Source organism: Saccostrea echinata, unplaced genomic scaffold (assembly GCF_033153115.1).
Source record: "Saccostrea echinata isolate AGI-Se365-2 ecotype Australia unplaced genomic scaffold, CSIRO_AGI_Sech_v1 ptg000033l, whole genome shotgun sequence".
NCBI lineage: Eukaryota > Metazoa > Mollusca > Bivalvia > Ostreida > Ostreidae > Saccostrea > Saccostrea echinata.
The window spans coordinates 25,786,956-25,928,800 of record NW_026889782.1 but is presented as its reverse complement, the minus strand read 5'-3'; the positions used below and the strand labels follow the sequence as shown (position 1 = coordinate 25,928,800).

Here is a 141,845-nt window from a genome sequence, read left to right as displayed (position 1 = left end):
AAGTACCTATTAAGTAGAATATTGCGGATATTCCCAGTGTTTATCATACGCGGTCTATTGTTCAGAGTAAAACAATACTTATATATCAGGCCCGTAGGAAGCAGTTTCAGTTTAGGGGGGCACAGCCATACATTTTTAATTGGGGGGGGGCACTATCACCAACCAAAAATTCTTTGACAAGCAAAAAAGGCGGGGGGCATCAGATGTTTTTTATTAAGGTGGCACAGACATATAGTAGCTCTGTTTTCTATTGTATTCAATATATCGGCAAAATTATTGGCTATGCACCGCAAAGGATTATTGAGAGTTTGGGATTTTTTCACTTGGACCGATAAAAATTTCTTTAAACATTAAGCAGATTTTAACCCGAATTTCCTCCATTCGTACACATCATCTTGAAATATAATCGATATTTGAGCTCGATTCGAAAACGTGATACAGCCCCTCCCCCGTTTCTACGGCCCTGTATATATTATTAAAAACAATTACAATAGTGAAAAGATATGCCCAGTGCATTTAAACAGACAAAAAAAAAAAAAAAAAAAAAAAAAAAAAAAAAAAAGGAACCTGTTAACATAACATGTTTCTTCCCATCAAGTTACTGTTATTATGATAAATTTAATTCATTCTCTCTTTTTAGAAAAATAAAGTAAAAGAGATATGAGGATAATTTATAAAAAGATTATTTCACACACACACATACAAACCAGTTTGAAAGTTATCCTATTCACATGCAAGGAAAAAACATATTATATTCTTTGTACTACATCATCAGCTTCAGAAAAGCACAATGTGAAAAACATGAAACTCCCATCACATCTTTTTGTAGTTTTGTTAAATCGACCGTAAAACTCTATGATACACATATATTATATATAATAATTAGAGGAAATAGAATAATTCTTTTCAGTATTTTCGGGGGGTTGAAAGGTCATTAAGCATTATTCTTCTCATGAATCAGATTAAAATTTAATCTTCTCATATAAGTTTGTACTCTAAATTGTTATATACCAGAAATAAGAATATTGTTCCCAGATGTAGAACTTCTCCCTGATATTGGTTGACGTAGTCGTGTGCCTGCTTTCATTTTGTAATAGTTGTATCTTTGATGTTTTGCGGTTTTTAAGTTCAACAACGAAGGTTAATACAAAGCCTTTCGATACACTTCGAACTCTATATAATGAATATATTTCCCATTCCCTCCTCTCTTTCTCTCACTTAATTCATATTTTACACGTCACGTACCTTAGGTCCCTGCAGCATTTCCCACCAAAAATATACTTCTCTATCATTTGAAACAGAGAATTGATCATACAGCTCGAACATTCTTGTATCATTCACTAGTGTTAATGAAACATAGAGGGAGGAGTAATTTCCCTTTGTTAACGGGTGGATTTCGTCATTTCCTGAATCAAAATTAATTTGAAAATCAATTGATAACATACTGCTATGAATAAGTTTACTTCCATCCATTTTTTAAATGAAGCTACTCGAACGAAAATCTGGATTGCATGTACATTCAAAAGCCATTTATCTGTAAAACATGCTTTAAAATTTTTTTCTCTTTAGATATTTTAGTTTAAAACTATCACTTAGAGAGAGAATGACCGAGTATGGTCGGTTCACAGTTGAGAAATTATTTCTTCAATAACTCTTTACCTCTTATATAGGACCTTAAATCCTTTATTTTAAAAGGGCCAAAATTTACGGAACTTCGTTCTTTCAAATGGCGTCATAATTTTATAAATAATATGAATTCTGTGGAAGATTACGCCAGGCGATGAGCCAAACATGAAAAAGAAGACCTTGACACTTTGTCAGAATGGATTAAGAACTTCAGATGGATGTTGAAATCTTGCACTAAGCGATTGAGGGTTTGTATTAAAACTATTTATCGTTCTGTCTTTAATAATTCAGAAGTAAAAAAGGAATTTGATAGATTATTCAATCAGTATGTACTGGTTCCAGCTGACAAAACTGGTAACAACATAGTCTTTCTTTGTAAGAATCACTATTTGAATTGTATTTTAGAGGAACAAAGATTTAATTCTACGGGTGAAAAACAAACTTACACCCATACCTCCATTTCTAAGGAGAAAAAATACTTCAAAATCATATGTCCGTGTTAGATACTTTCAATATTCCCATCAATCAAAATGAATTTGAATACCTTTACTGGATTCCTAAACTTCATAAAAATCCTTACAAACAAAGATACATAGCGGGTTCAAATAAATGTTCTACCAAGTCCCTTTCTTCACTCCTCACTAAAATATTTATTGTAATGAAGGATAAACTTCAGGAGTATTGTACAACAGTATATTAGAGAAGTGGTGTAAATCAGATGTGGATACTTAAAAACTTCAAAGAATTTTTGGAAAATTTGAAATCACAAAATTTTACTAAAATCAAAAGCATCAAAACGTACGACTTTTCTACACTTTTTACAACCATTCCCCGCGATAAATTGAAGTATAATAGACAATTGACAAATTGAAGACATTATAGACAGCTGCTTTTTCAATAAAAATTGAACTCGTAAATATATTTACCTAGTCATTGGTCATTTACAGAATTATTTTGTTAAAAACCACTCTGATTGTAAACACAAGTACACTGAAGTTGATATTAAAAAGATGTTTGAGTTTCTGATTGACAATATCTATGTAGTTTTTGGAGATCAGGTCTTCCAACAATCTGTTGGAATTTCCATGGAAACCAATCGCGCCCCCCTATTAGCAGACCTATTTTTTGTATTCATATGAAGCAGAATTTAATCAAAAACTTCTACACGAGAAGAAAACACTTCCGGTGGCTTTCAACTCAAAATTTCGATATATCGACGACGTATTATCAATTTACAATAGTTACTTTCATTCATATGTCGACTCGATTTATCCCAGTGAGTTTGAAATAAAAGATACCACAGATTCTGTCACATCTGTTTCATATTCAGATTACTTACTTTACTAGAAAAAGACGGTAATCGTAACCTAACAACAAAGCTTTATGTTAAATGTGATGACTTCAACTTTTCAATCGTCAACTTCCCTTACTTATATAGCAATATAACCTTATCACCTGCATATGGGGTTTATGTCTCTCAGTTGATTTGATACGCAAGAGCATGCTCTACGTATGAACAATATCTAAAACGAGGCAAGCTATTGCCAAACAAGCCGATGAAACAAGGATATCAACAGTCTCGTTTGAAGTCATCTTTTCGCAAGTTTTACGATCGACACAATGACCTTGTCAGCATATACAATTTATCATTGAGTCAAATGCTGACTGACTTTTTCATACTAATTGTTAGGCCAATATTTATACACTGAACTGTCGACGGATTTCACCGTTCTTACCCGACAATGACAAGGAGCGCACGGCGGGTGTGATCGGTCGGCAGGGGATGCTCACTCCTCCATGGCACCTGATCCTAACTCTAAATTTTGAGGTCCAAGTTTGCTCTGCTTCAAATTTGTATCGTTTCATTGGACTTTCAAGATTGAGTACTGCTCGTTATCTTCATATATCATTTATTTTATTCATATCTAAATTTAATTTGGATATTATACCTCTAACAATAAATGATCATCTAAGATCAATCTATTTTACAATCTGAAAATAAGATCTTAAACTCGCTTCCTAATTTGATATTTCACTACAAACATTATTTAAATTTGGGAGAGGATGAAGGATCTAAAGATCTAAAAGAAATAAAGAATGAAAGCGTGCAAGGCGCAGGCGACCCCCCCCCCCCCCTCTGCGAGAAGACATTTTTTTCAATTGTAGAAGTTTATGAAAAGTTATATTTTTCAAAAATTACATTGTCAATATAATCTTTTATACATTTGCTTCCAATATATTGTTGAATAAATTATTGTCAAATAATTTTTTGTCAAATAATTTAATTTTTAAAGTATGTGAAAAAGAAAAAAAAAAGCTTCACGCATGTTTCGAACTCTCTCCAAATCTCAAGGCATAGGCGTCGGAACCGGGGGGCTGGGGGGGGGGGCTTAGCCCCACCCCTACTTTTTATGCAAAGATAGACAATATAGGCATTGAAAATTGGGGCTTCCCTTTTTTCGTTAGTTTAGCCCCCCACTTTCAATTTGCTTCCGACGCCACGGTTAGGCGTAAGACTGAACGCGTTAATCACTACGCTACGAAGTCTGCTTGTCTTGCTGTGCCAGTGTGATTTAAATAAACGAGTTTGTTGATGCGTATTCTTTTTTCAAAAAATGACTCCATTTTTTTTAAACATGAAATGGATTATGCATTTACTTTTCCGTCATTTAAACTTTAATGAAGAATGGATGCTTAATCCACTCATACTCAAAAATCATTTTTTTATGACTCTAATAAACCCATTTTCCACTAAAAATGTTTTACTGTCATCTTTAATAACAAATTATCAATCAAAAAGTCCTTCAATAAAACAACCGATTCAAATTTGTTCAAGATGACATCATTGAAACCATTATTTTAGAAAAATATAACTTTTCCATGAACTTTGAAAATTGAGAAATATGTTGTCCCAGAGCGGGGGATAGTCTTCGCCTTAAGCGCCCTCTTCTTTATTTACCGATCCAGACTTCCTGTTCCGGTTCACCAAAACAATTCTTATATTCTGTTCAATTCTGTCGAAGCTCACAGATGCGTCCAGTCGTTTTTAGATTACCTGAGAAAGAACAGAAAAAGCCTTTGATTAAGTAAGAATTATTGTGTTGAACATTGTATTACATGTAAAAGTATGACGACTCCAGGATTCTTTATTTCAAGAAATTATTCAAAGACAAAATGCTTCAATTCACACTGTGTTCTAAATTTCTTTGACAGAGTACCACAGAGTACCAATTTTCAATACATGGAGGACGAATAATTTTAAGACGCAAGTTCTCAGTAGTTTTAGTTTCTTTTTTGTTATTGAATGAATGATGGCACATTTATATTCAAAAAAATATGTAAAAAAGCAAAACAAAAGAATCAAGTATTCTCCCTTTGATGTACAATTCTTAACACCCCCCCCCCCCCCCTCTTGTCTGTGATAGGTAGACCTTGGTTAGCAAATCCTCAAGGTTTGATCTGTAGGAAAATACAATTATCTCATTCTTTATACACCATTTTCACTCAGTGGATAAGGAGATAAAAGTTCAAAGAATATAATTATTTTTTTTCTATATGTGCCAGGCACCAATCTTTAATCTTGATAAATAAAAAAAAAAACATTAACATACCATCTGTCCTCCGGCCATTGTTTCCATATCACAGAAAACTTTTGGTGGAAAGGAGATGGTCCCATAGGGATGGATATCTCACACTACTGAATTAGCCTGACCTTTCTCACGAAGGTCCTTACAATCTATAGGAAGCATTTTAATGGGGAGAAAAAAAATGGATTATAGTGGAACTTAACATGAAATAAAATTTATCAAATTTTTCCAAAAGACTTATTGAAGATTTAATTTGACAAAGTACAGACCCTCACTATAAGCTTTACATAAGTGGGTATAAAGAAAAAATAATAATAAACACACCTGAGGAATTAATGTGACAATTAACCAGTAGGTCTTAACATCCCGTAGAAAGGGCTGAAACAGGAAAAATGATCGAATTGACCTACAAAACATATTTTATATAACATTTTTAATTTACCACATAGTCAGCCATGTACAAAAAAAAAAAAAAAAAAAAAAATCAGAGTTATAATAGGTTGGTTGGTTCGTGCTACTGCAAACCAAACTTTCTTGTACTGAAATCCTGTGAGCTTACTTATTTGCAATATAAGGCCATTCCTTTGAAAACTGCTTGAGCAATATTCGGTGTCTTAAATGTTTCTTAGCTTAACTCTTTCGAACTGATTCAGCTATTTCGAAACTATTCTGCATTTTAAGTATTAACGAACGTGAAGAAAACATAAACGAAATGAAACTCTGATGACAGAATATGAATATACAAAATTTTAAGGGGAACCATGGACTAGTTCTGTCATGCGAAGATTGACTTTTTTTAAATATATTTTTTTTCTTTCCATTCTCCGCAAAAATTTCCACAGAAAATCATTGAAAACATTATTGATGTGAAAAAAAAAATAATTCCGTGTCATAGGTTTATGTATCAATTAATGAATTATTCACAATCTTCATTAAAAAGAGGACTTTAGTCTACAAGATTCTTAAAATTTCAATGGGCTAAATGACAACAAATCATTCATTCTTTAAAAATATGTAGAATGTATCTCATTAAAGCTGTTTAAAGTTGGGCTTGAAGATGTTTTAAGAACGGTGTATTGAAGTTGAAATCAGCTTGCCTTTAAGCTACCTTTACAGGTGGATTTTTCACATACTTGCTGTAATTGAAAAAGAACCAAATTTTCTCAGATTCAATAATACAATATTGCAAAGTAATGTGACCGTCTTATTTAGAAACAAGGTCAGGTCTATGTCATTTTTTCTCTATACGTTTTGAATTGAAAAATTAAAAAAAAAATAATGTTGCTAGTAATGTAATGCCTCATTCTATTTAAAAAATATCACTGTCTTCTTTTTGCCTAAAACATATGATACATTATAGCATTCCAAAGTGGAACAGTAGTTAGTCCCCTACCGGTGAAACCAGAGGGGATCCTAGGTTTCCTCTGAGTCTGTCCGTCCGTCCGTCCGTCTGTCTGTCCAACTTAGTTTTCCGCACTTTTTTTCTAAAAGCTTGCAGATATTGAGCTGATTTTTGGTATGTGAGTGTGTCTTGATGAGTTACAGATCAAGTTTGCATTTCGTTCCACTTTAATGATTTTTGAAGGAATTACGACCTTTTCAATTTTTCAGGGTTTTCCGCATTTTTTTTTCTAAACGCTTGCAGATATTGAGCTGATTTTTGGCATGTGACCTATAACCTTGATGAGTTATAGATCAAGTTTTCATTTTGTTCCGCTTTATTGATTTTTGACGGAATTATGGCATTTTCAATTTTTAACGGGAACCAGATTAAACTTGCCGGTAGGGGACTAGTATTGCTAATGCAATACTCTCAGAATGCTTGTTATTCTACGTGTATTTTCCTATTGAATATTTTAAGATCCATTGGTCATCACTTGGATATTCAAATACTATATTCTAATACTAAGACTAAAGAGATAACAAGGTTTTGAAATTTGTTTCCAATGTACATGAAAAATAATAATTACTCTGTATTTTTCACACTATTAGAACAGAAATTAATTACCATTAGAATCGTGTTACAAATGTTCTTCCAATGCTCAAAAAATAACAATTCGTTCGAATTTTGCACACTATTAGACTCTTTATTGTTGTCTATAAAATATCCAATACTTATCCAATGGTACTTTTATAGAAATATTTCCGGTCTTGAAGTTTGAAAGCACAACTTTTTATGCGCTTATAAATACATTTTCACCTTGAACCTTAAACCACATCACTTACTGTATCTGAATATTATATCAGGGGTCCGTTATCAGCAAATCCCCTAAAATCATTCGACGTTCATCTCTGTCATCATACATTTCCAGCCTGCTTCCGAAAACACTTTAATATATTAACAACCCATCCATATTTTGACAGTTTTTATTGCAGATCCTGATATGCAATGTTTTTAAAGCAGGTTCCACATAACACCGACAGTATACTCATCTGTTTTAGCACTACTATAAGTATTGTTCGAATGGAACTTCATAAGATTCCAACACTTTTCATCAACAAATTATCATCTTATATGCAAATTAAAATTTTTAATTTCAAACATTTAACAAAATTTTGTAGCATTCTTCTACTTGCAGGTCAAAAGTACCCAAAACAAGAGGCCCATGGGCCACAACGCTCACCTGAGTAACTTTGGTCTTGCTGTTTTTCACCTGATCTCCCCCTTTTAGTACTTATTGTGGACCCGCCCTACCACCAGGGGTCATGATATGAACAATTAAAATCTACACTACCCCAAGATGCTTCCACATAAGTTTCAGCTTTTCTTTCCTAGTGGCTCTTGAGAAGAAGATTTTTAAATATCTTTTCTTCACGTTTCAAGGTAAAACGTAAAATTGGAGTCCATATTGTGGCCCTGCTCTACCAACGGGGGTCATGATTCGAACAATTTAAAATCTTCACTACCCCAGGATGCTTCCACATAAGTTTCAGCTTTTCTGGCTCAGTGATTCTTGAGAAGATTTTAAAGATTTTTACTACATATTTCAATGTAAAACTTGGATTTCCTATTGTGGCCCCAGCCTACCCCCGGGAGTCAAGATTTGAACAATTTAGAATCTACACTACTCCAGGATGCTTCCACATAAGTTTCAGCTTTTCTGGCTCAGAGGTTCATGAGGAGAAGATTTTTGAAGATTTTTACTACATATTTCAATGTAAAACTTGGATTTCTTATTGTGTCCCCGCCCTACCCCCCGGGGGTCAAGATTTGAACAATTTAGAATCTACACTACTCAATAATCAACTCAATAATCCCCCACCCCCCACCCCCCCCCCAAAAAAAAAATAAAAAAAACTGCTTAGACAAGAAGGAAAGAAATGTTATTAATTCAAATGCAAAACAGCATATTGAAGCATACAACAACAATGTAGTCAACTTCAGGCGCGTAGCTGCCTATACGCAAATACGCAAGTCCGTACACATCATTTTCGGAAGAAAAAAAATCTATGTAAGAGAGAGAGAGGGTGTTCGAAGAAATTTCAGTACCATCCAACAAATATTCCTGTTTCAAATTATTTTGTGTCATACTGTTTGGATTTGAATTTTATATTATCATGACTCTATAATAAAAATTGAAGTCCTTTATTAAATCATTGCCAAATATCCAAATAAACCATTCATTAATTTGTAATTGTTCTTTAATACATTGTTATTTATTTTTTTAAAAGATCTTTGAAAAATTAAATTTCAAACACATCGTTCAATACTATGAACTACTAGTATGTGATTTAAAATACGATATTTCTTGTTAATGATTTATTAATATTAAGTATACGTGTTTTTGAACGTTAAAAATAGTACATGATACCAATATATCGGTTAAATATTTATCCTAAACTACATGTACAATAAGTTTCCAGTGAAGTATTAAATTTGCGTTAAGACAATAAATATTACCATGACTTTCATTTTCTAAACAAAAGCTAAATGGCATAATTTAATTGGCAAGAAAATGAATGAAAAAATTTGGTAATTAAAATTTGAGATCTTCTGGGCCCTCACCGGCAGGCACGTAGTATCGGAAAGGGGGGGGGGGGGGGTGTTCCCTACTTATTCAATACCTAACCTTTAAATTTTTGTTGTAGCATGAGTTAAATCATAGTAGTTTGGTAATGTATTTATAAAATATACACTTCACTTCCATTCTGGCTACGCGCCTGTCAACTATGTAGAATACAATCTACATCTTATACTTATAAATTAATAAATTTTGCAAATAAACTCCAAAACAGGTGCACCACAGTTCTTACTTACTCCTCTAACAATACACTATATACAAGATGATGTCCGTAAACTATATTTAGATTTCACTCGCATAGTAAGTATCGTACATTAAATCAAAAGCCTACTTTCATTTTCGATAAACAGTCATGAAATTGCAAAAACGTGAGTACGGTGGCGTTTCCGGTTGGCGGATCTAAATTACTAGTAATTTTTAATGAAACTGACATCAAGCAATCGTTTACTTACTTCATAAAACGTCATCACTGAATTATTCAATCAAAACTTGATTTAAATGATATAAAAGAAAAAAGTTCTGATAAGCGATAAAAAAGGGAAATGTGCAAATTATTTTCGTCATTCGCCGATCTTAATATTGACAGAAGCTTCTAGAACATCATATAGCATCGAACCCGATGTTAAAAAAAGAAAAAAAAAACGAGGCGATTATAGCTGCATGAACATAAAAAAAAGATTTTGTGTGAATGGTCATTGAAATAATGGTAAATCATTGATAACACTATAAGTTCTGAATATATTTATATATCGAAAGACTATAAGTATTATATATATATGTAGTAACTAAAGGTTTTCCTTGTATATACATGTATTCCTTAGTGAGAGCATCGTGGCAACGAACACGAAGTACAATTTGTACTTCGTAATAAACTTAATTGCTTACCTGAAAAGAGAAAATTAATGAATAAGGTATTGATCAAATTCAATTAAAGTTGTAAAATTTTGTGCTTTAATCAATACATTTCAGTTTTTTTTTCTGAATACAGTCTTTGTATCAAATACTCGGCCTATTCAAAGGGCGTTAAAAGCTCATTTTTGCACAGACCTTGTACTTGGGTCTTGGTTTATAAATATGTATGTACCGTAAAAAAGTAAAGTACATTTTTTACATATCAATAAGGTACATACATATTTATAAACCAAGACCCAAGTACCTGTGAATTTTTAACCCCCCCCCCCCAATCAATGCATATTCACTGCTTTTATCCTTGACGGAAATGAAATAAGAGCATCCGAAGTAGTACAATATCCATAATATAGTACAATGTAAAACAGGTTTCAAAATAAATGTAAATCAATGGCATTGTTATTTTTAAAGTTTTTACAAAAAGTAGTTGGGGTGGGGACATACATCTACTTCATGTGGGATTTTGAACAAAGTATTTCTTCCTGCTATAAACCTGTAGGATGTCAGTGGAAACTACAATATATTTCTGTCGGTAGTAGTGATATAAATTGAATTCCCCGCGCTTGCGCGGAATTTCATCTTGTTCATATAAAAGGAATTTATGTTATAATATACTCCCCATCTATCAGCTCAAGATTTCAGTAACGTGACATTAAATAATATTATGACGTCACATCTTTGTACTGCAGAGAAGCTATTATTGCAGGTGTTTTTTGTGATATCGCGATTGACTTGAACTTCATTCCAATGCAAATTGACGAAATGCCCGTTTGTCCTGTTGAAATATCTAAGAGATTTCCTAACATCTAAAATTTTGGACATTTCCTGAATTCTAGGGTTTTCTAGGTTCGGGAATCAGTAGAAGGCTTTAATTATAGACTTTATCAAACTGCAGAATTAAGACAATTTTCTGCCAAAAATAATTTCGACAATTAAGAGGTTTTGCTTTCCCCCTTTTGTAACGAATTTTCTTTTTTTATTATTTTCTTTTCAGGTTGCATCTATCTTAAGGGCTAATATACAAAACCCCATTGGGTTTGTTCGTATTCTCTCTGGTAGTATCAAATCCGATCTGAAGTCAGTACATTCTTCAAGGTTTGAATGTGGCGTTAATATTTTTCCTGCAGTACTTATCAATTTTGTCTTGAATGTCCTGTGAAACAAGTTTCCTTTGAATGGATTTTTTTTTAATACGTGATTAACTAATATAACTACCATTTGAGTTTTATTTTCTAGAAAACGTTTTTGGTCTTTGGCTCCGATGATCATTTGTATAATATGTATGAATCCTTAAATGTAGTTTGTAATCAGATTTATCTGATTTTTAACGTATATTGTCAAGGATCCAGAAACCAAATAAGCCTTACATGCACTAATTCTGAATTTTCACAACTGTTATTAGACGTACATTTGTATGTTGGTAGAATCTACATATTAAAGATGCGCATTATTCATGTGCTCAATATATAATGACCTAGCATTTACTTTATCGAAGTTTCCCTTTTTTGTTTTGTTTGTTGTTTAACATCCCTCTCGAGAATTTTTCACTCATATGGAGACGCCTCCTCTTGCCGGTGGAGAGCTGCAAATTTGACTTATGCTCGGCACTCAGGACCATTGAGCAGTGAGGGATCTTTTTCGTGCAAACACCTACTGTGACCTGGGACCTCGGTTTATATCTCATCCGAAGAACCGGTCTCCATCTTCCACAGTGAGATTCGAACTTGCGACGTAAGGATCAATTTCTTACTCGGCGACTGTAGAGCAGACGCTTTTCCCAATGCGCCACGCGGGTGACTTTTTCCAATGGTAAAAGCTATTCTCGCATGTAGCTCTATTGTTAATGGTAAGTCTTGTATTCACATGAAAGATAAACGTTAGTCCTCACAAAAGTATTTGACTTATAAGGGTTATTCTTGCGCCCATTATACATATGGGGGTCAGTCCTTGGAACATCGGTCAAGTAACTCTTAATATTCAACAAAAAGTTGATGTCTTTATGGAAAGTGATGTTTCGATAAAGTATTTACTATGTCTGTCAACGTGTTATGTGACAGTAATTAAGGACTTTTGACTTTTGCTGGCATATGTAGCGGAAATGTGGATTGGCTAGAGGTAGACATCTGTATGTGTGGGAGTAACTTAAAAGAGAATAATTGTCATGGTAGGAATACTTTGAAAATAACTTTAAAATATGCAATGATGAATTATAAATCTGAATTTTAACCTTCTGTTTATTATCAATAACACTATGCCATATTTAAAGTAAAACTCAAATATAAAAAAATGATATAACCTTTTCCTCCGATATTGATATTTATAATTTCCTATTACTTAGGCCCTTTTTATTTCTCTTTCCTTTTTTCATTATGACGTTCCTCCGCATTTTTGTTAGCATGATGTCTTTGACTTGGTTCTTGTCACTGGAAGAAGTTTTATCATTCTCTGGAATGTATTTTGAGTTCAATTTTTTCTGATTCATTTTTTTCTGCAACCTTTATATCTCTTTTGTGAAAATAAAATGTAATAATTTAAAAATATTAAGGTAAATATTCTTTTTTGAAGTTTCACTCTAATTTTTTTATAAGACACATAAACCAAGAGAATGCTTTAAAAATCTTTTGAAATATTTCATTCCTTCATCAAAAGACAGTTAAAAGTTTTTAAAAAGTGGAATTAAAAAAAAAGAAGATTAAACTGAAAAGATTGCTAATACGCATAATAAGAGTCTATGTGCGTGAATGTGTTATATTCCTTTGCTTTTTTATATTTGTTGGCTTGTCCAAGGACGAATATTAGATACAGCATCGTAAATGGGAGGAGTTTTATTAAAAAAGATTCCAGTTGGACAATTTACTGAGGTTTGAAGGAAATGTAAAAAAATCAATCATCTTGGTTAGCACTGTCATTAGGTCATTTGTTGAGTTGATAATACATAGTCTCAACGCTGAAAAAAAATTTTCTAATTGTCATGGAAATGAGAATTCATCTTTCCTCTAAATAGAGACCATTTATCATTACATAAATCTTTTCTATGTGTCTATGGGACAACCATGTATAGGGATTTGATTTCTTACTCCTCTTCAATTCTTCACAAAGTACTGGCAAATATATGGATTATAACTCAAAGAGTGAATAAAATCATTCTTTACAATTAATTGTGTGGACCCTGAGGTCCACGCAGAATATATATCAGCGAGGTTAAACCGGATGCCCTGGGCTTACGTCAGGTTACGCATGCGCGAGAATGCTAGAGAGTATTCATCCCTTAGACAATTTGCCCTTAGAACATTTCGTCCTATTCGAATTAGAATACGCCAATCATTGGCAAACCTCGCTTAAAATCTGCATATCGTATTTATTGATTTATTAGCGTATCCAAGATCCGAATATACTATTATATACGAGGGTTGTTAAAAAAGTTCGCGGACAAGTTCTATTGTGAGAGCGCTATTTGCACGAAACCAGTAAAAACCTGCAGATAAAAACTATGCGTATTTTTCTTTAAATATGCAAAAATTTGGTGTTTTGCAACGATCCTTAAAAAATATACAGCCAAATTATTTAGGAAAAACATGCTTCACGGAGCATGTCCCTTTTTCGCACGTTTACATAACATAGACGCTTTTTTTAAATTCAGATTTGTACTGTTGTGGTGCATAGAGATTTATGATATTTCACCTGTTGCTACAATATTCATGAAACGTCATTTGGCGAAAATTTGAATTGAATTGGAGGGAATGTGACTGTTTTATCGATAATTATAGATGATCAATGCGTAAAAAAAGTTAAGAATGGCAACGTCATTTCACGTCTTGGAGCACCGAGTTATTGAAAAATTATGTCTGCCGACAGGAAAATGCCCAAAAGAGACTAAAATATTTTTAGATGCTGCTAGGGACTGCCTACACGTATATGTACTCAGGTGCAAAGTGTTCAAAGGGTAGTAGTTTTGTAAGAATGGAAGGATAGACATTTTTGATGATCAACTCCTGAGTTACCCGAAAACCCAACATATCGCACGGACGCTGCGGCTATGGATTTTGCATTGTTTCCATACCTGATCAATTAACTGTGTAGACATTCATTTTAAGATCTCACTTATATCCGGCACTCCACAAAAGACGTTTTAGAAAAAAAAATATCATGTCTTAATACAGTTATTTAATTTTTAAGTAGGAAAAAGACATGAAAAATCTATAGAAATGAAAGATATTTTAAACTGTTATAAAAATTGACAGGTTATGAATCATGTTGTCACATTACCTAACGTCAAAAAAAAAAGTCTCGTGATTGCTCCGTGAACCCTATGACCGCACAGTATAAATCATTGTATATTTTCAAAATTTTAGTGAATGGACCTGACTTTTTAATAAACAAAAGATAAACACCATTCTTCAAAGTACACAGCAAATTTTCCGTAAATCAATGTGTCCGCGAACTTTTCTAACAACTCTCGTACTTATATGCAAACTAAACATTCTATGGTACAAGCATTTCAAAAATTAGAAAGAACTTCAAGCCCGTAGCAACGGTTTTCAAAGGGGGCAACCTCTAAAAAGAGTTGACAAGCAATAAATTACAAAAACACCCTACACTAACAACCTGTGCACCACAATGTAAAATCCTAATGCAGGGGGAGGGGGTGCTCTAACTTTTCGGTACATTTTTTCTTTCAAAAGTTTGAATTACCGTATTTTGACTTCCGGTAACAAAAAGTGCATGGAGAGCTTTCAGTGCAAATCAAAATTTATATATTAAAACTATAGAAAAAGATTATTTTCAGAAAACTCGAGCCTCCCTCCACCCGCATACTACAGGAACATTTTAAACGTTTCTCCTCATTGATGAAAAAATTACCAGACAAGACAAACAACAAAAAGGGGTGGGTCGGTCTTCAGACGTTTTCATTGAGGGGGTACGAGCATTTATTACCTATGTTTTTCTATAGTCTTCTATATATCGGCAAAATTATCGGGGGAGGGGGGGGGGCAAAGCCCCCGTCCCACCCCCCCCCCCCCCCGGTTCCTAGGGCCATGAAAATATCCCATAATATAAGGCGAGGAATATTCTCTTACGCATATTTCCTTTCATGACTTTTTATGTATACTTCTTAAAGTTGGTTACTTCAGAAGATGGTCCAAAAATGGCATAGCTTAAGTTCGCCGGAATCTTCCAATGATATCAAACTGAAAATGTTCATGTTACTTGTGGGTGGTCGGGTCTCGGGGCCGGGGTTGTGAAAGTACACGGAGGAAAATAAATACGCGAAACTATATCTACCGGTCAGAGGGCAGAGATTGAACTGTTTAATTTTATTCAGAATATCAGATGCAAAAATATTTATATTACAGAAAAAAATTCTCCTCTCTCTCTCTTTCTCTGCAACTACAAAATTCAACTTCATGTATTATGATACCTGCACTCTACAATTAGGAAATAAATAACAAGTTTAAAAACTTCAATGGGAATTGAAGTGGGTCGGTCACGTGATCAAATCCTGTGAAGGCCGAAGGCCTTCTCAGAAGATTTGATCACGTACCGACCCACCTCCACCCTATTGAAGTTTTTAAACTTGTTATTTATTACTTATATATACATTTGAGACGGACAATCGAATGTAATCGAATATAAATATTGCACTAACTGTACGTCGTAGATTTTGACAAATTACGCTAGGTGTAAATCGGCTTGAAAAGCGGTTACGCTTCAATTTCATCTGGCAAAGGATTGTTTTGAAGGGAATATTCTGTGAAAGGCTTCTTGTGATCAATTATTATAGTGAGCATATTGGTGTCTGGGAATTTTTGTATTCACGAGAGTCCATATTCGATGTTAAAAAACACAAGAAACACGTCCGATGTTTGATACTAAAAAGTTGGAGGAATTTCGGTCGGAAAGGAATGGATGGAGACACTTGTCCGGACCAGATAACTTGAAATCAAGTACAAAATTTCATCAAAAACATAAAATCTACGATTTCAGTAAGGCATATTTATTAATTTATGATGTTGACATGGAGACACTGGCGACAGCTTACATTGTTAAGACAACGTCACAACAATCTCGATGATGGAGGTGTGCCTACCTGCCTACCGAACTTCCAAAGTGCAGTGTTTGTCAGCTGTTTGTGACGTGATTGCATTATATTGATATTTTTCAACAGATTTTCAAATTTATTGTGAGTGATTGATTGATTGTATATTGTTTTACGTCCCATTGGAGAATTTTTCACTCATATAGAGACGTCACCAAATACCGGTGAAGGGCTTCAAATTTTGACCTTTACTCGGCACTCAGGGCCATTGAGCAGTGAGGGATCTTTATCGTGCCAACGCCTGCCGTGACACGGGGCCTCGGTTTTTAAGGTCTCATCCGAAAGACCCGCAACTTTCACTTTAATGTGCCGAGCGCATGGCGAAGGAACAGTTGCTACCTATTTTTTATCGACTTAGGTCTGTCGCGGCCGAGATTCGAACTCACGACCTCCCGATCACGGAGCGAGCGCTCTACCGACTGAGCTACCGTGAACGGTATATTGTGAGTGAAGTTTAATGGGAAAAAAATTATAGCATTCAGAGGTCTGCGAGAAAAATAAGGGTTAACGTTGAGACTATGCAGCTCAGACATGAAACTTATAACACGTAGTTTTCTATTCTCTATGTAAAATCGATCAAGAACTGTATTAAATACTCGTTTACATTGTAAATAAAATAATTATTATTTTACTTGCGTATTTTGTACATTTTTATGCATGAAAAACATGCTATATTGCTTAGTGGAGTAAGTCTTTTTATGTAGATATTACTGCGCTGTGTGATTAGGTCACGTAATGACCTATGACCTTCGAAAAACTTCATACAGGTATGAAGATATTTGCTCTCTGCATGTTTATATAATAGAGAGATACCACAAATGTATATATTCTCTTTTGGTTAAATTTTAAAGGATATATTACAATTGTGAAAGATGCCTAGATCAACATTTCATATTAAAGGTGCTTGGACACAGATTTGAAGTTAATATTTTCTCAAATTTTCGGTAAAATTTCATGACTTATATGTTGCTATAGCATTTCATGCTAAAATATAATAACAATCTTATTTCATCTTGAAGTTATTGAAACTTCAAATTTCTGGACGCGTTTGATTGACACACCCTTGCACTTTCACAAATTTTAATTTTATTCTTAATACTTAAGAAAAGTGGCAATTTTGTTGTGTATTAATGAAAAATATCAAAACTATAATCCAGAAAATTCAGAGTAGAAATGTTCGAAAGCAAAACCCACTCACAGTATTGTCAGTCCGTGCTCAGTGGTGTGTGCAGACTTTAACAATTGAACACACCCGGTGAATCGTAAACATTAACAATAACAGAGCTCGTGCCGTGTTTACAAAAACAGTTTACGTTTCACGGGTGTATTCAATTTGTTAAACTCTATACACAACACTGAGTACGGGCTGACGATATTAGTGGGGGGTTTGCTTTCGCACATTTCTACTCTGAATTTTCTGGATTATAGATGTAATATTTTTCATTAATACACAACAAAATCGCTTCTTTTCTTAAATATTAAGGATAAAGATAAAATTTGTGAAAGTGCAAGGATGTGTTAATCAAACGCGTCCAGGAATTCGTAGTTCCAATAATTTCCAGATAAAATAAGTTTTTAATTATATTTTCGTGTGAAATGCTATTGCAATATATAAGTCGTGATATTATACAGAAAATTTGAGAAAATATTAACTTCAAATCTGTGTCTAAGCACCTTTAAGGCCTGATATTTGTTATTACAGTTTAATTAGCCATTAGACTGAAATAGCGAGGACCATTTTATATTTCAAGATAAAAAAAAAATTATTCACACCTACATGTATATTCATAAATCTAGAAATTTTCTTTGGATTTCGGTTAGAAACACATGCATATGGTCCACGTATTGCAGTCCTTTTTTAAAGGACAGCAACTTGTTATTAGTTATTGAAGCATAATAAAGTGATCTTAAATTTATAACAACAAAGAAAAATGGATGCAGTATGCTAATCGAAGCATTGAACATGTTATATAAAAGTCTCTATCTTTCGTGTAGAAATGATTAGCATGTCAAGACTTTAAAGAATCCGTAACTGCATCCCCTTATGCAAACATATGACATTTCGATTTCATTTCAGAAAAAAAAAAGATATTACGGTAGACTACATGTTGAGTCCGTAGGAATTTTGTGTAAAAAGTTGACCTAAGCTCTCACTCTGCTTTACTCCGGACTGCCTTCGTTTTGTATTCTGCCTCTTTCCTTCTGTGATCCACTCTGTTCATTTAATGCCCTGATTCTTACGGTAGGACAGTCGTTCAGGACAGGGTTACCTGGTAAATTTTCAGAGATGGTGCTGATGGTTCTGTCCCTGACGCTATCTAATCTGATCTAAGTTTAAAGAAAAAAATTTTACAACATGAAACATCATGTATAAAATAGTCTATGTAAAAGTCCAGATTCAGAAAATATAAAGGTGATGTCGACAGAATGAAACGGGTATTCGTATGTGTTTGTATACGAAAGCCGATAATTTTGACAATTAGATTTCACAAAAAAGTTTTCAGGGATTAGTTGATAGAAATTTGATAAGTTCATCTTCAACAAAAAAGAAAAATACCTTAATTGAACAGAGTTTTTTTTCAGCTCTGCATTGTTTTTCCCGTCTTTCCTTCTCTGAAATATAACAATCATAGCACCAAAGTGAACTTTATGAAATTTTAAAACAAATTTTATTACGATTTAATCTTTTAGTTTTAATGCATGATTTAAGGGTCACATAAAAAATATTAGTTTTTTTTCTCTTATATGACTCTTAATGTTGTTTTCATTCCTGTGCACTTGACTTTGTTTTCTTTTTATTACTCTGTCTCTATGCTAATCATAAGCTTGGTCTTATACAGGACTGAAGGATCAACGTCAATCAGTCTCTAATGGATATGGTGTTTCAGTCTTGGGACTTATTAACAACGCAAAAACAAGTTCTCTTTGCGGTTATTTTTTTTTTTTAAACATAGAAAGGTTACTAATAAATGAGCTAATTTTACAGAGTTTTTCACAATCTGTTTCAAAGTCGACATTTCGACAATATTGAATTGGTTTGTAAATACAACCTCTGAACGTGTAAAAGTAAAAGTGAAAATAACAAACAGTGATCGATCTCAATAAATCTCTTGGTAATTCAAAAGGTGACATCGAGTGCATAAGAGGAGGAAGCACTCCCCGCCGACTGGCCACACCTGCCGTACACATGAGTCCTATATATTGATCAGGTAGACGTAACATTCTGTAGTCAAATTCAGTATAAAAAAGAGGCCTGACAATTGGTATGAAACAATATTTTAATTTTGAATCGTGGACGAGAAAATTATTTGGTGTAATACCTAAAAACATTAGCCCTGGTTAGTTGATGGGAGAATTCATTATCAAAGTTTTAAAGATCTTTTCTCCAATTTCAATCCCATGTAAAGCGCAATGTAGATACATCCTTACTTCAAGGACCGTGATTTGAAGAAATTTATTTCTGCACATGACTGAGAAATCTTCAATGACGAAGTGTTGTTATGCTGTTCTTGAGAAAGATTTTCCTATTCAATTGGCCGGGGAATTGCACTTACAGCTTATCGTCTCTATCCAATAAATTTTTGGAACAGCTCTGCTTTCTTTTCAACCGGACAAGTCCCAGGTATTTCATTGGAATAAACGTGAATTTACATTACACTGAGTTGATCTGTGACAAATTTGATTGAATATTTTTATGGAATATTAAGAGGTTGAAAAATTGAAAATCAATCAGAGAGAAAACTGGTAAAGACGAGCTTAAGAAACATAAAGCACTGAACCTTTTTCCTGATGACGGAAGTCAAGATGTAAAGTATAGGGTTAATGGCGGAGTTAATGGGCAAAGCCACTACAATCATCCACGCGTACACCCCAGGGGAAACTTCTATCCCAAAAAGGGTCAGCATTCCTGTAAGACAGAAATATAACCTGATTATTTCTGATAAAAGATAATTTTCCTGTTTCAGAAAAAAAAAGTTTTGGATAAACCCTGTATAAAGGTACGAATTTTCGTAGAGCCCCGCACTTACAAATTGACACAGACGCACGGACAAGAATTTCAGAATTTTGTAAGAGACACCTCGATCTTTATAATGTCTGTTGAATATTAAAAAAAGGAAGAAATTTTCATTATTCTTTAGAATTAAGTCATATTCACCATATGTTCAACAGAGCACCATCTTTTCATTATTGTTTGGAAGAAACAGTCCTGTTTTTCAAAACTGTACACTTACAATGTAGTTTGTCTGTTAGATATACAATGGGCATAAAATAATTGATGAATTTTCTCTATTGGATCAATATGTTCCGCACTAACAACAGAACATCCGACCCAGGGTACATAAATACCACAGTTATGGAAGAGGCACCGTTAATCATTAAAACCATGCACTTAATATGTCTGCAAATTACAAATGAGCAGAGACAATTTTTGTTTTACAAATACCATGTAATACATCTTCACTATATGTCTGATAGAGCCCCGTCCCTTCACCAAATCCCCCGACTCAGTGGACACGAGTTTCACAATTCTGGAAGAGAAACTTTAGCACATTATAGTTATGAAAAAAAAAATCATGGCTCATTTTTCCATATTCAGTACAATTCAGCCTCCTGCATGAGCGATCTCTTTTTTTATGGAATAATTTCTTTTGGAATAATTCATTTTCATAAAAACAAAATAAATCAGAGAAGTAAATTGAGAGTATAAATATGTAATCCTTGCATGATGTGAATGATTTACCTAGATATATGTCTACAAATTCCGAAAAAAAAATGTACATTTGTCACTTGTTTTGTCCATGACCTTAACCTTATCTAAATGTCCTTGTTAAATTTTCATGACGAAATAATTAATTCTTGAAGAAATCTCTCTAAAATATTCGAGTATCGTAGGCGTCGGAACCGGGGGTTGGGGGCTTAACCCCCCGCCACTTTTTTTGCAGAGATATACATAATATAGGCATTGAAAATTGGGGCTTACCTTTTTTAATTGGATTACCCCCCTTTCAATTTGTCCCTCCCCACTTTCAATTTGCTTCCGACGCCTATCAGTATTTAAAAGAAAATAGGGGAAAAAGTATAAAACTAAAACTTGCAAGATATCCCAAGGTCAGGACCTTCATCAATAAATATTCCACTACTTTATAAAATCTTTTGGACTTATATTTTTTAGAAATGACCTTACAAATGTCGTAGAATTGTATACCTACAGCATATTATTTTTATAATAATTAATAATTCATCACTTATAGCTTGTATTATGCTGTGCACCCTAAAAGTACCTTTGAGTTACAAAAACATATTCCATCGAGAAGCGTCACTTCATCTAACACAGTGATACTCCACTCTCCATGTATAATTACTGCTCGGAAATGTATCTATAAATAAAAACAAAGTAAAATGATTATTAAGGATGCAGTATGAACTTCATTTATAAACTAAAATGGTTTACTTATACAAAATTGGCATTTACGTACTCTGTATTCCTTTACAAATGGCAATTTGACAAATCCGTACGACATATTCCAAATTTGACTGCGGAGCATGCGTATTCAAAGGAATATCAGAGTAGATGTCATCAAAATCTGTCAAATACGAATCTGATAAATAGGCTGTGCCAGTAAGTAGATATCTATATTTCAAACAGCGCGGCTTCGTGAAGAGAATAGATATTATGGGGGAAATAAAAAAGACTTTTGGACATGTTGTCTACTTCCCAAGAAATTCTACCTAACTGTGGAATCACTGTATACCATGGTCTTCGTCTTAAAACCTGGGAAAAAGTAAAAGAAAACATAATTTCTCAAATCCATTATGGTAATTTCATTGAATATTTCTTTTTGTAATTATGTGTTAAGAAAATCCACTCCATAGCGCAGTGATAAGCCTGTCGGTCTCCCCCTCTTTAGAGACTCAATGGAAATGCTTTCATCCATACATTATTCTACATGATTTAGTAAAAATTGAGACTTTTAATATCATATACAACTTCCTCCTTTTAGAAATGGAACTCAGAATTTTCATATCTTGCGATAAGACAGCTTATTTTTTCTTCAAAACAAACATTCTGATTCTACACACTACACATAAGTGATCTGAACCTGATAAATAAAGTTCCTAACAATAAATATGAAGTCAATGAAAGAGCAACTATATTTCAACTATATTTTACAATTCCCAAAGGGACTTATTGGACTCCTTTATTAGCTGATCTGTTTTTTTTTATATTTCTGTAAAATAAAGGACAAAGTATGGTAACGGCCGAATCTGGCCCCTCATTTGATGTAAAAATCAGAACACTGTTAAAACTTTTATAGTTTGTAGTTAAGAACTGAAAATAATGTTTGTTTTAAAGCCAACACTAATTTTGATTCAAAGCTTACACGGAGACCACAATAGGGTGCAAAAGTAGGACATTTTCCCGAATTTCCACAAGCTTGCATATCTGAGATTTTTATACACAAGATGAGTCTGATACTAGTGCATAAAATATATAAATTTGGTAGATGGGCAAGATTGTGCTCTATGTTTTTTGAAACGAAATATGCTGTAAAATCGATGAAAAAATGCATAAAAATGAGAAAATTTGGAAATTGACATATTTTCTGACCTTTCTGTGACCTCTGTATACCCCATAACTTAGAACCAATACTCATTTTGTGGCAAGGGTGACAACAGGTTTTTATTGACAAACGGTTGCATCATTTTAAAAGACACCCTAAACCAGGGGCCAAAAGGGGGTCTTAGCCTATCTTGTCCTTTGTAAAACTTCTAGAATTTTTAATTGAGGAGGATAGAAAAAATGCTCTAGCCTTTAACTTGATACACAGATATACTGATGACACTTTTTCAATTTACATTAAACTTGTCTCAGTAGGGCGTCACTTTGTGATTGGAAAGCTCGGGTTTTTTTCTCCTTTACCGCGACGTGTCAAACCTAATATACTTATACTTCCATTTTATAATGAAATATTACCTGTTTCTTTTTGTCTTATACTTATTTCAGTGTTCATTACCCTTTTGAAATGTTGATTCCGTGTTGTAGTTTTATATTACCTGTTGGAATATGTTCCGTGTAATTTGTTATGGTTCCGATCCGCCAGTGATTGGCGGAGCGAACCGTTGTCTTGGAAAGACATTTGTCATCTTTCCATAAATTCCCCAGAACTGTTTCGGGTGTTTCAGAGTCACTTGACCAATGTTACAAACTGTCCAGTTCCACAGAAAGTCTTTGTAAATTCACAATTTACTGTCAAAACTAAAAAGTTAAATTTTATTTTACATATTTGTAAATTGATCTCTATCGTAAAATCTGAAAATCTGTACTTTAAAAACAAAAAAGGCGATAAACACTGAACTTGTTTGCACCCTTTAAATATTTATTCATATTTGATGTCCGTAAACTAGAAATGAAAAAAAAACACGAATGGAAAATAAAGATCCCATTAAAACAATACGAACAGAGCAAACTCGGAGTTCTCAAAATATCAAAATAATCTAAACCCCCCTTTCAAACACAACGAATAAGCAGTTTGTGTACCACCCTCCTCCCTTGCACAAAATAGAATTTCGCATATTTAAGAGTCATGTTAACATTTTTACATTCACTGATGATAAACTTTTCATAAATACTGAGCGAAGACCAATTTATATGGAAAACTGTTTCATAGCAGGAAAATATAATCATTCTGCTCTCTGCCAGCTATTTCATTTACGGCTATCTTCAATCACTCTGATATTGACGCAGATTGTGAAGATTTTACATAGAGATCACTTTATTGGTAAATAAAACATAAAATAAATACATGTATTTGTTATAAGTGACAGTTCATTCTTTACTTTCTTACTTTTCTTGGATAAGATTTTGCTCCCCTTTATTTGTCCATCTTTGTTTTGTTTTTAATTAATTCTGAGATTGACCACCGAGATTAGCTTCAACGTTTTATGTGAAAAGCCACGTACATCATGATTCTATATCCACTGCGCCGACACACAAACAGCATAACATCATGAATATGAGCTTTAACATATCGAACTAAAATAAAGATATACACTTAACATGCACTAGTGCTCCATTCAATAACAATTTTCGATAAAGAAACTTTAATATGGTCCATATATACTTGTGGTGTGTTTTTGAAAATCTAAGTTAATTGAGATGATTCAAGTACTACATGTGATTGTTAAGAATTATGTGGAAAAAATTATTTAAATGGTTTGAGTATTCCAAGTGAATATAAACGAAGACTATACATAGATGAATAAAATCTTTAAAAAATTATATTTTCTTAGATAGGATGATAATTAGCTAGATATAAAACAATTTACTATTTTCTAAGTTATTTGTTTACTTTCCATTTATACATGTAGATCCGGATATTTCTTAAATTCTAAAGATATTGTAAATCTCAGTCATTGTCTCCCCCATAAGTTATAAAAAAAATAATAATTAAACTACTTACAAGTTAAGAAGACATGTAATTTATTGAAACCACTGAACATGTCAAAAGAAATCAACCAGAACACAGAAAAGTTGATCTTTTATAAGAATGTCTTTTCAGTTTTTTATGCAAGTATTTCTTTGAACTTGTTTTGAATAACGTGCGTACTTATTAACTGTATTTTATCATCAGTGACAACTTTAATATTCTGTGCTGACATAACAGGACCATTATATAACTTTACGCAGTTATCCAACCGTTTACAGATAAGGTGCCATTTATCTGAGATGAAAAGCCACTACAAAAGAATATGTCCTTGTCACAATTGCTTTTAATTCTGTTGGGTTCCCCCCCCCCCCCCAAAAAAAAAATTACCAATCTAGTAAATGGATGACCTTTGCCAATCAACGTAACAGAACTATATTACAATAACATATTATTTACAAATGTACAACAAAATTGAAATAGAACTCGGGGCCCGGTGTCTATAGAGATAAGAGACACATCTTTCATGTCTTCGTCTCTAGTATTATGTTACTTAACAACAATCAAAGTTAATGATATATTGATCATAACGATCAGAAGCAAAAATATATAGAAAAAGGCAGAAGGTTGATATTTTTAAATAATGGAACATAAAGAGAAAAGTATATATAGATCTTCCACTTAGAGACAACAGAGTGTAATTAGTTACGTGAATATGCATGCAGCCGTAAGTAGTGCAGATTTGTCATGTTTGGCTCTTCGGGAAAATATTATCAATGGACCGGTCAAATTATATATTTTTTTTTACGATAGAGAAGGTGTACCACGGTCTAATCTAGCATACAAATTAAAGAAAGCCGGTAGTGAATATCCCTTGATGCTTTATCATCATTTGGGACCAGATAGGACTTAAAATTGCTGTAGAATGGATCTGCTCTAAAACGTTTAAGATATACACGCTATAGAAACGTCAGTTTTTATGTTAAGCATAAAAAGTAAATGATTGAGAAACATGATGTGTAATGAAAAAATAATACTTTCAGCAAGGTTTTACTAAATAAGTAAGTGTAATTACAATTATATAACAAGAACTGCAATTAGATATTCGGTGAATATTTATGGAAGTGCGTTAACAGTATATCGACACGCATGTCCGCGTGAAATCATAGACGACAAGGTATGTTGCATTTTGACTACGATTATGAATAAAAGGTTAATTACTGTCATTACAGAATAGATGGTTAAAACTGATTGCTTTAAAAGATATGTATCTTTAAGTGTTAGAGGTTTGCCATCCATGTTAAAAGTTATTTGTATCTCAAATGGCCTACCTCGTTTTCTTGATACCATTTTTGTTTATCAATGTAAAAGTAGTGACAGTGTCACGTAAGGCATTAATTTAAATAGAAGCATTACAATAATTATAATTTGCCCTTGGGTCTTTTGTTTTTAATTTTATAAAGAGCAAGGTCCACTTAGGGCCATGTTTGGCCCTGTGAATTTCTGAAAAATCGAAACTGCTCAGTTTTGGCTAACAATGCAGTATTCATCACTTGGACCCTTGGTGACCATCTTTCTACTGAACATGACGTAATTTCCTCTCTAGTCAATGCATTATGACGTCATGAAATGAGTCATTTTACCATATCCTGTAAATTCCTTTAAAAAAGTGCCAAAAGTTGAAGTATTTTTTTCAATATATCATATAAAGCACAACCTCTGATCCAAAATATACAATAACATAATGAAAGATCTGTTTCTGAAGATCATAATACATGTTTTGATTTTTGGATCGAGGGCTGTGCTCATATTTTAATTCTTTGCTGAAGTTAGTCAAATACGTGTTTTCTGCACAATTCAAGAACATTGCATTTTCACAAAGCCTGCTTTCCAATACATGGATTCTCAAAAAGAAATTTTGTTACAGGAAATGAGAGCACTAAGTCTCTACTTTATTTTTATATATGAAATGGGACTGAGGATGAAAGTCAATTAATTGATACAAGGACAGGGCCATTCTATGCATAAAGTGAACCTAACTCTTATATAACACGTGTAATTTACTGTATTTTCGTAATTTTTAACGGTACAGCATTTTCATAATTTTTAACGGTAAACAAAATAAATATATTTCCAGTTTTATTTTTAACTAACGCACATCATAGCATAATAACTTTAATTCGCTTATTCACCCTGAAAGCTAATTTCATAATCAACTATAAATCTAAGATGTCTAATCAAACCAAGTTTGTTCTATTTATTATTGGCTTAAAAGTAGACTGACAATAGCCTGAACCAAAAACTTTTTCTGGTCTTTCATCTAGAAACTGATTTCAAATCCAGTATCCGAAGTAAGTCAGGTTGTGTATATCTCAAGGTGCAGCATCCATCAAACTTAGGACCAGATAAGGCTTGAATTTACAATGGAATATATTTGCTCCAAAAAAGTAAGGCCCTGGCAATATTTATTTTAAGACCTAAACCTTTGCATGGGACAGATACTTTTTAGGCATTCATTAGAATAAGACAAGTATTTTTTTTCTTGTTACAAGTGAGAGAATACTTAATGCTTGCAAGTAAAATAATCCTAAAATATTATACACTAGTTTTTCTTGAACTGGAGTGCTGAAGGTTGACTGACCCTCTGTTAATGAGAGTAAATTTGACGTGATGAAGACATTGACTTGTTTTTTCCTTTTGCCTGTATTTCCCTTGTTTTTTATAATCAGATTTATCCCCAAAAGATAAATACAGAAATTGAAAATATAGCTTATCGCTTTGTATTTGAAATTAATGACAAGTTGCAACCCCTTTTCCGGAATTATGTGGTCCTATCATGACGATTCTATGGTATTAATAATACATCATCATAACACAGCATATGCTAGATCTTCCCATCCTGTTCAGAGCAGACGGAATCATCGGTGCTTAGACAAAAACAAGTGTCATCGGCTTAAAATGAGCATGGGATTGTTGAGAATAGAATCTACAAGGAGATCAAAGACAAAATCGCCTTAAGCCAGACCGCCTGCACGTGCAGCAGGCCCCTCGGCGAGCCCAGTGCAACCAAAACGAGAGTCCTCACAAATACAGCATGCTTGAAGTGGTAGCCTAGCGATTTCTGCTCCTACCAGTGGCCTATAATATTCATCGGAGGTCAATTCCTTGAATGTCACACTGCCATTGAACATCACAGATGCCAAGCCACAGCTGAAACAGACCTCTAGGGATACCGCATCTCAAAATATTCCAGATATTCAGCCTCAGCTTCAAGACACCTCTACGAATATAGCAACAAAAAATGTTAAAGATCAGCCAGGTACGCATGTTAATCCCCTAGTTAGTATTACGTAGATCAAATGCTGTTTTCAATGTTTCATAATTATGTAGATTGTAATAATTGCTTCATGTATTGTTCATACATCTTGTAGATTCAATCTGGATTGTGGGATCATCCCTTATTTAAAGAGGAGAACAATTGGCATTGTGTTCTCCAGAATTTGGCACAGACCTTTCTTTACCAGGGGTAAAAGTGTTATGGAATAGACTACCAGGGTTGACTTTTGCCAAATTCTTTGAGGTCATTTCTGACCTGTCCTCTACAAAGCCTTAGACCAAAATAGGTTAAGTCTACAAACATCAGGCATAAAGTATATTATTTTTTTTAGAGAAAGGGAGGAATATTATATCCTTTTTTTTTAATTTTCATTTCCCGCTCTCAATGCTTCGTTCTAGAACTTGAAATAGAAAACTGCATGTACAAACATGTACTTGGCAATTGCATTGTTTATATTGCATGCATAATGACTATCTTTCAAGGTAAAATGGACATATGTGGAGACAACGAACAGTATTCGAGCTAAAAGTGCATTAAAAATTACAAAATAAGAGCAGAGCAAACACGGACTTCTAAGACATGATAGGTGGGATCAGGTGTCATTGAAGAGTAAGCATCCCCTGCTGACCGGTCACAACCGCCGTGTGCTCCTTGTCATGGTCGGGAAATAACGGAAAAATCTGTCGACAATTCAATGTCTAAATAATGGTCTAAAAATAAGTATATAAATGTCAGTCAGCATTGACTTAATGGTAGATTGTATTTGCTGACAAGGTCATTGTATCGACTATAGAACTTACAAAATGATGATTTTAAACGAGACTGCTGATATTCGTGTTTCATAAACATGTTTGTCAATAACTTACCTCGTTTTAGAAATTGTTCATACGTACAGTACATGTGTATGCTCAGGCGTATCGAATCGACTGAGAGATACATACCCCGTATGCAGGTGATGAAGGTATATTGCTGCATAAGTAAGGAAAGTTGACGATTGAAATATTAAAGTCATCATGTTTATCATATAGCTTGGTTTTTTAGATTACCATCAACGTCCTTCTCCAGTACAATATCCAAATATGAAGCAGATGTATCAGACTCTATGGTATCTTTTATTTCAAGCTGACTGGGATATATCGTATCGACCTAAGAATGAAATAACCATTGTTAATTGACAATACGTCGTCGATATATCTAAATGTCGAGTTGAAGGCCACAGCAAGTGTTTTCTTCTTTTCACGCATAAAATTTTGAACAAATTTTGTTTCATATGAATACAAAAATAGGTCTGTTAATAGCGGGGCGCAACTGGTACCCATGAGAATTCCAATAGATTGTTAGAAGATCTGATCTCCAAAAACCATATAGATAGTGTCAATCAGAAACTCAAGCATTTTTTTATCATTAACTTCAGAGCACTTGTGTGTACAATCAGAATGATTTTTTTAAATAGTTTTGCAAATGACAAATGACAAGTTAAGTAAATTTACGAGTTCCGTTTTAAAAAAAAAAGCAGCTGTCAATGATATCAAAAAGCCTGGACTTTAATTTATAATGGGGAATTGTTGTATATAAAGTTGAAAAATCATGTCTTTATGTGGTTCATTTTATAAAAGTTTGTGATTTCAAATTTTCCAAAAGTTCTTTAGAATCTTTAACTATCCACATCTGATTCACACCACTTTTCGAATATATTGTTGCACAGAACTCCTGAAGTTTCTCTTTCATTACTTTAAAAATTTTAGTGAGGAGTAAAGAAAGAGGTTTGGTGGAACATGTACTGGAACCTACTATGTATCTTCGTTTGTAAGGATTTCTATGAAGTTTCGGAATCCCACATAGATATTTTAATTCAAATTCCTTTTTGGTTGTCTGGAATATTAAAAATAATCAAAACTGACATGATTTGAAGACTTTCCTCCATAGAAAGGGAGCTATTGGTAAAGGTCGGATAACCACTTATAGAATTAAATCCCAGTTCCTCTGAAATACAATTTAAATAATGTGCTTTACAAACAAAGACAATGTTCTAACCTGCTTTGTCAGCCAGCACCAGTACATACTGATCGTGTAATCTATTTGATTCTTTTTCCACCTCTAAATTATTGAACACAGAAGGATAGTTAGTTTTCATTTTGACCCTCAATCGCTTTTTGCGAAATCTTAACATAGGTCTGATACATTTAATCCATTCTGACAAAGTGTCAAGGTCTTCTTTTTCATGTCTAGCCCATCCCCCGGCGTAATCCGTAATATTTATGAAATTATGACGCGAGTTAAAAGATCGGAGTTCCATAATTTTTGGCCCTTTTAAAATTAATGATTTAACGGTCCCCATTATTAACTATATTTACATCATTTCAATTTTATGGCCTGCAATATACAGAAAAACAAGATCATTTTAAATCTCCCAAGAGCAACTCAGTACGGAAACCCAATAGCGCAAACAAAAAAATAAATAAAAAACAAAATTATTTTTAAAAAAAACGAAGATACTAAATAATAACGCAAATATTAAATTAAAAAAAAAAAGAAATTATTAAATAAAAAAGAAAATTACAAAATAAAAAACGAAATTATGAAATAAAAAAACTGAAACTAAAATAAAGGAATTTATAGATGTGCATGGTAAGGGCCTGAACCCATGAATCATTCAATGAAGCGCACGTATTCTGTACACCTGATTTTGTTTCAACATGAAAACAAGAGTGATATTTGCATTCACACTCTGCTATTCCCATATCGATTACCAGAAGGGGTAGACAATCACAATACATGAATAGGGGAGAATTTTACCTTTGGTTATCTAAGATGCTTAGATGTATGTTTTTATCTTACATTTACATGATTAATATGAACTTTGACCAGTCTGATGAATTGCCCAGTAAATCGATGACAAGTTTAGGTTAGCTTTAGCTTTCTTAAACGCTCAGCTCAGAAGGTCTAATAATTAGCAAACAATGAATCATGACATTAAACACCAAAGAGATTATGCTAATAAATTGCACAAATATTTAAAACATACGGTATATGTCTGTTAAGATTCCGTTGTTTACAACTGATAAACTTTATAACATTTAGGAAATTCCCATGATTATACTTCATTAATCAATTATCACACAGCACTATAATGCTGTAAAATGATAGGTTACCGATCGGATTCTGCGTGTTTGTTTGACTTATAAAATTGTTAAAGAGAGCAAGTGCAAAAATTAAACAAGTCAAAGTGGTTACAATTAGTACATTTTAATGATTGCTTACTGTATTACAAATTAAGCAAACTACTTCTAATTTCTTGTTCATTTTATCAAAGCTTAATTGGAAGTGATGCAATAACTATTTGTTCTCACATATTGTAAATGACAAATTCTCAATCTGTATTTATAAGTCAGTGATAGTTGTGAACAAACAATGCACACACTTGCATAACAAATCCCACAAAGTATTCAAGTCATTCTCTTTATTGTTTCAACAACCGAGGATTTATGGGTACACAGATAGGGCGCTAGATTTAGTTCGGAGGGATTTCAGTAATACGATACGCAAGGTCTTAACCTTTCAGCGATTCATGAGCTCTTCTGGAAAGTCATTAATTTTATGTAAGCAGAAACAGCCATTCTCAATACGTTCAGGCTAACAGGCTCAAACTTTGACGTCCTGGGGATGCAACAAATTACCGTAAACAAAATTGAACAGTTATGAATCAGTTACTTCAAAAATGCAAATTAAGGGCTGTGATGACATAACGTTTTTCTACGTTTGCCAATTTGACATTTATCTAAGTTTTTTTTTCATTTCCACCCCCCCCCCTCCCCCATCACTTGTTTTAATGTCGAAACAAAATCAGGTCTAGAAAGTTTGTAAGTGATGCTTTATAATACGTGCGCTTTATGGAATGATTCATGGGTTCAGGCCCTTACCATGCACATTTATAAATTCCGTATTTTAGTTTCGTTTTTATTTCATGATTTCGTTTTTCTTTATTCTTGGTTTGCACTATTGGGCTTACGTAACTCAAAGCAGTTACTCATTATTATTTTGAAAAAAAAAAACGTTTAAATTGCCCAAAGAATAGAGCTATTACCTCACAACAAAAGAATCATGGTATCTGTTGATCTGCTGGCTGATGCATTTAATCGTCACAAGTTGTAAATGCTGACATTTAAAACCATTAATAGCTCAACAAAGAATTGTTTTAAACCATACTTTAACGGTTTTCTTAGTTATTAGCTGACAAAGAGATACTTGCTTGAAAAATAGTAAAGTAGGTTCTGCACGAGATCTGTTTTCTTTTTTGAGTCTAAACATTTCGGAATGAGGACTACAGATAAACAACATTGAAAAGGAACGCTCTAATAAGAAGGTGTTTTAAGAGATAAAATATATAACCAATTCCAGAATAAATGTTTAATAAATTATTAAAGGATTAAAATTAAGATTTTGTGCGTAATTCATTTAAAAAGAAAACAAATCGCATTAATAAAAAGGTGCACATTTCCATTAAAAAAATAAATACTGTCATTTTCTTTCAATTAGCATTTTACAAAAAAAAATACCAACTAATAATTATTGAAATTAAGTGTAGTAAATGTTTTTGAAGAGGATGAAGTGCAAATCATTTGGAAAAAATCAGAAGAAATTTCCTGTAGAATTTTTTACAATTTTTTTTTACATTAATGATAACACGGCGTCATCACCCGCAATGAGTATATCTATTTTATGCATATCATGATTATTATCTGATACTTCATGTTTTTACTGTTTATCGCCGATATATGGCTGAAATAGTGCCAATTCGGCGTAAAACATTAATCAATCAATGAACCATTTTTACTGTTTACTGTACATTTTCTATAGACTCGATTACGGAGTCCGTTTAATTTATTTAGAGTATTTGTGTAAATGAGGGGTGATCAAAAAGTTCGCAAACTATCTCTATATTTGGTAAACCACAATTCAGATCAGAATGAAATTTGGCACATCTATAGTTATAAACATGTTCTATAAACATCAGATGTTAAGTGATGCTTTGCCCAAGTTTTGTATCGTCACAATGTGAAAATGACGTCAATATGTAGATGACTTGTGACAAAAAACTTGTCGTACTCGAGCAAGGACCGGCTGTAAAGTTTAATATAATGTATCTCGTGGAATTTGTAAAGGTATATGAAGACAAAGGACTTAACAGAAGTTCAATCATTATTTGGAGTGATTATTTTAGTGAAGGTAGGGAAATTGTTATAATTGGTGTTCGTTCTGATACCCGTTGAAAATGAATCCTGATTTATTTTTATCAGTTTTTCTTTAAATGAATACAGACTCTTGTTTTCAAATACTAACAAGCCTCTATATTTCTTGACAACAAGATTAAAAGCCTCAATATAACACCGTATTTTCTGAATTATTACTTCAAACCAATTTTTTTTTTTTTTAATTTTTATTTTTATTATTTTTGGTTTGTCAATATGCAGCATTTTTATTTCTTTTTTTACCATGTTCTCTAAATATTCATTCGAACTATTTAAGGGACTTCAATGTAATCTTTTATTTCGCCGGCAAATTTTCGACCGGCGATAGATAGACTTTTTTGAAATGTTGGACCGGCGATATATTGGACCGACATGCCCATTAAATAGCATAATATCAGGTACTAAAAGAGACATGTGATGTTTGATTAGTCAGTAGCTAGAGTAGAATATTTTCTCCCGATGCTGAGAATAGTCAGCTTAATGTGTTCTATTGCCTTCAGCCGTTGGCCTCGTGAATTTAAACAAAGATGTTCTCAGCACTTCAGAAATTTTTTTGTTCTATTGTCTGATCAGACATTCAATAACTGTTTCATATACAATTTGTTTGCATCCCAAGATTGTGTTCTAACATACTAAGAAAGTGCTTCTAATATGAAGTTAACATCAATTGGCGAAATAGCTTTGAGCATATTTGTTACATGGAAGTGTTATATTTATCCTGTTTCATAAAAAATGTGAAAAATACTGATATATATATATATATATATATATATATATATATATATATATATATATATATATATATATATATATATATATATATATATATATTGATGTTAATTAAAATGATTTCGTTGAACCCGTTAAAGGAAGTTTTTTGCAGATTCTTTTGTCATAATTATGACATTTATTTTAAAGAAATCATATCGTTGCGCCGCATTTGGTGTCACGCGTTTGATACCATTTGTTAAAGTCACTAAAACGTTTTACATTCCCACTTAAAGGATAAATATATACTGAGTGAACGGTATGCAAACGCTGAGAGAACAATGAAAGGCTGCTGAACAAACGCAGAAGGTATAGTCAGTGAAGGTTGTGTGCAGGTGAACAAGAAACATAGGCAAATTACGAACGGCACGCAAACCCCAAGCGAAAAAACAACGGTGAACTATAGATGAATGCAAGATGACCAATTTATTCGGAATGTCTTTGGTATTTATTGTATGTATTCTATTCTATTATATTCTATTATACTTTATTATCTGGTACAAGAAAAAACAAGAGGCCCAAGGGCCTTAACGGTCACCTGAGTATAATACAACAATTTAGAGGATCCATAGAGTATAAAATGAACTGAAAGGTGAAGCTTTGTTGCCCAAAGCAAGAAAAATAAGGTGATCAGGATCAACAAAATAATTAGTCTAGTATTCATTAACAGTTCATAAATTAGGTTCTAATCTGTTCTCCATTTATCACCTTCATCATACAGTATGTTAACAAATTATCAGTGCTTCTGCACTATTTTAATTCCTTATTGAAATCTCTTACATTGGCCTCTCTTGATCTTTTAATTAATGAACATTTAAAAAGACAAGTTATTTTTGTCTCATTTTTATTTATCTATTACTTACAAGTCTACTGATCATTAAAACTATGAAAGTACTTTTTGTATTATAAAAATTCTTGCATAATTCTCTTACTCTTTTAACCTTTCAAGTACATTATTTACGGTGATTAATTATCAAAAGTAAATGGCAAAGGGGAATAACTCCTCTCAGTAGAATACAAATTAATGAGAGCCCTGGCCAGGATCAGAACACTTGACCAAATGGTCCAGATGTTCAAAAATCTGGTAAAAATACCCTTCCTTAATAAAACTTTTACTCTGCCTCTGATATGCCTAGGAGCAGAGATTTTCAAAGAAATAATACATTTTACAGAAGTTTGCTCATCATAAGTAATCACTTTGTTTATCTGCTTAACACTAAGGAGCAGACAGGATTATTTAATAGAATTAATGCATTTTCACTGTTTTATCTAGAGCCCCACCCTTACACCAGCACATCTGACCCAGGGGTCATGCAATTCACTACTCTGGAAGAAGCACTCTTGCTCATCATAACTATACACTTTTTAACCAGAAGCAGAAAAGAATATTTTCAAAGAAATTTTGCTTTTTCACTATATAATCAATAGAGCCCCCCCCCCCTCTTTTCACCAGAACCCTTGACCCTGGGGCCATGAAATTCAAAATTTTGGAAGAGGCATACTTGCTTATCATAACTATGTATTTAATTTGTTTCAATAATACCCAGGAGTAGAGAAGAAGATTTTCAAAGAAATAATGTACCTTTACTATATGATCTATATAGCCCCAAACCTAGCACCAAAACCCCTGACCCTGGGGCTATGAATTTCACAATTTTGGTAGAGTCACTATTGCTTATTATAACTATGTATTTAATTTGTTTCAATAATACCCAGGAGTAGAGAAGAAGATTTTCAAAGAAATAATGCACTTTCACAATATGATCTATATATCCCCACCCTAGCACCAGAACCCCTGACCCTGGGGCCATGAATTTCACAATTTTGGTAGAGTCACCCTTGCTTATCATAACTATGTATTCAAATTGTTTCAATAATACCCAGGAGTAGAGAAGAAGATTTTCAAAGAAATAATGCACTTTCACTATATGATCTATATAGCCCCACCCTAACACCAGAACCCCTGACTCTGGGGGAATGAATTTCACAATTTTGGTAGAAGGCTCAATGCTCATTACAATCATGCCAACAGTTTGACTGCTTGATGTCCAGGAATAAAGAAGAAGATTTTTAAAGATAGCACTAAGTTTGATGGTTTTAGCCCCACCCCTCAGGTCCCAGGGGGCAGGGACCATGGAATTCACAATTTGTGTACCCCTTCACCCATTGATGCTATATGCCAAAATTGGTTGAAATTGGTTCAGTGGTTCAAGAGAAGAAGCTGAAAATGTTCAAAAGTTTACGACCGACGGACGACGCACGTCGCACGACGACGGACGAAAACAGATAGCAATAGGTCACCTGAGTGACTCAGGTGACCTAAAAATAATTCACAGAAATAAAATGAATTCAAGAGTACCTACATTACCAGACCATATTTCTATTTATTATTGTTTTGAACACTTCCAGAATAATTTTATATCGAGAAAAAATAATTAATACAGAATTCTGCATCGTCCGAGGACAGAGGATACATGCACATTGAGAATACATATTATTCATGGTTCTTATAATATTTTCTGCACCTGTATAATCTCTCGAAATTCAAATGTTTAAACACAAAAATGGATTGCTTTAAAAACATTGTAACGCTGCAGTTACAATAGAGAAAATCATTCTTTGATATAAATATTTTTATTCTTATTTGGTCTATAAAACAATTACAAATGCTATCGCTTTCAAAAGAAGACGTTACCTTGTTATTGAAATTACATATACACAGTAGTTACTTTTCCTACAAAGGCGATTCATGTGAAATAATAAAAATGTCTCAATTGAAAAGTATTTCACGTAGATATGTAGATGTGTTGCATAAATATTGTTTTGGTCATTTCTGGATCTGATTCCAAAATTACTTAAACAATTTACTTTGGACATAAACACCTGGTATGATTAAGACCACATGCCGGCACGTGTATTTTTAACTTCAATTGCCAAATAATCTTCTTTGAGACAATGTGCATTTTGCGTCTGATCCTTTTAATGAAGAAGATACATTGGTTTCGTGTTTAATTTTGATTAAATTTTACTGCAAATACTGTGTAAAGGCCTGATTCAGAAAAGCAGAAGAATGATCAAATTGACATCACTACATATTTTTTTTTGTAAAGCATCCAGTCAAAGATACACACTAACCCCAATTTTCTTTGCAATTTTGAGTCCTTATATAAAATATACTTCTCACAAATCCCTTTATACAACTTTTTTCACGAATGAAATACCATAACTGAAACGCTTCTACTATTCTGCCTTCGTAGATATTTGATTCTTTTTCCATTCCAGCAATGGCCACAAAGGTACGATGGCCCCTGTGGACTGAAACCATTATAAGAGAAAACTTCATTACTAAGTTATATCATGATCAAATCCTAATTGAGTATTGTTTATCTTTTGAAAATAGTATTATGTTCTAATTGTGTGTTTGCGTACCCTCCAGTCCCTCCAAAGGTCGGGGGAACAAAGCCCTACTGCGACTGAACCCAAGTCAAAAAAGAAGCAACTGTTCCTTCGGCGAAGTATTGGGTCCTTAAAAATCGGACACCGCGTCAATGCAGGCAATACCTAGATAAAGTTCAAACACAGCTCAAATGCCCTAAGTGCCTCGAAAAGGTCTGAATTTAAACTCTTAATCGGTATTTCGTAACGTCTCAATAGGATTGTAAATCGGGTAAATCTCTTAGAACAATATTCAATACCAGGTTAATATCTCTGAACACTTATCATTCAGATGTACCAAATTTATATAGCGTGATACATGTATAAACAATCATAAATGCCATGTAAGCTAACTAGGGCATTTATTCAATGATGATAAAAAGATCAAGGTCGAAGTTCACAGCAAATGCTTAAAAACTTCTTTTGATCTTCTTGTCTCTGAATTAATATGTCGACAAGGTTGCTTATATTGAATGATAAGAATAAACTACGCACATTCTGATGGATGTTTTGCCAAAAAATATTAATACGTGATGAGAAATAAACTTTAAACTTGAATTACTTACTGTCAGCATTTTTAAAAACAATTTTGCAAAAGTTCTGGGTAAAAATGGGGGTTTTGTATAAATTAATAAAAAAAAAATATATTGTGTAATTCCGATACCATCGATATTCATGGGAGACGTCATTTAGTGTTAGGATATTTTCCGAAAATCGTTTAAATCCCCGGTTGATTTATTAATTTGTTCAGGTGAGGATTGTATACGATTATAGTAGGCCTTTGCTCCAACAACGCTAAAAATGAGACAAAATCTTCTCAATTACATTGTTAACTATTATGCTCGTATTCTATAAAGAAGTTTACATGACGAAGCTTGCAGAACAAAGTTGTATCTTGAACAAAAAGGTATGTTTCAAGGTATATAAATCTTTGACATTGAGACATCCATCTGGTAAGTGTTGATAAAGTCACATATATTGTGTTCTAAATTGAATATCTAATGTAAATGGAAATATGTCTTAATTTTGTTTTCTACTTTTAACCTTAAATATTGAAATATTATTTGGCATCAATCAAACGGTTGTTGTGTTTATATTTTTCTTATCAAGGATTGTTGAACAGCATTCACTGATGTATTATACCAAACGTTATAACCAATGAATATTTTTGTGTAATTTTCTTGGTTAACATATTTATTTTTTCCAAAGATTTTACGGTAAACTTTGAGAAGTTTGATTTCTAAAAGAACATATTTGAATATACAAGTTTTATTTCCTTTCATATATAAAAAAATATTAGAATAAAAGTAAATGAAAAAAAATAAAAATAACTAGAAATTGAAAATGAAAGAACTTTGATAAAGAAAAACACTTTCAAGTACAGATTAATAGTTCATGTTTAAATATTGAAGAAGTACAATGACTTAGCGTGTGTCGAATTAAGTTTCGAAATATTATCGAAATTTTTCCAATAACCATAATAAAAATATATACTTATGACGATATTTGGTTTCTTATTTCAAGATACGAGATTGTCAAAATAAACCCAGAGGGAAATTTATTGCATTGTTCTTATGTATGTACAATTCAAGAGGCAAATCTAGGAAAGGGGGATCTAGACATTGGAAAATATCATTACCTTTACAATTTCAAACAAGGCATACTCATTTTAATTGATATATTCTACCTCAATTAAGAAAATGCATAGCACTGGTTCATAAGTACATAACAAAATTAACAGATTTTCCGTATCATCGATGAAATCTAACGGGATAACATTAAGACAAGCCAAGATGTGAAAAAATTCATTATTTAAAGTAATATGTTTCATATTATGACGAACGAAATGACTTCAGCTTTCCCATAGTCATCTTACCTTATTTATTATGTAGTAATATACCGCTTTCACCTGCATATGGTGCTAGCAAGAGAATCTGTTGAGTGAAATATGAAGATAACGAACAGTATTCCATCTCGAAAGTCCAATAAAACAATACAAATTTGGAGAAGAGCAAAAATTGACCTCAAAATTAGAGGTGGGATCAGTTGCCATGGAGGAGTGAGCATCCTCTGCCGACCGATCACATCCGCCGTGTGTACAATATTTTTTTTCTAACCTAGACAGGCTGCTGACACAGAAGTTGAGACCGTTCACGGTAGCTCAGTCGGTAGAGCCCTCGCTCCGTGATTGGGAGGTCGTGAGTTCGAATCTCGGCCGCGACAGACCTAAGTCGATAAAAAATAGGTAGCAACTGTTCCTTCGCCATGCGCTCGGCACTTTGAAGTGAAAGTTGCGGGTCTTTCGGATGAGACCTTAAAAACTGAGGCCCCGTGTCACGGTAGGAGTTGGCACGATAAAGATCCCTCACTGCTCAATGGCCCTGAGTGCCGCGTAAAGGTCAAAATTTGAAGCCCTTCACCGGTATATGGTGACGTCTCTATATGAGTGAAAAATTCTCGAATGGGACGTAAAACAATATACAATCAATCATAAGTTGATGTTACAGGGATTTCAGCAACTTTGTTAAAATTTAGCATTTTGTAAATTCTATGGTCGTCATAAGACTTTATTAGCAAATATAACCTTTCACTCTGCCTTATTTTGGCTAACTTATTACATTCCAATTTTAGACTTTTTTTTACTCAGTTAGAAATATGGAATGTTCATTCTACTTGATCGATATATTGGATGTGACCGGTCTACAGGGGATGCCTTCTCCTCCTAGGCACCTGATCCTATCTCTGGGATTTCTGGTCAATGTTTATGCCCAGTTTACAAAATTGCATTGTTAATTGTTTTTATGAGATCGATCCTGTTCGTTTTTTAACCCTTTTTAATTCCAAGGACATATTTTTGAATACCTGACAATTGTTAAATGTTTCCATTTACGAACAGGGTTTCAGCTAAAGTCCATTCAAATAATACAAATCAGGAGCAAAGCAAACAGGAACCTCTTAAACATCTAAGGTGGGATCAAATGTCATGTAGGAGTAGGAATCCCATGTAGACGGTTCACTACCGCCGTGTGCTCCTTGTCATAATCGGGGAAAACGAAAAAAAAAATTTTTTTTAGACCAGTTGTGTAATTATTAGCCCAACAATTACTATGAAAAAAGTCAGTCAGCTTTTGACTTAATGATTGGTTGTATTTGCTAACTCATTGTACCAAGAATGGAACTTGCAAAATGATGACTTAAACCGGGACTGTTGATATTCTTGTTTTATCAACTTGTATATTACACCACTGTAATAGCTTGCCTCGTTAAAGAAATTGTTCCTACCTAGAGCATGCTCGAATCAACCAGATAATAAGGGTATATTGCTACATAAGGAATGGAAGTTCACGATTGAATAAACGATGTCATTACATTTATCATAAAGCTTTAAATCTACGTTACCAATAATGTTTATTTCTAGTAAAAAATCCAAATATGAAACAGATGTGTCGGACGGAGATATCATATGTTTCAAGCTCACTGGGATACAGCAAGTCGACATATGAATGGAAATAAATATGGTTAATTGGTAATAGGTCGTCGATATATCTAAATGTCGAGTTGCAGGCCACCACAAGTGTTTTTTCTTCTATATAAGATTTTAAATAAATTGTACTTCATACCAATAAAAAGATAGGTCTCCTAATAACGTGATGCAATTGATACCCATTGGGATTCCCACAGAGTTTTGGAAGATCTGATCTAAAAAAAATACATAGATATTGTCTGTCAAAATATATTTAATGTCAACTTCAGAGCATTTGTGTGTACAACCAGAGTATGTTTTATCAAAATAATGTTGCAAATGACCAATGACAATGTAAGTATATTACCAATTTCTATTTGTCATTGAAAAAGCAACCCTCAATCATGTCAAGAAGTCCCGACTTGACTTTATCTTGGTGAATGGCTATTTAAAAAGTTGAGAAGTCCTACATTTGATGTTACTGATTTTGGTAGAATTTTGTGATTTCAGATTTTCTAAAAGTTCGTAGGAATTTTAAGGTATCTACATCTAATTTTCACCAATTGTAGAATATATTGGTGCAAAGTAATCCTGAAATGTCCCCTTTACTTCTGTAAATATTTGCTTGAGAAAAAAAAGAAAAACTTGGTGAATCATTTGCTGTAACCCGCTATAAATTTTTGTAAGGATTTTTTTTATTAAATTTAGGAATGATGTATATGTCTGGTAGTTGTGATCCCAAAACAAAGTTTTGGAATATATTGTTTTAACTCTGTTTCTTCTTAGTATTATTGTAATTTCTTTTTTCTTAATTTCCACTCCGGTACTTAAATTGTTTGCGAGTGTTCTAGGACATTGCTCATCAAATTGAGTTAAAACCTTTGTATGGTTATAAAGCATATATTATGCAGGTGTGTGGAACGAAGATCTTTTTGCGCTCACTTGCATGCACGTACGGAAATTTGGGTATTAGTTGGATTATCACTTGCACAATTAAACCCCAGTTCCTCTAATATATAGATAAATCAATGAGACTTACAGAAAAAAAAATGATGCTACCTTTTTTAAAATGGGATCAGTACATACTAATTCTGTATCTATCTAATTCATTTTTACTTCTGAATTATTGAACACAAAGGGAAAGATGGTTTTTATATTAACCCCCCCCCCCACCCCCCACCCACCATCGCTTAACGCGAAATTGTAACATCCATGTAATCCTTTTAATCCATTCTATCAATGTTTCAAGGTTTTCTTTCTCATGTTTGGCCCATCATCTGGCTTAATCTTCCACACAATTAATAACATTTAAGATCGAGGTTTCCTTATTTCTATTCTCTTATTTTTGGAGTACAAACATGAAAGAGAAGCACAGAAAGATGTCTCAGGATTGTCTCATTAATGTTTATTTTATTTGTTGATGAAGATATATTGTTCAACTTCTTTTTTTACAAATAATGTTAAGGTTGAAGATAACGAAAAATAATAATAATAATATCAAAACCGATTGCTGTCCTTTTTTTCGTTATTGTTACCTTTGCTTACTTTCTTTTATGTGTTTAATTTCAAAGGTTTTCAACTTTTCCATATTACTAACATTTGAACACAACAGTAAACGTCATTAAAAAAAACAACAACAATTTTTCAGTTACAATATTGATATGAATTACGTCATTTATCTATATAACTCAATGTTGCCTTGATGTTTTGACGTTACAAGAATTACTTAGAAACACCAAAACATTACGCTGAAATATATTGCAACAAAAAAGTAATTAAATTAAAATTTAAAATGAAATTGAAGGATTGGCTTTTACCTGTGTAAGACAATGAAATATGGCATATTGAGACATCTTGCAATTTTTGTACTTACTCTTACAAGTTTATAATTGACAAATATCCCTCTCTGATGCACTTTCTTGCCCTCTCTTTACCTTTATCTATACATCTTTCTCTCTCAGATTCAGTTGTCACTGTATTAAAATTTTTGTTATTGTTTACTATATTCACATACGATACATTTTGTATGCTATATTTTAAATGTGTGATTGTGAAAGGCCTAATTGATATCAGTTTGAAAAAAAAAAATCTTCAAAGGGACAATTTTGTACTTAAAAAAAAAACAAAAAAGAGACTGATTTCTTTTACAGTTGATCACTGAAGTAGGAATTGTCAAAACAAACAACCAATCTTTAAAGACCTAATTAAAACAAAATACACTGCACGTCTCAGGAAGCTCTATCGTGATTTCAAACCTATTTGGAAAGAGAATGTTAACAATATTTTATTGAACCAAACCATATCTAAAGATACAAATACCACACACAATGTCACAAATTTTAACTGCGCAATAAAAGGCATTTATAAAGGACGTCTGAATTATTTTCACATGATGAAATATGCAGACATATTTACAACTCCTATGGTCCTGTATTGTAAACAAAGGAACATAAATGAACTGTTTATTAGATCAACACTCAAATTAAATAATATGTAGTGAAATTAATTGATATGTTCACGAGATGCAGAGATGGGCCCCTCGTCTGCTCATGAGGCGGGCCTTACCATGCTTACTAGTACGTACCTGAATTTTACAAGAGGCCCAAGGGCCTTAACGGTCACCTGAGTATGATACAATAATTTGCATTATGCATAGAGTATAAAATGAACTGAAAGGTGAAGCTTTGTTGCCCAAAAGAAAAAAAAAAATAGGGTGATCATGATCAACAAAATAATTGGTCTTAATATTCATTAACAGTTCATAAATTAGGTTCTAATCTGTTCCCCATTTATCACTATCACCATACAGTATATTAACAAATTATCAATGCTTCTGTACTATTTTAATCCCTTGTTGAAATCTCTTACATTGGCCTCTCTTGGTCTTTGATGAACATTTAATAAGACAAGTTATTTTTGTCTCATTTTTATTTATCTACTACTTACAAGTCTATCTGATCATTAAAACAATGAAAGTACTTTTTGTATTATACAATAAAAGTTTTTGCATAATTCTCTTATTCTATTTACCTTTCAAGTACATTATTTACAGTGATAAATTATCAAAAGTAAATGGCAAAGGGGAATAACTCCTCTCAGTAGAATACAAACTAATAGAGCCCTGGCCAGGACCAGAACACTTGACCAAATGGTCCAGATGTTCAAAAATCTGGTAAAAATTCCCTTCCTTATAAAAATTTTTACTCTATTTTCCTCAGATATGCCCAGGTGCCCTTTTTAAAGAAATAATGCATTTTTACTACAGATTCACTAAATTATCAATAGAGCTCCCCACCCACCCCCCCCCCTTCCAAAAAAAAAAAACACCAGAGCTTCTGACCCTGGGACCAGAAGTTTGCTCATCATAACTAATCACTTTGTTTATCTGCTTAACACTAAGGAGCAAACAGGATTATTTAATAGAATTAATGCATTTTCACTATATTATCAAGAGCCCCAACCTCACACCAGCACATCTGACCCAGGGGTCATGAAATTCACTACTCTGAAAGAAGAACTCCTGCTCATCATAACTATACACTTAGCTTCTTTGCTTTTTTAACCAGAAGCAGAAAAGAATATTTTCAAAGAAATTTTGCTTTTTCACTTTATAATCAATAGAAGCCCCCCCCCCCCACTAGAACCCTTAAACCTGGGGTCATAAAATTCACAATCTTGGAAGAGGCATCCTTGTGTACCATAACAATGTACTTAGTCTGTTTAAACAATACCCAGGAGCAGAGAAGAAGATTTTCAAAGAAATAATTCACCTTCACTATAGGATCTATATAGCCCCACCCTAGCACCAGAACTCCTGTCCGCAGGGCCATGAATTTCACAATTTTGGAAGAGGCATCCTTGCTTATCATAACAATGTACTTAGTTTGTTGAAATAATACCCAGGTGCAGAGAAAAGGATTTTTAAAGAATTAAAACATTTTCACTTTATTATCAATAGAGCCCCACCCTAACACCAGAACCCCTGATCCAGGGGCCACGAATTTCACAATTTTGGAAGAGGCACTCTTGCTCATCATATCTATGTACTTAGTTACTGAATTTAATACCAAGGAGCAGAGAAGAAGATGTTCAAAGAATTAATGCTTTTTCACTATATAATCTATAGAGCCCCGCCCTAACACCAGAATCCCTGCCCCTGGGGCCATGAATTTCACAATTTTGGAAGAGGCACTCTTACTCATCATAACTATATACTTAGCTAGTTTATTTAATACCCAGGAGCAGAGAAGAAGATTTTCAAAGAATTAATGCATTTTCATTATATAATCAATAGAGCCCCGCCCTAACACCAGAATGCCTGACCCTGGGGCCATGAATTTCACAATTTTGGAAGAGGCACTCTTACTCATCATAACTATATACTTAGTTAGTTTATTTAATACCCAGGAGCAGAGAAGAAGATTTTCAAAGAAATAATGCACTTTCACTATATGATCTATATAGCCCCGCCCTAGCACCAGAACCCCTGCCCCTGGGGCCATGAATTTCACAATTTTGGTACGCAGTACAGTTAAGGCTACACATGAAGATAATATGGTAATGAGGTCATAATGAGGTTTGACGTCATGACAGTTGCTCCGCCTAGACAGATCCATATAAGGAAATAGAGCTCAAAAAAGCTATTTAATGATGATTGCGAAAATTTGTAATGAATGTCTGTATTTTCAGGTTTAAATAAATAAACATTAGTGATTTTCTCTTATATAGTAACAACACGTCTTCGAAATAATTCTCTTTTAATTGTGTCGTTTGGCTGCATTCGGCTTCAGCCAAGCGCTTGCACTCGATGACACGGAATGTTGTTTACATCTAAAAACGTGGCGACAGCAGCTGAGATATGCAGTGGATAAATGCAACAATCAGGCAATCTTTAAAGAGAATAGAGATAAAATAAGAGACCTGGGCCTTGTTTATTTTTTTTGATGAGAAGATGATGACGTTATTTCGGGAAATCATGGAAAACTGAGACGATCCGCACTACCTCCCTAGGTCCTTTTCTGTTCATTAAGGTGTGTATGTGCATAGGTATTAACATGTAGACATACTATTCTTTACATCGATGTAAAATAACCTTGAACATGTACAATAAGATGTATTGTTACAGTCCGTCACAAACTGCAATGCAGTGCCTTGTGTGTACCCCCCCCCCCCACCACATATACACAAAAACACACACATTATGAAAGTTGCATAATATGAGCACAGCACGTCATGATATCAAATAGTATAATTTAGATGCAGTCACACTTGCAATGTATTTGTGAAGTCAAACTGCACAGTGTACAATGTATGTGCACTGTACATACAAGAGTATAAGACCCTATAAATTTTAATTTATACCTCTGGCAATCAAAAATATGTGAATTTTAATATTTCAGTTTTTACCAGTGCTTCATATCTTAAAATCATCATAGAACTTTTACTATCTGTATCACTAGGCTGTAAATTTATAGAATTTCTACATTAATGAAGATAAAATATTTGAATTTTCATTTGTCTGACATGTACATTAAGTAAGTTTTGTATGTGTATACATGTATTTATGTACTGTTTATATGTATAATTCTTTTGTCATTGTAGCTATCACAGAACTGGTTAAAATTGGCATTTACATCAGCTAGAACTATCAAAATAGATGCATCAATTTCTCCACTGGGTATGATCACTGATCACACTAAAGCATTTCACATTAATTTTATAGTATGCCAGTGTTAAATATTTTTTTTTAATGTTGTATAGGTGAAAGAATTAAATGTTATCTCTAGTATATTGATTTTTTTTTTTACTTAAATTAAGTATAGCTACCAATTCTACTTTTGCAAATGTCATAGGTTTCAATTTCCCAGAAAAAATTTGTACCAAAAGTTTGTTTCCATTTATTTTATGAATTTCAGAAAATATAGTATAGCATGGTTTGTTTTGTACAATGCAATGTCATTTCATTCTACAATAGTAATCATTATGTTTTTCACTCATTACATATATATTGTGTTGTAGCTACTCCCAAACAATTTGAACAATTCATTCAGGCAGCAAGTGTTTCCACCAATGAAATAAAAAGGTATGCTCCATATAAGCTCTAAACCATACATATTCCTAGCAAGATTATTGAAATGTTTTGATAATAAAAACAGTAGAGTCATGTATATGCTTTCCATGTTACTCAATGCATTGTTTTGAGTATCGCTTTTTTAAAACACCAATGAACCTTCCATAATGGTATTTCATTTTGTTTTCAGAACTGATTTCATCCAGAAGAACTGTTTGAACTGTGGACTGTTTGAAATATTTTGCACCTGCTCAGAAATCCCTTCACAACTTGTCTTTGAATTTGAAAGGCTGTTTTTAATTAAATAAATTTTCTAGATAGCTAATACTTTGAATTGTTAACAGTACAGTGGTGTGAAAGTTTGAAGGCTGTTAAGATTTGATTATCTTTACTTGCATGTATTCTGACAGGCGCGTAGCTGCTTATACGCAAATACGCAGGTGCGTACACATCGTTTACAAATTAAAAAAAATGTGTGTGTGGGGGGGGGGGGAGATTTGTGAGAAGAGAAAAAATATCAATACCATCCAGCAAATATTTGTGTTTCAAATTATTTTATATCATACTGTTTCGATTCAAATTCAAATTCTATATTACCATGTCTTTATAAAAAAAAATTTAAAAAAAATTGTAATGTTTTATTAAATCATTGCCAAAACCAAATAAAACGTTCATTAATTTGTAATTCTTCTACAACACATTGATAATTTATTTTAAGATCTTTGAGAAAATATCAAGCAAGTATTTATCTTTGTGTTAAAAACAATATTACTATGTCTTGTATTTTCTAAAGAAAATCGAAATGGCATGATTTTGAATGAAATATTTGGTAAAAAAAAACCATGAGCTTCCAGGGACTTCGCCCCTGGACCCTCATCTGGACCCACTGGGGGTCTCAAAGCGAACCCCAGCCGTTTCCTGCGTACATTTCACTTCCATTCGGGCTATGCGCCTGTCTGTGTTTTGGGGTACAACAAGATCTAAATTTCAGCATGTATATTGTTTTCATTTGTTCTTTAACAGAGTATCTGTTTCTTGATTACAAAGTTTTTACTATGATTAACTTGTTTGCGCATTGATTGATAATTACTCAAAAACATGAGACTAAAGCCCCTTCCCCCCCCCCCTACGCCAATATCATTTGTGCTACAATACCCAAATAAGTAAAACCTGACGTAAACACTGTTTAATAATTTATTTTTAACATGCCAGTAAGGTATATGGTATCAAAGGAGCCAGAGGCAAACTGGTGATGGGGGGGGGGGGGGAGGTTGATCTGTAGAAAGGAAAACAGGTTATTAAATACAGGAGTAAGCACCCCAATCCCTTCCTCCTGTTCTTAAAACTTTTAACGTAGTCTAGAATCCCTAAACAGTTGAAGGTTTGATAGCTAAAATAATCACATAAAAAAAAAAAAAAAAAAAAAAAACTAAGTTCTGTTGGAGATATTTTTTCTGTATGTCTGCTGAGGAAGAATAAATGTTTTATCATTGATAGGGGCTGTCTATTTTTTTTATTATTATTACAAATGACTGAATCTTTCAATATTTTTAACCATGGGCATTTTCCAGTTCATTTACATGATGGATGATGCGGCAAATTTTAGGCGAACGGAGGAAATGCGGTAGGTGTCAAATACGTCTTGTGTAGCGTATAAAAGAACGAAGATATACAACACAAAGTAAAGTCAAAGATTTTTTCATGCATACCGTTTTGATTAAGTGAAATAAAGCCCAGCGCAGTCCGTAGGTATTATTTGTTTAAAATTTGCGAGGTACCCAAACTCTTCTAAGTACCACAGAGTTATCTCCCATGCTGGGTCAATGATGCGTTTGAAAACTATATTTAGAATGAATGTGTTAAGATTTCAATTTTTAATCAAAAAGTGCAAGGGCAAGGCGACAACCCAAGAGGTAGGTTTTTATTTTAAATTCTTTATTTTACTGTGTAGTTTTTAAAAAGTGATGCTCATTTCTTTGTAATTCATTAGGCAATTTAAAATTTCCGATTAAATGATGAAAAATACCCTATTTTTGAATACTGGTGTTTGTTTTCAATGAATAACTTAAATATCTCAGAAAACTGACTGAATGAGCATCAGTTTTTCGATAGGATAGATACCAAGGGACACAATGAAACCTTGTGCAGTTCAAATGTTGTTTGCCTTGCCCTTGCACTTTTTGGTTAAACTTGACATTTCGTATTTTGACCTAAAATCGGAGCTCACGTGACTTTAGAGGGTCACATGATGACAGAAAATACCGATGTGAAAAGCGATGGACAAACTCTTCATAAAGCCATTAAGATATTTCAGATAGAGTTTCATGCTAAAAAATAAGACGGTTGAACTTTAAGTGTCTCGTTTTTGGTGCCTTTTTATAGCAAATGTTGCCTTAACTGTACTGCGTAGAGGACTCAATGCTTATTACAATGATGCTAACAGTTTGACTGCTTGATGTCCAGGAGTAAAAAAGAAGATTTTTAAAGATTGCATTAATTTTAGTGGTTTTAGCCCCACCCCTCAGGCCCCAGGGGGGCAGGGACCATGGAATTCACAATTTTTGTTCCCCTTCACCCATAGATGCTATATGCCAAATTTGGTTGAAAATGGTTGAGTGGTTTCAGGGAAGAAGCTAAAAATGTTCAAATGTTAACGCACATCGCACGACGCACGCCGACTGACAAAAACGGATAGCAATAGGTCACCTGAGTGACTCAGGTGACCTAAAAAACAGATTTATAAATTCCACCGAAACACTCTTAGTAATTGTAAATATTATTAACGAATTGTTTCAAGAGTGTGGGATTCTAATAAACTAAAGGCATAAGGTTGATGCATCGCCGTTGATTAATAATACGAACTGTGACCAAATGTGGAAGCCATTTTGTTTCCAACAAACGCTTGAAAATCACAATTTAGAACAAAATCTGCCGTTCTGATAAAAACGGATTTTTATTGTATTTTATAAAAGTTGATCAATATTTTAAGAAATGTTTGAATTAGCTTATTAAAAAACCTTTTAAGTCGGCTCAATTTAATCGGGTCGGTCGCGTTAGGGGTAACAAAGTTTCTTACTTTATTATTTTGGCCTAATGTTTTTTTTAAATGGTATTCACAAATTATTAAATTCAGACATTTGGTCGTATGTGTGTTGATCTGGAAAAATAGGGTTTAATCTATTGTTACAAAGCAGACGTGTTTTTCTCGTCTAAGATATTATGGTTTCCATACAAGTTCATGAAACAAGCTAAAGAGTTAACTCTAAGCCTTGTATTATTTCTGACAGCTTCTGAACTTTTCAAACTTTTCTGCATTACTGTCGGTTAAATTAACATACACAATATGTGAATATTCTAAAATATTTATATTTAATTTTTCTTACATAATAATATGTTTGCGTTATACGATGAATTAATATGAAACACGAGGCCTATGGGCTGCAACGCTCACCTGAGTAACTTTCACGGCTATGTTAAGGCTGTCCGAAGGCTTGATATGCATTAGAAATACGCTATTATATTTTGAGCTAGATTTTGATTTCAATTTGTAATCTATGTATTAATGCGCAGTAAATTTGTGAAGAGAATTTAATAACGTATTGAGAAAAAGCATATTTGTGATGTCACATGACTGTGTTGATCACGTGACGGACACTTATAAAATTTCCTAATTGTTGCACAAAAATCCCATCGGCACAAGTGAAAAACAAAATTATTGAGAACAGTTTGTTACATAAATCAATTAAACGTATTCTTTGGTATATATAAAGTGCTGCAGGCAAGTTTGACTTTTACTTCTTAAGAAAATATTTCACGAGAAATTCAACTTACCCACATACAAGGGGTCATTTTCCACTCTTTGTCGCAATTTATACAAAATAGGATAAATTACATACGATCCCCCAGCAAAATGCAGTTAGGAAACACACTTCTCTAGTAGATTCACATAGAACATCTTCAGTTTATCTTTATTAATCACTTGTGCAAGTCTAATATATGCATGATTTATAAATTCTAACTCTGTCTACGGACGTGTAAGTGGGAGCGTTTCATATTCATTTTTTTTTTGTTATTGTTTGAATATGTACATTATCAGAAAGAGAAGGGAAAACGAAATAATCACCATCATAACAGCACATAGAAAATTTAAACATCAATTCAGACACCTGATTTAAACACCAACGTCGAAATAAAATCTACAAACCATGGGAAGGAATGTAAAAGTTATTACACTTTCCCCGTCATGACTGCTCAAGTTTGCAGTGACTTGACGTCATATTCTATTATGACGTCATATCTTGGTAGTTCAGAGAAGTTACAACGGCTGGTACACTGTGATATTTATTGGAAAGCCTTATCCTAGCCGCATTGGCCCTGCTGTTTTTCACCCTACTCCCGAGGGTCATGATTTGAAAAAAATTATAATCATCACTAACCCAAGATGTTTCCACATAACATCATTTCTGGTCCAGAGCTTCTTGAGGAAGAGATTTTTATTTTTTTTTTTATATATGAATATTTCTTTTTTTTCTATATAATATATTTTTTATATTTCAATGTAAAACTTTGATTCCCTATTTAGATTCTACACTACCCAAGGATGCTTCCACATAAGTCTCAGCTTTTCTGGCCCAGTGGTTCTTGAGAAGAAGATTTTTAGAGATTTTTTCTATATAAGTTTCAATGTAAAACTTTTACTTCTATATTGTGGCCCCGCCCTACCCCCTAGGGTCATCATTTTAACAATTTAGATTCTACACTATCCAAGGATGTTTCCACATAAGTTTCAGCTTTTCTGGCGCAGTGGTTCTCGAGAACAAGATTTTTAAAAGATTTTTGCTATATGTTTCATTGTAAAACTTTGATTTACCTATTGTGGCCCAGCCCTACCCCCCCCCCCCCCCCCGGGGTCATGATTTGAACAATTTAGAATCCATATTACCTAAGGATGCTTCCACATAAGTTTCGGCTTTTCTGGCTCAGTAGTTTTTGAGAAGAAGATTTTTTTAAAGATTTTTCCTATATGTATTTCAATTAACACTTTGATTCCCTTTTGTGGCCACGCCCTACCCACGGGGTCATGATTTGAACAATTTAGAGTCTACATTACCAAAGGATGCTTCCAAATAAGTTTTTCTGGCGCAAGTATGTTAAGGCAGTACCCAGATCATATTTCGGCGAATTTAGACTTTTTTCGTAAAATGTAACATTGATAAATTGGAATAGTCATAGTTAAAACATTTACTATTATTATCCATTGTATAGACGTCATTGAGTCTTAGGCTAAAACAAGCACTCCACTACGACGTTATCCCGTGACGTCTATAAATAGAAAAATTACCTTAATGAAAAAGTGAAAAGTTCAACACTACCCCGGAGATAATTCATTTCTTTTAGTAAAAATAACAATGTAAAAACATCACTCGGCCATGAAAAGTGCTGCTAGAATCCTACTCTCCCGACACAGAAAAAAATATTCCAAAGTTTCACATGAAACCTTACCAAAATTTTTACATTTTATACATACGACCAAGGAATTGTTATCAATTCATGTTAACCACACGATTCTAGCAGCACTTTCCAAGTACTATAGAATACTAGCTTTCGATACAGACAAAAATTTTGTTTCAAAGTATGCGGCATAGTGTTGAACTTTTGCATCTTTGTTGTTATAGAACGCCTGAGGAAAGGCTGATCGGGATTTCAATGCAATGCCTGTGTTCATTATAAGAAAACGTGATAAGAATATACCACCGTACCTGATTCTAAATCCTTAATTCTATATGAATCACACATAACATTCACGGTATATGCTTTAAAACTCCCATTTCATCTATTTGTTTACATGAATTCTCGTCAGGTTTAATTTCGCTCGGCAAATATTTGATCAATAGTTATGACGTCATGGGTTTGGTATTTAACCCCCGTGCTAAATACTTAGCTATTTATACCACCCAAAAACGACAAGATTTAGTTTATATTATGTTTTGAATGATCCCATTAATTTCTTTGACATGAAATTAAACTTTAAATATAGATATCAAGAAATCATTATCTCTAAAGTTCACGTCATACAGCTTACTATGACGTCATATTGTAAAGGCAAGTAGGATATCTCTGGGTGTAGCCTTAACATACCCGCGTGGGTCAGTGGTTCTTGAGAAGAAAAATTTTAATGACCCCACCCTATTTTTGTCTTTCTCGATTATCTCCCTTGTAATGAAGCTTGGCCCGTCATTTTAACTCTTCTAACTAATTTAAACTCCCCTTCACCCTTGGATACTTTGTACCCATTTTTAGGTAACCTGAGTCACTCAGGTGACCTATTGCTATCTGTTTTCGTCCGTCGTCGTGCTGGTGTGCGTCGTGCGTAAAATTTTTCATATTTTCGACTTCTTCTCAAGAACCACTGGGCCAATTTCCACCAAACTTGCCACAAACTATCCTTGGGAAAGGATGATTCAAGTTTGTTCAAATGAAGGGCTACATCTTCTTCCAAGGGGAGATAATTAAGAATTAGTGAAAAATTAATGTATCTTTTAAAAAATCTTCTTCTCAAGAACCACTGAACCAGGTAAGATGAAACTTATATGGAAACATCATCAGGTAGTATAGACTCAATTTTGTTAAAATCATGACCCCCCGGGGTAGGGTGGGGCCACAATGGACGATCAAAGTTTTACATAGAGATATATAGGTAAAATCGTTAAAAATCTTCTTTTCAAGAACAGCAAAGTCTTGATGAGTCATATTTATATGGAAGCATCTTCAGGTAGTGTAGATTCAAGTTTGTTCAAATCATGACCCCCGGGGTAGGGCAGGCCCACAATGGACGATCAAAGTTTTACATAGAAATATATAGGAATAATCTTCTTCTCAGGAACAGCTAAGCCCTGATTGGTCATATTTATATGGAAGCATTCTCAGGTAGTGTCGAGTCAATTTTGTTCAAATCATGACCCCCGGGGGTAGGGTGGGGCCATAATGGACGATCAAAGTTTTACATAGAAATATATAGGAAAAATCTTTAAAAATCTTCTTCTTAGGAACAGCAAAGCCATGATAGGTTATGCTTATATGGAAGCATCCTCAGGTAGTGTAGATTCAAGTTTGTTCAAATCATGACCCCTAGGAGTAGGGCGGGGCCACAATGGAGGATCAAAGTCTTACATAGGAATTTATAGGAAAATTTCTTCTCAAGAACTGCAAAGCTATGATTAGTCATTTTGAAATGATCGAAGTTTTACATAGAAATACATAGAAAAAATCTTTTCAAATTTTCTTCTCCAGAACTACTGGGCCAAAAAAACGAACTTATCTGGAAACATCCTCAGGTAGTGTAGATTCAAGTTTGTTCAAACCATGACCCCCAGGTGTAGGGCAGGTCCACAATGGATGATCAAAGTTTTACATGGGAATACATTGGAAAAATCTTCTCCAGAACCACTGGGCCAAGAAATATGAAATGTGGAAACATCTTCCGTAGTGTAGATTCAAGTTTGTTAAAACCATGATCCCCAGTGGTAGGGTGGGCCACAATGGACAATGAAAGTTTTATATTGGAATATGTAGGAAAACTCTTCAAAAAATTCTTTTTTCAAGAACAGCAAAGCCATGATTGGTTATATTTACATGGATACATCCTCATGTAGTACAGATTCAAGTTCAAATCATGACTCTGGACGCTGGGGATAGGGTGGGGCCATAATGGACGACCAAAGATTTACAAAAGCTCCTTCTATCAGTTTATTTTATACTCTATGGGTCTTCTATGGATTGTTGTTTTATACTCAGGCCAAAATACGACCCAACGATAGGTTATATTTTTTATTTAGATAACATATCAATGATGTTTATCAAAAAAAGTAAATTTTATTTCTTTATTTAATGCATGCATATGATTTTTTTTTACAGCCTCTGTATGGTTGACAGTTTTAAAGTTAAAGATGTCTTCAAAGCCAAGAGGAAGCCAAAACAGACAGGTGAAGAATATTACACAATAATAGACATGTAAAGTCTTAGGAATCTATGCCGAAAACAAATATTCTAGAGAGTTGTGGGTAACGTAAGGCAAAACAACACTTTGAGAACAATTATTTGATTAAAATTAGATCATTTGAAAAAAGCTTAAGGATATGAGAAAACCGTAATATTGTCATCGCTTGATGACCATAAATTCAACCAATTTTAAATTCATTGACAAAAATTTTCTAGAATGTCTCGATGGCATATGAATTGGAAATAATGATTTGTTTTCTCTAGCCGGTCTACAGAACTCTCCCTTTTCCTTTGCAGCAATGAAATGTACATTTGCAACTGCTGATTTCCTTTGTTATTCAGTCTTTGATTTTGAATAATGTCAGAATTTTTTTACACTATTTTTCCATCATCGCCAAACTTCCTTACTGACCAAAAAGTACGACCTCTCTGTTATTTCAAAATTTTGATAAACATTTATGCATTTAAAGTCATGGTGAAGTGGCTGATAGTGTTACTTTTTTAATGTTTTGAAATCGGTTCATATTAACTGATTTAATTATCTGATTCCATTTTTGATTCATAAGAAATGTAAAACAGGTAAGAAAAATAGAAAAAAATGTAATCTTGAGAAGAAAATTAGCACTATATGCAAAAAGTGAATGGAAAACTACTTAAAAATAGAGTCAGGAGAATTGAAAAGGTTGGGGCCATCTAAAATGTGAAGGTATTAGGAGACTGTAATTTAATGAAGATAAATGACCGGAATCACTTAAGGATAAAAGAGATTAACAAAACGTATAAGAATACAAAGGTATATAACCACGACGTAAATAAGAGACGAATAACACTAGAAGGGAAAGAATAGGTTTTTCTTTTTAAATCAGGTAAAAAAAATGAATTTATGTGCAAGAAAAAAATTTCGTTTAATAAATCAATTTCATTTGATGAGAGAGATAACTCACATGGGATGAAAATCTATTATTCTTCTCTAGTTGAGAACGTTCCAATTCTGCCCTGCATGGTATGTTGAATTTGAGTGAATTCAAATTAAAAAAAAAACAAGTATACACTTGAGAAATCAATTAAAAAGGTTAAATTTAATTTCATATCAAAGTGATGGATGATGAATGATTATTTATACTGAGATAAAAATACAACAAAAAATGTATTTTTTATATTTAATGTTATGGCGAGTACTGGTCATGGCATAATAAATCACAAACAATTTGGAATGCCTTTTCAATAAGGCAATCCCACCAAATCGTAGCAAAATGTATACACACTAACCGTCCCGAGTTCACTGCGGAGGGTCAGCACACATCAAACATAAAAGTTCAAACTTCAAATGTCAAAGATTAAATATCTCAAAATTTAAATCTCAAACATATCTCAAATTCAAATATGCATTTTTCTAGTTCACAGTTAATATCACTGTCAAATAATACTACACTTATCTGTCCAGTTGAGTATAGTACAAGTTTCACAAAAATATTGTCAACGGTTGGCTTGGTGAGCACAGATGCCACATGGCTGCATACTGGCACAGTTTGCAGTCACCCCACACACGGAGAAAGCCACAAGTTAACTGTTCCACGCCCAATACTGCCCAAGCCCCCCCCCCCCCCCCCCCGAACTCTTTCTAGGTACTTACATATAGACTGGATACACGCAACCTCTTTTTTGGGCAAAGTATTGAGGACCTCCCTGAACTGTATTTAGAAACATTGAGTTTCATACTTCTGATAAATGTACACCATCAGGTAGCAAAAACTTGATGATATCTTTTATCAAATCTTGATGTTTCAGGTAACAGCTGTTCCAATATGTATTTGGATACTGCCCTATTCAGTCAGTTTCTATAGTTTTCAATTGCCACTTAATCGTCTGAATACCTTCATTGAATACGGGGAGGATTTGAGACCATATCAGGATGGCCAGGGGAAAGTGAACCTTAATTTCAGCCAAATCCGTCTTGAATTTTTTTCTACGAGTTCAAATAAAAAATATGCTTTGGTACAAATGTCTTTGCCGCCACAATGTAGGAGAATAATTAAAGGCTCATTCTCAAGATTTTTCCAGTGTTAAAGTTTTTTTTCTTTAACTCAATGAATTTAAGTTCGGAGTAGCCCTGCTACCATAAATTTAACCCGACTCTATCTTAGGCTAAATTGACCCCTGAAGGACTTATAAAGGCTTCAAAAAATGCTCTTTTTATAATGGAGGAACCAACACACCATACTAGCAAGGGATCTAAAAAAAACTTAAAGTCTTAATAAAGAACTAGATTGACAATTAATAAGTTCTAACAATCAATGAAACTGACAATTGTATATTAACTAATGCAAGTGCAATTTATTATGAATATCTTTTTATCTTTTACTTTATTTGCAAACCTATGGTACTAGCACGTGAACAACCCAGACCTAGAGTTAGATATCATCAACAATTCTATTTTTTTTTCCCTTAAACCTGCCAATGGAGACCTAATGTAAGATTTGTAAACCTTGGATTTCCAACGACCTGCCTCCATTATTGAATCTTATGAACACCTCAGTTCAAATGCAGCTGTGACCGCCCCTATGCGAAACGAATGGGATTTTTAATTGCTCCAACTTTACAGACCTTCAACAATTTGCCCAAACTAGTAAGTGGTTCACCTCTAAAATGACAAAATAATGCTCCCTTAACTTTGGGTCTTATAGACAGGAACTCCCTCAAGCATTTGATTGGACAAATACTGCCACCCACGTTTTCAATAAATACTGGAATACCCTAGCCTGTCTGATCAGTTTTAGATTGTTTAATGACTAACAACATATTTGCTTGATCTTAATCAAGTCCAATATCTTAGATTTGCAAAATTGAGTTATGCATTGCCTACGGAAAAAAGAACAAATTTCTCCATCTCTAATAATTGCAATGAAAGCAAATGAATAATCTGCTTTAAAAAGCAAAGTCTCATGTTCATTGAAACACACTGAATGCAACATATGTAATATCTTATAGAGTAAAGAGGGAGTATAAGTATTAGTGTTTGTTTGTTTGTTGTTTTACGTCCCTCTCGAGAATTTTTCACTCATATGGAGACTCCACCACTTGCCGGTGGAGACCTCGGTTTATACGGTCTCATCCGAAGGACCGGTCTCCACGTCCCACAGTGGGATTCCAACCCGCGACGTAAGGATCAACTCCTTACGCCGCGACTCTAGAGTGAACGCTCTAACCACTACGCCACGCGGGCGACTAGTATACATTAAAAGAGGAATAATCAATTTTCTTTCTCAACCTGGAAACTTCAATAATCCGTGCGGTAGCGTTTGATCTAATGCAGCGATGCCTGGATGATGTACATATTGTATCATATACTGTAATCCACTCTAACGAACACCATATCATGTTATATGTGTTGCGTATATTCAATATATCGATGAAAACTCTCAGAAAAATAGATGATGCCATAGAATGTTGGTGAAGTATTGATATGGCCAAATAACAAATTGTACATGTCATTTGATGTTGTTTAGTGGTCAATACGTGTATTTGTACATGTTATTTTTTTGAAGTTTCTCTCTATTCAGACTGTCTCACTGTTATGCCCGCTGCCCCCAAAATGGTCTGCTTATTTTAATATTGATCATTACCAGTGAAAGTGCGAATCACGTAAAATGATTATGACGTCATTTTCACTCAAATCGGCTGCAGATAGATCTAATTAATCCTAAGTTACTTACACACAGTATTCATCTTTATGTACATTTACATATATGTCCTCCATCGGAGTTTTAGAAGCGTACATATTCATAATCTATATATCAAATCTATTGTTTAATATTTATTTAATATGCTAGAGCTTACAATTATTTTCTCCAAAAACAACCTTTGGGTTTTGGTCGACGATATACATTTAATTGAAATAGCATCATATGTTGATATATATTTACATATATACGGCTTTAATTGGGCATATTTTCTAATACATTAAATTAACAATTAATATATCTTGCATAGACATTATTTTATTGTTTTCGAAAGCCTATAACTTGTAGCAAATCTCTTGAATTGCAACACATGTCCGTTATCTGTTTCATCTAAAGCCACCGATCTGGCGAATCTAGTGATTATAACAGAGACTCATTCTGTTTCTCCACATACATTATATCTTCGTAATTACACGCTTCACAGATAAGCAAAAATATAATGATTTTAATCACCTGTAAACATGATCGGGCTACATTTTTAGCGTCAAACAATCGGGACTCTGTTATCAGCAGCAGGAAATGTAGCCAGTCTGTAGTTGCTTGGTTACAGCGACGCGGAAGTGAAAGTACATTTATTGTAATCGGAAAATTTCTGACTATCCAGGATTTATTTCAAATTTGTATAAAATGACACTAACAGAGTGTACACATTTGACAATATTGAACTTGAGGAATAAGAAAACAAATTTGCTTTAAAAATAATTGTCAGTGTACTTGTGCTACTACGGGGGGGGGGGGGGGGGGGGGGGGGGTAGGGGGAGGTTATTGCACAGAAAAAGACAATGCTTGCATGTATCGATTTATTTTCTACTTTTACAGACTTAACTGCTTATCTGATTACTTTTTCTAAGGCATGAAAGAAATCCACTAAAAATTTGACTATAGGGACAATCCGGGCCTATTGCGTCTGAATCATGCAAACTTAAAAAAACATGTTTTGTTAATTTTAACATAGTCCGCACAGTATCACCTTCACGATTTTTTGCATAAATATTTGTTATGAAACATTTAATCAATCTGCAGAGTTTCCTTATAAGGTATAGAGAATAATATGTATTTTTGGTTAAAAAGTTCTTTACCTGACTGACTTTTTTCATACAAATAGTTAGGCAATTATTTATACACTAAAATGTCGACAGATTTTTCCGTTATTTCCCGATCATGACAAGGAGCACACCGCGGGTGCGACCAGTCGACAGGGGATGCTCATTCCTCCATGGCACCTGATCCCACCTGATCCCACCTCGGATGTCTTAGAAGTCCGTGTTTGCTCTGCTCCTATTTTTAATGTTTAATGGACTTTTGAGCTCCAATACTGTTCGTTATCTCCACATAATTCATTAGAAAATAGAACACAAAAGTTATATACAAAAATTTGGTATCCCCATCAGCTTCCTTATATGCCGGCGTTCCACAAGGCTCTGTATTTGGTCCATTGTTATTTTCAATTAAATAATGTACATGTATCTGACAAGAGGTCAAGCTTTTGCAGATTATTTGCTGATGATAACAGTTTGGAATACGCATCTAAATGTGTTAAATATATAGAAAGTAATCTGAATAATGATCTTAAATCTTTTGAAGAGTGGTCAAAAAATGGATACTGAAATTTAATCCCTCAAAAACTAAGGTTGTATTTGTTAACACAAGAAAAAACAGAGAACCTCTCAAAATCATATTCCAAGATAGCCAATTAGAATATGTTCAAACTCATAAACATTTAGTAAATTTTTTAGTATAATTTAAGTTGGTCATCTCACATTGAATCTTTCTGTCTAATGCATACAAAAATGGGTCTATTAAAAGACTTAAATTCAAAATAAATCGAAAGAATCTTTCACTCATGTATACTTCATTTATCTGCCCTCAACTCGAATACGCTTCAGTCGTATGGGGTGGTTGTCTTGCAATCGATTCTGACAAATTAGAGATATTGCAACTACATGCAGCTCGGATCGTTATTGGCTTGACCTTAATTGCATTTAGAGACTATTTGTACTTTGAAACAGGCTGGGGACCGCTCAGTGATAGATGCAAGATCCACAGATTGAATACCATGTATAAAATTCATAATAATTTAGTTCCTGACTCTCTATGTGAGATTATACCTGAAGTGCGATGTAACTCTACCGCGTATACAAGAAATTCTCAAAATTATAATATACCTGTTTGTAGACTGCGCATGCAAACATACAAATTATCATTTGTACCAACTGTAATAAACCAGTGGAATTCTTTATCTCTAGACATCAGTATTTCTAGCTCCTTGTCTGCTTTTAAAAGTAAAATCACACAAAAAATAACAGTTACACCGTCGTAGTTCAGTTTTGGAAAAAGACGCTAAAATATACCGCACCCTAGACTTCGACACAATTGTGTGCTGTGCTAACGTTGATCTTTATAGGTGTAACATAATATCTAGTCCATTATGCTCTTGTGGTTAGGTAGAAGACACACATCATTATTTTTTATTATGTCCTAAATACACTAAGACCAGGAAAGATTTCTTCGATAGCTATAGGTTCTTGAGATTTAATAAAGTTCATATTGTTGACACTCATACTTTAGCAAGGTACTTGTACATATATTTATAAACTGTAAAATTATTAACTTTATACCTCACATAGTTTTGGAGCTATTGTAAAAATAAATTTGTGGACATCTTGACCTTTGGCAAAACCTTAAAGTGTCATCTCCCGAGGGAGATGACAATAAATTAATGCTGAAAAATTGACACGAGTACATGAAAAGTGCGCGTCTGGTAATATATAAAAAATTAAAAACAATACCATCCAATTTCCTTTTTGGATTATAAAAAGAGACAGCCGACGAAGCAATAAATTGAATTGCCCAACGATAATTAATGACTGCTTATGTACATGATTAAGAGATAACGCACGTGTTCGTCTGCTACATGCAAATTAATAATCCAGGGTCATCCGCTGTATTTATGAAATAAACCTAGAGAATATTGCTTGACATATGTTGGAAATAAAAAAAAAATAATAAAGAAAAATAATATATTTGAGATTTACAAGGCAAAATTACTTAAATATTTTAACAACACTTTAAACAGATCTTTACCTTTAAAAAGTTCAGCAGAAAGGATTGATTGATTGTATGTTTGTTTACGTCCCAGCAGAAAGGAAGATGAATGACAAACCCGAGCCTTTATATACTTCTTCAGTCGGGGATAACCAGACTCTAACAAAATACTTCTCTCGTAAAATAAAGGCATTTATTCTGTATATGAGAAAATACATGCTATTATCAGAATGTAATTCACATTTTTAGTTGAAAATTCGCAGAAATCGAAGTATTCAATAAAGAAACTAAATATTACTGAAAGTAGCCTTAAAAATCTTTATGCACAACAAAACCTAAAGTACTGATTTACTGTTGTCATTTACTCTTTTGAAAATTTAGATATGTATGATTTCACGATAAAGAGGATACGTGTTTAAAGATTTTTAGAAATAAAATATGCGGTTGTATTCAAAAAGTTTATATAGTTAAAGACGAAAGAAATCTTTTTTTTTTAAAACAATTTTTTTTTTCAAAAATATATAGAATGGATAAATAAATTTTAATTATGTCTTAAACAATTCTTATTTACTTATTAGTTATTCGCTATCGTGTTGATAAATTAATATTTGTCCACCCTTAGATTTGAAAGCTTTACTGATGAAATGTGATTTAATAGTTATAATTGTTAACACTCTCTGTACATTCCTGTAATTTTATAATGTGGTTTTTTAACAAAAAAATCTTTCTCTTGAATGTAGTCTTTAAAATTCTTTACTATAACCTTATATTAAATGTAGCGTAATGATATTTTTTTTTTATTCTTAGCATCAAATACTTATTAATGCCCTGAATAATTAACAATATAATCTTTTGATTTCTTACCTAGTTTTTAACTGGGCATTTTTACTAACATACTTTTCATCACGGTTTAATTTTGTTAAAAGGGAAATTGTGTCGTTGAGAAATATTGGAGAGAAAACGAGAAAGAATTTTCTACCCCAACAATGGTATTTTCTGTCATCGGGGATTCCGACAGTTTTGTTCCCAGACCGTGGGCAAAATCAGTTTTCCAGACCGCATTGATTGAGGCGGCTAAATGTGCAGGTGGTAAGTTATTTAAGACATATATCTAATTACCACAGCAATGTAAGATTAACCGAAACAAGGTAGGCTAGTTTGACTGAAATGAATTATCGTACATTTTAGTACTGATTTAAAAGTTGTCTGATTCATACAGGTAATACAATACAGGATGCCTTGGCTTAAAATAAAATCCAAAATATTTAAAATGAAGATTTAAAAAAATACAAATCTGTGAACATGACATAAACACGGATCCCCGGAAATTCCAGAGGTGGAAAAAAAGAGGTGTAAATTTTTTTTTTTTTTTTTTTTTTTATATATATAATTTTGTTTAAAATTATAAACAACTACCTCTTCATCAAAAAATAAAAATCAGAAATTTTCCTATCTTGTGATTGGTCATAAACAAATTCACTTTGTATATACTGTTTGTATTGGTTCTGCTGACAAAGTAGGTATCAATATTGTCTTTGTTTTAAGGCTCATTATTTGATGTGTATTTTAGAGGAACTAGGATTTAATTCTGCAAGTGGTAATCCAACTTATACAGTATACCCATAGCTCTCTATCTACGCAGGAAATTCTTCAAAATCATATGTTCCCAAAAAAACAAAATGAATTTCAATTGTCACGCCTACTATATTCCGGATTATAAAACTCCTTAAAAATACTTACAAACAAAGATACATAGCGGGTTTCAGTTATTGTTCTACCAAGGTCTTTCTTTACTCCTCACTAAAATATTCACAGCAGAGAAACTTCAAAAGTACTGTACAACATTTTATTCGAGAAGTGGTTTAAATCAGATGTGGGCATTTAAAAACTCCAGGGCACTTGAAAAATGACATCACAAAATTTAACCAAAATAATAACATTAAAACGTACAACCTCCCTACTTTTATACAACCACTTCCACTATAAATTAAAGTCCAGGCATCTGGAAATCATTGACAGCTTTTTTAATAAAATGGAGCTTGTAAATTTACTTACCTTGTTATGGTCATTTGCTAAATTATTTCGTTAAAAACATTCTGATTGTACATGTACACACCAATACTCTAAAATTTATATGTATACCCTCCCACTTTTCAAGCGGGGGGTATATTGACTGATGTTATTACCTCCATCCCCGCAAACTAAATTTGGGAGGGGAAACAGGAATCAAATCTGTCTGTGCAAACGTGTCTCTTCCATACCTTTCTTACGGAAAAACATTAGAATCTAGTACTTCACCCAAAGATTGTTCATGACCTAAATGTGTGACATGACCTTGACAGAGGGTCATTGGGCAAGTTCTAGGTCACTGACAAAAAAAAGTTCCTAATTCGTTTACGGTCCATATCTTTCTTATGGAAAAATTTGGTAAGTTCCAATTTTACACAAAGATTGTTCATGACCTGAGGGTGTATCATGATCTTGACCCTAGGTCATTTGTGCAATTTCAAGGTTACTGACAGAAAGAAGTTCATAATTCATGTCTGGTCTACATCTTTCTGATGGAGTATAATGATGGAATGTTGGGAGTTTCCACTTCACACAAAGATGCTTATTGCCTGAGGGTTTGTCTTTATCTTGACATATAGTCTCGGTAGTAAAAAATAAATGGATAAATCATGCATCCATACTTTCCAGTAGAGAAATACCGAAAAAAAATATTTAGTTTTTCAATGTAAAACACAATTTTATTATTATTAGTGTAGGCCTTAGCTTCATTCATTACAAAATATCAGTTACTGGTAAAGTTTCGCTCTAAATGTTTAAACGAATTAGGAACACCTCTTAGATTCATCAAATACTAGACAAAATTGGTAAATAAAGATTTTCAAGGAGAAAGACTACATGTGTCTACTTTAGTTTGCATTGTTTAAAACTCAGATATTATAATAAAATAAGATAAAAATTATATAAATATCTGCTTCTGAAATGACACTGACATCTCATAATAAATTATGTTACAAGATTGTTTTTAATCAAAACATTTCATTAAAACACAAGAATATTAATAAAAATATCAGAATGAATGAGCTCTAAACACGCACAGTCAAGACATACCAGAATAGAGATATATTTTAGCACAGTTTAAAGTCATTTTGTCTCTGACGTTATTGTATTCAATTGTAACGGCAATCAAGGGTATTGTGACGCGTCTGAAACAACGCTACGTGAAAACGTAGATTGTTCCTCGATAAAATGTTGAAATGCGCACTCGGTGCATCATAATTGGTACCGTATATGATTTTCATCTTATGATATAAGATACGATAAAATCTTATGTAAGAGGCTACAAAGGTGACTTTCACAAAACAAAAGACATTAAAAATGGCAACGGCTGTAAAGAAATAACAGATAGGTTTTTCACTAAAAAAGTGTTTCACATTTCTTACCTTTATGTCAAGTAAAAAACAAAATCCTCTTTGACTATTAATCATGTAATATAATTTCATATTTGTATTCTGGCCTCTGATTGGTCAATATCCAGAAAGGAACACAAACTATTATGTATATTCTGGTTTGGTATGCCCCCCCCCCCCCACCCCCGACAACCAGCTGGATTATCTGTATACATGCAATCCTCGCATTTCCAGTCCTTCGGAGTCATGGAAAATTCCTCATGTAATAAAATTAATAAATCTTTAAATACAAACACTAACTCGATCTTACCACATGTAAACAAACGTAGTTGCTAGGCATATGTATCAGTTTCTAGATCCCTCACTTCCCATCACTTCCATTACTACAGTTGTATTATTGAGAGGCATATTTGAGCTAATAAAAAGCTATGAAATTCTACACTCACAGTTGTTTCATGATTTTAAAATCAAATTATAAGGAATGACTTTAATTCTTGGCCAAATTATTCGAGTATAACCTGGTATGGGTCAGTTTACGCTGTTTTATAATCCGCTTCGCAGATTATAAAGCGTAAACTGACCAAACCTAGGTTATACTCGAATAATTTGGCCAAGAATTAAAATCAATCCTTAAATAAAAATTCGCGTCATTCTTACTAATTGACAGCAGTCCAAAACGTTAAATATTATTTCTTAATAAAGGTGTTATTTAAAAAATGAATATTATAATGTGTAATATAATGTGGACTACTGTCCACAATGTTAAATATTATTTCTTAATACAGGTGTTATTTAAATAAATAAATAGTTATTCTTGTTTTCAATATATGTTCAGGAAAAATTATCTGTCCTAAGCGCTTTTTCTTCAATTGCATATAAATAACACAGGTTTTTAATTTGCTTTCAGAGAGAAATGTGTAACTTTTCTTTTTGGTCCTTTTTAGAATCTTCATCGCTTTAGAATGTTATTTATTGACGTGTGAGATTATGCTAGGCGAAATTATTTCTGGAAATACTACTTTCCTTTCATTTTAGAAAAGAAAAATAACTTTATAGTAATTTGCTTAGATACATGGATCCTCTATCGAGGAAATGACTATGGTGTGTCTTCCATTGTGTGGAGTGCGTACCGAAAGTACGGGGACATGGAATTTCGCGACAAGAACCACAGCGTTCCCATGAACGATTCAGAGAGACGGGTGAAACTGATAAGCCTACCTGGAGAAACTGCATCCCCTGAGACGAACAAGGTTTATGATGTTATGATGTACCTTGATATAAGTTGATACCGATAAATCAGTTTTATGAAATGATCTATGCATTACTGCAGAATTTATGTATGTCAGTGTGTATTTTGATTGTGAAAGCTTTAGAATGTTTTTGATGTGAACTTCTTGTTTGTTGTTTAACATCCCTCTCGAAAATATTTCACTCATATGGAGACGCTACCAACTTTCCTGTTGAGAGCTGCAATTTTTTTTACGTATACTCGGCACTTAGGGCCATTGAGCAGTGAGGGATCTTTTTCGTGCCTACACCTACTGCGACACGGGACCTCGGTTTATACGGTCTCATCCGAAGGACCGGTCTCCACGTCCCATAGTGGGATTCGAACCTACGACGTAAGGATCAACTCAATACATCACAGCTCTAGAGCAGACGCTCTTCCAATGCGCCACGCAGGCGACGTGAACTTCTTGTAAAAATGTCAGATAAATATTTTGTTTAATGAAAAGTATACATGTACTTACATATTTTTCTATAGCTCATTTAACCCCCCCCCCCCCCCCCTGCCCTTTATTTTAGGAAAAAAGATTCAATCTCTTCTTGCATCTCAACAGTTGTTCAAAATATAACATATAAAATTAACGCTTAGGCTTTGAATAATGACCTCAAAGAAATAGCCAATGCTCTCATTACTGAAACTCAGGCATTTATTAGGTCACCTGAGATTACTATTGCTATCTGTTTTCGTCCGTCTGCGTGCGTCGTTTGTCGTTCGTCGTGCGTTAACATTTGAACGTTTTCAGCTTCTTCTCTGGAACCACTAAACCAGTTTCAACCAAATTTTGCATATAGCAACTATGTATAAAGGGAAGTCAGTCAAAATTGTGAATTTCATCACCCCTACCCCCTGGGGCGTGAGGGTAGGGGCCAAAACAATCAAAAGTAATGCAATGTTTAAAAATCTTCTTCTTTACTCCTGGACATCAAGTATTGAGCCCTCTACCTAAATTGTGAAATTCATAGCTCCAGGGTCGGGGGTTTTGGTGCTTGGACAGGGCTCTGTTGAATATATAGTGATAATACATTATTTCTTTAAAAAGCTTCTTTTCTGCTCCTGGATATTATGAAACAAAATAAATGTATAGTTATGATGATGATGAAAGCTGCCTCTTCCAAAATTGTGAATTTCATGGCCCCAGGGTAAGGGGTTCTGGTGTTAAGGCAGAGCTTTGTTGAATATATAATGAAAATGCATTAATTATGATATGTAAGGGTGCTTCTTCCAAAATTGTAAAATTTATGGCCCTTGGGTCAAGGGTTCTGGTGTTAGGGCGGGGCTCTGTGGAATATATGGTGAAAATGCATTATTTCTTTGAAAATCGTCTTCTTTGATCATGACTATTTAGCAAACAAACTGAATTTTTAGTTATGATAAGTAGAGGTGCCTCTTCCAAAATTGTTAATTTTATGGCCCCTTTGTCATAGATTTGGTGTTAGGGCAGGGCTCTAATGATAACGTAGTGAAAATGCATTAATTCTTTGATAATCCTCTGCTCTCTTTCTTGGTATTAAGTAAGCTTACTGAATGTAAAGTTATGATGAGCAAGTGTGCCTCTTTCGAAATGTAAATTTCATGACCTCTGGTTTAAAACGTGAATCCAATTTAATTGTGGCAAAATTGTTGCATGATACTCAGGTGACCTATAAGGCCCATGGGCCTCTTGTATTTTTAATAACAGGCTATAAGGAAGATATATATATTTTGAAGAAAAAATTGTTCGATGTTCATAATCCTTAACAAATAGTGCTTTAAGAATACTCAGTATGGTTTAATAATTCTTTTTTTCGATATAATGTGGTAAAGTACACAATATTTTTAGGGACTATATTTAATGGTATATTGGTATATGGTAATGAACTTTAAAATAAAACATATTTTAGTATAATTCAGGATTAGTTTCTTGTGATACGACGATAAAAGCGGTTTAAACACGGAGTGTTTAGAAATACCATTCTTCAGACTAATTCTTTCACAATTGAACATAAGTATACGTAAACCTTTATTCAGAAATATCTGATAAAACCGTCATTGTCATTCTTTATTCTAAAAAAGAGACCAGTGAGCCAAAAAAAAAAAAAACACATTTGGGTTATTTTAATTCTTTTCCGATAAAAGACTCCCTTTCACATGTATATATCATGAGACGATTTGACAGCATATTGTAGATCCACTCATGCCGAAAGAAGCAACTATTTTTTCATGCTTCAGTAATAACTAGAAATGCATTGAATGTCTGATCTGTCAATATTTTACTATGTAACATAATTTCAATATGTAGAAAAGATCCACATAATATTGTGGAAAAATTAGAAGAAATCGCTTAGACTCTCACCATGTATTTTGATTTTTTTTTTTTAAAGAATAAACCCACATATTCCCTAATTTATAGAAAACAGAGAATTTTGAAGCCCACAAAAAAACTTTCTTAAGGGGGAGCAGTCCTGGTCTTGTTGTATTTAAGTAGATCTAATGTACCGGGAGCTTTCGTAATCCGTACGCTTCTTCGAATTAATGAAAAAGGCCTGATATCTGGAAATAAATTCCTCCCCACAATCTTCATCCAAAAGGTGAAGAGTCCGGATTCTTGGTGTCCCGATTAACGAAGTTCAACTCTATTTTGTCTCAGTTCGTAAGGTGAACAAATGTGAAATTACACTAAGGACAAAGGCTTTGTTTTATATTTCGCTTTCGGTCTTTAAATAATAATATTAAAAGACATCATCAATTTTTATGAAATCATAATTACCTCTCCTAAAAGGGAATTTAGATTTTGCCTCGAATAAACTCGTGTCCCATTTAATTTCCTGGAGAATGCTTATTGGCGAAATTTGTTGAAATTTTATTCTTTTATAAAAGTCTACTGTAACATAGATGGACCACAGGCAAGATATTTTTTTTTTTAATTACACTCGAACTTTCATCTAAGATGAACTAAAAATGCATGGATTTAACACGTTTTTCCCCGTTCCCCAGCTTGTAATTGGGATCTTTATAATTATGTTCTTTGTCAAATTTCACCATGCAGCGTGTCAAAGGCTATAATTTACCGGGTATTTACAAAATGTTACACCTTTCTTGATTTCAAAGTATATTGATAAACCTTTTTTTTAAATTTTAAGATGGAAGAAAAAGGAGATTTAAATGTAATAGATATGGAAGACAGAGACGAGGTAAATCATTTTTTTTTTTAAATTTCAGTATAAATCACAATTGTATATATATATATATATATATATATATATATATATATATATATATATATATATATATATATATATATATATATATATATATATATATATATATATATATACAACAGTATTCAAGCTCAAAAGTCAATTCACACAAAACAAATCAGGAGCACGGCAAACACGGACCTTTAAAACATCAGATGTGAGATAAGGTTCTATGGAGGAGTGAGCATCACATTACAACCGGTTACACCCGCCTTGTGCTCCTTGTCATGATCCGGAAATTTATATATGTTTTATTTGATTTGATGTTTTTTTTTTAAATAAGATATGTGTTGTGTATAATTGCATCCTTTTAGTGATTAGTTTTATATTTTCAAGTCACGCTGACACATGATGGAAAAATAGGTAAGTCCTTCCGTCCCTCTATAGGCATTCTTTAGGAATATCTGTGATATTGTAATTTTTTTTTTTATAAACGCTCCATGTTCAATACATGTATTTGATTTTATCCTACTTTTTATAATAGTGCAGAATAATTATATTGATGATAAGGAACGATAATAATTTCGTAGTGTATTTCAATGGAATTAAGATCGCTTTAATTCAGGGTTTTAAAAAAATAAAGGAATAGATCTCAATACAAGGGTACGCACTTTCGGCAATAATATAGTGTAAATCAAATGATCTAACTTTACTTTCAATTCATACAACTTTACTTTCAATTCATACCTATTCACATACAGTCTACATTACTACTAAAATTCATTCTGAATTTCCATATACTTCTTAAGAATAATTCCAAAATTGACTTTTTTTTTAAATCGACATTGAAGCTTCAGTCTCTGAACATTTGGACCAATTGTCAAGCGGGAACGGCGAGACAATTTTTACCGAAATATGTTCTATACTCTTCGTATTTTTGCTTATAAGCATTCATTTTTATCAAAACTTTACCTGATTTTCATATTGTCTAAAAAAGATACCGACAACTTTCTAATTTTTTTTTTTAAAAATATATATATATTATGCGTTCCGAGGAAGTTTCGTTTAATCATAATTGTGAAAACGAGTTTTCTAATTTATAAACGCGAAGGGAATTATAACAGAATTCCTTACGAACTGGAGTTTAATATCAACCAAAAATGTATAAAGATTGTGCAAATACTGTGCAGCTTTTTGCTGCAGTTCAAACTCCGCCTGTATACATGTGAATGACCAGGGACCCGAGATTATGTCGAGTGAAAAAAAAGTATGTCAATTTTGGAATTGTTTTCAGTATATCTAGGGAAGTGTATGGGATTTCGGAATGAACTTTGTTAGTAATGTGGGTTGACTGACTTTTAGATCGTTTGATTTAAAGTATTTTATCTGCGAAAATTGGGTATCCTATGTACAGAGTTTCATACTTTTTTATCACCCCATTTTTTAGAATGAATTAAGGCTTTATTCATGGCTTGTTGAAGATCCTAAGTATATGTTGTCGTCGGTAACAGAGTGATTTTTTCAAATGCAGAAATATATCACAGAAACCAAGTGTTAGACCTTGGTTTTTACACTTGATTTGACTACGGAATGTTCCGTCTACCTGATCAATACATAGGGTTCAAGGCGGTTGTGACCGGTTAACAGGGAATGCTTAATCGTCCTAGACACCTGAGTTCACCTCTGGTTTATTAGGGGTCCGTTTTGTATGCCCTCTTCATATATTTGTATTGTTTATAGCTTTTTTTGTCATTTACATACATGTATTATTAATGGAGGTTTATCTTGCGAGTTCTTTGATCGTTTTATATGTTATATAACCTATCACTGGGTTGGTTTTCTGGAGAAAATATTTCTTTCCGTAGTTAAACATCCTAATATGTTACTGATGTTGACATTTTCAGTTTCGTATATTCGATTAGAAAGTACATGTATTTTCAACTAATTAATGTATTTCGCTACTATGACCAAAAAAAAATATTGTATCGTTTTTAGTTGCATTTAATTTTTCTACTAAATGCCAAAAATCAGAAACACACCACAATGGCAATATGTTAATGAAAGCGCCCTCTCTGTTAAAGATTAAGGCAATGGCCAATTTGATCATGTTTGGGTCAAAGCTATATATAGGGGACAATGGCATATAGATTTCATATAGAACAAAAACTTTTATTTCTTTATTTGACATGATAACCAAAAACATTTTAAGTTAAAATAAATTTGCGAAGAGGTTTATACTCTCTTGATATAATGCACAGATAGAAACAAATACTGAGATATTCTTAAATGTTGAAGCCTCTTGTTGTTTTTTTTTCTCTTCTACTTACTACTTTACCTAAATTCACACAAATATTATTCTTCTTCTTTTTTTTTGCAAATTCAGGCTCGGACCACAAAAGATACAGACAAGACTGCTTTCTTACTCGACTTTGAAGTATATGTGTCTCAACAAGAAGTTCCTTTTCTTAGTCAAACAATAGACTTAAGTAAATGTATTTGCTTTTTATGATATATCGATTCAGGTTTCATAATTCTGAATTATCCTTTTACCACGAGTTATTATGTTCCGCGAGATTTTTAAAAGCTTTATTTATGATAATTATATACTAGTACAAATGTAGATATTTAAATATACCTAATAGGTCTGTCGTCTTATTTGTAAACGATATACACAAAACACTTCACTAGATTTCTATCTTCTTGTTTTTATCAGAGTTGCCTATTCCAATCGTCATCTTGGCATGTGAAGGCGATATACATACGATAGAACACATAGCCAAAGCTCTGAAAAAGAATATCCCGGTGATCATTATCAAAGGATCGGGAAAAGCTGCCGATCTTATATTGGATTATATGGAAAAGTTTGTATTTTTTCCCGGTTTTTTAATATTTCTAAAAATAAGTCAAGCAATTTTTTGAAGTTTTTCAAAGAAAGAAATTTTTTTAATTAGATATTCTTTCATTTATTTCTGTCTTTGTCAGGCTTTTTTCCACTTTTAACTTCATGGTCAGATATAGAGAACCAGATCTGTTGTATTTAATAATATATCTTTCAGCACAGAACTTCTCAGAAAGAAAGCAAGTGTTCTCTTCGGAATTCGTTTCGATGAAAAAACTTTAAAATTCCTCACAGAGCAATTAGAAGCTATCGCCGCGGCATCTGATCTGGTTTGTAGTTATCTAATATTTTTAACATAATTAATTTTTATCTCCTTGACAATTTTTGAAACAATTTTTACGAGGCGACATCTCGATATTATACAAATACGTTCAATGTGTTAGGCAAATTTTATACAGTGTTTCTTGAGAGAAGACCCTATTGTTCTCCGTGAAATATATTAAGGATATTAATTTTAACAGAAGCCAGAATTATGTTACTTGGCAATAATTATTCATTACCCTAAATATTTAAGGCGTTACATATGAATTTTTCTAGATTATCTATTAATTCAAAACTGGAATTTTATCGGGTTCGCAATTCAATTGTTGCGATAAACGCTATAATTACAGCAAGAAAGAATATTAGTTTATTAACAAAATAATAATAATAAACACTTCAGATAAAATAAAATGTAGTGAAATATATAAATATGTAAATAATTCTGACCAGTGTTAAAACTAGTATAGGTCATACGAAAATCTTTAGTTAACCTTACATCGTAAATATTTTGTAGTGTATTACACGTAAGTTTTGGACAATAATGAAAAAAATTGTGAAAAAAATATAAAGTATTATTGTAAGTTGCTTTAAAAAGTTCAATTTAAGGTGTAATTTGATTTTTGCGGTTATATTTATACAATCACATCGATTCTAAAATACTCAAGAGAGGGTTAGAGCTCTCGTTATGACAAATTTTAGACGTAAGAATCTCCCACCAATTTGTGTGAAAAGGAATAAATTTATCGTAAGAAGGGTTGTTGAAAGGCCCACAGGGCTCATAAAATTTTAAATCCCGCGAAAAATAATAAATTTATGGAAATATCTCTCACTTCTGCGAGACTGTTACTTTTCAAATGAAGGAAACATTCGACTATTTTTTTTTTGTTTTGTGAAATGAATACTTTTGAACTCCTTAAATACACATACATGTAATTGTTTCACCTCAATATTAATTTTCTTAGATAAAAATAATAAAAATATTTTACAGTTCATGATAATGTTAAATGATTAAATAATACAAATATGTAATTCAAACGAAATGTGAAGAATCCAAATAAAACACAGGAGGTGTGATAAAAGATAAGACAGTAAGCGGTCTCTTGAAGAGACGATACTGGAATAGTAGTATAAATTCTTAGAAACACCAGATGTTGGATCGGATTATTAAGAGGAATATCTCCTCCTGGTTTACTGTATTTATTTTTTCAGGGCATTTTTATGGACGATTTCTTTTCACACAGGTTGGTGTATTTGACGTTAACAGTGATGATCCTTTGAAACTGTCAAACATCATAGGTGAAGCGATAGTTAGCTGCTGGGCTACTGCACAAATTCTAAAAACTACAGGTTTGCTTTCAGATAAAAAGTGTTTATCAAGTCGATCATTGACTCATAACTTTGAGGTATATGTAAAAGTAAAAAGAGCTAAAGCAAATGCATTTCTGTCTTCATCATTCACAACTATAATAAAATATTAATTTGGGTCTGTCGGACTGTTTGCATGCTAAAGTCCTGTTATTATTTCTTTAAAAAGATCAGAGGTCAAGGACATAATTGCAAATATAGATTCAAAATTTCAACACTAGTTTTCTTTGAATCTTTTGCAATGGAATCTTGTATTATAAATCCAAGTGAACTAAAAAGGACAAATTTTGAATTTTAGATCAAAAAGTTTCTTGCATATAGTGATTTCCAAATGATAGACTTGCTTATTAAGTTTTGAAATTAAATTACGACTTTAATGTATATGAATTATGGGAGACCTCTATTGATTTGAGCTCAAAGTACAAGGTAGGAAACACTTGTAATGCACACATATTTTTAAAATAGATAACTCCATTTTCTTGTTTTGCGAATAAAATACTAAATCTCTTTAAGGTATTTCAATCCTGTTGTGCTGTCATAGCTTTTGCAAAAACTGTTATTACTTAAGTTTAAAATCATACCTACTGGAAAAAAAATATTTTTGACAGAATGATTTTCTATAGTATCTAAATTGTAATAAGAATATTGTTTTATACACACACACACACACGCGCACACAGATATTTATATATATATATATATATGATTGCGCCCATGGGAAAAGGGCCCTTATGGCAATTTTTACACATTTTAAGTTTTTCATGGATATTAATAGAGCAAGGTTAGAAGTTGCCAAATCTGAATTTTTATGGCCCTACGTCAACTCTAAGTGGGTTTTTCTTCATTTATATCAATGATACTTTAACAGGTAAACAATGACGTCATGTTACTTTCGCACCAACGTCAAAAGTTTTCAGAGTGAACATGACTTTCACTTTGCATTGTACTATGATAATAAATGTATGTTATTGAGCATTTCCAGAAACATTTTTGAGTCTTTGTCTCTTTTAATAATTGTATAATATAATAAATAGTTGTATTAACTATTATCCATCATGCAGCGGTGTATAGAATTATGAGTGTTTGTTCGTTTGTTTGTTTTACATTTCACTATGCTGGAATGTCAGGAAAACCCGAGAAGCAAGCGGCTTCTGTTCAATATCAATTTATTCTCTCAAAACCAAAGTATTTATCTCGTATAATAATCGTTTGAGAAACCTGTAGAATTCATTAGAAAATCGTCTCATTTTAAGCATGGCTCTCGATAGGACAAGATGTCAATTTCTTTTTTTTTTTTTTGGGGGGGGGGGGGTTGAATCCAGTATAAACGATATCTCTTTCAAAATGTGAAGTTAAAAATTATTTCAAAAAAATTCGTGGTAACAACAATAAAATAGATGCTGCTGGGTAGTGAAAATTTGTTGGTTTTTTTTGTTTGTTTTTTTTTTTTTGTTTTTTTTTTTTTTGTTTGTTTGTTTTGTTTTGTTTTGTTTTGTTTTCTAAATATAATTAGACAGAAAATTTGTGAAATGTAGTGAGTTACCGTATATGCTGTACAACAATTTAAGGACATTAAGTTGATACACTGCATGTTAAGCAATATTCGATAAAAAATTTTTAAACAAAAAATCAGAAGGGCTTCTGCTCGCATGTGGTAACAAAACTTCTTTTTTTTAATTGAAGTGATACACATTTTTCCAGTCACAGCAAGGAAAATTTTTGAATAATTAATTTTAAGTAAGCAGGTTGATAAATTATAAACAAATGAATGAATTATGATTCACATGCATTTAAAATGAAAGGAACACAACAGATCCAGGATGACCAGTGGTTGGTAGTGTGTGTGTGTGGGGGGGGGGGGGGTTAAAAGTTAAATGACAGAAACATACATTACTTGTAGTTAACATGAGTTTAATAGCATACGAGGGTTGTCGTATTTTTAAAATCTTCCTATATTTTAGGTGTGCAGGGGGGGGGGGGGGGGTGCCTTCCCACCACCAACCCCATAACCTCCAAATACGTCATGTGGTTAGGTTTGAAATAATATTGAAATAATTCCTCAATTTATTTTTGCATCTTGAACTCTCTCCTTACGTACATGTATATGAGCAGAGTCATTTTCAAAACAAACAGCGATCATGAGCTCCACATACCTGGAACTGGAAACTTAACTGCTATCAAATCTAGTTAATCATGAGAAAAATTGCGTCCTAGAATAACGATTTTGTTTGATTTTGTAAAATTAAATGGTTTTAGAAGAACATGTATACACTGGGTATTAATAGATATCAGATATTTTATTGTCATTTCAACAAATTTTATCCGAACTTTGAATGAAATCAATATGTCATTTTTTAAAATTAATATAATATAGATTTTTCAAAAAAATAAATCATAAATAATGATATATATGTTGTCGTTATGAATCAATGACATGCAGATTAATTAATAGAATTTTTTCGGCGGGGGGGGGGGGGGGGGGTAAAAATTAATTGAAAGTTTTATATATCCAGTCAGTTAAATGCGACTGGTTCATAATATTCCTTGACTGGCTGAGTTTTTAAGTGACAATTTTTTACAATGTGGCACACATTTAGGTACATGTAATTATTGCTATGTGATGGTGTGTGTAGAATCCCCCCCCCCCCCCACATTTCTCGCGGCTTCTTTATCGTATGAAATTCTAATGTTATTGTTTTCAAATGTTATTGTATATGAAGTTTTACAATATAAAAATTCCATTCTGGCCCCATGCCAGAGACTTGGATATGCTTATCCTTGTAAAGCTTTACAGATACACTGTAAAGTAGTTAGGTCCCGGTAATATAAAATGACCCTGGCCCTCTTCCCCGGTCTCCTGCACTGCCACAAAAATAAAAACTTGCAAACATATTCTTAGTCTTTTGTGCCGTATATTTTTAGCATTTAATTTAATTTGTACAATGCATATTTAAATACAATTTGATCTTAACAAGATTTATTTCAATAAATCCAAATAACAAAATCAGCCGTTAACATAATTCAACGGCAAGTTAAGCAATATCATACTAAACCGATAACTGAGATTATTATTTCAATAAGAAAACGAGTTTTAGATTGATAATAGAACTGTAATGACATACAATGCTGAGATTCTATGAATGACAAGGATTACATATATTTGACTTTTAAGTGACTAAAAACTACAGATAAAGCTAAAACCTTTGAACTTTTTTATGCACAACACGATTACCAAAATGTTATATTTTCGAGTTACTGAAAATAAATAGACAGCAAAAGAAAAAAAAAGAGATAGAGATTTCTTTTCATAATACGATATTGTTCTGTTTCACATTTCACATTGTATTAATAAACTGAATTTAATGTAACATCTCTCACTCTCTCTCTCTCTCTCTCTCTCTCACATCAGGTATACATACATGTAAACTTTTTTTAAGCTAGAACAATTAGAAGAATTTTATTTCATTCGGTAGTTTTTGTTTGTTTTCAAGTACAGTGTACTTACATCGGAAGTGGCAACAACAAAAATAAGACGAAACAATTTTTTTTAAATATAATTTTATTTTATTTAAATTTATGATCATTATTACTGAGAAAAAAACAATTAAAATTCAATTTTTTAAGAAATAATTTCATGTTCAAATGAATAGATGCACATGTAACAGATTTAAAAAAAATAAATGAAAGTCTGGTTCAATGTAGCATCTATTTCTTATTCTATATTTTTTTCTCTTTCACTTTGACAGCAGCTAGTTCCATGAGCTTTCAAAAATACTTTTAAGAAAATATAAATATAACACTTACAATTAAAACGTTTTTTTAACTGATGATAAGTAAGATTTTTAGAAATATTTTTTATACTACGGGAGCAAATTTGCATGATTATGTTGATTTTGAATGGTGTTAAAAAAAAAAGTCCCTCTCTGGTACCTCTCTAGTATCTCGCTTGTCAGAGTTACCTCTCTTGTTTTTATTTATAGTTCTTAAAAATAATATCACGTCTGTCATTCGTTCGTACTTCTGCTAGATTTGTGAAAACTTACAAGAATACTTTTCTTTTCTGTTGGAAGAAGTGTGATCAGTTTCAAATTTTTGGCAATTAAAGCATTTAACAACAAAAATTTATACACGATGTACCAATGCTTCAATGTTTACATGATCGATGTGTTGAGAATGGTGGGGCGGATCTTATACAGAACAACGATTTCCTCTGCAATATTTTGATAATATACCCATGTCTAATAAATAACTTCAATTTGTCTATATATCAAAATCACGTTCGTTCATCCATATTCAATTATCCAGAAAATCACCTTGTCTGAAGCTTCTATACATGTACATAGGAAATGCATAGCCCAGATCAGAGACGTATAAAGCTACAATAACATGTAGTAAAGAAACGGGTCTCGAATAAAATTCTAAATATTTTAATTAATATCAGTGGACTAGAAGATCAAGACGTGAATTAAAGATATAAATGAAAATAAATAATTATTTCAATGTTGAGAACAACGACAAAAGTGAGCTAGACGTGTCAAAATGTAAAACACGTGGATAAAAAAAATCTGCGTCGACGCTCACCGTCTGCAACGTCATATCTTTATGACGTTATATCTCTGTTTTAGCAAAATTGCCATAAGGCCCTTTTGTCATGGGCGCAATCATATATATATATATATATATATATATATATATATATATATATATATATATATATATATATATATATATATATTTAAAATAGAAATTGTCAAATTTTCGGGACGCCCTGTCCCTTCCTCAGGACAAAGAAAAAAAGTCCTAAAAACAAAGGAAATAGAAAAACAAAAACGGCTAGCACTACTACTGAACTACCAAACACTATTTATTTACAATGTTACATGTTAAATTTGAATTTCATAATCAGTTGTAAAGAAATAAATCCGGACAGCTATGAAATACGTCCAGTCTCTCGGGTGTACTCTGTTGAAGTGCGCTTCTCTTCGTTTAGTAAAGCTTTATATATGCGCTTTCATTTCCAATCTTCAGAAGCTTTACAATAAGTAACAAAGCGACATAACGTCATAATGAGCGGAGCACAAATTCTAGCGTCTATCGTGACGTCATAGTTAAACAATGCGGGAAAATTGTAGAATGAAAACAATATGTACAATTGTGATTACGATTACGATAGATTATTAAGTTTAGGTTTGAAAATATGTATAAATTATTTTTCTTTTTGGCGTCTCGATCTGGATGTCACTTTCATTTGAAAGTTTGTAGAAAGGAAAAATAATAAACTGTTTATTTTCACAGCGATCCAAATGCTCACTTAAAGGGATTGGCCGATATTCCGGTGGACACGCACACGGGCGCGAAGCGGGTTGCTTGTTTTCCCGATGTAATATTGCTGGCATCCAGGACATGTAATTACATATATTACATTTTAGTGTCACAAGACATATTTGCGTTGACTGTAAATTGCCTCCCGTTAGAGTTATACGTTGATCCCTCTATGATATGTTGTCATGTCCCGCAACTTGCGTCCTTCTTTCTTTCCTCAATGAATTAATCGATCTTTTGAAAATTTAAAAATGTTGCTAGGGGCAATAACTCTCTGATGTATCTTTATTCAAGCATTTTCTTTATTCTTTTTTATGTACAATTGTATATCTGATATTCACTATTCAAACATATTTATCAAAAAATTATTATTTTATAGCATTAAGCATTATAATTATGCATTTGAACCAGTTTTTACATAATTTCTATAATACTCTTCACTTAAAATGTTACGTTAAGGTGTCATTTAAGGCTTTTATTGGGAGACAACATGCAGTTGGTTACATGATCAAACCTTATAATACTCACCGAAGGGTGAGGATGGAAATAACTTAAATAATAAAAGATCCTTTACAACTTTAAAGCCAAAAGTTGGATTTTTTTTCTTCCACCATTTTACGAAGAAAAACAGTGGAAAAAATTGAATGCATTGCATTATGTTACATGTATTACTGAATATAATAAAATCTATCTATTTAAGGTAGACATTTTTTATATGCTTATACAGATGCAAGTATGAAAAGTCATTCAGAGCTGCAGGCGGTGAGGACATTGCCCTTTTTACAAAGTAACGGTTATGTACAAATCGGTGCAACAGTATCCGGAGGACAGATTTGTAAAAGTAATGCGATACTGCCAAAGGAGGAGGAAATAAATAAAGTATTTTCGCAACACAGGGAATCAAGGGCTTATGTTTTAGACACGAAATACTCATCTCCAACCTCCCTACCATTGTACTTTTATTTTGAATACCAGTTTCTGCAAGAGTTAAAAAAACTTAAAGAATACGGCCATGTGAGTTGGTTTGAATCATTTTTCACATTTATGCATGCATAAAGCTGCAAATACATGTACATATATGTAGCCCTCTCCATTTCTAATTTTTGGATAAGCTCCAACGGATCTGCGGAATGAGCTAGAATGATTCGCTGCATGTTATTATGGCTGGAATTATATGAAAGCGACTATTGATTAACACTTCCTTCTCGTACTCAAGAGATGTAGTTATGCAAGACATAATCTAACTAAAAAAAATTAATGAATATTTCCATATACAGTGTATCCGTATTCCAGTAATTGTTCATCATATATAATGACCTTGATCAATTTTATTTTTGGACAGTCAGCAAGAAATTGAGAGCAAGTGTGCTGATCTTGTGAATCAATGTATAAATGAATCCTTTATTCTAGGCAGATCTTGTCCTGTAAGTGAATAACATCAACATAGAATGCTTTTATTTACAAATATTTAGGTGATATCACGCGTTAAAATAATTTATCTTCACCGATATTTACTTAAACATGCTATTCTAAATTTTTTTGGGAAAATTTTCCATTTTATGTTATTTTCTTGCTTTTCAGATGCTGCTTTTTGAAGCATTAATTGCCAACAGATGTGATTATGTTCGAGTTTTACTTGATCATGGAGTTGAATTTAAATTATGGAATTTATCAGAACTTTATGAACAGGTACGTGCAACTGAAAAAACCTAGAGTCAAAAGTTCGTTATCGCACGCTTTAATCTAAACTTTCATCAAACATGATAGGTAGGTCGCGAGTTAACATCTTTTCTGCTACTAAGTACATGTAGATAAAAAAATATGTAGCAACTGTTCCTTTGCCAAGCGCTCGGCACTTTGAAGTGAAAGTTCTTTTAGCAAGCGCTCGGCACTTTGAAGTGAAAGTTGTGGGTCCTTCGGAATATATATTAAAATCGAGACCCAACTTCAAAGAAGACGTTGGCATGATAAAGATCCCTCACTGTTCAATGGCCTTGAGTGCCAAATAAAGGTCTAAATTGGAAGCCCTTCACCGGTGTATGGTGAGTTCTCTATATGTATCGAAAAATCTCGAATGAGATGAAAAACAACACACAATCAATCAGTCCATCAGGTTTTTCAGACATGCATCATTTGTCATTGCATAAAACAGAAATATAATGTTATTCATGAGAATATCGGATCTTATATGCCTATCAGATGTTTTATATCATGAATACTATTTCAAATAAATTGAATTTTTCTAAAAGTGTTATTTTCATGATAATTCTTTCCTTTTTAAATTTTTTTTTGAAGACTCTTTCCTGTAAAGACTGCCATTTTAAAAAGGATGACTGTCTACATACTCAATGGCTCCTAAAGGTATAAACTTGTGCATTAATTTTTTTTACAATTTATCTTGTTGCTTTACTGCGGAAGCATGTAGGTTCCAGGTAGAAAAATCTGGCGGCCGCCACATAAATAACTGGCGGTCGCCAAAGAATTATCTTGCGGCCGCCAGTTAACCTTCTGGTGGTCGCCAGAAAGTTATATGGCGCGCGGCCGCCAGACAACTTTCTGACGGTTGCCAGTTTTTTTTATGTGGCTGCCATCAGATAATTGTTTTCGGCCGCCAGATAAAATATTTTTTTTTCTTCCTGACTCCTACCAGCTTCCGTACTTTATCCATTATGAACATTATTGAATATATTAATATAAGCTTACATGAGTCTCAGTCTCAAATGTTCCCTTCTTATCAAATATTCATCATTGCCCATTTTGTTGTCTGTATTCCGTGTGTCATCTTTGTCATGATTGCCTATTTAAGTATTCTAACACCCTGAAGTAATAATGATGTTTTTAAACCGTAACTTTAAGGACATACGCAACGTACTTTGAACTTTATTGTCTTTTTCCCTGGAGTTGAAGAGTTCCAATACTAAAAGAAATTGTGTGCTACATTTTTATGTCTATATATGCTGTTGTACACTTCTTCTAAAACAATTTTTGATAAACAAAACATGTAGAATATATGTTTAGTAATTCTTGTGTATTTTTCTTTGAATTATACAAGAATTTTCATCAATTAATATCTTTTCAATACCCCTGGTAATGCATGCTGATTTTTTGTCGATGAACATCTGATGGCACTATAATCTTATATTAAGAATATCTTGAAAAATTATCAGTAGGTAAGGTACGTTGCGTATGTCCTTAAGTAGGTAATATGATTAAGTGAAAATAAAGAAAAAAATGTGCAAGTCTTTCTCAATGCAATTTTGTCTTAGATTGTTATTGTTAAGTGCAGGTGTCCTTTTGTAGTGAAGATTCATATATACTAAAATTGATACCTCCTCTTCTTGGGGTAGGATTCATTGACAAATAATAAAAAAAAAACTAGATGCCTTTCTGGTTGCTATGACCACAAGTGGTCTTCCGATCGACCTTTCTCCAGAACGACATGCAACATCATCCTATTCAATACTTTACAGAATGTATTTTTTCGTTTGCATTCATGTACCACAATCTTTCTAAATAGATCATGGTTATTTTTGGTTTCTTCAGAATATCTGATTTTAAAAAAAAGCTTTGAAAAATCGGCAAAACTATCCATACATGATTTCAAAGAGAGAAATGTCATTAACTACTGAGAAAAGAGACAAAAAATTACTGCCTCGAGCGGGATTCGAACCCCCAACAGTGTGACAAAGATTGGATCGGCCATAATGATACGTGCAATAAATGCACGTATCAAAATATTGGAAACATATTGAAAATTCTTAGAAGACACTATAAACCCTGTTAATCCTATAGAAATGAACGATGAAAAATGAAGGTCGATCAACACGTCTACATGTGATCCTCTACCACGTCCATAAGTTTCATTTTCATATCTTTAGACGTTTTGAGAAGAATATGTGACAAAATTCCATTTAAGAATAAAATATCCCCCAAAGTGAATTTCGAAAAAGTGAGGGACACACCTTGAAAAAATCTTTCAAATCCGTCCAACCACAGCTGAGATATGGCCTGAACTATGAAAAAAGGATACTTATAACTATGGCAAATCTCGTTGCAAAGCAACAAGTAGATCTTCCTTCCAGTTTGACCGGAAATGACGTTAATATAAAAAAAATAAGTTTAGACGTCTCCAGTGACGTTACATGTAATTCTTCGAATTTGAGTGGAAACTTGAAAAATAAGCTATTCCGGTATGACCGGAAGTGACTGGAATTGACGTCAGTTGATGAAAAATAAGGTCACACGTCTCCAGTGACTTAAAATCCTTCAATTCTGTGTCAATACCTGCAAAAATAAGCCATTTCTGGCTACTTCAGATTTGACCAGAAGTGACACTGATGGACGAAAAATTTTCTTTGACGTTTCCGGTGACAAAAAAATCACCCAATAGATTGTCGATAAAGGCAAAAATGTATTCTCTCACTATTTCCGGTTTCGCCGGAAGTGACGTCATTAGACGACATGATTTTCTCACTAGCTGCAACTTGTTATTCTGAACAAATTTGCTTCAAAGATGTATACAAATTCTCAATAGTTTTTGAAATATTGAGCAAAAATCTAAGGCCTCTCTAGATCCCTTATTTTAGGGGATAGCGCATTTTTGTTGATATCACGTGAAAGATAGTTTAGTATTGCACATATTTTGTTCAAAATGTTTCCACAAATTATTTACAGGAGAAAACATTTTTGAACACAGAACCACAATTTAAAAATCGTAATACATGTATTCTGCAAGTGTCTTCATCTAGTTTCATTTGTATTCGCATAAAGCGATTGAGTGAAAACTTGAAAACATCTATCATTCTCTCTTCAGTTATACAAAAGTGAAAAAAAAAATAGATAGATAAGAGTATCAGTATTTACTTGTCACAGCTGATAAAGCATGGGAAGAATATTTTTTTATTAATAAGAGTTATTTTAATTATAATTTAAAGAAGCTGGAATTTAATTCCGCCAATGGTTAGCAATTTATACCCACAGATTCCTTTCGTAGGAGGAATTTCTCCAAAACCACATGTCAGTTTGAAATAATTTTTTTATAAATTATAATCAATAGCGTCTTGTTTGCAAAGTTTTGTTATTACTATTGTATTTTGAAAGAACTTGGTTTTAATTCTACGTCTGGAAATCCAACATATAGGCACCGTTCACTCTCCAAGGAAGAAATTCTTCAAAACCATATTTCTGCGATACATAGCGGGTAAATGATCTACCAAGCCTCATTCTTTACTCCTCACTTAAATATTAACAGCAGGGAAGGAGAAACTTCAGGAGTACTATGCAACAATATTTTCGAGAAGTGGTGTAAATCAAATGTGGATCCGTAAATATTCTAAGGAATTTTTTGAAAATTTGATATTAGAAGATCTTACCAAATTCAACAACATAAAAACTAACGACTTTTCAACTTTATAAACAACAAATTCCAACGATAAATGAAAGTCCAGGCTTTTTGATATCATTGACAGCTGCTTTTTCAATGAAAACGGAACTCGTAAATTTACTTACATTGCCATTGGTCATTTGCAAAATTATTTCGTTGAAAACATTCTGATTGTACACACATGTACTCTGAAGTTGATATGAAAAAAGATGCTTGAGTTTCTGATTGACAATATCTACGTGGTTTTTGGAGACCAGGTCTTCCAACAGTCTGTTGGAATTCCCATGGGTACCAATTGCGCCCCGCTATTAGCAGACCTATTTTCGTATTCATGTGAAGCAGAATTCGTTCAAAATCTTATATCTGAAAAGAAGAAAACACTTGCTGTGCTTTCAGCTCGACATTTAGATATATCGACGACATATTGTCAATTAACAATGGTTATTTCCATTCTTATGTTGACACGATATATGCCGGTGAGCTTGAAATGAAAGATACCACAGACTCTGACACATCTGCTTCATATTTGAATATTTTACTAGAGAAGGACGTTAATGGTAATCTAACAACCAAGCTTTATGATAAACGTGATGACTTTGCCATTTCAATCGTCAACTTCCATTACTTATGCAGCAATATATCTTTATCACCTGCATACGGGGTTTATATTTCTCAGTTAAATCGATACGCAAGAGCATGCTTTACGTATGTACAATTTCTAAAACGAGGTAAATTATTGACAAACAAGTTGATGAAACAAGAATATCAGTAGTCTCGTTTAAAGTCATCATTACGTAAGTTCTATGGTCGATACAATGACGTCAGCAAATACAATTTATCACTGAGTCAAATGCTGACTGACGTTTTTCATACTAATTGTTAAGCCATTATTTACACACTGAATTGTCGACGGATTTTTCCGTTATTTCCCGATCATGACAAGGAGCACACGGCGGGCGTGACCGGTCGGCAGGGGATGCTCACTCCTCCATGGCACCTGATCCCACCTCTGATGTTTTGGAGGTCTGTGTTTGCTCTGCTCCTATTTTGTATTGTTTAATGGACTTTTGAGCTTGAATATTGTTTGTTATTTCCATATATTTTATCACTTCATATATTTCATTTATATACAACATTCAACAAACGTGTGTTTGATTTACTCTACCTGTGCTGGATTCCTAAACTTCATGAAAATTCTTACAAACCATGATTCATTGCTGAATCCAGCAAATGATCTACCAAGCCTTTATTTTTACTCCTTTCAAAAATATTAACAGCTGTAAAGAGGAAACGTCAGATGGTCTGTGTTACAGCATATTCTTGAAGTGGCGTAAATCAGATGTGGATCCTCAAAAACCCAAAGGACTTTCCGAAACTTAAAAGATCACCATTTTTTTTAAAATCTGAAACGTCAAAACTAACAACTTTTTCACTCTTCACGATAAATTAAAATCTAAACTTTTTTATATATTATAGGCAACAACTTTTTTAATTTAAAAAATTGGTCATCAGCAAAATTACTCAAAAAGTAATTATAAATTATATTATTGGGAATCAATCAACCAATATAGTCAATATTTTGTTAATTCTATGGTCGTTATAATGACCTTGTTAGCAAATATAAACTATCGTTGGAATGTATTTGGACTGACTTGATTTATACTAAATGTTAGGCCTTTGTTTTTGTACTAGATTTGAACATGCAAAGTATCCTTGATCCATTCATAAGCCTCACGGTGAGTATGACCGATCAACAGGGATTCTAACTCCTCCTAGGCACCTGCTCCCAACTCTGGAATTTCCGGGGGTTTCGTATTTGCCCCCTTTAAAGATTTGTAATGTGTTAGATGGAGATCGACCGTTGTTTGTTATCTTTACCTTTTACATAGTACTCCCGAAGTTTCTCATTCGCTTCTGTAAATATTTTAGCGAGGTATTAAGAAGGAGGGTTGATAAAACTTTTACTTGTTGAAATATCGCACTTTTTTTAAAAAAAAAAATGTGGTTACGGAGATCTCATCTTAAATCAGAGAAAAGAATGTGCATTTGTTGCATCAACCGGTCTCTAGGTCTTCGATAAAGTGAGTTTTTATTCATTATAATTTTGCCTTTTACGTTAAGAAAGGGATAGAAACTTCTATAAATCTGTTAGTTTGTAATACCTTAACACAGAATTGTTTGTAAAATTAAGAGAATACAAGAGGGATGAGTTGCTTGTATATCTGGTATTTGAAAATGAGATATCATTTCTTCCATACTCTTTGCACTATTTTATTTGAATTAAGAATTGAATGTAAGTTTTCTTTCTTTGACCGACGTATCAAACAAAAATTTTGACGGAAAATTTTCCGTCCAAATTTTTGTTTGATACGTCGGTCAAAGAAAAAGAATTGAATCATTTAATATGATAAAAAAATAATGTGAAACTTTCTTTCAGTTTAATATTTAATTTAAGCTTCAAAGACAGTGAGTAGAAATACACTACAACGACGTTGCTGAAATTCAAAATGGCTAAATGTACACATCTACGCGCTTGGCTTGATGAAGTTTTACGTCAAAGCTTTCTATGATAGATCGATCAAAGAAGAAGTTATAAGATTTATTTCTTATTATTTAATATTTATCTTTCAATGATGATATTTAATTTGAGAATGAATGACTGTCCAACATATATGGCCAAGCTTAGTTGCCTAAAGTATAACGATCACACAACATTTTCAAATGCCGTGTCATTACCAGCATTTTCTAACAATTACAATTTTAACACAGAAAACGTACCTGTTATGTTAATAATTTTTGCTATATCCCAATGGTTGTATACCTCCGGTAAGCTGATATATTTAGGTTCGTAAATGTAAAGGGAATCTACTCAGATAAAACCTTAACAACTCTTTCTAGGTCACAGAGATTTTGGATTTCATTTGCGCATCTTTTCATCTGAATTTCATACCGAACATATATATACGTATCACAACCTGTCCATGCATAACACAACATGCTTCAAAATCTGGAAAAGTTTGTTGTCGACTGTTTAACTTTGAAAGAATTCCATCCAAGCTCAGTTTCTTTTTTTTCATATGCATTCGTTTCCTAAGAATTAACAGATTTACAACATTTCCCCGCTTTAGTACCATAAAAATTTTCTTCACAGCTCTATTGTTCAATCAGTTATTTCAAAGATAAACATTTAACATACGTATCTTTCCTTTTTTTCCCGCAAATGCATTGTTGTCAATGAAGACGATGCAATTTGTGTAGCAAAGGGGGTAATTCGAAAGGAAGAGAAAGTGGAAACTAACTCAAGAATGTAACAGACAAGTTTTGATTTTCAGGAAAATAGAGTAAAAGTATTTCATTTTTTTTCCACAAAGTAATATGGAAACGGGAAATATCCATGTAAAATTAGCCAAAATTAATCCGGCTGTTAAGTGCGAGTGAAGTCCAAATTCTTATGATGCACTTATCAAAGGAATTTTTAATCCAATCAAAATCAATTATTTTATAGAAAATAAATGATTTAGCTTGATTAGTTTTAAATTTTCTCAGTGCATTAAAGGATTGATTTAAAAAGATAATTTCCATGGGAACACAGGTTAACACCTAAGTTGTATGTGGTGAGTATCGATGGTTAGCCGCCAGTCTGCGATGCAAGACTTAATGGCTCCACCATAGATATATATATATATATATATTGAATCCCATACACCAGTATGAAGCAAGAAAATATTTAAGACGTCTTGTAATGAGAATAATTCGCAAAACTGGTAATTTTATATATATAGAATTTTTTCTGCTTCTGAATACAGATATTAAAACCGCATTTCTCATAACATGCAAATTTGTTATATTCAAATTTTTAGTCAGGAAAAAAAAAAGTTTCAATCGACAATTTAATGCCAATCTTATATTTGAAAATCTGCAAAATTACGTACCGCAATATTAAGTGCATGTAAGAAAAATGCCTTGCCCTATACTTTGCAATGGACTTGCCAAAATCATACTTTCCGATGTAAGGTAAATTATGGCAGAATTCTGGTGTGGGTGATCCTACTGCGAATCGCGACTAGTGTGGAAAAACCATGGCCAATCCATAAAAATTTTGCAGTCTTTGTGATTTGAACGAAGAGGGTGAACTTGATCTTCTTGTAAAATACAATCTTAATTACGGAACGAATGGAATTCGTTATAATGAATTCAAAAATTTGTTCAAACGGATTTAATTTGTATGATCGAATTATTAAATTTATTATAACAAATTAAATTCGTTTAAGAAATTATAAAATTTTTATTACAAACGAAATTTGTTTATTCAAATTCAACAATTAGAGCCTATAGTAATATAAATAATAATATAAATAATATAAATCATTTTCTAAAGGAATAAAATCATTTTCGGGAAAACGAAAAAACGCAAATAAGAATCAATACGAGAATTCTGAATCCAGAAGTAAATCTTCTCGTAGTGCTTTTCCACAAAATCAACAGATTCCTAAGTACCACAAAGGCATAAAAAGACGGAATCAGGACAATAACAGACAGACAAAATGAAAATTACCGAGAATACTTTAGAAGTAGGCGTCCACCAAACTTTTACAGAAACGAAAGAACTACGTATATTGGAAGAGGGGTATGCAATTATTTTTCAGGAGGAGGCAAAATGAACCAAGGCCAAAGATACAAGAACCAAATACCACAATTGTTAACAACAATTCCAGGGATGCACCCAGGAAATGTAAAAAAAAAAAATAGAACCAAAAGTATTTAATCTTTCCGACAGACATCTGACGGATTCCGAAATCAAATTACTGTCTAAGGGTCTTAAATACACCCGTACACCTCATGTAAATAATGAAGAGCTTAACACGGATATTAAAGCCTATACTCGGCGACTCAGGCTATATGAATATGTTCATGAAAGTGATACCAATGAATCTGATTCCGAGTCTCAAGAAGCAGAACAAATAGACCTGGTAAAAAACAAATCTAAAAATCAAAAAGTACCCAGCTTTGTAAGAGACTATCTGGATTTCATAAATCATTTACCTACTCAGATCACCTGTAACACAAAACTTGTCACTTTTGATGTCGTAAGTTTATATACTAATATTCCTACAGAATTAGGATTGGAAGCTGTAAAATTTTGGATGGAAAATTATCTCGATGTACTTAATGACAGATTCCAACAGAATTTTATTTTAGAAGCACTTAAATTAGTTCTAGAAAACAATTCATTTGCTTTTTCTGACCATCATTACCTTCAAACTAAGGGAACTGCAATGGGGACGAAAGTCGCACCTACCTATGCAACATTATCCTTAGGTTATTTAGAACATAAGTTACATGAACAATTATGTTCGTTGTGGAGAATAGAATCTGCAAATAATATACAGTCTGAATGGAAAAGATTTTTAGACGACTGTTTTATCTTATGGGATGATGATGTCGACAAATTATCGGAGTTTTACGATCTACTAAACCAAATGAACTCGGATATCAAATTCACGATGGAAACAGATGATGCGCGAATGCCATTTCTCGATGTTCTTATATCAAAAGATAATACCAGCTTAAATACGGATATATACTATAAGCCGACAGATACACAAAAAAATATCTGCATTTCGGATCGTGACATCCCAACCATACTAAAACGGATATACCATATAATCTCGCAAGAAGGATCTGTACCACTGTGAGCAATATTAATACGAGGGATATCCGTTTGGAGGAATTAAAATTGTATTTACTGAGCCAAAAATACGCAGAGCAACTGGTAGATAATAGTATTATGAAAGCCAAGGAGTGTGATAGAACACAATTACTTTCAAACACACGACGTGCGAAGGACGGAGAAACAATACCCTTTGTTCACACGTACAATCCGAGAAACAAAAACATCAATTCAATTGTTTATGAATTAAATAGCTTACTTAGAGAGGATGAACAAACGAAAACTACATACAAAAACTGTCGTTTTATCAGCAGTAAACGTCAGCCCAAAAACCTTAAGAGAATACTTTGTTCCTCCCAATTCGCTGACCATAATTATACAGTGTCAAAGTGTACGGACCCTCGATGCGGCACATGTGACTACAATACAGAAGGGACGGGCGTGAATTTAAAGTTAATGCCAACATGTCATGTGATTCGAAAGATGTCATATCCGCCATCACATGTCCTGGATGCAAAGAATATTATATTGGTGAAACTGGCAACAGTCTCCGTGCCCGTGTACGTGTACATAAGCAACACATCAGTACACCTGAATATAGACAAATCCAGTTAAGTGCACACCTGGAAACTTGTGGGAAAAAACTATTTAACATTTTCCCTTTTTATAAACTCAGATGTGCCAGTGTTATCCAGAGACGGGAAAAAGAAAAACATTTTATTTGTATTCTAAAGCCAAAACTTAATAGTCTCTTATAAACTACCTATGATTTTCCCGAACTTTTTCATCATCATTGCAGTATTTTATCTATGACGTCACAATATAGACATTAAACGTTCCGCTTAGTGTAACGTCATAATCATTGTTACTATGTTACCGTTGTATACATTTTTGTAATGTAAAGCTTCTGAAGATTTTTAATGAAAGCGCTAAAGCGTTACGGAGGATTCTTGTGTTTTCCTTTTATATTTGTTTAATATTGTAATCCGTTTTTTTTTTTGAGACTTTATTTCAATTTTGGATATATATATATATATATATATATATACGTACTTGACGTGGTTTGCGGGTCATGTCACATAAACATGGTTTATGGGACCCTGCATTTGTAATAGGCTTATTTCAAAAGGAAACACATTTTTAAGAATAGTTTTTGATGTAGATCCCAAATATAGAAAAATTATAAAGTTTTCTCATATTTGGTTTCAAAGCTATAGATAACGTTGTGGGTCATTACATTGTGGGTATGAGTCCCACAGCGATCTATAGTAGATAATTATATATAACATACTTGTGGGTAGGGACCCACAAACCATACCATAGAAATATATATATATTCTTTGTGGGAGATATCCCACAAACCATGTATGGATTCAAAAACAATTATATATAGCATACAATTGAATATGATTTGTATCGGAGCTCAAAAAAACACATATCCTTTTATCAGACTAGTATATAGGTTTTTTCTTTGAGGTAAATTTTCATCAAAGCACCTGTGAGGACTAGAGGTGTTTCCTAAGGGGTAAAGTGCAGCATACTTGTGGGTAGGGACCCACAAACCATACCATAGAAATATATATATATATATATATATATATATATATATATATATATATATATATATTCTTTGTGGGAGATATCCCACAAACCATGTATGGATGCAAAAACAGTTATATATAGCAAACAATTGAATATGATTTGTATTGGGACTCAAAAAACACATATCATTTTATCAGACTAGTATATAGGTTTTTTTCTTTGAGGTAAATTTTCATCAAAGCACCTGTGAGAACTAAAGGTGTTTCTTAAGGGGTAAAGTGCAGCATACTTGTGGGTAGGGACCCACAAACCATATCATAGCAATATGGGGGAGATATCCCACAAACCATGTATGGATGCAAAAACAGTTATATATAGCATACAATTGAATATGATTTGTAAAGGAGCTTTAAAAACACATATCATTTTATCAGACTAGTGTATATTTTTTTTTCTTTGAGGTAAATTTCCATCAAATACTTGTGAGAACTAGAGCTGTCTCCTAAGTGGAAAAGTGCATCCTGTGGGACATACTCAAAGAGAATGCAGATTTGTACAAATGCATTAAACAGAACATCCAGGGATGTGCTAAGGAAGTTTGCTTTGTAAACTCCTTGTGATAAGACAAAATTGAAACTGTTCTTAATGAATCACGGAAGCATGAAATGTAGGCCAGATGAAGCATGCAAAGCACCCATTGAAATGATCATAGATATGTAGATACACCTCAGGAGGAAGTTTGGTTTGTGTACCCCTTTTTATAAACTGAAAACAGACCAAAAAGTTGGCCTGATCTGTAAAACGTCTTTTAAAATATATGCATCGTATATCTTAAGATTGGTTTGTAAATCTCAAAAGATAAGCTGGTAACAGACCACTTTCCTTAACTGAAATTATTGACGCCTGGTCAAACGCAGCATAAAAAGTGGGAGAACATTTCATAGTCATATATGTGTAGTAATATATAAGCCTAAAAGAAACCCTATAGAATCACAGGTTCCTTCCAACTTCAACTATTTAGACCTGACATTAAGTGCTAATCTGTCATTTGTCTCCTTTAACATTTCTAAATTGTCTGGAGATTAAGATATCGTTTTAGATTTAGAAAGTATGGTGGGTTATTACAAGAAAAATAATACCAAATTTACCTTATATGGTTAGTTAAGAGAACACACGAATAGCAATTGACTGAACTTTACATGATTATAGATGCTGTCGATGGAAATTCAGGTCTTTTTACAATATATTATTTTAGATTAAGAAATTACATGCTATAACAAGTAAAACAACACCATATTTACCATGTTTCAATGAAAAATAAGAGAAAAAGTTATGGTCAATTACGAGAATACAACCATATGGATTGATTGACCCTAAGATGATGATTGTTGGATCCATGCTTTCTATGAAAATTCAAGTTCTCATTAAATATCAGAAGCTCTATTTTTCTAAATCAGTAGCATTAAGAAATTTAGTTTGATTATTCAGGCCTGTAAATACATATTAAAAATTAAATTTAACAAGGACACCGCAAAGAGGAGCATCCCTCGCAAAGAGCTTCTCTATAAATGCAAGGGAGCATTCGAAATCGATCCCGATGCAAATTACGTCACTTCCGTTTCGCACAGGACATAACCCACACACGATCAATTGCGTTACTATATCCCTCCAACTCCGTTGCGAGGGGATAATCAGATTTGCAAGGTGTGTATCAAAGCTATTAGAGGTATCCCTCATCTTCCTCTATCGCTCAAATGCAATATGGCTCAGATATTTTTATATACATGATTTAACTCGTCTTTTATACATTTCCAAGTTGCATATTATCCCAAAATCACATTTAAATTTCCAAAACATAAACATTTTGGTTCTGAAAAGGAAAATGCCAATTTTACTTCAACTGAATGGAGTATGTAGCTACAATTGTTAGTCATCTATACCCCACCCCTCTAGATAGCTGATGATAATTCAGATCATGTTATATATGCAGAAATATTAATTTGACTTTTCTAAACAAAATGAGGATGGATCATTTACTTTTTTCATTCTTTAAGGTGTTGGACCAAGACTTTTTTAAAATCAATAATTATTATTTTTTGCACTGGTCCCACCCTGGTGATAAATATTGCCTGGACCCTGAGTTCGAAGGTCAGGGGCATACTGATTTTGTCATGTCTGTTATTTTTCATAAATTTAATCTTTCCTACATTTTTATGAGAAGAACAATAAAGAAATTTGAAAAGATCTTTATGAGATCTAATTTCCTTAGCAATCGCCCATTTGTTTCATGAAGTTTTATTTCGGTAGGGTCCAAATGTTAACGTTAACCTTTCTTATAACATCTGAAAAAAAAAGGTTTGAGACTTTATTTTGGATTTTTGGCTTTTTGCACATTATTTACCCAGAGCTAAATCAAAGAGGATTACAATTATGGAAACTATACATTCTCTGTTTAATAGGTTTCTCTTTTTGACACCAACTAAGAAAATTATCTTGATTTTTTAAATAATGACAACTGTGAAAACTTATTTATAATATGTGATAAAACGAACCTAAGAATGCACAAACTCTTGCTCTAATAGTCACAGAACATGTTTTCCTTTAATGGGGATAAAACTTTTGTATCAAAGATGAAAGATACATGTATAGTACAATAGTATAGTACCTTTTAATTTTTGTTACTTAAACTTTAAAACTTTTAGAAATGAACACTTCATATCAAAAGCCAACAATTACCCGGTACTGCTGTTTTACCTCTGCAGGCATGCTTATAAAGCTATCCTTAAATTAACGACCACGAGATTAAAAAGACATGTCTATGGTAATTTTAAAAAGCGATGTTGCCAGGAAAACAACTTACAATTATGAAATTAACATTGTCTAATTAAATCCAATATATTTGGTAAAATTTCATTTTCATTAATTGAAGTATTAAAAAATTTATGCATCTAAAGGTTAAAACGTACGAAAGCCGGATAGGCTCATTTTTGATAAGACAAAAAAAATTAGCTCGTTATAACGAGATAATTATCTCGTAATAACGAGCTAGTATCTCGTTAAAACTAGTTAGTATCTCGTTATAACGAGTTAGTTATCTCGTTGTAACAAGATAATTATCTCGTTAAAACGAGTTAGTTTTCTCGTTATAACCAGTTATTATCCCGTTATAACGAGTTGGTATCTCGTTATAACGAGTTAGTATCTCGTTATAACGGGTAAGTTATCTCGTTATAACGAGTTAGTTATCTCGTTTTAACGAGTTAGTTTTCTTGTTATAACGAGATGGTTATCTCGTTATAACGAGTAAGTTATCTCGTTATAAAGTGTAAGTTATCTCGTTATAACCAGTTAGTTATCTTGTTATAGCCAGTTGGTTATTTCGTTATAAAGAGTTAGTTATCTCGTTATAACGAGTTAGTTGTCTTGTTATATCGAATTAGTTATCTTGTTATAACGATATAATTATCTGGCTATAACGAGTAAGTTATCTCGTTATAACGAGTTAGTTATCTCGTTATAACTAGACAATTATCACTTTATAACGAGTTAGTTATCTCGTTATAACGAGTTAATATCTCGTTATAATGAGTTAATATCTCGTTATAACGAGTTAGTTATCTCGTTATAACGAGATAAAAATTAATTTAAAGTGTTTAAATATCTAAGTAAAGAATAGACCATTATAATAGGAAATATACAAAAGCGATTCGATCAAATTTGTTTGAAGTGTGTGTGTTTTTATGGAACAACAACATACTAGTTTTTTTTTGTGTTATGCCTTTGATTATTATTGTTTATTGAAAAGACCGAAGAGAAATATACGGAAACATATGACCGCCTCATGTTGTTGTTTTATACCTTAAAATTGCAGAATTAGTGTCATCTTCAAATAGAATGTGCATAACGTGAAAATTTTGTCAAGGAGATCAAAAACAAAAAGATATACTCTGGCTGCTTTTACTGCCCTCTTCAAGCTTTGTTGACTTTGTTGAAATTATTATTTTTGCGTAACATTTGTCGCTATAAAAATGCAAAGAAATAATCCCATTATTTTATATATTCCGGATTAAAAATGTCGATATACCATTTGTAAGGCTTTAACGTCCATATTTTGATAATTCCTTGCCTGTTAACAAGGAATACAGATCAAAATTCAATGTCTGACAAAAAAATAAATCACGTTGTTTTTATCATCAATTCCTCCTTCCCCTCAATAATAAATATGATGAATTTAATTTCAAGAACTAATACTGTACTTATCACTTAATAATTTATATATTTCTTTTGTTTATTAAAATTATTAATATTTACCAATTTGGCATGAAATCTCATGTACAATATGTAATTTTTGCCTTATTATCAATGTGGTAGAATAAAAAACTTTGAGGGCTCTTTATTCTACGGAAGGCAAAATAAAAAGGTGAAGGTCAGCAGGCTGAATGTAGTGCATGTAGGAATTCACATGCCTCACTTTGATAGTAAAAACAGTTGACATGTTTGTGATCCTTTTTGGGTATAGAATGAAAGTTTAATATCTAAAGTTTACAATATGATACGCTTTATTTAAGGTGTATTTCAAGCATAAATTATGCCTAGAAATATGTATTGTATCGTGAGAAGGAATTCTTGATATTTTCACTCTTGCTTTGCACTCATGAAAATAAAAAAAAAAATTCTGTCCCACTCGTGAAATAAATTTCATATCAACTACAAAACATTGAATATCCTCTATTTATTACCCCCCCCCCCTCCCAAAAAAAAAAAAAATCACCAATCTCTTTTTGAAATAAAAATTATATGCTTGCAAAGTATACATAATAAATATTGTGATGAGGAAAATAATTAACGGCAGTGTCTCAATGTTGTATTAATAATATACATGTAGTATTAGGCCTATTCGTTGATCAATCCTAAGTAATAATCGGAACTGGCTTAGTAAAATCTGTTAAATCCGCCAAACAGACGTGAATCTCATATAGGTTTACGTGAATCTCTACAGTTTGACCCCCCCCCCCTCCCGCAAAAAAATTTAAACAGTGAATCATGACAGAATATTAGATAAAATGTCAATATCAGCAGATCAGATCTAACGTCGTATTACGTAGAAAGGATGTTATATCATTTTTGCTTCATCATTCCTCATCATCGTGGACAATCTGCATAAGCTTGGTCACAAAGTTCAATTGGGAGAGGAAAGGGGGGGGGGGGGGGTAAACCAAGCAAAATATTTGACAAGCAAAAAGAAATTTGATATTTCAACTACGAGTATTTGCCATTATTTTCGGGAGATATTTACTCAGGTAAAAAAAAAAATCTGGAGGAAGGGGCACAAAGATACTCTTGTCCGCCCCCTTTTCAAAAGTGGTGGTTGGGACATTAGCCCCCTATTAAAACGCCAATGATCTAACTGCTGATGTCTCACCATACCCCTTCTTCAAAACAATTCTGAATTTAAAAAATAATATATGTATCACACTGTAATCGTATATATTATTATATGTTGCATGAACACCTGCGATATGTTGCACTTGTATTGTCTCTCATATCTAATTTTAGCGGTATAGAAATTGATATATGAAAGTGTATAAATCGTCCAAAACATGTCGAAATAGTGTCATTCATCCGAAATAGCTGTCATGAATAAATTGACAAAGTTTGAAGCAAGTATATTCGGTAATATTATTTTAAGAAAAATATCGCATCCTAATGCAACAATTTGAGTAGACGTTCACGAATTAATGTGTAAATGTGTTCGCCTTAGATTTGCTATACGTATCAAAATATGATTATTGACAGCGAGATAGTTCAAGATTTAATCATAAGTAAACCCCAGAGCAAATTAAATTTTCAACCATTTATCAATTGTTCAATTAAATTTGATTGATAATTACTAGCTAATAATTCAATGGCATTAAAAACTACAGCCATTTTTACTATATTGCTATTAAATCTCGAAATAACGAGAAAACTATCTCGTTATAACGAGATAACTTACTCGTTATAACGAGATAATTATCTCATTATAACGAGATACCAACTCGTTATAACGAGATAACTAACTCGTTATAACGAGATAACTGTCTCGTTATAACGAGTAATTTTTCTTTCTTATCAAAAATGAGTCTATCCGGCTTTCGTAAAAACGTTCTGAAGTAGGTTCAATTAAACCCTTTTAAAATATATACAAAAATACCAGTAATTAATTAATTGTTCTTTTTTTATTCGGAAGGGGGCGGCGGTAGGAGGATGCAGTCATGTGCTACTTTTAATATGCCCTCTGACCTTTTACATTGTAAAACCTCGGGTATCAATCGTGAATCCAAGCATTTTTTCCAATGGGGGAGGGGACACGCTCATCAAAAAAATCTGATTCAAAACTCGGGGTGACTCCATGAGCACCCCTCCCCCTCCTGATCATCTGCACATGCTTATGATGGAATCTGGAAATAGGAATTTTAATGAAACACCTGTTTTCAAAAAAAAAAAAAAAAAAAAAAAAGGAAAAAAGATAAATGCTTAGAATTGAACTACAGACATCTTTACTTAAGGCCAGACGACACGTTACTCAATTATATGTTTTGTATTGTATACCTTGGTATTATATCAAAAATTATTCATAATTGTCATTGTCTTGTGATTTCTTAATTGTTTTCAATATGTTTAAAAATAAGTACACCAGTAATTGTAACATTGGCAATTCAAAAGATTACCTATATGGATTATATAGGAAATATCACCCTCTGGTATCTTGCCCAAATGCCTGATAGGGTACCTCAATTTTTGGTGAGGAAACTTGTTTAAGTAGCAATACTTCAATGGCAAATTCTTGGGAAAAATTATATATTTTTGAGAAACGCGTCGTCTGACCTTAAGATATTCCTATGACGTTTTTGGTTTACACACTAAGACGTATCTTAAGATATTCCTAAGATACATGTATGTCCTAAAAAATATCCTTAGACACGTCTTAAGACAAATCTAAGGATTATTTTTTTACATGACATGAGCAGTATGTGCACTGATGCGATGCGAAATTTCGTTCACAAGTGCGTGACTAAAAGAACAACAAACAAGTTGACAAAGAAAACGCAAGGCATGCCCATTGCTAAATTTGAATTATCTTTTCTCCTCTTCAGAAAGAAAGGTTGAAAATGTTGATAGTTCCGAAATTTGAGAATCGCCAAGTCAGTTTATAATGGTCGCCAATTTTGCGACTTGTAGAAAATTTTAGGCGTCAATCAAATATTTTAAGCCCCACGGCGACTAAATTAGTCGCCAATTAGAGCCCTGAGGACTAAGGTTTGTTTTTCTTGCTATTAAATGAATGAGTCAACCATTGTTTCGTACATGTTCTCAATAGTTAGATAGATGAATATGAGAGAGAGAGAGAAATTTTCACGGTATGGAAAAATCATAATTGCTTCCTTTTCCTTAAGACAAATGCGATACTCTGTCACATTTCGACCCCTACATCTACCGTATTCTGAATTCTATTGTCTCTATATTTTTTTGAAGATTTTTTCTTTTGAAAGGGGAAAAAAATCATGAAATTCAATTGATTTCTTTGACTACCTTGATTAACTAAGTAGAAAATTAACTAAAGTAGTCAAAGAAATCAATTGAATTTCATGATTTTTCCCCTTTCAAAAAAAAATCTCTAAAAAAATATAGAGAAATAGAATTCAGAATATTAAGGTAAAATAAAATACAATTTGAAAAAAGTTGATGACCCCCATACAATTCCCCAAACTGACGTTCTGCACGTCTAGTTGACTCGTGTCAGGTGCAGGACTAACCCTCAAATCACAAGCAACTATGGTGTCCATAAGATTCTTAAATTTCTGTAACACAAAAATGGCCCACACACAGTTTATCACATCCCACCCCGACCCTTATCAAATGAAAATGATCTGATTGACACAGCATTAGGTTTTAAGTAAACTCTGTGTCTAGTTAGATTCTTCTCTCTGATACAGCTATGGCTCACACCAGAATTCCAACATTTTTCTCCTTGTGACCTTGTCTAAATAATACCTGATAAAAGTCATAACACAAAATATTTTCTCTGGAGACTGTGTTCAAGTAATACCAGGTCAAGGTCATGACAAACCCATGGTCATGTCCATCTCTGTGTAAGATATAAGCAGAAGCCATATAAATGCTTTTTTCAAAGTTATGGCCATGACATGGCAATCCCTCCTCATAACATAAACAGACAGACAAGGCAATTCCTATATACCAGGGCCAAGCTTAAAAAATTCTTGGTTTGCAGTTGTCAACCTAAATTTTTAGAATGGGCGGTATTTTTTTTATTTTTCTAAAAAAATGTAGTTTTCAAATATGTTTTAACAAACAAAAATAGGCTTACTTAACATAAGCTCCTCTTGTTATAAGTCGCTGATTGATAATACCAAAAATCCAAAATGAAACATGCAGTTTCACTATCCTGAAAGCTTGAAGCTTAAAAAAAAAATACAAAATAGCTGGAAAAAGTTTGGGTCAGGTGCATTTTCAGTGGGTCACTAGGCAGCTGAAAAAAATTATTTTAGGCCCAGGCTCTTCATTTGCAGGGGTAAGATAACACTGATAAGGTAACACTTTTATCAGTTAAAGATTATGTATTTATTTCTCAAAGTGAGGAAAACACACATAATAGTATTCACAATCAAGTACTTTACAACAGTGACCCACAAACACGAACAGACAAATATCTATATCATATATTTAAACTGATACTGATCCAAAAACCATAATCAGACACATTCTAAAACAAAAAATCTTAAAACAGTGAATCACATTCTATGAAAGTAATGATTACTCAGTGATCAAGAAACCATAAACACATGCATAATTGAACTGCCATAACCAAACTTCTACAATGTTTTGAACAAACATTCTATGACAGTGACCCACAATCCATGAACAGACACATACATGTATATATGACAGTGTTCAACAAAGCATGAACATTTTCATATATATGTATGCATATACACAAATGTCTTTACTCAAAGGCACAAAAAGTCATGAACAAACTACAGGAAAAATGTTAGAACAAACAATCTATGACAGTGACCCACAACCCATGAACAGACACAAACACTTATATATGACAGTGATCAACAAACCATGAACATTTTCATATATATGTATTCATGTACACAACTGTCTTAACTCAAAGACACAAAAAAAAGTCATGAACAAACTACAGGCAAAATATGAGAACAAACAACCTACGACAATGACCTACAATCCATGATAGAACAAACAATCTATGACAGTGACCCACAAACCATGAACAGACACATACATGTATATATGACAGTGTTCAACAAAGCATGAACATTTTCATATATATGTATTCATGTACACAACTGTCTTAACTCAAAGACACAAAAAAGTCATGAACAAACTACAGGCAAAATATAAGGACAACCTATGACAATGACCTACAATCCATGATAGAACAAACAATCTATGACAGTGACCCACAATCCATGAACAGACACATACATGTATATATATGACAGTGATCCCCAAACTATGAACATTTTCATATATGTATGCATATACACAAATGTCTTTACTCGGGGACACAAAAAGTCATGAACAAACTACAGGAAAAATGATGGAACAAACAATATATGACAGTGACCCACAATCCATGAACAGACACAAACACTTATATATATATGACAGTGATCCACTAACCATGAACATTTTCATCTATATGTATGCATGTACACAACTGTCTTAACTCAATGACACAAAAAAGTCATGAACAAACTACAGGTAAAATATTACAACAAACATTCTATGACAGTGACCCATAACCCATGAACAGACACATACATGTATATATGACAGTGAACAACAAACCATGAACATTTTTATATATATGTATGCATATACACAAATGTCTTAACTCAAGGACACAAAAAGTCATGAACAAACTACAGGAAAAATGTTAGAACAAACAATCTATGACAGTGACCCACAACCCATGAACAGACACAAACACTTATATATGACAGTGATCAACAAAGCATGAACATTTTCATATATATGTATGCATGTACACAACTGTCTTAACCCAAAGACACAAAAAGGTCATGAACAAACTACAGGCAAAATATTAGAACAAACAACCTATGACAATGACCTACAATCCATGATAGAACAAACAATCTATGACAGTGACCCACAATCCATGAACAGACACATACATGTATATATATGACAGTGATCCACAAACTATGAACATTTTTATATATATGTATGCCTATACACAAATGTCTTAACTCAAAGACACAAAAAGTCATGAACAAACTACAGGAAAAATGTAAGAACAAACAATATATGACAGTGACCCACAACCCATGAACAGACACAAACACTTATTTACATGACAGTGATCAACAAACCATGAACATTTTCATATATATGTATGCATATACACAAATGTCTATACACAAAGACATAAAAAAGTCATGAACAAACTACAGGAAAAATGCAAGAACAAACAATCTATGACAGTGACCCACAATCCACCATGAACAGACACATGCATGTAAATATGACAGTAATCCACAAACCACATATACATGTATGCATATACACAAATGATACAAAAATACATAAACAAACTACAGAAAAAAAATTGTAAAATGTTAGAACAATAAATAACCGTGACCCACAATCCAAGAGGTTGAACCGATATGACAATGACCCACAAACTATACACAAACTATGGGACAACCAATATACCAATATATAGAAATATTTACCTCCTAGAGAATATTGATATACAATTCAAGCTTTGATACTATAATTAACAAGCATTTTGACAATCTAAAAATAAATTATTAAATTTTAGAACTAAGATTTGATTTTATTAACTTTGTTAGTGTAAAAATCCTTCAAAAAATCACACAAAATACGAAATCTGATGTACAGGTTCTAGACAGACATTACTTGAAAAATTGATGTCACTTTATAATTCTTTTTTTCCTATAGAATAGATATATATTTTATCACCTCTGGCTTGTGAACATGACTGTTTAGTCTTTATTTATCATTTATTGCATAAATATTTACATTTCCAATGTCTTTGTCCGAGATAAAATTACAAATTGTAAAAATACTTTATTTCTACATAAATCTACTAGTTCATCGATAGGCGCGGTTAAAAAAAAAATCACGTGCGGGGCGGGACAAATAGAGACAGAAGCGGGGCTATTAGCATGGGAATTTGCAGAATCAGGAGCATGTAAATATAAGGAATAACTATCAGGTTTTTTGGATTCATGACGATGATCAATCGATTGGCTTGCGTGATAATTTTATGCATAAACGCCTTCGGCGTTTATGCAAATTATCACGCAAGCCACTCGATTGATCACATCATGAATCCAAAAAATAAGACAGTTAGCTTTAAATGAGTTTTAATAAAACATAATTTCACCACGCAAATTTAATTTCTTGTTCGTCGCACATCTGGTGAAAAAAGTAAGAGCGGGCAAGAGATTAAATAATAATATTATTACTTTTTTGTACGCAAAATTTTTAGGCATAACATGAAAAAAATTGAGTGACAATTATATTTTTTCTACTTTTTTCTGATTTGTAGAGTAAACAGATTTAAATTATCAAAAATAGAGCGGAAATAAAACAGAAACTGGCGCAGAATTTCCCAGGTGCAGGAGATTTAAATTAATATTATTTGTATAGCTTTGTTCAAATAAGAGCGTGCGGGTCCGACAAGCAAAACATTAAATTGGAATGGCCTTTGTATTTGATTTTATTTATGAAAATTGATAATGGCACATGTCACATATGCACATCAAAACTTATCACATTATCACTTTTGGAATTGCAAAGCAGTGTATCAACAGACTTTTCATATTTGAAACTAATTATTTTTTTTTCTGCATAATAAAGCATAATTCAAAATGTACCGGTAGTATTTTCAGATTAAGATGGACTTAACTGTAGAAAAAGACAGTTTTATATTCAGTCCACATATCAGCTTCAGAGCAAATAATTAACCACACACACATGAACACCATTAGGGTCTTGGCTTATCTGCGGAAAAAGTTTATATTCTGCAAAATGGTCTTCACTGGTTTGTGGAACATGTGCAAGTTTTCCATCAGGGTCTGCCTCAATAATCCACTCTAAGGAACATGCAAAGAAGAACTGACAATGTAATATAAGTTATGCTACAAGTCTTGTATTGAAATTTCCTCCTATATTTCAGAAGAGTTACACATACCTGTACTAAATTGCCTAAGCTGTTGAACATAAGAATTTACAAGGTCCTGACTAGTCTGTACAATCTGTGGAACATGTAGAAATGCTGCAACAGGGTTTGCCTCCAAAATGCTTCCTATAATATATGTGCAAAACAAAATTAATTGTGATTATATTTATGCCTACAACTACATTCAGATACCTTTAATGTATGCTATTTCGATGCATTTTGAATAGAAATTTAACATGCTATTAAATAAATGTTCTTAACATAAAATAAATTAATAAAAAATATCAAATAAACTAATTGTTTTTTTATATAACACTAAACAGCAAGGGCAATGGTCACCCAGGTGTAAATTGTACAATCAACTGAGAAGTCCTATTAGGTAGACCCTAATTGTAAGGACCATTATGACAATTTATCAAAGGATCTTGGATCAGGCTAAACAAGAAATATACTAAACTTCAAAGTTCGCAGAAATGTTCTTTCTATAAATATCTACTTGATGGGTTTTACCTACCGTATTATTTAAGAAATTCAATTCTGACTAAGTTTCAAAAATGTATATCAAAGTTAAGATTATCTTCACACCTTTTAGCTATTGAAACTGGATATAATAAAGCAAACAGATCCCACTGGAAATGTTTTTTTGTGTCATACTTGTGTCGAGGATGAATATCACATTCTACTAGTATGTCCTGTTTATCGAGATTATCAATGCAAATTATTTCTTTTTAAAAAAAACATCCATACGTATAAATTACTGCAATTGTTCAATACTAAGAACTTTAAGGATATGTGTAACCTAGGTAAATATATTTATTATAGCATGAGGCAAAGAGGTGATCCTGTACATATAATCAAATATCAGCTGTCTCATTTAAAGTCATCATTTTGTAAGTTCTATGGTCGATACAATGACCTTGTCAGCAAATACAATTTATCATTGAGTCAAATGCTGACTGACGTTTTTCATACTAATTGTTAGACCATTATTTACACACTGAATTGTCGACGGATTTTTCCGTTATTTCCCAATCATGACAAGGAGCACACGGCGGGTGTGACCGGTCGGCAGGGGATGCTCACTCCTCCATGGCACCTGATCCCACCTCTGATGTTTGGAGGTCCGTGTTTGCTCTGCTCCTATTTTGTATTGTATAATGGACTTTTGAGCTTGAATACTGTTCGTTATCTCCATATATTTCATATCAAGGTGATCTTGTAATCCAATAATAATAATCACTCTAACCTTGTCTTAGAGGTATTATTTTCAATAATTTACTTTATTTAGGCCAAAAAAAAATAATAGTCTTGTTTTTTTTAAATTTTGGAAGAAAAAAATCTCGAATTTCCGGAATTTCATCGTTCTGTCACCATAATCGTTTTCTGTGTTAACACAAAACAAGCATTTCATGAAATTCTTGTTTTAAATGTGGACTTTCATAGAATACCACTTGAGTTTAGTCAAAAGACATGAAATTTGATTTTAAAAGACAATATTGACCTGTGACATGTTTAATTTTATCTTTTATTAGTTCATATCCAAAAAATGTTGTCGAAAAAAAAAATAAAATGAAAATATACAATAAAATAATTTTCCTACCTACCTACCCTATTTTTTTTTCAGGCTGGTAGCAGGAAACAAGACTATTTTTTTGGTCTTATCTAAAATATGGATCACAAAAAGATGTTGTTTTTTCCCCATCAATTTAATTAATTCATCATTTTCACCAATTGCTATTTTCCTATTCTTGGAATAAAAGTTCACAAATTAATATATTTCAATGTACGTGATGTAAACTTCAGAAACTTGCATCTGCTGAACATCAATTTTAGTGCCCTTGTAATCGTAGATTCGGGGGTATATAGTTTTTGCCCTGTGCATCCATCTGTCTGTTTGTCCGCAAAAAAAAATCATTAATCATCAAGTCGTAATGTTATGACAGCATGCTTTAATAGTGACTACTTATACAGTTTGATGGAACCACGGACCTATACTATACGTCCCTGACAGAATGGCATCCAAACATCATAAACTTTTTAGAACCTGACCTTGTTATTGAAACATTTGGTCAATTGCTTGCATATTACAACTAATTAAGTGTTTTGGCAGCATGAATAATGACTGTTTAATGGGTTAGGTACATACTATGTAATAATAAGTAAACATGACAAACAGCTGGCAAAGTCCTGTCTCAATAAGTGTCAAACTTGGTATTTTCTTTTGAATAAATTTTAATTCTAGGATCAGTCTTCTTGTGTTCCTCTGTGTACTGTACAACCATAAGTGTGGTTGTACTAATAAAAATATTTCCTTAAACCTAGCAAATTGTTTATAGTCACAGTAATACCTTACATCTTTGATTTAGTAAAGACATAAAACATACAGGGTGTTAGTTCCTTGTTTTACTATTGTTATTCACAAAATATTTTCATTATGGCAAGTGAAATATTCTGAAATGGTGGCCAAAATTTTTTTTAGGTCCTCATTTAGTGACCTGAAAGTAAGTGTGACTTGGAACACTGTTGGGTAAAACATTTTTCATCTCTTGACCTCTCAAGAACATTGAAAAAAAAATGCACTACAAAGAGGATGCAGCGTATCAAATTTGAAAATCCATTATTCTAAATATTTACCTGATGAGTGATGAACTCCAAGGAAGATTGTCCATTGGGCATGGGATCACCATAGTCATATCTGATCTCCTTCCCTCTATCAATATCCCTTCTTGCAAAGAAAAAGCCTGGAGTAGTTGTTAAACACTTTTAACTTCTCATAACATGCATAAGATGGGGTTGTCTATAGCTGCATCATTAACCTACTTTCCAAGCCTTTGGAAGCTGTCAGATGCATCAATGCTTGTAAAATGATAATGAAAACCATAAATAAAAAGTTTAAAGTTACATATAAACATAATAACATATATGATGAAATATTAGGACTGCAGGAACAATACAGGTTTTATGCAACAATCACAATATAGTAGTCACAATATATGAATCACAATGTATTTTTCCAAAAATAATTTTTGTTTCATACAATTTGCAAGAGTAATAAAAATCCCTGCCACTGTATGATATTGTTCAATTATCGTACACATTTTAGAGTGCAAGAAAATTATGTTATTCTTTACTCTAAAAAATTGTCATCCTAGTGAGACATGACACTCTGCGATTTGTTATAAAGATATAAAAATCCAAATAAAAAATATTACGCAGCAAGGTTAAGGATGCCCACAGGAAATAATACGCCTAAAAATATTCCGAGAAAATAAATATAGTGTTGATTTTTTTTTTACAGCATGAGTTTTGATTAATGGGAATTCTACTATTTGCATATGTAGGAGGGTTGTCCCAGAAATACGTGAACATTTTCAATATCTTTTGTTTCACTAATACTGTAAAGTTAAAAATAGGCATAGATCATGATCAACATTTTTGTGAATTTTTTCTGGAAATGTGCTTCTGATAAAATTAGTTTATTTAAGCATAAATTCGGCACAGTATTTAATTTTATTTTATTTACCAAGTAATGCATCTCAAATACGGCGTGTGTTGCTAAAAGATTGTGGAATTAATTCTTTCAATAGACAATTTCTCAATTCCGATAATAAACCTAACAGTTCACATTGTTTAACGATGGCCTTGGCTTAGGCTTATGACGTAAAGCTCAGGACTTTCAGTTTGTCTTCATTTCTTTTGGTCTACAAAATGTCTCTTCCAGCACTAATATCTCTTTCATCGTATGGGCAAGAGTCCTATCCCGTTTTAAAGACAGTGCTGCTTAATAATTTGTGCTCCAAATTATCACTAAACGTCACCATTTTTAACAATATCTAATTAAAAGTGTTCTGGCATATAACGTCATATATTTGTCATTAATGATATCAAATTAATGAATTTTCATACACAAGTATATCAGCTAGATCAAAGAGTATTTATGGAGGTAAAGTTTGTGACATTATATTTCCGTATAGCCTGGTAATAAAGAAAAATTCATTGACAATGCTACTTTTAAAAGTCAATAAACTGCAGTGTGCAGACCACCGATATTTAACACCCTTTAAATGCCGTTTTTACATATTAATGACATCACAAGCCTAAAATATTTTGTCATAATACTGAAAATATCATTTTCCAACAACTTGCAAAAAATTATTAGTTCTGGTCAAATAGTTTCTGAAATATACAAAAAGTTTGTGTTTTCTGGGACAACCCTCATATATATGAGGTCTTTGCCGAGTTCGGCCAAAGCAACTTTACTTACATCAGCTGTTTGTCAAGTGACATGTTTAAAATTACAAAAAATATGTATGGCTACAAAGATCATAAAGTACAACGATATACGGATATCTTTTCACTATGAAATTAATTTTGTTTTCTTTAAGACAAATTCCTTAACCTGAAAAGTGCTGGGAGCAACTTCCCCATGCCTGAGAATTATGTAAAATTTTTGATAAACTTCCTACATTGACATAATATGCATTGAAATAATGGTAAAATACGGAAAAAAGCAACAGCGCACAACCAGCTCCTGGCACTTTTCAAAGTAGTAGGGATGTTACTACCTTTGTATAATAAAGTGCCCCAGCATGATACACCCGTCAAATATTGTTCAATTATCACGAACAGTTTAGAGTGCAAGAAAATAAAGTCAACCTTGATACAAGGATTTCCAAGATTTTTCCATTTCTTACAATTTTTGTTTATACATTTCCTGTGGTGTAGGCATTATAACAAATATTACATTATAGATCCTCAACTGGTAGTGTTAGAGCTTGACAAATGCCCATCTGCACCCCCCCCCCCCCCCACACACACACACACAGTGACACACACACACATCTTTCATATTTGTGAGACATGATGCTCTGAAATTTACTAGTTGATATTTTCAAAAAATTAAATAAAAATATCATATTAAACAAAATCAATTTAGTCTTAACAACTTAATCTATACCAATTTAATTTTAAAATAAAAGACTGGCCATCAAATGACATATGCTATAAACTGACCAGCAGTTCTTCTGTCTAATTCCCAAAGGATACAGATAAGAACTGCTTGATCAGAGATGCTCTAACAGAAATGATTGAGAACAGCTAGCCTTCCTACACTGAACTCATTAATTAATCTTTAACTGGATGCATGTCCACTCATTACTCCCAAGGGATGAATGGATCTGTGCTATCTACTTTGTAGTGCAATTAAAATGAATATTTATGTCATTCTGAAATTAAATTTGAAAACAAAGATTTTTTTTTTTCAATTTGTTACAAAGATTTATAAAAAGAAAAAAAAATTGTAATCTTGATGCAACATTTTTAATAAGGTTTCTGCTTGACTCTTAGATTTGTAGGGACTATCTATTAGTTTATTATACAATATCAAATTAGTTTATTATACAATTATTGTATCAAATTAGTTTTAATTACTTTTCACCAAATTCATTTTAAAAGTTAGGCTAGCCCACAAAAAACTATTTAATCCAACATGGCTGATTCCTCTGCCCAATTCCCAAGAGATATAGATAACACCTGCTTGATCAGAGATGCTCTACCAGTTAGCTCCTCACACTAAACTAATTTCTGGCTAATTTGACATGCAATTTTCTGTTATCAAAATTCTCCTTGACCAGTGCTTGATAATTACACCCATGGGAGAGGTGGAATTTCTCTTGTAACATTATATTTGTTATAGATTGCTGTAAAGTATATAATGAAAAAAATAAGTATTTCTTGATTTTAACATCTTTTTAATAAGGATACTGCAACACTTCTACATTTTTTGGGATTGTGTAATTTAATAGTAAAAAGACAGTTTTTTTTTTTAAAAATTTCACTTAAATTAAAGGTCACAGTGACCTTGAAATAGGTCGCGACACACCTTCTACCTAAGATGCATAAACTGGCCAAGTTTGATGATTATAAGTCTAATAGTTTTCTAGTTATGAGCCGGACAGGATTTTTCCATATTTGGCCATAGCATCTTAATTAAAGGTCAGAACGACCTACTTTTAGTGCGTGACACACCTTCTACCAAAGAAGTATCAGCTGACAAAGTTTGATAATCCTAGGCCTAATAGTATTAAAGTTATGAGCCGGACACGAGAAAGGCTAACAGACAGACAGACAGACGGACATGAACGCCATAACATAATACGTTCCGTCTAAAGACGGGCGTATAAAAATTCATAAATTATAGTGAAGCAGATATCGTTGAACTTTTGAGATTTTCGAGGGGCTGTGCCTGTTATTCTAGATAGTTAATGTATAAATGTACCTTACTGTGGCTTTATATGAGGTCTACACATTTTCAATTTAAGGCCTAAAAAAAAAATAAGTTTGTTTCCTGTAACCCGACCGACCCATTCAAATTATCCCCCGGCGGATTTTTTTTTCCTGCCAAATCTGCATTTGCTCTTTGGTTCGATCGATCAGCTGATTCCATTTATTCGAAAAATATTAATTGTAGCTTTATTTGAGATATAAAATATGTCATCCTAGTCAACATTTACCTTGAATATAAAGAGTAATCATTATTGTAACAACAATTTCCACCCACAACTTTTAGAATTTCGTTCTCTGCCGCTAAGCAGCCATTTTGGGTGTCCACTTTAAATATAACACCTGGTTAATTCAGTCTGGGGATGTTTGACCCTTTTATCCATAAGCAAAAAAAAAAAAAAAAAAAAAAAATCCCGACCTACCGACCCTTGATTTTTTGGGAATGTTACAGGAAGCAAACAATTTTTTTTAGGCCTAATTAGACTATAAAATATTGATTAATACATTCAAAAATATGACTTAGTTTTGGTCAGATCACACTTATTTTAATTTGATATTTACAAGCTACAATAATAGCTTGATCTACGCCTCAAGTACAGAGAAACTGTCTGTCAAACTAGGGTGTGATGTCATCTTAGTCAGTGCAGGAAGGTCAAGATGGCTTAAATTCTACATTCAAATAGTGTTATTATGACATGATAAGTTACACATCAATTTATGTTTACAATATTTATCATGTTATGAGAAAAGACTGTATTTGAGTGTGTATGAAAAAGAAAACATTAGTATTTAGGATTTATTTGTTCAGTTTCATTGTGACGTCATAATCGATTTCCAGAAGCTCTGCATATAGGCTGATGTAAGTATGGGAGTCCTAAACCTAGCTGCGTATACAATATATATATATATTTTTATATAATTAGTTTTGATTACTTGTTAAATATACAATATCAAATTAGTTTTAATTATGTTATATACTAAAAGATTAGTTTTATTTACTTTACAACAAATTTATCTTGAAAGTTAGACTAGACAAGAAAGTCGACTTTTGCACTCGGCGAGCAGAGTTTTGACACTGTTTACGGAAATAAAAGAAAATTAATAAATAAGACAAACATGTCATAGATAGTTGTGTAGATAAATTATCGTAGAGGACAATGGTAATAAACAGTTTGCCAGTGCATTTCCTCTGAAAGTGTAAATAAGTTCAATTTTGGGGAAGGGGGGGGGGGGGGTACTCAATGTAATATGGATTTGGATACCTTGTGTTATCATCATACTATGGGTTGAAAAATTTATTACCAAAACAAGTGCCTGTAATACCAGCTGTTAAAAATCAGTATGGGCCACTACCATTTTAGAACTAGTAGCCTCTTCAGCGACCAGTTTTAAAGGCTGATATTTTTAACCGAACAGTTTTCTCTGGTGAGGGGAGGGACTAAGATTTTCCCAGAGGCTGATCGTGTATGGTGTTAATACCTATACACACACAGTATACACAGGAAGTCCTTGTTACCTGTGGGAACTTTTATACATATATTTCTAAAAGATGATAAATTTTTTAATTGTAAGCTAGCTTATTGTGAGAAAATATAGCATTATAACTGACAAACTGTCAACTTTAATGCATTTAATTATAAAACAAACAGCATATAGACCTCTTTAAATACAGCGATCTTTACAGCAATGTGTTGACGTGATCCTTGTCATGTTAAATATGGGAAATTCCGAAAATATCAATGTACCTGTATTTAATTTCAATTATTTATAAGTGTAAAAAAAGTTGTTATACAGTGCCTGGGAAGGTAAAACAACAGATGCGGGGAAATGGCCCTGTTATTTATAGCCACTAACCAGGGTCATTTTGAAATTTAAGGGGTCTAGAGGAAATATATTCAGGTCATTCTAAAATATGTCATAGTTTTGTGCTAATAATAATGCATATACATGTATCTTTGACACCTAAATTTAAGTTGCTAAAGAATGCCATAGGAATTGACAAATCATTCGACATTGACTAGCAAAAGTGATTTTTCTGTTTCTAAGAAATTCATAAATCATTCGTCATCTACCACAGCAAGTATTTAGGAAAATTACATTTAAACCAAACACACACTTTTTTTAAATTGTCGATTTAGAGATCAAGGGACAGGCAAAGATAAAAAACTTCGATGATGTGGTTTTTCATTGTAAGGTAAAATTTTTTTTCGTAAATCTGTGGTAAGCCATCCAAAATGACTCAACATTTCTTTGCCAATGGATGTAAAATATGTTGAATGTCGGTTCCAATTTTTTAATATGATACATTACAGATTCCATCTACCTTCGACGATGAATACTGTACCGATAGAGCAGACTGATATGAACTTCACAAAGTAGAAAACAATGTGTGTTGTGCTGCATGGCATCAGTGCATCAATGCATTGGGCCATTTTTCGGCAGTATGCACATATAGCACATGATATGGCCCCTTCCCAGGTCCTGGTCATAAAAATTTTTATGATCATGATCAAAATGTTTAGAAAACCCTGTTTGTATGAAAAGTTGTGCAACACTTCTCTTAGCAATTGAGCAAATGGCAAAAGATGCAATGTGGAAAAGCCACAAATATCTAGAAATAACCGTAGTGGGAATTGAATCATGCCAATCTCAAACAAATGCAAAAAAATGTTTTATAACTGAGGTTTTTCCTAATGCTTCTGTAGTAGGCCCTATATTATGTTCTCCCTCCTTTCTTTCATCAGAGGTAAGGCATAATAAAAAAAAAATGTTTGTTTACAGTTACCCGACTGACCCTATATCTAATAGGCAACCCAAATTTTTTTTCGTCGTAAAAATCCAGAAGTCACTCATTCGTCGGTTTAACTTTTACATGCATCTTAATCAGTCAAGCGTTTGAAATCGAAATTACTAGAAATAGTTAGTGCAACATGGAATTAAAGAAGAAATACAAGACAGTTTTTTTCATTGTGTGGTAGCTGTAAGGCAGTTGGCAAGAAAGATATTGCCATATGGCAAGCCCAAACAAAAGTAAAGCACCACACAATGGTAAAACTGTCTTGTTTTTCAACCAATTCATTTGAATTTGTGTATAAAAAAATTCAATAAAATAAAAAAAATCCTACCTATCGGCCCTATTTTATTTCGGCATGTAACAGTAAACAAACATATTTTTTTGTTTGGCCTAAACATGTATGGAAACTATAAACATAAAACTAACACCCCAAGTATGCCATCTGCATTCAGAATCGGTGCATGTGCTTTTTTGAGGTTGACAAGCTGGTAATTATGCTTCACAGCTGCTTCAGGCTGAAGCATCCGTCATTTGTAAGGTAGGTCGCGGGTTTGCTTTTGTCATCAATTTCGGTACACAATTTAGACAATTCGAGTGGTTGTTTTGTGCACATTTGATTATGACGCGAGTTACATCACAAAGGCGATGTTGCATCACTTCCTGCTTATTTCTCTGAAAATTACTTTAATTAGCAATAGAATCTAGTCCATACGAGGCGTATGTACAGTGTGCGAAAGTATTAACGCCTGTCCGATGGTCCGAATCTATCTCAAATTGAATTGGTCTACCCCGATCCGAATTGAAACAGACCGAATTCTCTATCCCAATTTTGGCCATGGGTAAAATGAGATTGAACAAGAATGACCATTTCGTATTTTTAACACATAATTATAAACAAAATAATTGTGAAAAAATAATTTAATACTTTTATATTTTACATGGTAAAAGAACTGTTGTTAAATCTCTTTACTTATTAATTTATAACATTGTGCATCTTTCGATGAATTAGTGGTGTACAATTTTTACCCAATGCTTGCTGTTTATGTATATCAGGCATGCTACAAATCCTGACTGCAGGAAGCACTGCATTAAAACACAAATTGAATCAACAAAAAGACAACCAAAAAAATTGAAAATAAAATAATGAATCCGAAAAAGGGAAAGCTATAAAGATGAAATTAGAGTTTGTGTCTTTCACAAATATTAGCTGGTCTGCAGAGTGAAGTTTATATACGACGAGTCTGAATAATTGCACAGTTTTTTGGGGTGTGAAATGCATGAACACTGCATGATTATATTTAATTTTCACTAGATAATCATGAAAATATATAGCAGATACTTCAATAAGAATATAAATGAATAAATTTTAAAAAATTTAACAATAACAAGAGCACATTTTTTCCTAATTTACTTTCTTTGGACATTCCTATTTGTCTACGGTCTATCCCAATTACAAATGAGATAGTCAAATGGGCTATTTCATTCTCCAGATTAGTTTCGCACACTGTATGTATGAACCTAGAGGATTATAAGTTAATTCTGCTCTGATTATATGTGTAATGTATAAGAACAAACTTATAAAACATAATAAATGTGATGCAAAATGCATGGAATTCATTTTATATTGAAAATGATACTAAACTACTAAAGGTCAATCAAATTGATTCAGTGTTAAAAATATGGCATGCAAAATGAAAGTAACGGTTTCAGTAAATTGCTACATTGAAAAATTGAAAGGCTGTATGTATGCACATAAATTTGCAATGAAGAGAAGGTGTGTAATGCACCATGTTTGCTCATCACAGCCAAAAAAAAACAACACATTTGTTATTTTAAGGATAACATCAACCCTAAACACTAAAAATGGATGAAATTTAATTAAATGCATTTTCCTCTTTTTTAAAAAAATATTTTGTATTTAAATCTAATAAAGTTGTTCTCTATTTATAAGCAGGCTAGCAAGGAATTGATTTATCAGTGAAATGCATGTTAAACATGTTATAATAAGGAGGAGAAGGACCTTGAGCTGAAAAAATACTTGTCATTCAATTTTTTTCATATTTTGTATATTTCTAATTAAGTATGTCCCACATATCTTAAAGCAGGTAGGCCACAACAATTTGTAAAATAGTTCTTCGGATTTTCAAAAATAAAAAGTGAGGCGAGAGGGCGAAATAATTTTACAAATATTATTTTTCATTTTGGGGTTAAAAATTACGAGGCGAGCGAATACAAGAAATATAATTTTTTTTTCAATGAACAAAGCATGATTTCAAAGAGCGAGCGCATAAAAAATAAAGACTTAAAATTATTAGATATAATTTGTATTCCGCGTGAACTTATGATTTTTAACTTTTTTTGATATTGTTTTCAATAAATAAGTTTCAGATTTCAAAGACTCCATTTTCATAACAAGTAATGTTTTGCAACATTAAATAAGGTCTTTTTGAAGAATTTCCTCTCCAATTTGATGTTCATTATATCAAATCATTTAACAGGGATTTATCAGCCTATTTTGGGAAATGCCATGTTTGGGGGATTGGGGAAAAATTATCGGCTACAGGGTTTGACATTAACTTTTATGAGTACTAGACGAGTTGGGCTACTTCCAATAATTTTTACTAGCCCTGACCATAAAATCACTGGCCCTGACCAAACTTGAAAGTTGACTTTTTATAAACTGCTAATTATAATGGAAAAAAGTTTCGAAACCATACTTCAATAAAGATACTGTCTCTCGCACCTGTTAAGATATATTTTGACAGCGTCGTCCATAGGTCGCTAGCCATTAAGTCGGGTTAAGCGTGACATACAAATATTATAAGCCTTAATTAAGGAACAATCAATGAACTTAGTAAAAAAAATAACCTAAATATAAATACATTGTGAATTAAAGAATATATTATTCAATAGTTTCATACTAATTTTAAATAATGAACGAAGATAGTTCCCATCGCAACTTGTCTATGGGCCGACTTCAATTGTTACAGATCGGCGTACGCTGAATTGCGCCGGTCATATGACCTGCGTAAAACGGCTAAGTGGCAAATGAAGTAAACCGGCGAAAACAAAATATAATTATACTAAATGATAATCAATTAATAATGATCTATCACAATTTACATTTTGTCTTAGTTAGCGAAAAAAAGATTGAATTATTCAAAATTCAATGTAAAAAAAAAATCATGGACCTCATGAAAAATTTTAATTTCGAATATAACAACAGATTTAAAATATATGAATGGAGATTTGCTCAAGAAATGCAAACAAAGAACATGCCGAGTTGGTAAAAAGTATCAATATTTTAACAGTTGTTTTATCTTTCCGCCATATTTCTAAGACCGGCGAATCCGTCGCCGGTCATTTCAAAACGGCGAGATCGTCGTACGCCGGCGAACCTTCCCCTGTCAAATGAAGTAACAAGCCGGGTTATCAAAGGTCAAGCAGAGCATTCGGCGTACGCCGGTTTGACAAATGAAGTCCCACCTATTACAGCCGGGTTAAAAATAGCGATTGTGTCACGCGAGGAAGTTTTCTTTTAAAGAGCGATGGATGATGTTTACTATCAGACAAATAAGAATTTTAAAAAATGTAAAAATAAAAAAACTTTTTAGAATATTTATTTTAAAGACTGAAATGAGGGTTATCATTTATTTCATACACACGACCATGCAGTCGGTCTAGTTCACGAACATTTTACACGACCGGACCACTCATTTACTAGACTGGGTCGGTCGGATGTGCCTTAGTGTCAAACCCTGCGCCGGCTATTTGATGAAATTGGGAAAAATTAAAAATGTTGCTTAAATCATGCACATGTAAGGTGTAATTAATTTAAGATTTCAGCACGAACTCTAATTTGGGCAATCAAACAGACAATTAAATATGATCCAACTTCATCATACAAGATCAATTATGAATAATAGACTAATAAAAGTAAAATATACTTCAATGAGTATAAAGTATTTATACAACTTAGGGTAGTACATGTGTGCAAGAGATTCCAATTTAGGTCAGTATAGAATCTGTTTCTGGAGATTATAAACCTCCTGCAAAAAATTGTACTAAGTACACATTTTCTCAAAGTCCTCTTTTAATATGTATAAGTTTGGGTTCAATGATGCACTTGTTAATTATGACAGTTATCTGCAATTTTTTCGGCGTGAAATTTTAATTATTGAACTGATTAGCTTGTGTATGACAATTTGCTTGGATAATGAAATAACCCTATTCAATCGTTTAACTTGGTAAATTGGCTTAATATTTATTCACTTTTCAGTGCAAAATTTATGGTAAAAATCACAAATGGCTCGTTCTATAAAAATACGTCTCAAAATTCATACCAACTTTCTCGACATGGCTCTCAAAATCTCTCTTCAGCAGACAAGAACGAGACTGGTAAACTCACACACAGTATAAAATACGTAACCGTATTAAAGAAACAAATCCAAAGGAAACAATTACATATATTTAATATTTTTGTTTATTTTCAATTTACAATCTATCCAGGGAAAAATAGTTTACGGTTATTAGTCAAGCATTTAGTCTACTTCCTTTTCCAAAATGGCGACCATCGAAGAAGGAATGTAAACATGTGCTGAAGAAAGATGGCAATAACTATCAAAGAATATACTCTATACGTCAATTTATTTGATAAAAAATTTCATATTAAATTCATAAGTAAGTGAAATAAATTATTTTTAGTAAAGTCATTAAGTAAACATGTCAAAAGAAAACAAAAGTGCAAGCTTGAAATTTGCTAGCTACGATGTATTATCAATACATGTAGCTCTATACATCTATCTTTGGACTCGGTATGGAGCAATCGGCTATTCTAATTTTCGGCTATTCGGATAAAACTATGCTGACAACTTGACTATTCGATAAAACGGGAACCACTGTAATACCACCCCTGTGTTCACCGAGTATGATCTTGCTGTACTAACAGATCATGTATGACGTCACCGACTTGTTGGACACGCAGTTTAGGGAAACAGAGGAGTGGATCAATCTTTTTCATAATTTGTTAATGTTTACAAGAACGTAAAAACTTTTTAATTTTTTTATATAAGATGGTAATTAAAGTTAAAAAATTGTCAAAAAATTATACAAGAATTAATGCTTTACACATATTGCACTTATATAAACGGAGACTATGATGTAGTTAAACAGTCATGTGACCATGTGTCCTTCATCCCCTTAAAATGAATTCATACAAACACCCAGCATATCGGACCTTTATGGCACTCTAAACAGATATTAATATACTGTACATGTATTACGAAATACAAGTATCAAGACTTCAAGTACAATTTTTTCTATAACAAAATTAAGCTATCTGTGTTTAAGCTGAATGCAAGTATTTTACATTTTTTAATGATGAAAAATTAATAAAGAAAAAAAAACAAGAAAGAACAAATGTTTGAGAGTTCTGACTATATACTGAATTGCGATTGACTTAAAAAGAACATTCAATGGTGGACTTTTTTTTTTCCTTTACCGTGTTATACTTGAATTCTTAATAAAGAACTTGAACATCCTAACATTACTTGTATTATATTATCTATCGCAGTGTTACTGCTAGTGGTGTTCCAATCATCGATTATAATCGAAAATCAGTCGATTGTTGGCATAATCCAAGCGCTCGATTACAAAATTTCTATTCCGATTAATCGGGTTATTTATTTTATTTTACAAGCGTAATAGTTTTCAAGCCAAATATTCCAGCCGCGACTTTTCTATTAACTTATTTGTGTATCGTAATGGCGTAGATGAACAGACATTGTATTCATACCCAGGTAACAACGCTAATTCCCGGGTATGGACATACTTTGGATTCTACAAAATGAATGAAGAACCAGCTGGACTAGATCGAACGTTCTATCGTTAAAATATTGTCCTAAGGACTAGGGCTTGTCCCGAAACACAGTTAGATTATTCTAACTACAGCTGGACCACCACAGAAAGTAGTTATTCATCCATTCTTACCATTTGATAAACTAAATTGACAGACTTTGTAAATGTCCGATTATAATTGATAATTAGTTAGTTACAGTAGCCCGATCATCGATTATGAAATTCTTACCGATTCCCATCACTAGTTACTGCACGAAGAATGTTTATATCAATATACCGTTCATTCTGACTTTGTGGGCAGAATTATGAATTTCATAATACTAGAGAAGATATGCTACTTATCTTCACGTAGGCAAATTTAATAAAAATTTCAGATAATATGCCGCAAATTCTATGGAACATTATATCAAATTTTTCTGAACATGTTTTCCCGTAAAAATTTTTATGCAGTAAACCCGCGACCAACCTTAAACAGTGCTTACGATCAAACAAGTTCGAAAGTTCCTCGTTCTCTCGTCTAATTATCATAAATATGTGTTATATTCAATTGCTCTACTAATAATAACAAGATACTTACTGTCTTACAGCTCTTTACCCCTGCTAAACGCCGCCATTGTCCTCCCACAATGCATTGCGTGTATCGCTACACCGTATTGTGGGATATTCCAATTGACATTTATAGATACACAAAATGTTGAAAGCGAGGGACTTAGACCGACTGTTCTAAAAATAGATTTTGCGTTGTGGGACATTTTTCTATATATCCTTATGGGTCAAAAAAATTATTTTTTTTGTTTTTTATGGTAGGAATAGCATTTCCAACATTTCTGTGAAGTTTAGACTACATGGTTTATGGGTCAAAATATAGATGACCCATAAACCACCTAAGGATCCCACAACGTGAGTCTGAGATACGCCAAATATCCCATAACACGCCTCTTGTATAACTATATATATATATATATATATATATATATATATATATATATATATATATATATATATGATATTACGAATTATTGTTTTCATAGAACGAATTAAATTTTTTATGATAAATAAAAGAATTTCAAAGAATTTAATTCGTTATATAAAGTTTTAAAGATTTAAACGGGTTATTGTAATATCTATAACGTGAAACTTTAAGTTTCATATATACTATATAATATAATATAAGAGAGAAGAAATTGCACGTATATATTTGGTAAACATACTGCTTAAGGGGGTTGGATCCTGCCATCAAAAGTTATGATAATTTTTTATCAAGTATATTTTTGGAATTTATTCACATAGCTTAATTAAAAATCAAAACAAACAATGGGGGTCAACGCGCTTCTTTTGGCGCTACAGATCATTTAGTTTGACCTTTTTTGCACTGTAAAAACGTCTAACACCTAAATCAATTTTTAAAGTTTTTCCTCCAATATTTTTATTCAAATAAATTATGGGAACAAACACAGTCTTATTTCATCTTGATTAGACGCATTAAAATTTTTGACAACGAAAACAATTTTCAAATTACTCTGCATGTTCAATTATTTGACCTTTTTGCACTCAAAAATTTGTTTTTCTGGCATTAAAATATTAACAAGCAAAAAAATCATTTGAAAGTAATGACATTTTACTGAGTGTAAGAAGAATGGTTTAAAGTATCTTATATTTTCAGAAAAGAAAATTAAAAGTGGGGGTCAGTGATGTTAATTTTTAGATATTACTAAAAAAGTGCCAATTTTAATCATAAATTAGGGCTATTTTTTTCCTTGATTTTCACAAGTGGTAATCCAACTTATACTCATAGTTCCCTTTCTAAGGAAGAAATTCTTCAAAATCATATGTCAGTTTTGAATATTTTTAATATTCCAAACAACCAAAATGAATTTGAATTACCATATTTATATTGGATTCCGAAACTTCGTAAAAATCCTTACAAAGATACATAGCGGGTTCCAGTAAATGTTCAACCAAGCCTCTATCTTTACTCCTCACTAAGATATTAACAGTGGTGAAGGAGAAACTTCAAGAGTACTGTGCAACAATATATTCGAGAAGTGGTGTAAATCAGATGTGGATACTTAAAAATTCCATGGAACTTTTGGAAAATTTGAAATCACAAGATTTTACCAAAATCAACAGCTTAAAAACTTTCCAACTTTATACACAACCATTCCCCACGATAAATTAAAGTCCAGGCTTTTTGATATCATTGACAGCTGCTTTTTCAATAAAAATGGAACTCGTAAATATTCTTACCTTGTCATTGGTCATTTGCAAAATTATTTTGTTAAAAAACATTCTGATTGTTCACACAAGTACTCTGAAGTTGACATTAAAAAGATGCTTGAGTTTCTGATTGACAATATCTATGTGGTTTTTGGAGACCAGGTCTTCCAACAATCTATTGGAATTCCCATGGGTACCAATTGCGCCCCGTTATTAGCAGACCTTTTTTGTATTCATATGAAGCAGAATTTGTCCAAAATCTTGTACGTGAAAAGAAGAAAACACTTGCTGTGACCTTCAACTCGACATTTAGATATATCGACGACGTATTGTCAATTAACAATGGCTATTTCCATTCTTATGTCGATACGATATATCCTTGTGAACTTGAGATAAAAGATACCACAGAGTCTGACACATCTGTTTCATATTTGGATATTTTACTTGAAAAAGACGTTAATGGTAATCTTACAACCAAGCTTTATGATAAACGTGATGACTTCAACTTTTCAATCGTCAACTTCCCTTACTTATGCAGCAATATACCTTCATCACCTGCATACGGGGTATATATCTCTCAGTTGATTCGATACGCAAGAGCATGCTCTACGTATGTACAATTTCTAAAACGAGGTAAATTATTGACAAATAAGATGATGAAACAAGAATATCAGTAGTCTCGTTTAAAGTCATCATTTCGTAAGTTCTATGGTCGATACAATGACCTTGTCAGCAAATTCAATTTATCATTGAGTCAAATGCTGACTGACGTTTTTCACACTAATTGTTAGGCCATTATTTACACACTGAATTGTCGACAGATTTTCCCGTTATTTCCCGATCACGAGAAGGAGCACACGGCGGGTGTGACCGGTCGGCAGGGGATGCTCACTCCTCCATGGCACCTGATCCCACCTCTGATGTTTGGAGGTCCGTGTTTGCTCTGCTCCTATTTTGTATTGATTAATGGACTTTTGAGTTGAATACTGTTCGTTATCTCCATATATTTCATTTGCTATATTTGTCCAATATGATGATAGAATTCATGAAAGTTTATTTAATATATAATTTAGGATCAGTATAAAACAGTTCACTGCACAAAATAACTCTATGCAGACTGCATGTAAAAATATGAATCCAAACTTAACATACTTTAAATACTTATAAAGAGAAAAAAAAGATCATTTTCTTCTAAAAAAAAAAAAACCCCTCTGCCACAAAACATAGTTCCTCACTTAACGCTTTTGGTTTGGAATTTAACGTAGGTCGCGGGTTTGCAGGCCATTTAAAAGTGTCCGAAAACATACCATGAAAATTAGTTATATGAATCCCCTACCTTCGTTTTATATTCTCTGAAAAATTTATAAAATTCGTCTGCATCGTTTTTGTGTAATTAAATCCCAAACATGCCATTGTTGTCGTTACATTTTCGACGTTATTCTATTGAATTATACAAGAAAAACGTCGTTTTCGGCTCAATTTGAGGCAAGATTTTGTTTAAAAAATATCAATAACTTTTAAATGGTGCAGACGATATTGTTTTCCATTTGGAATTTTTAGCAAAGAATTGATTTGAAATAAATCAATGTGAAAAAATTAATATGTCTTCGGGTTAGTTTTCGCGTAATTTAAATGTGGATAATTGCTTTTATATCGCAAAATGTAACATTTTTAAGAACGACGTCATAAAATATCGCGACGTCATGCTTGACGTCGTGAATATCTATCTGGTATTCGGTGCAGAAAAATACTCAAAAATAATTTTTATAAAAAAGAAATTCACGTTTGTCTGCTTTCAAGTGACCCGTGAATCGTATCATAATAATTTTATATCAATGAAATGATTATTAGACATGTTTCTCTTCAGATTAGGGTTTTTGTACGTCTTATATTAGTGAAATTCTCGCAAGGGACGTAAAACAACAATTTAATCAATCCTTTAATTTCTTTCTTCCAATTTACTTTCTTTATGTGTTGTTTTCTGTTTGTTTTGTTTTTTCGTTGATTAGACGTATCCTTACATTTGGCTGTGTCTTTTTCTTTTAAAGCGTGCTGGCAGAAAACGGCATCCTTTAATTCAAGTAATTCAAGTATATAAAATGTTTTTATTTTGACCATTCAGCAAGGCGCTCAAATCTACGAATTTCTGCCAAATATCGTCCCGGCTAAATACAATATATTTTCAGTATATATTTAAACAAAATATTTATTTTACATACCACATTTTCAGAGGGGTAAATGGGACAAGGATTTAAAAATTAATTTATTGACATAATCAACAGCCAGTTTTTTAAAGAACATTAATTCTACTTGTTGGACATGAAAAGCAAAGTAGCGAATAAAATCTGTATGTTACAGCATTGCAAGCTGTTGCTTAGGGGATGGTCATTTCAGGGGGGGGGGGGTTACAGATTTTGGAAATAAATAATCTGTCCTCGAAAATGTTGAAAATAAATAATCTGTTCTCGACTGGGCAAGAAAATAAATAATCTGTCCAAGACTAGTTTTAGACCCCCCCCCCCCGGGATATTTCCAGTGTCGATCATTCGAATAAACCTTCTTCACTAAATTACCAATTCCAACAAAGTTTTATCTAAGTATTGTATCGACTATACAAATCGTAGAAAGCCTTCATTATTTGAGATAAATTGTTGCTTAAATAATATAACACTAAACTACCAATTCCAAGAAAAGTTATAGCTAAATAATGATATACTGAAGAATTTAATAAAACGAAAATCATCGCAGATTTCTTTTTCATTGTGACGTCATAATCAAATGTGCACAAGAAAGTCGCCCAAATCATATAAATGGCGTACCCAGTTTTAACGACGTCAGCAAACCCGCGACCTACGTTAATCATGTAGTTTTAACTGAAAATAGTTGAATTGGTATTGTAGAATCCATATTTATCGTAAGAATTAAAACATTATGCAGAATTTTTGAAATATAGGTTAAGATAGAAATCTGCTCAAAAGCTCAGGAGCGAACCTCGTTCATTTATAACTTACAAATCCAAGAGATCGAGTCATATATATGTAAGCTTATTTTTTTTAATGGATTTAACTGTTAATATTAATGATGTATACCCATTCCACTATAACAAAAAATATATTGACTAACTTATTACATAAACTTCCATTTTAAAAATCAAAATATCTTTGAATTGAAGCAAAATACCTTAGCTGCTTTAGAAAACAAATTTAACATATTATGTAGTACACTTTTTTTCTTAAATGCGTAAACTTAAAGACTGTAGATATATTCTGTGATTAACTTCCATGTTAATGCAATACATATTTACAAAACATTCCATTTTCAATCAATAAACAAATATGATAAAAATCATGGTTAATTTGATGGCTTAAATCTATAGTCTCGAAAGTTTTTCTAACATATATTTTATTTTTAACTTCAGCAAATCGAAGAAAAGAAAGCTGAAAAAGTATGTTTTAGTCATAGAAAAATAACAAGGAAAATACAGAAAAAAGAAAGAAAGAACCGCGAAGCTGAAGAAAAACTTGAAAAACTAGACAAAGATAAAGATTCAAAATTAGAAACTAAATTTAATGAAGAAATAAAACGTAGAAAAGAAGAAATTGAAGAGTATAAAAAAGAATTGAAAAAATTGATAGCTGATGAAGGAGAACAGGAAAAAATTGCTGAATCTGCAAAAGGATTATGCCGGAAAATTCTTGGGTATAAAGGTAAATCATTTTTTAAATTAGTCAATTAAGCAAAATAGTTATGCTTTTTGAAGATTATTTTGTAACTTGGGCTATCGGTAACAAATACTCATAATGTTAAGAAGAAGTGCACTTAAACCATGAATGTTAGATTATTAAGCTCATTATCTCCTACTCTGCTAGGGTCAAGACTGTTTTTCCTTTTTTTTTCTTAATAACGCGTATTTCAAAATTTTGAAGAGAAGAGTTGTTATTTTAAAGAATACTTATTAGTTTTGTTTTACTCATATATCCTTCTTTGAGATTTTATTCAATTAATCATGTAGATTTTAGAAATCTTACAGCCGTATTCTATAAATATTCTTAAGTTGAGAAAGTTTGTTTCTTTATCCTCGGTTTAACAGAAAGTTTATAAAAAAGAAAAACTATTCTAACCCACATTGTTCATATTAGGTCTGGTGCTTTAAATTCGTTCCTTATATATAAATTTCAACCACGTAATGATTGTAAAAATAAGACTTTTCCTTTTAATTGTATACATTTCAATTGCTACATCAGGCGTGGTGTAAAGTATTTGCCGTAGGTCATTGTGAAAAGGCGACAGAATTTATGTGGTATAATCTTTTTTTATTCAATCAAATACCATTTTACGACCAATAATCAATCTTGGGAAAAAAATTACAGAATCAGGGAACAATGATAATGGACCAAAGAAATGTGTGGATACCTCTGATATTTTACTTTGGGCGATTTTTGCAAATCGGAGGGAAATAGCTGAAATATGTTGGCTTCGAACGGATAACCATTTGGGTAAATAGAAGATAGTCCTATAAAAAAAAAAGTAAATCTTGAAATTTCAGACTAGGAAACTGTTTAAACTCATTTATTTTAGAGATTTTTTTTTTATAGATTTTTAGCGACAATAATTTGACAGCAACATAAAAATTGACAAAGATGCAAAAAGAGATTTAAATTCAAATACGATATTTCTATACTGTTATGTTTTTTGTAATTAATATTATTTTCAAATTAAAAAAAAAATCTATATTTCAACTACCTTCTTAATAAGTATTTGATGCAAGAAGGAGATAAATATTTTGATAATGAATAAATTATTACATTTTTCCAGTAACTGGTCTAGTCTGTGCTGCAGTGCTGCAGAAGTTGTCTAAAAAGGCAAACAACGTGAAAGAACAAAATCTGGCAACAGAATTTGCTAATCATGCAAAGTAAGATGTGTGTTTTGTTGCAACTGAAAAATTTTACCTTTTACTCCAGAATGAAAAGTTCAAGGCTTGTGTCAAAGTGAATGTTAAATCCAAGCAATGTTGACTACGTGATGTATATGTTGGTCCAATGCATTTTTGGTCCCAATGACATTGTGAGTTTGTAAAGGTGTGAACATGACTTTGATGAGGTTCTTCTCGAAAGAAAATAGATGATTAGTTAGAAAAGGTTATACGTCTAACATTGCAAAACACAAAGTTGTTTACACATAATAAAATCACAATCATCTGTCGGATTCAATTTTTACATGATAAAGAGCTTGTGCTATCAACTAAAGGAGCATCAGTCAGGGTTAAAATGAGTGATAGGTGTGATTTATTATTATTGTTTAACGCCGAGTCAGCAATATTTCAGCCATATATTTCGGCGAGTGATAGGTGTGAGCTGTAATAGGTAAATATAGAGGTAATATAGTTCGATTTAATATAAAACTTGTGCATAAATAAATTGAAGATCATATAATATAACAATCTGAAATCCATTGTAAAAATACCTTGATTTATTTTGGTAAAAACGTTCAAAACATTAGTAATTTTTTTTAAATCAAAGTTAACTATAGTGAACTGTAGTATCTTTCGTAGGACACGCAATCTTTCAAGGGAAGAACATTAATGATAAGTGAAAATTTAATTATATCTCTTTTTTAAAAAAAACCCTCTATAACTTATGGGCCAGGAAAAAGGAAACGTATGTGAAAGCTTCAAAGAATAGTATAGATTTAAATTTGTTAAAATCATTACACCCGAAGTTAATCAAGAGCGATAATTGCAGATCAGTCTTTTACAAAGGAACAAAACAGAAAATATTTGTAAAAATCTTTAAAAGACATGATTTGTTAAAATAATATGTACTTATATTTAGTAAGGGAAAAGTCAGGTTTGGTTAGGTCATGCCTCCCTCCTCTGTCCCTCCCAGTTAGAGTGAAACCGTTTAAACATTTCAATACTTATCTGATATTTGCTTTTCTCTGATCAAAATGTTCAGATGAGCGATATGGTCCATGGGCGTCTTTGTTTTTATTGTCATAATGACATGCTGAGCCAAAAAAGCTACTTTATTATGCCATGGCGAAATGGTTGATTGGTAAAGTCAATGATAGGTATTCTTTTAGATTTACTTGGAAACAACAAATCAATTCCTTTTAAAAAAAATGTCCATGTACTGTATATATTTCCGTTTCTAATTTTTTGCTCTGTGATATCTTGTTCGAAAGTTAGGTGAGTTGATTTCTTGATAATTCAACCGAAATATTAATTTCGCCAGGGGAAAGGTCAGGAATACTTATATACATATCAATCTCGTGCGGTTGTGTTTTTGTTTGACGTCGGTGGGCGAAGACTATTGAAATTTTCATGTGAGGCCTCGTGTATTTAAAATCTATTAGACGGCATTTTTTAAAATTTTTATTAATAATATTATTTCAAATAATCATATTATTTATTTATTCTGTGATACATTATTGGTGGAAACTACGTCGTTTATCATTCCTTGTGTAAAAACTGAAAGTACTCTTGTCAAAAAGAGAATTTTTCAACGACTTTATCTTTGTTTTTGAATTTCGAACTTTCATATATAGAATGTTTGAGGACAGATGTTTGGCAATAATGGACGGTATGTATGAAGAAGATGATAAAAACGCAATTGACCTTATGGATGACGACGTGAATGTTTGGGGTATAAAATCAAGTCCGCTTACCTTTGCCCACGAGAATTTCATGTACGACATTGTAGCCCACACATGCTCCCAGAAGAACATGAACAAGCAGTGGTACAACAATCTGGCTCCGGATTTAAAACCATTTCTTAAAGTATGGTGTAAAGAAATATTTTGAACTTTTATCACGAACACAAGAATACAGTCATGCATACTATGGAAAACTGCAAATTGTACTAAAATACATTAAATGTGTTGTCTGGTACTCATGAGGTCATACATGATTTTAGGTTTGTAGTGTTTTGAATAAAAGTATCAAACAGATTTAAACAGGATGTAAAGTAAGAATGGAAATAAAATAAATGAAGATAAGGAACAGGGATCATTCAGAAAGAGCTTATATACGACACCAATATGTAAACAGGGCGTAACACAGGATTCCCTGGAAGCGTCACTCATGGGATGAAGTGCATAGGGGAAATAGGTATCCCCTGTCGACCGGTCAAATGGACCGTAAACAGCTTAGGCGGAAAACTCTGTTTTCAAGTTTAGTTTAAAAATAATGGTTAAAATACGACCCAATTATAGGTTGTATTAGCTAACAAGGTCATTACAGTATAACTACCATAGAATTGACAAAAAGCTGACTTAAGCCAAGATTGCTGAATTTTTTAGTAGTCAGTCTCAATTTAAAACTTAATCGTAATCAGTTTTTGCTCTTGAGCATCAAATTAGTTGGAGGACATAAACATCATATTAGTAAAAAAATAGGGAAAGTTGACGATTGGAAGCTGAAATCATCTCGTTTGTCATACAACATATTTATCGTTGGCCTTATCATCTATAGTCAGTAAATCATTCAAATATGAAACAGGTGTTGTAAACCCTGTTGTGTCTTTTTTGAGACCAGTGGGATATATAAAGTCGGTATTGATGGAAGGAACTATTGTTCTTTAATGAAAAATTGGTAAATCTGAATATTGAGCCACAGCAAGTGTGTTCGTCTTCTCGTGTAGAAGTTCCTGAATAAAATCTGTTACACAGAATTTAAAAAATGAGGTCGGCTATACTTAATAAAGAGAAATATTACTGTTCACTGTTATACCAACATATTCTTGGAAGACAACACTTTTAAAAAATTATTTAAAGCTATGTAAATGAAGTATAGATAATGGTTGGTCGTTTGATGACATTTTGCAAATTAGATTTATGTCCTTGGCTTTTGATTTTAAATCTAAAAATGCCTTATTTTTGATAGCTTTAAAAAAATGTCAAGCCTTTTGATTGGAAATTTAATTTTTCTTTTTCTTTCAGTCCGTATTTCGAAAACCAGCGAAGTTTTTTGCTGCTCCTCTTACAAGATACATGTACAATTATGTACGTCATCTTTTAAATGTTAACATAATATTGTCAATTCCATAAGTATACTCTTTCACTTACTAAAACTAAAAAGGAATAATCACAATGTTTATAAATGAGCAAATGCAAGTAGTGTTTTACAAAAGTGATATATTCATTTGATCTTTATTGTATCTTTTCTAGGTCATGTTCTTCGTCATGCTGGTGTTTTACAGTGCTTTTGTTCTGACCAGTATAGGTGATGAGTACTATACATTGGATATAGCCAAAGTCTTCGAATATTATGTTTACTTCTGGGGAGCTGGTGATCTCATAGAGGAACTCATAAATTGTTTTGTAAGTCAAAAATTCATCTAAGTATATTTAATTATTTTATTATTTTAGAGGCAACCTTTCAAAATATTATAGTCCTCCAGAAATTCGAGGTAATATTGATATAACGAAGAATAATCAAGCTCAAACGTCCATTGAGACAATACTAAATTGGAGCAGAGCGAACTGCATTTTAATTGTGTGAAATTAGAAGTCATTTATAATGGGCAATTATGTTATTTTCATACAAAGAATGAATGTGCTTTATGAGCTTTGATTGCGATGGGCTTAATGGGATTTGATCATATGGCCAACCCGTATTTACACGCAGATAAATGTTTAAAAATAATACCTTATTTCCTAATTAAGGTCTTACTACCTTTCTTTGAAACATCTGAGACCTTGTTGGAATAGTATGCTTTGCATATGAAATGTTAATTACTGTTTTTGCAGTTTTTAGCTAATGTCTTTTTTTCATATTTGGTTCCGCCAGAAAGAATCATATTAAATGAAAGTGATATTTTTGTGTACGTTTTGCTTTTTATTTCAATATTATTTAAGGACATACGCAACGTAGTTTGAACTTTATTGTCTTTTTCCCTGGAGCTGAAGAGTTCCAATACTTAAAGGAACTGTGTGATACATTTTATCGTCTATATATGCTGTTGTACACTTCTTCTAAAACAAGTTTTGATAAACAAAACATCTACAATATATGTTTAGTAATTTTTGTATATTTTTCTTTAAATTATACACAAAATTTCAACAATTGATATCTTTTCAAAACCCCTGGTAATGCATGCTAATTTTTTGTCTACGAACATTTGATGGCACTATAATCTTAAATTAAGAATATCTTGAAAAATTATCAGTAGGTAAGGTACGTTGCGTATGTCCTTAAGATAGATGAAAAGTGAAATAAGTCCAATTTGTCGACAATACAGGTGTTTATGTGTACAAATTCAATAACATGTTAAATCTTTAATTAATGACACTTAAAACACAATTATACCCAACTTATCAAATTTCTTGTGAAATTGTACACAGTTTGATTTTAAATTATTTCTCTCTAGGGTTGTTTGGAATCAAAAGGTCGATCCCACCGCGGTTATTTTTCTAGACTGAAGAGATATCTATATGACTTCTGGAATTTGGTAGATCTTCTGTCCTATGCTTTACTGATCACAGCGTTGTTTGTACGCCATTTCCACCCGTCCACCAATTTTACTGTAGCAAGGAGAATGTTTTCGCTTTCTCTTCTTGTTATGTACCTGAGGTTTCTCGAGGTTTTTCTAGTACACAGAAAAATGGGACCAACTCTGATCATGATTAAAGAAATGGTAAGTTATGCATTATTATAATGTTTATTTAATTAATCCATGAAATTTATAATTTACTATTTGAAAAAAAAAAAAAACTCATCTAAATCAGCCTTAGGCTAAATCCTGATTCCTTCATTGCTTTTTGTAACACTTTTGCAAATATTAAAAGAATTCATTTTGGTTTTTATCTCATACAAATGGAGAAAATATTTCAGACTCTTATAAACACAATCATGACTAAGACCGAACTCTATATTATTTCTTTACACTATACATGTACCTTCATTGTTTTTATTTGAATTTTATACTTCTGGAATTCTTTTTTTTGTAAAAACACTGTTACCCTCTGAATCACAAAACATTAGAACTTAGGCACGGTCAATATTTCTTGATGATTGGAGCATGTGATATTTTAAAAAAATAATGACTGTGCGGGATCTATAAGAACAGGCTTTTCCTTTATTGTCCCCCGCTTTCGCGAAAGCGAGGGGACATTAAATTTCATTTTTGTCCGTTTGTTAGTCTTTCTGTCACAAAACTTTAACCTTGGTCATAACTTTTGAATGAAAAGAGATAGGACTTTCATATTTAACATGTGTATTACCTGTGACAATAACTTTTCAAATATACTAAGATTTTTCAACATGTGACCTTGACCTTGAAGATTGACCCACTTTTCAAAAAATTTAACATTACTTTAAATTGACTATATTTTCTTAAAAAGAAAAGGTAGGGCTCTCGTATTAAAGATGTTTATTACCTGTGACAAGGCCTTTCTAAATACGCTATGATTTTTAACCCAATGACCTTGACCTTGAAATTTGACCTACTTCTCAAAAACTTTAACCTTGGTCATTACGTTTGAAGGCGAAGAAACAGGGCTTTCATTTTAAACATTTGTTTTACCTGTGACAAGACCTTTCTAAAAACACTATGATTTTTGACCCCATTTTCTTGACGTTGAAGTTTTTCCTAATTTTCAAAAACTTTAACCTTGTTCGTAACTTTTGAAAGAGACTTTCATATTACACATGTGTATTACCAGTAACAATACCCTTCTGTATACACTAGGATTTTTGATCCAATGCCTTTGAAGTTTCACCTACTCTTCAAAAATTTAAACATTACTTTAAATTGGCCATAACTTTTGAAAGAGAAAAGATAAGGCTTTCATATTAAACATGTGTATTACCTATGACAAGACCTTTTTAAATAAACTATGATTTTTGACCCCATGACCTTGACCTTGAAGTTTGGCCTGCTCCTCTAAAACGTTAACCTTGGTCATAAAAGAACTACGCATGCTAACTCTCGATTCCCGCCTACATTTTACATCCATTTAATTCAATACTAATGGCAATTTGGCCGTAATATCTTTGTTTAATGCAAAGAACAGTTCAATTGTAATTGACTGATAATTTTAATACCAGAGTTAAATAGTTAATTACCCCTAATTCCAGCTCTTTAAATAAGGGGGGTAGACGATATTTTTCATTGAAATCGTTCTTTAAAGCATCACCACATTTTAAAATATTTTTGGATATGAATAAATGTTCCTTAAATCTTTTCTTATGTTTTACTCATATAAACTTAAACATATATTATTAATAAAATGCAATGTTTTAGTTATAAACCCCTTTGAAATTGGTGAAAAAATAAGCATTTTTGTATTTTTTTTTTTGTGTGTGTAAACATATGCCCCCCCCCCCCGTGAAACACAAAAAGCGTTGGTTTGAATTTGTGAAATGAAAGTCCATATTACCTGCAAAAAGGCATTTTTGTTTCACGGGGGGGGGGGGGAGATGTTTAAAAATATTTTCCGTTTTCCGTTGATTTCTATAGAGAAAAACACAAGTTTTACCAAAATTATTGAGTTATCTCTCTTTGTTTTTCCAAAGAAGTAATGTTTTATGAAAATTCATACAAATATCTATAAAGATATGAAAAATCATTCAAATGTGTTAACTTTTGAAAATTGACTTGGAGGTAGGCAGGAGAACAATACTATCATTCGCAGTTCTTAGAATGAAAAGACATACTGCTTTTATATTTCTCATGTATATTACCTGTGACAAGTCCTTTCTTAATACACTATGATTTTTTACCGTCTGACCTTGAAGTTTGACCTACTTTTTAAAAATGTTATCTTTCCTTAATTTTGATACAGAAAAGATAAGTCTTTCACATTTTATATGTACATATGCAGTGTAACAAGATGTTTCCTAGCATGCTTAATTTTTTTACCCCTGGTCCTTAACCTCCATGTTTGGCCTAATATCCAAAAATATTAATTTTGGTGATTACTTTTGTATTACGTATGATAAGGCCTACATGTACATATTGACACAATATGCCATAAATGATAGCATTCCACCCACTAAGACACCGAAAGCAGGGCACCACAATTCTTTGAATATGCTTGTTTGGATCTGTAAAACATTTAGTGTATTATGATAAGTGCTCATGTATTTTTTGTGGGCATTAAAAATTTTAAAATTTTCAATGTAGCTCTCAACTACATGCATTACTTATATCATATTTATAATTTTCAAAGAAAATAATTAAAAATAATGTATGTTAGAAATATGCACAAAGATGTGACATCCTCTTAAATTTATATATATTCTTTTTCATATTGAATATTACATTGTTTTTGTTGTTTTTTTTTTTCAGCTGAAAGATCTTCTCTACTTTCTTGGGCTCGCGGTATTTGTTGTACTTGGTGTGGGAATGTACTACCATGCTAACTTATGGCCAGATCACCCAACTATTTGGAGTGGAAACTGGATTAACTGGAGGATTTGGACGATAATCTATTATCCCTATTGGCAGTTATACGGGGAAATTAATAACGAAGTGTTGGAAGGTATTGATGGAAAATACATGATTATGTGAGCTTTTCTAATCAAAATTTGTCTGTTTTCTGTAGTTGTCATTTCCCAAGATGTCGTTGATATTGTAGTTATAATCTTACATATTTTCATCCCATTTTCCATAACAAATTGGGTATGATTAGGTTATACTTAGATTTGGCAAAGTCTGGAATGAGATCGTCACAGTAACCTGCATGAGGTGAAAAACAGAGCCAAAGATTTATTCATATTTTTTTAAAAGATTTGTTTACACACCTTAAACCCTAAGTTAGTGGTAAATCACTTTGGCCTTTGGGTCTTTTGTATTGATAATTTTTGATATTTATACAGGGGAGGAACTCTCAGGCTGTACAAACGATACAAATATTTGGAAGACAGACACTTCTATTAATCGCTGCCCCCAGGAGGACTGGACCGTAACTGCTGTAGCAGCTATATACATGCTGTTCTCAAACCTGCTTTTGGTGAATCTTGTCATCGCCATGTTTAGGTACCATTTAAATTCTTGTTTTTTTTCTTTTTGTTTGTTTCCTGACATTTTTAATATATTATTTTTCGATAATAACCTCATTACACTAAAAATAAAGGTCATTTTGATTTTTTCATAACTATTTTGCTCTGATAAGGTTATTATGGTTGAGCTTTTAGTTTCGAAGTTTAGCTGAGTTGTATATTCTACTTCAATAATATCTTAAATAATATTTTCTTTTAGTTACACATTTGAAAGAGTTCAGGAAAATTCTGAAAAACTCTGGAGATTTCACCGATGTACGGTTATCAATGATTACGAGCAAAGGTTACCTTCCCCGTTCAATCTTTTAACTCTTCCTTACCGATTGGCTTGCTGTCCGAGAAGAAAAGGGGGGTGTAGGAACAAACTTAGAGGTATCTGTAACTGAAAACAATTTTAAAGAGGCAGTCCGCCGAAAAACCAGGCAGTATTGTATTGATAGGCGGCACATCGAATGTGACGAATTTTTCATATTTTATTGAAAACAATATTAAAGTAGTCCAAATGGAATAATGCCATTAAAGATTTGTATGAAAATTGTTTATTTAGTCCAATATTGTTTTGTTTTGTGTTTCTGAATTCCTCTATATAAACCATTTAATGTAGGTTGGAAACAAAGAACTGTAAATTCTTATACATTTGTAACTGGTCTACAATTCACCCAGAACTAAATGTAGAAATATTTCATCTTTCAGATTAAAAAGTAAAATCAGTTGGAAAAATATCTTCAATTGTAGTTTTCATGCAAAATAGATGGATGTTTTTATGAAATTTAGCGATGCAAGAGTTATCTCCCGTGGCATCGGGAAATCTGCTCAACAGCTTACTATCGGAATCCTAGTGAAATATTTAGAACTGATACACTAAAGAATATTATTAAATAAGAATCATTACTTTATTTTCAAAATGGGATTCATTTTATACTTTCAAATGTAATATTTAGTTTAATATTTGCTTTATTAAGGTTTAATCCACGTTTCCATTGATGTATCAGTGACGTCAAAAACCTATCTCATATTGCGTCACAATTAATAGTTACATATATTCCGCAAATATTTGTGTTAACGTGCAATGAAAAAGATTTTTTAAAAGTTAAGTTAAATAAATTCTCTTTTTCTGTCAAATTATTCTTCAGTCATTATCCTTTATATTAAATAATATTTTGACCCAAATTGTATTCTATTCACGAGCAGTACCTCAGCTATATAGTTTTAAAACAAGTTAGTATTGATAAGTTATTTCATACATGTTTTACCTCTTAGGATTAAATTGTTTTATTTTTAAAATGAATTACTAGCATATGCGTAAAAATAATTATTCTAGTGATTATATTGAACATTTCTGATAAAAATTGGATGTGAAAATGTTAGTTTTTTTCTTGTTATCATTCATGAAGGATGCATATTTTAGATTTACGCAACAGAATTACGAAGTCGAGATGTTCAATTCATAAAGTTTTTTTTAAAAAAACTTGAATATAATAATCTATGCAGTCAAATCAAATCAAGTCTGCGGAACGATTAAAAATATAAAAATAAGTTAATATATATATATATATATATATATATATATATATATATATATATATATATATATATATATATATATATATATATATATATATATATATATATATATATATATATATATAAGTTTACTATTTATTGAGGAAAATGTTGCTTATACCACTGCTAAACACCCTGCTCCAAGTTGACACTAAAACGGAAGGTTAGATTGTTCCGTGAAATATTTTAATTTTTTTTTATTATTTTTTTTTTTATTTTGGCAATATTGTTCCACATAGCTTTATATAAATATACAACTTTGTTGGACAATTTCACTATAAAATGCTTATCTCATTTTCATCAAACCAGTTTTAAAAAAATCATGCCTCCCAGACCCCCTCCCCACCACAACCACCACCGGTTTTGTTTAGTGCGATCATTTCTGGCCTGTATTATAATGATAATATAAGGTATATGTAAGTAATTATTTTCGTATTTATTTCATTTCAAATTAAATTTCTTAGAGTAGGCAGGATGAAAAACTTGGAATAAAGCCGAGGCTGTACACATAAAAATGCTGGATTAAAGTACGTGCATGTATAATTCTTAGGGATGGGTATCGGCAAAAATTTCGTATCGTGATATATCACGATTTTTTCCCAAGAATATCACGATAAATTGTGATATTTTTACACACCATCTTTACTAATATTTTAAATGAATTTCCTCAAAATTTCTTAAAAATATGCTATAAATAACATAACTTTTTTTTTATTTTTAATCATTTAATATAAAACATGTTTGGATGCCATTGTTTAACTGTTTTCAACATTTTTTACACTTCCTGTAATTGTCATTCAATATTGTGAACAAATAAATGAGTAATTTCCGGAATTTATAGTTATGTACCAAACACCGGTATTTTAGTCTCCGTATCACGATACGTATCACGCAATAAAACATCGCGATATACCGGTATACCGATAAAATCGCGGATCCCTAATAATTCTGCCATTGAAAGAATAACTCTTTTTACTCCTGAGGAAATTTTCAAAATTATTTTGCTTGGAAATAAGATATTTAATAAAGCTTAAAGTTTGCTTTCAAATGTTGCATGATACATGTATAAATACCTTTTTAAATACCGAGTATCAAGAAAGCAAACAGATGTTATTTTGTTTTTTGTTTTGTTTTGTTTTTTGTTTTTTTTGTTTTGTTTTGTTTTGTTTTGTTTTTTTTTTTTTTTTTGTTAGTGTTAAATCCAGACCCTAAAACGGGTATGGTAATCCAATAATCAAAAGGGCACTTTACGCCGCGACAAGTTTTCATGAGGGCACTTTTTTGACGTCTTTAAAATTATAAATATTTTCTTTATCATGTTTATGTACTTAAATTATTATTTAATACTGAAATCTTTAGTTATACAAGTATCTAAAAGAAAAATTTATAAATCTGTCAGCTTAATTCATTTAATACACATTGAGAGGGCAATTATTGCCAAATTTAAATTCAAATTTTTTAATCAAGAAATTTGTATGGTTATCAAGGTTATGCTTAAAAAGTAATAGGTGAGAATCTTTTTGTCACTTCCTCAAGAATAATTTTAATTTGGGGTATGAATTTTTTCCTTGCTTTAATATTGTTATTTGTGTATGAGTTAAATAACAGAACAAAATTGCAAAGGGGGGGGGGGCTACTTGGATATTAAATGTAGAGGGCATTCTCTTTATTTTGAAAATAATCTACCAACAAAATCAAGTGAAAACTGATCATGCCAAAAAATTAAACTTGAAATAATTAATATATAAATTGGTTAAAACTTTTTTTCTGGCTTAGAAACATTGAGCCTCAGGGTGTCAACTCAGAAAGTTAGAACACGTAGAATCATGGAACATGTTGAAAGAAACTAACTTCATGCTTTGTTGTTTCCTAGCCCATTTCACACATAATATTCAGTTTTTTTGGTACATTGTAAGTTGACTTAATTTATCAGCAGTTTTATTTTTCACATTTCTTCATCAACTCTGTTTTTTCTACTTTCAATTTAAAAAAAACGATCCTGATTTAAAATGTGTAACATTTTAATTTACAAATTAATCTATCTTTGACTTTGGGCTAATTCTTGCATAATCAATGCAATCAAATGATATTTTCTCTGATATCTCTTATACCCTGACAGCCTGAGGCATGTTACCTGGCCAGGTGGCTGTGTGCGTTCAAGCAAGAAGTGATTTCCTGTCCTGAATTCCCACCTTTGCGTGCATTAAATAAACAAAGGGGCTAATCAGCATGCACTGAATTAACAAAGCCGCCAGTCCATCTTGCCTCTGCTAGGCATATTTATTTATTTTTGCAAGGAAAAAAGGGCATGGCGCTGGAAAAAAGGGCATGGCGCCGAGAGAAAAGGGCATGGCGCCGCGCCATGCTAGTTTGCTTGTAATTAAAAACGTATGACTTACTGAAAAGAAACAAAAGGAATATTTTTCTGATGATTTATAATGAAGAACCATATTTAGAAAAAATATTTCTAATTTTAATGTAAAAACATCCCGATTGAAATAAAACCGCAAAAATGCAAAAAATAATTAATTAATGAAACTAAAGACAATTGCAACCTGTAAGACATTAAAAAATCAAGTAATTTGTTAACAATATTACAACAAAAGAAGCAAATTTAATGATGAAAATATAGTAGCTTTCCTCTTTATATAATTCCGGACCTGATCGGTTTAATTTGGAAAAAAAATAATTTAAAAAATAGCTATAGTTGACTCCTTTTTTCTCTCTCAATATACCCGTTCCAATCGATTTTATTGATTGATTCAATAACTTGCATTCATAATAGCATGAGGAGAAATTTTTGTCATTGAAATGTATTTTAGAACGTAATAAAAGTTGGATATTGAATTCAAAAAGTCACTTGCTAAACTAAATTTTGGACCACCTAATTTTTTCTTAAAAATATAAAATGGAGTCTTATTCATTAATATAATAAAAAAAATAAGGGTTTATACCAAAAATAATATTGATCGACACATCTAGATTTTGAGTATCTTTTTCATATAAAACAAAACAAAACCGTAGCATTTTTTTTACCATTGTGCATGCAAAAAATAATTAAAATCGATGACATGCGATGTGCCACCCATTGCCTTGTGGATTGCCTCTTACCTCATCTTAAATTTATATTTTATCATTAAGTATAAAAGAATGTTCTCTTTATTTTTCTTTAAGAATGTCTCAACGAAGAAGAGGTGAAAAAGGAAAAGAAAAAAGAGGAGAAGCTAATGGATTATAGAGTACATCTGCAAAAAAATACGGCACTAAGAATATTCAATAAAATGTAAAAAAAAAAAAAAAAAAAAAAAAAAAAAAAAAAAAAAAAAGAAAGAAAGAAAGAGAGAGAGAAAAAAAGAAAAGAAAAACAATAATTCCAATAACATTGAACTTTATTACGAGGCAATCGATTATTAATATTTTTAAATAATAATTGTATTGTCATGATTTTTAAAAATTACTCAATTCTTTAATATTATATATACCCCATGTAATTCTTTTATTGTATTTTAAAGACAGACATGAAGCATTACAAGACATGAACTTTGAATATGTGCATAGATCCTTAGGAATATAAAAAAATGCATAATTGATTTTATGCAATTTTTTCCTCGTACAACAACAACCCTTGTTTAAGGAATATAATTTACTTAAATGATATTAATTTTATGGGTCTACGTCTGGGTTTTTCTTTTTCTTATACCCATTGAAGAATGGTTATCATGAAAATCAGACTCTAGATAATTTGTTTGACTTAACTATCTCAGCGTTTTTCTTATCGTTTTGTTAAATTTCCTGTCCAGTATCATAGTATTTAACCATTTAGAAATCTTAGTGTGTACAAGTAAGGTATCTTAGTTAAATACTGTAAATTATCTGTATAATCAAATTGGTATTTCAATTGGTTTTATTTCACAATGTGAAGATAAATTAGCGACAAAAAAATGATTTTTTTTCCATCTTAAAAAGGTAAAAATGGTATTGAAATAGGATAGGTAGGTAAAAAAATATTAAAGCAGGCTGAAACGACCGCATATTCTTAAGAGTCCAGATTACAATTATTCGTTCCATAGCCTCTTAGTTCTGCTTAAGCCAAAATTCTGAAAACTGTTTCATCATCACTGGTCCATGTGCACTTTCCTACATGTAAACTCGACGTTGATGACTAAAATAATACAATTTTGAAAATATCCTTGTTGAATAACTCGTATTTATCGTCCGAAGAATTATCCATATCTATTTGTGTTTTTATGTCTCATTTATATGTAGTGCAAGTATGCAGATATTCAGATATTGTAATCGTTATGATTTTGAGAATATTTAGATATCAAGTACGAGGGGTTATCAAAAAGTTCGTGGACTAGCACCATAAAATTAAAACCACTTTAGGTAAAGAATTTAGGTAATGGATTTTAATACATTTAGTTAGCATCATCTTTTTTATCTATAGAATAAACCATAAATCATAAATTTTATTATTTTTAATAAATTGTTAATGGTTTTGTGAGCAATGGTATGTCCCGGCGGCGCAACCAATTCAGAAAAACTCTTTTGATACGAGCATTTGTCATAAAAAAAATCCCGTCAATTCAGGCATGTCGTACAATACAATTGTTCCGTAAAATTTGCAATTTTTACCTCATTCCGTCAGTTCTATGAAATTTTATCATAAATTTTATATGGAGTGTCCAAACAATTAAGGACTTGAAAATGACGTCAAAAGGGGGAAGGGGTTTCTTTTTCCAACATTCTATAGAGTTTCGCACCTGGAAAAACTGGTATAGACCTAGAAAATGTTTAAACGGGCTACAGAAAAATAGAATGCATCCCGAGTGCTTGTTTTTAAATACCAAAACAGATTCAGAGACATGAAAGATGCACAGTTAATATCGATTTGTAGTTAGGGTGTCAAAAATCAGTCACGTCCAAAAGTGACGTTTATCATGTGTGGTAGAAATTGAATTCCATCAAGCTTAGTATTCTAACATAAACAAGTGAGGATCTTTCCATGTGCATAGATCCATATACAATATTATATGCATTGAAAGCAGCTATTTATGACAATTTAAAGTCATATAAACAAGACGGGATTAAGTTACTTAATTTCAGGTAATCGCATCAAGATAAGTGTATGAGGTAGAGAAAGCGGACATTGAGAAACAATGACGTTGTCGGACGTCATGAAACTAAAAGGCGACAGCTCCGGGTGATCGTATAATGTCTTTTTTATTTCAGAATAATTTGGCAAAATTCAAGCTTAAATTTTCAACATTTCTTAAACTTTTGCAATTTAATGTTCCTTATAAATTTTGTAAGCACAGACTACATAGTTTTAATTATATTGCATCAGTCCACGAACTTTTTGATAACCCCTAGTATATAATATTCACAATATGTTTCCATAAAAAAGGACCCAAGAGCCTAGAATCGCTCTTCTGATAAATTACACAGCCTATCACTTCAGAAGATTTGATCACGTACCGACCCACTTCATTTCCCAGTGAAGTTTTTAAACTTGTTATTTATTACTTATATATACATTTCAGACGGACAATCGAATATAAATATTGCACTAACTGTTCGTCGTAAATTTTGACAAATTACGCAAGGTGTAAATCGGCTTGAAAAGCGGTTACGCTTCAAATTCATCTAGCAAAGCATTCTGTTTTGAAGGGAATATTCTGTGAAAGGCTACTTGTGATCAATTATAGTGAGCATATTGGTGTCTGGGAATTTTTGTATTCATGAGAATCCATAATCGATGTTAAAAAAA

The 141,845-nt window shown here is 32.5% G+C and overlaps 1 protein-coding gene and 1 long non-coding RNA gene across 2 annotated transcripts; one reads left to right on the top strand and one right to left on the bottom strand.

Annotated features, from left to right (window-relative positions):
- The first annotated feature begins 62,758 nt into the window (after nucleotides 1-62,758).
- LOC133199057 (transient receptor potential cation channel subfamily M member 2-like) lies at nucleotides 62,759-139,251 on the top strand. Its single transcript, XM_061334943.1, has 21 exons — nucleotides 62,759-62,861; nucleotides 66,257-66,469; nucleotides 72,052-72,138; nucleotides 72,366-72,513; nucleotides 72,709-72,820; nucleotides 74,054-74,178; nucleotides 80,234-80,513; nucleotides 81,081-81,188; nucleotides 81,795-81,860; nucleotides 124,925-125,009; nucleotides 125,124-125,213; nucleotides 125,877-126,002; nucleotides 126,322-126,421; nucleotides 128,056-128,287; nucleotides 129,448-129,510; nucleotides 129,676-129,828; nucleotides 130,878-131,144; nucleotides 133,800-133,992; nucleotides 134,330-134,489; nucleotides 134,712-134,890; nucleotides 139,250-139,251. Coding segments are annotated over exons 1-21 (2,892 nt in total).
- LOC133199058 (uncharacterized) lies at nucleotides 103,531-119,923 on the bottom strand. Its single transcript, XR_009722738.1, has 4 exons — nucleotides 119,867-119,923; nucleotides 106,992-107,213; nucleotides 104,370-104,483; nucleotides 103,531-104,271 (listed from the first exon to the last, which is right to left on the bottom strand). It is a non-coding gene; the product is annotated as an uncharacterized LOC133199058 (long non-coding RNA).
- Nucleotides 139,252-141,845: the final 2,594 nt, after the last annotated feature.

What these genes read in the sequence shown, in the direction of transcription:
- LOC133199057 (XM_061334943.1), top strand. Translation starts at nt 62,759, where the DNA reads ATGGTATTTTCTGTCATCGGGGATTCCGACAGTTTTGTTCCCAGACCG. An exon ending in TATGATGTACCTTGATATAA is followed by an intron (nt 66,470 to 72,051) that starts GTTGATACCGAT and finishes GGACCACAAAAG; the next exon opens with ATACAGACAAGACTGCTTTC. An exon ending in ATACTCAATGGCTCCTAAAG is followed by an intron (nt 81,861 to 124,924) that starts GTATAAACTTGT and finishes TTTTAACTTCAG; the next exon opens with CAAATCGAAGAAAAGAAAGC.